Source organism: Molothrus aeneus, chromosome 3 (genome assembly GCF_037042795.1).
Source record: "Molothrus aeneus isolate 106 chromosome 3, BPBGC_Maene_1.0, whole genome shotgun sequence".
Lineage (NCBI taxonomy): Eukaryota > Metazoa > Chordata > Aves > Passeriformes > Icteridae > Molothrus > Molothrus aeneus.
The window spans coordinates 45,711,894-45,856,072 of record NC_089648.1 but is presented as its reverse complement, the minus strand read 5'-3'; the positions used below and the strand labels follow the sequence as shown (position 1 = coordinate 45,856,072).

At 38.0% G+C, this 144,179-nt stretch overlaps 4 protein-coding genes and 1 long non-coding RNA gene across 5 annotated transcripts; 3 read left to right on the top strand and 2 right to left on the bottom strand.

The window, feature by feature from the left end:
* The first annotated feature begins 12,371 nt into the window (after window positions 1-12,371).
* MAP1LC3C (microtubule associated protein 1 light chain 3 gamma) lies at window positions 12,372-14,287 on the top strand. Its single transcript, XM_066545679.1, has 4 exons — window positions 12,372-12,482; window positions 12,570-12,625; window positions 12,745-12,851; window positions 13,784-14,287. The coding sequence occupies exons 1-4, from the start codon at window positions 12,425-12,427 to the stop codon at window positions 13,992-13,994; spliced, it is 432 nt and encodes a 143-aa protein (XP_066401776.1). The 5' UTR covers window positions 12,372-12,424; the 3' UTR covers window positions 13,995-14,287.
* Window positions 14,288-32,225: 17,938 nt separating this feature from the next.
* Window positions 32,226-49,632, bottom strand: EXO1 (exonuclease 1). The gene is made up of 13 exons (XM_066545678.1): window positions 49,472-49,632; window positions 47,046-47,165; window positions 46,039-46,162; window positions 45,143-45,280; window positions 44,705-44,917; window positions 43,159-43,346; window positions 42,229-42,325; window positions 41,432-41,651; window positions 40,237-40,492; window positions 38,157-38,595; window positions 37,530-37,631; window positions 34,249-34,442; window positions 32,226-32,442 (listed from the first exon to the last, which is right to left on the bottom strand). Exons 1-13 carry the CDS (start codon window positions 49,630-49,632, stop codon window positions 32,301-32,303), a joined length of 2,394 nt encoding a protein of 797 aa, XP_066401775.1. The 3' UTR covers window positions 32,226-32,300.
* A 3,330-nt stretch (window positions 49,633-52,962) lies between these two features.
* LOC136553915 (uncharacterized) lies at window positions 52,963-55,904 on the top strand. Its single transcript, XR_010783253.1, has 2 exons — window positions 52,963-53,238; window positions 54,596-55,904. It is a non-coding gene; the product is annotated as an uncharacterized lncRNA (long non-coding RNA).
* Window positions 55,905-58,403: 2,499 nt separating this feature from the next.
* Window positions 58,404-113,752, bottom strand: WDR64 (WD repeat domain 64). Its single transcript, XM_066545676.1, has 28 exons — window positions 113,602-113,752; window positions 112,785-112,915; window positions 109,855-109,954; window positions 109,150-109,253; window positions 106,203-106,232; window positions 103,839-103,946; window positions 102,019-102,233; window positions 101,373-101,507; window positions 98,598-98,677; window positions 92,213-92,352; window positions 82,241-82,367; window positions 80,099-80,247; window positions 78,944-79,067; window positions 77,451-77,620; window positions 75,485-75,661; window positions 74,430-74,560; window positions 73,044-73,121; window positions 71,299-71,389; window positions 69,789-69,825; window positions 68,292-68,425; window positions 66,778-66,883; window positions 65,089-65,150; window positions 64,571-64,680; window positions 63,590-63,775; window positions 60,065-60,164; window positions 59,422-59,496; window positions 59,210-59,243; window positions 58,404-58,492 (listed from the first exon to the last, which is right to left on the bottom strand). Exons 1-28 carry the CDS (start codon window positions 113,750-113,752, stop codon window positions 58,404-58,406), a joined length of 3,174 nt encoding a protein of 1,057 aa, XP_066401773.1.
* Window positions 113,753-119,427: 5,675 nt separating this feature from the next.
* OPN3 (opsin 3) lies at window positions 119,428-135,234 on the top strand. Its single transcript, XM_066545675.1, has 4 exons — window positions 119,428-119,817; window positions 130,342-130,661; window positions 131,605-131,856; window positions 134,425-135,234. The coding sequence occupies exons 1-4, from the start codon at window positions 119,466-119,468 to the stop codon at window positions 134,692-134,694; spliced, it is 1,194 nt and encodes a 397-aa protein (XP_066401772.1). The 5' UTR covers window positions 119,428-119,465; the 3' UTR covers window positions 134,695-135,234.
* Window positions 135,235-144,179: the final 8,945 nt, after the last annotated feature.

Sequence of the window (144,179 nt, the reverse complement as noted above, 5' to 3'; positions counted from 1 at the left end):
AAAAAAGCATCATATACCAGCATGGAATTAAATGGAAGAATAATTGGTAAGGATATAATTGAATATATAACACATCTACTATTCAATACATAAACAATAGTATTCAAAGAGTGAAGAGGTTGATGGAGCAAGAGGAGAGTGGTAGGTAGGTTACATCCAGAGGGCAAGAGAATGACAGATTCCAAAGGGTTGTGGAACATGGAGATAGGGAAGTATGAATTACAAGGTATTGTGAACAGGACATACCAATGATGATTTGGAACTTACAATGTAACACAGAACCAATGCCTAAATTATTTACCTGAGTTTGGAATTCCATATGATTATTAATTCTAGCGAATGGTAGTGTGCTTCATCAAAATCCTTTGGCTCAGTCCCGTTACCAAAACACACAGGAGCACGTAGCTTTGTTGGGAGCTCTAATAAGCATCCTGAGGGAAGAGTCCTTCACTTTCAATCACAGGATGATAAAGTTGCTGAACTTACCAACCATTGCAGCTTTTGGCCAGGGGCCAAGCTGTTTCCATCTTCTACAGTTCCTCCTCCCCTGCTGTATGGAAGGCCTCTGTCCTCTCCCACAAGAGCCACCTGCACAACTTTGCAGGAGCCTCCTGCTCTAAGAATGGCTGCTATAAATGTGGGGAAAAACAGGTGAAAAATCTATTCCCTGTGTTACATGTGAGAGGGATAGACCTAACTTTTGCTCCTGGCCTACATATTTTATAGATTTATAACTATAGATTCGTTGATTTAAAAACCTGTCTAGACTTTGACAGAGTAAATTCCCTTCCAACTACAATAGTCAGTATTCGTTTCTGAAACTATATGTAACACCATCTGTTAAAACCTAGTCTGATTTATCCAGTTATTTAGAGAGAAACAGTGTTAGGAAACACATTAGGAATTTAAATGTAGGTGATTCCCTTCTGTGCTTCTCATTAGATCAATCATTATAATCCACTACCTTTATATATTTCCTTTGTGTACAGAAACTCCAAAGTAAGAAGCACAAGCATTCTGAGTTTAGATAAGAGGGTGAAGTCATCCAAGTTAGAACGGAGGACAGCCAGGAAAGGGGGTTTCCTGCTAACTGGAAACTTCATTTTTTCAGATTTTGGTTTCAGTCAGAATTAGATGAAATCTTTTTATTCTCCCCACTTTTCCAGTCAGCAGGAAGCTGCTCAGACATTGGAACAGCTCAGCTAAGCTCCCTCTATTACCAACAGCCAAGCCAGGTATCAGCACCACTGAAAGCTGGGGCTTCCCTGACTCCTTGGCTGTCTCCCAGGGGGAACGGCTGTGGGGTTATTTCAGGATTCTGGACATTCAGCAAAAGTTCACCAAGAACAAGAAATTTTAGACTGTAAAACATGGACTCTCTCAAATGAAATTTGTTCCATGAGGAAAATTTAAACCTAATCTTTTCATCTGGAAGCTCTGTGTAAGGCACCAATTTTCACAACACAAAGGAGAAACACAGCGGGTACAGAACCATTTGTGCAGTTGTGATAGCAACAAGAACAATGGGAATTGAAGTTTCAATTTATGGAAACTCCCAGAACATACTTGAGTGTCATGAATCTTTTTCTGGTCTCTCTTTAAGTGTGATGTTTTGAGAGTGGCTGAGCTTCAGCTGGCTGCACTCCAAAACCACTGTCCCATATGAGGCAGTGCCCAAAGACATCTTACTGTTTCGTTTGCCCCTTACAAACACAACAAACTTCTCCACTGCTCAGGGTGGAAACCATGACAAGATGTTCCTTTTGTACAGGGTATGTTTTGCACCCAGCACAAGAGGGATCTTTAGCACTCAGCTGACACTAACAAGAAGAAAATACAAGTAATACTCCCTCCCCCCCCCCCCCCATGAATTAAATCCATTATCGACATATATAATTCTGTAACAGGTGGGTATTCAGCTATATTATTTTGGAGATATAAAGGATTTTTTTTGTTTAATTAGCAGTCCAGCTCTGAGGTAAGAGTATTACTCATAGGCATGAGATTGAGGTCTAGCAGATTGCTGACTATGAAGCCAGGGAAAATTTAAGGTATTTGTTATCTTGACAGAGGTATTCAGAAATCTTACAAGATGATACTTCTAGTATTTTTAGATTTTCCAGTGCACTCTAGAAAGGGACAGCTATCCTACTGGGCAATTATTCTAAATAAACCATACCTGAACCTTGGGCTGCAGCACATACATCCTGGATTGTTTGAACTTGCATCTGATATTCAATATTGTGCAAAAAATGTTCTGTGTCTTTTAAAGACCTTCATGTAGGAAGACCTCTTACAACCCTACTTTTCTAGTAGAAAAAAATATTACTCACTACATGCTTGAAGCCCAAATCATTCTGGAGCACACTCACATATTGTTCATATTTTTCTGGAAGTTCAGTGACTCCAGGGAATGAACCCCCAGCCTCTAAATGATTTTCTGCCTATCAAGCAAACACAAATGTCCCCTGTAGGTTTGCACAGAGCCAGAGCCTGACTGAAGTTTTTTGAGTTTTCATTACAGACTGTTGCAGTGTGGTTAACGTGAGAAAACATATGAAAAATTCCACCTTCTCCCTCTGCAGACTTGCTTCTCATGGCCCTGAGTCAGTGCTGACTGTGAAAACTGCAACCTCCCATGTTCTTTTTTTTTTTTAAATAACCCTGAAAGGTCAGTCAAACAGTATGCAAAACTCTTGTAACTTGGGCACTCGAATTTAGAAAACAGGAACAACAACTTGTACCTAAATCAACAGTCTTATCTGGAAGCTGAAGAGCAGGGCAACTTCATAAAGGCAAGTCACTTCTTGTTGCTTAATTTGATCACCCAGGGTAAAAAATATTTGGTTTTCACAGTTGTTTCAAGAATAAAATCAGTGTTTTGCTTTCACCCTGCAGGGACATTTACAAAGATGAGTTGTACATCAGACTGGGTGAACAAGGGATGATTGTCCTTTCCTTAAGTACCAGAATGAAGGATCATTGGATTAAACTACTAACAACCAGAAGGTTTAGAATAAACAAGCGGAGGTGGTTCCTCATGACACGCGTAGCTAAGTTGTAGGAATCACTGCTAGCAGGTTTTTGCAAATACTTCAGTTTATACCAGCATAATTAAAATGCTATTGGACAGAGCCATAGAAAGATGTCTGAGGGTATTAACTACTATCCCTGCCTCGGGAAATTATTGCACTTCAAATGGCAGAGAGTGGACAAGTATAATTTTATGTTCTCACATGCTCCGGTAGACATTTTAGTAATGTTAGGACAAAATGTTGGGTCAGACCCAAGGTCCATTTAGCTCCACAGTGTGTTCTCAACTTAGTAGTGAAGGCAGGGTTCAAAGGCAGTGCTGGCTACAGGTGGCCACTGATACTGGCCACAGCCACAAACTGGAAGGTGACTGGACTGAGACATCGGCGATGCTGCATGGAGATCACTGCTGCCACCAGCAAGAGACCTGAGGCAGAGGAGGGACAGAGACACCAACATGGCATCTGCATGGAAGGGGATGTAGGTCAGCCAGGCAACTCACTGGTGTGTGCAGTTTACACAGTTCTCAGAAACACAGAAAATAACTCATGGTAAACCTTTACCTTGATGAATTTTGCTCTTGCATCATTACTAGGTGTCTGAATTCAGTCTGAATTCAGTCTCTGAATTTATTCATTATTCAAACAATCAGCCAAAATTACCTTGTCCATAATGTAAAAGTACATGCACAAGTCATAACATGCAGCTGTATCTTTTAATGGAGAAATTATCTTCTCAAGATCATTCTTCTAGAGAGAATATTCATAGGATATGCACAATTCTGAGCATAGTAAATAATAATATCCACTTCTTTCTCTTTGGATTTCAAGACATTAAGTGTATTCCAAATGAGGATAAAGTAGTGCTGTGCTAATCACTGCACTAAGTACCAATAAGAAATTTGGCACCTCTTTTTTGTAGATATTGTTGAAAATCCCATCAGAAGTGAAAGAGGCTCCAAAGGTACCCAGGTTGACTGTGACACAGCTAGGAAGTTAATCCAGTCTCAGAGTTCAGTTTACACATAAGGCAAACCCTTCTTGTGCCAATTCTTCACTGGTAGACAAAAGTGTCTTTTTCTCAGGATCTCTGCCTGGTGCCAGAATGCCAGCTCACAGTGGGCTGGAACTGACCCAGGTTAGTTTCCTGTACTTGCAGTTATGGGAAGCTTAAAAAAAAAAAAAAAAAGAGCCATACAAAAGTGGCAAGATGGCCAGGTCAATGGAGTTTAGTGGTAAGAATATCGCCACCAGTTACCAAACTGCACTGCGTGGGAGGTTGTGTTGGCCCGAGAGAGGGAAGCAGTTTCACGTATTGGTGTCCTCACCAGTGGGACTTCATGTGCTCCTGTTCAGGTAAAAACTAACTTCAAAAGGCGTTCTGCTTGAACACAATCTCTCCTATAAAGAGATTTAAATCTTCATGGAATAAGAGGAATCAGTCTGGGCAGTTGGCTGCCTAGCTTTTCTTCTGTGAGTCCAGCACAAGTAATTCTTGATTAGCAATTCTCTCAGCCCACTTCCTCTTTGTGACATTACCATGCTAGACATTAACTAACCACTCTGGACATGAATGTTAGAGAGTCAAAATATCTACTCATCTTTAGGCGGTTTGCCACCGTCTGTCACCAAGCCCATTTCAGAGACAACTGCAGAAAGTTGGATCAGAAAGTAGATTTAAAACCACATTACATATGGGAAAAAAAATGCTGTCCAGGAAACCTTTTTACGGGTCTAAATTATAAATCATTCCTTGGAAGAATTTTAATTTTGGAGAAGTGTTTGGTGAGATGCTGCATTTGACCACAGACAGCTGGGCTGTTTAAACATTTAGTATCATTTACTTCCAAAGCAACTTATTTAATCCATTGTCTGTATCTGACTTCATATTGTCAGTGGAAAAGAAGAAATAACACACACATATATATAGATATATATAACTATATATATATATATATCTGTGTGTATAAGTATGTTCTTAGAATTATGTATGATAATACATATTTATATATACAAGTATGCACAGAAAAAATCTGCAATGTCTGATGTGATTAGAGCTTCTCATCTTACAATAAAGAAAATACAAGAACAGAATTAACTCCGGTCACAGCGGATACTGAAATTTAAAGGGCAAGAAGAGTTCTTATGTTAATAAAACATTTATTTTCAGATTTTGCACTTAACAGTTGCATGGAGTCAATGCTACATAAGGGATGGGGACAAGAGTCAGCCTGAGTAATTTGGTTTGATTTTCCACAGTAAAAAGTGATGGAAATTAGTGCCTCAGCTGTTGCAAAGCTAACTTGGTTTCCCAATAAGCTCTTAGTGATACATGGAAATACACTTCAGTATTTATATTTCAGGATAATATTCAACATAATTCAGTGTAGCAAGACACTGTTCTCACAGATAGATTTAAGAAAGCCAGTATATGAAGAACTAATGGAAAAAGAAAAAGCTCTTTGAATGACAGAATACTATAAACTCAGAAAAGCACCTGATTAAATATTTAAGAATTTATTGAGGAAGAATAATGGGGGGCAACTCTAGATTTGCTGTCTAAAAGCTTAATGTGTCCTTCTGCAGTCTGATCACAGCCATCTTGGAGTTGTTCGGTTTGAATGAAAACCCCCAGCCTGCAAACAGAGATAGTTTCAGACATGAACACATCTTACTGCTGAGCCCAAGAGACTTAGGTAGTAGCATAAAACATCCATCATGCTAGTGCAAACAGCCAAGTGTGCATGTGAGAGGAGAGGATTTGCATTTCTCAGGAGGGTCCATGAACCTAGCATTTGTCCACAACCACTTGTGGGCAACTTCAGTAGCTCCTTCTGGACCATTATTTTATAATGGTGTGGTTCACCATTATAAAATAATGTGTGGTTCAACCTTGTGTTTGAAAGGTCCTCTTTAAAACTAGAGGAAAATTTACACTTGGTGCTTGTCCTCTATTAAAAATGATGCTACTTGGGCACTGTAGAAACCAAAGTGACACTATCCCATGGATTTGCTCCAAAGGTCTTCGCCACAGACAAACTGAGATATTGACAGCATGAAGGATCCATATGAGAAACCTAGCAATGAGTGACCCAGATACCAATACTCTGGGCCATTTGATCCTTCTGTATGGGCTCCCTGAGGTTACTAACAGAAGCCATTCAATATTCCACAACTGCCAGCCACCACATCTACCCTATCTCCATCTTTTTATAGGATGAGACCTTCATCAGATCTCAGATCTGTTTTACCTAATCTTTAATTTAAAACATGGGAAAAAATCCTCTTTAGCAGCATTTCTCATGCAGGATTCTTATTGTTCTGAGAGTCTCCCTCAGGAACATTGAGGTGTCAGGGCAAAGGCCATTCTCTGGTGCTGGCAGCCACTGTATGGCCAGAGCCACCAACAGTAACAATTGCAGATCTATTCCTGACCTCGGCTCTTGTCAGCTGCACTGTGAAACTGGCATTGCATTGCTTCTCAAGATACTGTTTGAAAGAGGATAGGGAACCTGAAAGCATACAGGTAGTGAAAGTCACCTGCTTTCCAAATGCAAGAGCTTCTCTCTCCCTCTCTCCACTGGCCATACACAGCACCTAAGAACACAGGGCTCTGGACCTCATCATCCCCGGTTAGACTCCTGAAGCAGATAATTTTGTGTATCTGCTAATGTACATGTTTGGGCTATGATTTACACTAATCCCATATCAGTCCATAGCACTTGTCAGCATTTTTATATCCAATAAATTGTTCCCATTTCTCCAGAGCCTCGCTCATAGCACATGAGTATGATCTGAGCTCTGCAATGCATTTGTTATGCAGCCAAGTACGTGATATGGCTCAGGGGCTTGGCCAGACTCCCAGGACTTGTTCAAGATCACAGAAGTAGAGTAGGTGGCTCAGTAGAGCCACCAAGAATAGTAATCTGGGGGTCTCTCTTCGAAAATAGCTGAGCAACATCCCTCTCTTTTACATACATGAATCTTGGCATTTTTCCTAACAACTTAAACAGATTTCTGAAACAAAGTAATAGTCTTGACACTGTAGAGAAGGAATCTAATCTTTCCTTTATACTTAGACTTTTTTTTTCTATAGTGTTTGGATTTGGACCTGTCTAAGCCTTAGACATTTCTGCTGAAGTAATTTAAAAGGGACTTCAAGTCCTGAGAGCTGGAGTTTCTGAGTACCTAAATGGGGGTACCTTAAGAGTGCAGATTTTTGTTAACGATAGAACAATTTCCCAGAAGGAGTCAGGCCTCTTACACATCTACCCGAGAAAAGAGGTATCCAAGGAGTCACAGTCACTCCTGGAAACTCTGGCACTGCTATCCTGATGAGGCTTTCAACCCTGACAGAGAGCTTGACTCTCCTGACCCTTCTGTCAGAAGGATCAAACAACAAAGCTGCCAGCTTCACAGTGACACGTTGAAGCTATTTTTAAACCCCCTCTACTGCCTGTCAGTTATAACACCCTTTTTGGAGGCTAAAATAGAACCAGTTTCCAGTATCTACAAACCAGAACCCAATGGATACTTTTGGCATTGTCTGACACATTCTTGGGAGCCTCAACAAGGAGGCCAGGAAAAGTCTGGACATAAAGCCAAAGTTCTGAAAGGAACTGAACTACACTGGACAAAATACTTTAAAGCCCTATGTGGAAGAAAAATCACTTCAAACAATATTATGATCATATTTGGACAAAGAGTAAGTTTTATATCCATATTTGCAGAGCAAGTGATGCTGTTACTTCTCACCAAGGCACCAGCACCAAGATCTGTACTCATAGTAGGAGCATTACTAAAACCAGCAAACCAGAGTGCAAATGTTCTACCACATCAAACAGCAGACAACAAGATAAGAAAGATATTGTGTCCCATAATTCCAGTCCACAAGAAGAACACTGCTGTAAGTTCTCAAGGAGATGATCAAGGAAACATCAACCTAGTAACAACATTGTCAATTCTGTCTTTTTCTGTAGACAGAAAGCGTAAAACATTGCATCTTATTAATGATAACAAGAGAGCAGATGATAGGAAAGGAAGATCCAATAATGTTTTTCTCTTTTTAACATTTGCCTAGACCTTGAGTTCAGCCCCTGTAGGGCATTAAGCCAGTGAACCACTGGTACAGCAAGAAACAGAAAGTCAAAGATGTACCTGAGAGGACCTTGACCAACAGGTTGGCAGCTCACACCAGCTTTTCTCAAAAAGAGTCACTGATTTATTTTTGACTTTATGTCTAGTCAGAATCACCAATTTGAGCAATGAAAAACACTGAGAATTTAGGTCTCAAATTCTTGTAAAATTTAAAATGCTAAACCAGGAGCACTTACAAGTGAAAGAAATTAAACACTACTGAGGATACCCCACTAGAGCTCAGCTCTTTCAATGTGGTTGAAAATTTAATTAATTAATATTGAGAGCAATTTTAAAAATCTTGAAATGAAAGACAGAGCACTCGAGAAAAGTACAACTGGTGCACTTGAATCCAAATACTAGCTTAAAGAAATTATTCCATCACAATGAGCTGAACACCAGGCATACAGGTAAAGAGAGAATTATTGAGTCTAACTAAAAGTTTCTTTTGCAGAAGAGACATTTTAAGATCAAAATCTCAAGCTCTGGTACAAAACAGTAATGTAATCTCTGGTTTAAAAGTAACATAAATAATTTCTAATCCTTGTGACTACACAAAAAAAATCATCAGATTTATGACCAAGGTTCAATATAAGGGTTAAAAAATCAAGAGACAAAGAAAAAGAGCCAAAAGTACTTATAAACCAATCAATTGAGAAATACCACTGCTGATCTTTGAACTTATCTCAGCATTTTGAGACAAGTTTATAATCTGAGTCTTATTAGTGGGTGAGTTTGGACCAAAAACAGAGATACAGTACTAAGCATCCCCTTAAACATAATACTCCAGCTAGCTTTTTGATATAAAGACTTATGAATTCAGAAATTTAGCTACTGGCACACAATTACTTCAGGCTTATCCACAAGAGGGGGCTTGCTTCTGTGTCACAGGAAGAGATTTAGACAGATTTAGAGTTGCAGAAGAGAAGAAGGAAGCAAAGGATTCCCCATCTGTAACTACCTGTGCTCAGGAAGCATGCAAATATTTACAATGTCTCTTTTAAAACCCATTAAATTGATTGGCTGAGCCTGACTGCTTGAGGGCTCTTCAAAAGCTCCTATTTTCACTTACAGCCTCATGGTTCACTTACAACCCTCATGGAGACATGTACTTAAGATAAGCATGCATAGTACTGTAGAACTTCACAGGCTTTCGCAGTGCGGCAAATAAACCCTCATTTTGCCAAGTCACATTTTTCCCCTAGGAACATCATGCTGCAGCTTCCCTTCCCATTCAGTTAGGTTGCTTAAATAAATAAATCTCAGTCCCTCTAGCACTGTATCATTCATATTTAAATCGTTAGTCTACAGATAACTTGACCCTTACCTCTACAGTAGCTCACAGATCCAGATGCAAGCAGTGGAAGTCTCACAGCACTTTCAAAAAGTAGATTCCTGCTTTTGGCTAAGTTGTTGAGTCCCTGGGACACATTGGACTGTTTGAGAGCACTTGCAGAGCAGATCACTTCCATACGGAGACAGTGGACACATGAGAATTCATCAACATAGCTGTAGACCTTGGGTTTTGGACGAGGCTGTGAATATGGCAATGAAACTGGACTAGATAAGATACAGAACTCTGAGTTTGTGCTTTAATGTTCAGGCACTTACAGGATGCCTGTAAGTGTTGGCTTTGGACATTCAAGCAGGTAGAAATAGAATAATAATTCCCTTTTGTCCTTCCATTTCTGTATCAATAGGATCCTCTGAGTATTCCATTCTCTACACAAAATTGTTCTATCAGTTCATTAATTATGTGCATTTAAGAAAAACTTCCAAGGGAAAGGATGTAAGAAGGAATAAATTCCACATTTAGGTCTGAAATTGGATATTTCACTGCAGTAGCAAGTATAAGTGCTATGCAGACACATTAGACATCCCATTCCCTCTACCCCCAGAAAATGTGACACATTTACATTATTCATTAGCACATGGCACAAATAAGCCTGGGTTTTTGCTCACTCTTAGCTCTCACAGACATTACAGCCATAACTGATCACCAGGCTTACTGGGAATTTGTCTTCTTTGGCTCACCGTCTTATCAGGTATTCATTTTCCTCTCTAGATGCTGCCATAGGAGTTTATGAACATGAAGAGAAAGCACCTCTCCCTTCGAGCAAGGCTCCTGATACCTACGTGGAGCCACACTTTTGTACTTCCCCTGCAGCAAGAGATGACACAGGAAGCAGAGCACTGGGGTAGCAGGTTCCCTCTTCTCTACACCAAGTGGATCACAGATCATTCCACTGAATCTACTGGGCAGAAACCAGAACGAGGGTGTGGAAGAACTGATACACTTCCTGAACAGCTTTGGAAAGCCCCACGCTTGACCACAGTTCCAAAGAAATACTCTGTGGTCTCCACACATCCTCCTGTCTTCTACAGGCTTTGTTCCTGTGCTGTTTCTTTACCCTTCAAATTATTCCTCTTTTTCTTCATCTTCTTAAATACAACTCACCATACTGAGTTATCGCACTGTGTCAATTCTGTGGCACACGTCTTCCTTCCCTCAGGCTTCCTCAGTCTGTCACCTCACCTCTACTCAAAAGACCTTAAGCTAGACCCAGCTACTCAAGCCAAACCCTGTGCTTAACTGCCCTCATGCAAAGATCAAATCATAGGGATGAGCTGTACCCAAACCATTCCATTACAGGCTCAAGGCCTTTCTCAAAGTTCAGAGCTCTTGCTTATGAGTCCCTCAGACCCAAGTGTCTACTCTGCAAAATAAAATTTGTGCTGCCACGTGGGGGAGCTTGTGCTGTGGCTAATGCTCATTGCTTCCAGATCAAGAGAAAGGGACAGCTCAGCAGCGCTAAGGACTGCAGCTACTGGAAACTGTTCTGGAGAGGCTGGCTGAAAAGCTGACACATGTGTAGATAGTGCACACACACTTTAATAAAGATGTTCCTTTTCAAAATTATCTTGGGTGACAATCATTGACTTTGCCATAGCTCATATACTGTAACTCATAAAAATTTGCAAATTCCAGTTGCCCTTAGCCTGGTAAAATAATAGAACTTAAATTGGAAAGACCTGTAAGATCCCCAAGTCCATCCATTAACTAGCATTGTCAAATCCACCACTAAACTATGTCCCTAGCCATGCCACATCAACTAGATCATGACCAGAATGATAGATCAAATAAAACAAAAATTCCTGTATTTTAAAGGGATAAGTAAAGCAAACAAGTCATAAGGATCAGTTCCAGACCCCCACTGAGATGATTTATAAACACAACCACCAGACTGGAGTCAACTTTACCCCTTGCTGAGCCATGTTCGTCTGCAAAGCCATCTTGACAGCTGAAGCAAACACAGGTAAACCAGCAATCCAAAAGGCAAGGAACTTGTCCAATTGTATTTACCAAATAGATGGACTTGAAGTCTGCTTGAAACCTCTTAAAATTGCAGCTGTGCCTCAGAGACAAAACCAGAGCTAAAACTCAGCTCTCAAGTCATTCAAAAAACAAGCAGTCTAGTAGCCAGAGTATAGGGGGATAGAATACAAGAAAATAAAGATAGTGTAGAAAATAATCTTACCCCTAAGGAGTTGCAGCTGGGCCAATTACCAGAGATTAGGAACAGGCCTGACTTCAACAGGCCACAGCTGCAACCAGTGAGAAGAAGAGTGCTATAAAAGAATGGGGTGGCTAGTTGAGAGGGAAACTGGAGTTAGTTGGATGCTTTGTGAAGAAGAGGCAGTGCTCTGAGAGATGCCCATGAGAAAACACCCAAAAGGTATGAAACTTCTGTGATCAGTGACAACAGTATGGAACCCCTGCCATATGATGATAACACCTGAGGAGATGAAAAAGGACTGGGGTGGGTGGTTGGTTTTTTGAGTGGGGTGAGTTGTTTTGGTTTTTGGAGTTTTTTGTGTGTGTGAGGTAGGTTGTCTTGTTCTCTGTTTAAACCAAACGAATTGCTCGAAAGCAGTTTGCTGGTACGACGAAGGCTGGCCACGTGCAAAGGGAAGACAGCTGGGGGCACTCCAGCCTTGAGCTGCACCCCTGAACCACTGGGCGGGGCAGTCAAAAGCCCCTCACGAGCACCGCGCTATCCCCGCCGGCAGAACGCCTCGGGGCGCCGGCGCCCACACGGCGGCAGGGCGCAGCACGGAGCTGTGGGACAGCCGGGAGAGGCGGGATCAGCCGCCGCACATCTCCCGTTGGCTGCGGCGCCGCTGCCGGGCGGGGCGGCCCCGGTCCGTGCGAGGCGCGGGCGCGGCGGGCGCAGCGGCGGCCCCGAGGCGGGAGGATGCGGGCGGCGCCCGGGGCGCAGCCGGATCGGCCCTTCAAGCTCAGGAAGAGTCTCGGTAGGGGCGGCGGGGGCGCGCAGTGCTGTGCGGGTCGGAGGGGCTGCGCGCACACGTAACGCGTCTCTTCTCCCCTCTGCCCCACAGCCAGCCGGCGGGAAGAAGTAGCAGGGATCCGAGCCAAGTTCCCGACAAAAATCCCGGTAAGTCTCTGGTTTGTTAGCGGAGGTTGTTGCCGCTGTTTGAGGAAAGAAGCGTCTGAGGGGAGGGAAAGGGACCTGGATATTTTGGGTATTGCTAAGTATGACTCTAATTAAAACAGGTAATTGTTGAGAGATACCATAAAGAGAAATACCTTCCTGTCTTGGACAAAACCAAGTTTCTGGTTCCCGAGGAGCTGACCATGGCACAGTTCATAACCATCATCAGGTGGGTAGTGGATACTAGTGGGTTGGAGCTGCACCTGGGCTTGGCTGCTGGTCCCCAAGAAGGCATTTCCTAGTGTGCTGCTTCCTTCGGTGGGTAGGAGGATAAAGGTGTTAGTAATGTACTGGTTTCCCTCTCTTGCAAGGGTTCGAAGACAGGTGTACTATTGGGAAAAATGGGGTCTTTTTGGGTTCACAGTCCTCCCCCTTCTCCCTAACTGTAGTGAAAAAAGAATATATAAAATTCTTGTTCTGCTCTCTCCCTGCCTCGTGGAATAGGTATTGGGGCTCTGTGTTCTGCTTATGACTGTCACTGCCTTGCTCTCTTACTGCACCTAGCTGAGTTTGCTCTCGTTCAAAGCAGCTCTTGAATGGGAGTGAAATGAAATGTGTTGCCAAATTGTTCTTTATGAAACATTACAGCAAAGAAATCACCCAAAATATCCAGTGGTATTTTCTGACAAAATGTGAAAGCTATGTTTTTCAGTACAGTTTTTAAAGTATAGAAAAAGATCTTTCTAAATTGTAACTTTTGTAAAAAATGCTTTTGGCTCTTGGACAACTTGGATTGTAATCCTTGCATGTAATGTCTCTGAAAAGGACTTGTTTTTTGAAGATAGACTTTACAGTAAGTGTAACAGACTGGAGCTGAAATCCTTTGCAAAATCTGCACTATGGAAGCTTTTGGTTTCTATTCACACTTTTCCCTGGTAACTGGGAACTCCAAGCCCATGCCCAGCACCTTTGGTGTAGCCATGTAAGCCTTGCCTTTGAGCTTCCAGTTAACTTCCTGCTGATGGAGACAATAAGCCACATAATAACTTTACACAGCATTTTTTGTCCCTACTTCATGCAACTGCTCTGCTTAATGTATGTCATAGACTGAAGTTGAAACCACATTCAACTTGCTAATGTTTAATCCTCTTTTTCAATTAGAAGCAGGATGGCTCTGACAGCTACACAAGCTTTCTACCTGCTGGTGAACAACAAAAGCCTAGCCAGTATGTCCTTGACAATGGCAGAAGTGTACAGGGACTACAAAGATGAAGATGGCTTTGTGTATATGACCTATGCTTCCCAGGAGATGTTTGGATGCTTATTACCCACTGCCCAAGGGAAAACTGCGGAATGCTTTCAGAAAATCTAAGATTGGGTTCATATGCTGCAGCAAAGCAGTTTGCTCTGAATCATGCCTGTGACATGAATCTTGGAGATGCTCCTTCCAGTGTGAGCTCTTGAGCTCTGTAGTGGGAGTTATGACCCAAAAGCTGGCAGGACCAGCTTAAGACAGAAATGGTGGTACACTTTCCCTAGGTAATAATTTGGATATATATTTTTATATTTGAAGACACTATGGGTTAGGTTTTTTTGTCTTTTGAACTGCACCCCCACTGCTTTGTAATATCAATCTTTATTATGAAACTGATTTTTAAGGTTTCCTGAAAGCCTAAGTCTAAGAGAAAAATAAAGAACTTTTTAAGTATTGAGTTGAATGTTACTTTTAATCTGGGGCAAGACTTGTAAAAATTTGTCCAGGAGAAGATCCTATAATAATTCTGGGAATTTGAGCATAATGCCTTTTAAATAAACACTGCTTGCACAGCTACTCTGAATTTTTCAATGAAATATCAAAGTTTAAATTGTGTCACCCATGAGCAAAACCATAGCTATAAAAGTTTCATTAAGGTAGGTATCTGGGCTGTGAGATTAAATAGGAGTGCCAGAGCAGTGTTAAGTTTAACACCTGAATAAACTCAGCTGTTACAGAAAACACTGTCTGTGGTATAGATAACTATTTGTTTAAATAAGCAACCTGATTGCTAGTCAGCATTAACTGAAATGTAGATAGCAGGACTTGAAGGGTAATCAAGTTTCAAGAGTTATTTTCTTGCTGCTGAATTTTGCTAGCATGGTTACTCTAGATACTGTCATATCCATCCCCTACAGCCACCTGCTTGTCAGGTACCCTGAAGCACTTCAGTGAGCCTTCTTTCAACAATGGAGCCGAGACATGTGCCTTGTGATTAAGAGATAGTCCAGTGTTTCTGGAAAATGTTGAAAATATCAAAAATACCATGTAGTAAAATGTGGATTTATCTTAATATACAGGCTTGGTTCCTATAAACATGTATTAAAAGTAACACTTGAGCCTTAGACCGAAGTATAGCTCAAGCTGGCTTCCCTGTATGTGAGAGATGTGTTGTAAAGCTGGAAATGCTCTGATCATGCATGATCAACTAAAACCACCAGGTAATTAAAAAATCTGTCACAGTTTGCAGTTTATTAATCAACCTGTGGCAGCCTCACTTTAGGATTGGTCAAATTGTTACAATATGATGTGGTTCTTCTGTTCAGTACTAAACTGCAGAATTATTAATGTAGGAATAACTAGACTGCAAAGAAAGAAGTGTTGACAGTATTTAAGTTATGCATAAGGAAGGAATGTGTGTGTAAGCTTTTTGCAGTGGTTCTCTTGCATTAATAATCTCTTGAACATGAAGTTCTAAGCAGACCTGGGTTTGAGCCTCTAAACCTGGAGTTTTAAGGAGTGCCTGCTGTAGTGGAGGTGATGTTTGCCTACTCGTGTTTCATGAGCTGAGGAACAAAGAAATCATTGACCTGACCTGTGGAAAGGATAAGGCTATGATGGTTTAGGTTATAAAAACATGTGGGCTTTGGGATCCCAGCATCAGTTCTTGGATATATTTCACTTATACTTGTAATGAAACAGTTTCCATTGCAGAAATTGAATAGTCATTTGTCACCAGCCCTTCAGGGAAGCAGAGACACCTGCTTGGCAGCAGCACTACACAGAAATGCTGAACAGCTGTGGGAACCTTGGGGTGGGAGGAGCAAGGGGAGACTTTCTGTGTTCAAGCTCTCTTGCCAGTCTAGAGTTGGGCTAATATTTTGCTTCAATGGCTCCTCTGTCTTCCTGTCCTGTGTGATACTTGGTGCATGAAGAGACAAGCACTACAGCTTCTTGGCTGGAACAATTTTGTCTGACAGCCATCTTTCTTTGGTTTGTAATGTAGTGGCTGAGGTGCAAGTGTTGATCCCTCCAGCATTTAATAACATTTGGCTATGGTGTCTACAGGCTGAGTCACAGATCCAGCCAAAAAAGTTGCACAAGGAGAAGGTCATTTGCAGGTAAAGAGCATCATTATAAACTTGTTTAAACTGGCCTGATGAACCTAGAAAGAAGTCCTGTGAATTGGGAAAGCATCATTGGGTAATAGCAATAGACTTGCTTTTCTATCAGATGTTGAAGAAGTTAGGATATTAACTATCAAAGACAGTTTTCATGAAGTCTTAAAAGAATAAACTAGGAGTTACATGCCCAAATAATTCTGTTGTCTTGCTTGTGGAATTGCCTTGGTATGATTAGAAGGTTTGAATTTAACCTATTCTCTCTTGAAGTACAAAGAACAAGGATTAGAAAATAAGCAAACAGAAAAACTTTTCTCTGACTGACATGTGCAACTGAGATAGCTGAGCTACTTCCAATGTAGCTGCTGTTTGAAGAGCTAATATTTGCTCAAGCAAATACTGATTAGAAACAGGTATATTTTTTTTTCAATGAAGGACACAATGCTGTGTTAAGCAGATTTTATGCTTCTTTCCAGTGTGCCACTAATGTAAAAAGAGACTGCAGAGATGCCATTTATTTTTAAAAGTTTTATCTTCATGATATCGACTTGTATTCATTAATATCAAAGATATCCACCAGAGTACAGAAAACATTCTGAGGATACTTCTGTTTCTTCCATAGACTGCCAGCTCAATCCCAGAAGATGCTCAGTGCTCTGGCTTCAAATATAAACCAAATCAACCTGAAGGATATGGAATATTAGAGTGGTATGAGAGCCTTGCTGGAACAGTGGTCCTTGAGGGAAGTATGTCCTGCAGCCCCCTACAACCTGTGCACAATACTTTATGGAGTGCAAATTGACATTTGGTGCTACAAGGCAAACATGATAACCTCAGCATGGGCTTTAGCACACATAAGCAACATCAGGAGCTTTCCAAACTGTTTGGATTTAAAAATGACTTAATGTTATGTTTTGGTAGAATAAATAAATGAATGGGAACACTAATCTTCTTGTTCAAGGCAATAACACTTGTGAACTTAGATGGGCTTTTTACTGTTTTCCCATGCTAACTATTTCCAGATGGTGGTAGTTTCAGGATAAAAATATTTTAATATTTTACACACACTAAGTGACAGATGGTATCCTCTGCTGCAAATAAGTTTCTTTGTTTAGGTGAAATACAGTAAATTAAGAAGATAAAATGAGATAATAGGACAGAATATTTTACTTTCAGCATCAAACTGCCCTGCTGTATTCTTTCAAGAAAACCTGAAGAGAAATTATAGGGAGAAAACAAAAAGACCTAAGCAGGACAGAAACATTTTGAAAACATGTGTTTTAACCTATGCACTATGAAATAGAACAGGGGAGAGTGGAAGGGTTTCTATGGAAAACCTTCAAGAGTTCCTTGAGGGAGGTTAAGAAATGTGATTTCATATGTCACAGTGCCAATATACAAAACTAGTAATGGCATACATACTTCCCTCAAGAACCACTGTTCCAGAAATAATTTGAGACAAATCTCCTGAATCTTAAAATAGCCCCTTTTTTTCATAGTTTTGAATCAACCCATAAGAGAAAAAAAAAAGTCCAATAAAAACCAAAACAAAAAGGCAACAAACCCAAACCCAGACTTCTCCCTATACATATGTGCTTAGTTTCTTTAGCTTTCCTTAGGTGCTTTGTTGCTTTATAGTGTTAGCTCTACCCAGTTCTCTCCCCTGATGATTTTAGATTGCCTCTTAGGAGTTTAGGTTAGCTACTACTTGTTCCTGTACAGTCGACAACATGCAAGGGCACTTAGGTCCAAACAATAAATAACAGTCTGGCCCTAGTTTAGAGGGACATGAGTGAAATTAGTAATGCACTTAAAGCTTGTCCCCAGAAAGTCATATCACTCCCTGCCTCCTGTATTTCATGTGGTGCCTCTCTTGTGACTGCAATGTACCTATGGCATACAACTGGAGCAATGCAGTCCAGGTGGGTTTTGAAGAACCCAGGGCAAGTCTCAATGCCAGAGTTCAAAAAGCAGCACTGTCCTTTCTCCTGCAGTGGCAGACCCTCATAGGTAGCTCCATGTGTACCCAAGCAGCCCCTCCTCAGTCCCTGCTTGCCTGGGTACACATGGAGCTTCCAGGGCAGGCAGGCAGGGACTGAGGAGGGGCTGCTTGGGCCACTCAGCACTTACATCATGTCTGTCAGGGACTGTAAAGGGCCTTTATGAGGCTGCCTATGATTTGTTGCAGGGTGGGCTTGGCTGCTGGTGTTTATTTTTGCAAATATTTCAAAACCCTGCCTTTACTTTCTTTCTGTATATAACAGCAGGGTCTGGATCTTAATCAGACCTTCAGCTCAAACCTGTTTTATGTCAGAAATGCTATTGATTGCATGGTCCTTGATCCTGTTGACCAAGACATGCCTAAGTAGACCTAAAATTTATTTCTTATTCTCAAAAACAGAGCCAAGACTTTACAGGCTGACAAATGGATTTCCAGGGAAATTTTTAGGTCAGCTAACCAGTGGGTGAGGGAAGGGGAAGGAGTGAGCCAGGGGGTTAAGCATGCATATCAGTGCTCCCACCCAAAGCAGCTACAACCACGTACTCTTCACAAGCCTCCCTGTGACTGCCTGGAAAGCCTGAGCCTCAGTGTGAACTCACTAAGGTGACTATCACACCCATTAGCTTACAAAGAGAACTTAGGAGAAGGAAACACGTGCTCACAGATGGAGAGTGGCTATAGCCTTTTCCTGAACAAAATGTGAGCTCTGTCAATGGAAAAAACCACACAGAACGGTGCTGAAAGGCAGACATGGCAAATAAAGAAATTCTATTCTTGGTGCTGGCACTACTTCACAAGGCAACTTGGCCCTTACTCTGAGAACTTAAAAACTTCATGTCAAGTGATGGATAGTAATATGGTCTCTGTCTGACCCTTCTCCCTAGAAATGCTGCATCTGTGCTCAAAAATTAAAAATCAGATTGAGATGTGAGCTGCATATTTGAATGCTGACTGGCTGAGGAAGATTAACTCATTTTCCAGCAGCTTGATGCATTAGTCACCTACAGAATAAAAGAGTCATCAATAGAGAAAACAGCTGCCGTGCTGCAGGTGAGGGCAGAATCACCAGCTTAGTGCAGAAACATCTGTGCTGTCTAGACTGTCAGGGTAACCCAAGCATTGCAGGGGTTATGAAGATAATTTTGCTGTTGGAAATGATATTGGCTCTGCTATAAATCTGTCAAAAATGTCAAGAGAGGCTTCAGGAGAAATGGCATTTTCCTGGGAGGCAGCTGGCTTTGGTTTAAACCTCAGTTCTTTCAGCCATCCTCTTGCACACTGACTTTGTTCCCATTCTTTCTTTGGAAAGGGACCAGGCCTTCTGTGCTAGCAGAACCTGGGTACAGGTTCCAAGATTGCTGAAAATTATAAATAATATGACCTTAGTTGCCATGTAACAAACTTGCATGATAATTCATAGCTGTTCTGCTATTCTAATTCAGTCTACGTTGAACCCACAAAATTTGGCTGTGCCTCAGTCACTCAGCTCTCTAAGCCTCTGTCAGGGCTGGAGCAGCAATTTAAATGAGATGGCTGCAGCCATTACTGCTATTTGGGTAACCTCCCCTTCCAGTGAATTCTGTTGAGACAAAATTTCTTGAATCAGTTGAAGAACAGCTGTGTGGGTTAGCCTTGCTCACCAATGGGAAGCATTTCTGCTAGAGGTACAAGAAGATAGGTTAATGTAGCAGCTTAATTTCATGTCCCAGCTCATCCAGGTGATTTTGGCAAAGAAGCAGGATGCCATGCAGTGCAGGCTGGTGAGAGGTGACAATTTTCAGGAGGGGTTTGGTGCAGAGGAGGGTTGTCACAAGAAACTGAGGGGCGGAATGGCTGCTGATATAGGTAGACCTTGAAGATTATATGGGTCTGCAGGCTAGTCCATGACAGGACTTCTTACACAAATGCCCTTCCTTTCAGAAAGGTTTCCTTTGCTTCTGACATCCAAGGCAGTCCACTAGGCAAGTGTTAAGCAAGATTACTGTCATGTGCTTCACAGAGCAGCATCCTTATAACTCAATGGATAAAGAACTGGGGAGACCCTGCTAGAATTCATTTTTCTCCCTGAAGATTCTGAGCCACAAACTCACACTGGGCACTCCAAGTAGCTCCTGTCTCCCTGGACCCAGCACAGCAAATTATCTTCTGCTGCCAGAAGCTAGGGTAAAGCCCAGAGTGACAGCAGAGGTGTGTGGCTAAGGGGCTTGAACCCAGCTCCCAAAGTAAACCCCCAGCCTACCTTTGTCTTTCTGAAAATAAACTGTGCAACTGCAGGATCTGTGAGAGGCTGCAGTTTTACTAGTGGAAAATTTAGGCAAAACCCTGTAAAATAAATGAAGCAATTCCAGTAGAAGCTGGGACTGGCACTGAAATTAGTGGCTGGAGCCATAAAGGCTGCAGAGCTAAAGCTACCATGTTACAATTCATGTGAGGAAGCATTTATCCACAACAAGTGGAGAGAAGGAAAGGTCAAGCACTCTAGCAGACATGAAAGATTTTATGTTTAAGTTTCTGGAAAGTTTTTCTTCAAAATAGTTTTGCCGTATATCTTGTTTCTTGATTCAAACTAAACTATTTTTTCCCCATCAAATAATTTTCATTAAGCTGGTTTGTCAGAAAGGGAAAACCCAAATCTCAATTTATATTATATGGGAGAAAAGATGAATTAAAAAAAATCTTTTTGACTATTAATTACACCTGTGTAACTGCCATAAAAATTTGTAAAATGTGCCAAGAGGCACTCAGGTAACACTGAAAAGCCAAAAGAGGGGTTATTCCATTTTAGACATCTCATTTCAAAATCAGGTGGAACTTTCTGCTAATTCTCAGCATAGAATTTTTTGTGTTTTGTGAAGTTTTTGGATGTATTTTGGTTACATATAAATGAGATACACACACTTCTGGTTGGACTATGTTTTATGATCTTACTGATGTAAGAAAACACTAAATCAAGGCTGCCTTCAGTATGTTAGCAAACAGAAGAGCAAGAGTACAACATCACCTGATTATCCATGGACTGTGAAGCTCAGTAGGTTATTGCTGGCAAACTCTTTGGAGGATGTTACAGTCAAATTGAATTTCAAAAAGACAGTCATACTACAAACCTAATCCTTCAGGACTGTGTGTGTATATCTTCTTCCTTTGATGTAGGGCCTACACTTCTGGCAATCTGTTAAGAAACCCTCAGTTTTTATGAGATTAATGCTATAGGGAGTCTACGTTGCAGGGTGAGTATAATGAAATTTGAAAAGAAAATCCTTTGAATAGGACAGAATTTTTCTCTATACTTGTATTTTCTGACCCTGTGACTAGGCCCATGAATACTGTTTCTTATATTTATGTGATTATCAAAGTCAATGCCACACTGAAGTCTGCTACACAACCTTAATCAATAACTATGATTTTTTGAGCAATGGTACATTATACAAACAATAGAAAAATAGGGGCTTCAAAGCTATTCTTGGTCTGCTTCTGGGTTACTGGAGGAAATGAATTAGAAATTAACAAAACCCTGGCATCTAGAGCAGGCCAAAAGTCAAAGCTCAGACCCATTTCAGTGCTCAAAACACAAGTGTCTTTCCCATTTTGTCCCAGTATTGGTTTTACTAAATTTAAATAAAGAGTAGTTGAACAGTGATTCCAAAACTGTAGAAGTGAGGTCAAAACAAATCCTGGTGCTTTTTGTAATTTGAAGCAAATATGCTAAATTTAATCAGCTACTAAAACCAAATATTTACATTTACCAGTAAAAGTATTTGTGATATAAAAACAGTGCATAGACCCACCTTGAATGATACTTTTACTTACACACATTTTCTTATTTCTGCCATATTCTCAGGAGTGCTCAGAATCAGTTTTGGCTCCAGCATAAATTGCTGAAGAGTTATTTCTGCTTATTAAGTGTGAGCTAAATACTGTATAAAGACCTATTTCTAAAAAGTACTGAGAAGAGATGCTTTCTTTATATTTAATTCCTTGATGACTTTGCATGAGAAGTCATGATTGCACTGCAAGGGAACACAAAGGAAATCCATACATGCTGGAGGTCTTTCTCCTGACCGAAATTCTAATCATCTGCTTGACGTCATGGAATTTTACAAAGGTTTAACCAATGTCAGCTCCTGCCTTTTTCTTCTAATGCTGTTTGCTTCACATCTACATTTAATCTCTGGCTAAACAAATCAGAATTTATGGAGTTTACCTCACAAATTGAGAAGTTTCTTCTCTTGTCTCCTTGTCCACATACAAAGTACTTGCTAATGGAGCTGGTGCTTATCTAACACCCTTACTCACTGTGCCTTCTAAACAAATAAAGATATGAATCTAAAGGCAGAAAAAAATTCCATAGAATAGCTAGTCCTGAGTATCTTGTGGGTTTTGCAATAAGAAGCACAAAAATGTTGGCAAAGATCTTACAGGAAGAATGAAGAGGGCTGTCATCACTGCCTGGGTACTATTCAAGAGGGATAAATGTAAAACCCCACATTAGGACAAGAATAACCAGCTGCATAAATATAGGGTGGAAAACAAGTGGCTGGTGGCATTTCTTCTTAAAAGACCCCATGGGATGTACTGAATCACAAACTAAGCAGAAGTCAACAGTATCATGCTGTTGTGAGAAAAGCAAACACAATACTGAGATTTCTAACCAAGAGTAGAGCCTGCAAGATGGGTGACATGAGCCTGTTCTGTGCTGTACTTAACAACAGCAGGGCTTCATCTGAAATACTGTGTATCGTTTAGGCACTGCACCCCAAGAAGAATGTGAACCACTTGAGAATTCAAAGATTATTGATGATGAGGAGAAATTTAGTATGACAAAAGTTGCACAAACTTAGGCGGTTTAGCCTCAATAAGAAAATGCTCAGAAAGGGACATGACATACATGGAAGCTCTCTATCTGGATCCTATGTGTTCAAAAGAAGCACAAGGGCACAAATACAATTAGAGTAACAATGATTGAGAACCATCTCACTGTAAATATTTTACAGGGCAACAGACAGTGATAAAAAGCGAAGGTCAGATCACTGCTAGTGGGTGCTGTGAAGATGAGCACATACAGTTGTAACAGTGCAGTCATGTATAAAATCCAACTACAGCTGTAACTACAGGAGATGCTGCTGGGCCTTCTCTTCTAGAAGAATATGAGAATACTCATACAGTAGCTACCATGTGTTGCCAGTCATAAAAAAAAAGGTTAATACAATCCTTTTGATATGTGTACAAGGAGAAGATTTTTAACTTTACTTCTGCACCTGGCAATGGAATGGCTGCTGCTACACTCAGTCTAGTGAGTACAATTCAGGATTAATGTTGCAACTTGGAGAAAGTTCAAAGAATTGTCAAGAGAATGATTCTGGTGTGAGAAAAAAAACCACCTACTTTACCTATGGATAAGAGATGCCTAAACTACTCTTTTTAAATAGTTTTCTCTCCTTAATAGTTTCAGCAGAAGAATTGATAATGGGTTCTTCAGTCCAGCAGATGAATGTATGACCTTTGTGGGTCAGCACACTGATTTTTTTTGTTTCCTTGATACTAGTTTTCAAACAGATAATGTTCTTTGGCCTGATGCAAAAGGCAGCTGCTAGGTGCACACTAGAGGTAGGACATGGAAACCAGCAGGCAAAAGGCAATGGGTTACTGGAGAGAAGAAAAAACAAGGCCAGTCTTTTCTGGCAGCAGTGCAGACATCTGGGAGATTAAAGCAACCACATAACAATGGCCTAGGATATCTTCTTATGGATCAGAGGGAGTTTAGAACAAAGGCTAACCTAGCATTCTGGATTAATGAGGCCAGACATTTACAATCTGGTCAAGCTGAGGCAAAAGGTCATTTTCTAGAGTTCTCCTCCATAGGAGTGCTAAATAACATTGATAGAATGCATTAGTTGGTGCATTTACCCTCCCTTGTTACCCAATATATATCACCTTTCTAAATATTTTCTGAAATGTCCAGCTTTCTTGTGACTTGTTCAAAGCAAAATTTCTTGCAAATTTCAAACACTTAACAATTGAAAACAGTAAGGTTTTGTTGGAAAAAATACAGTCACAAAGAAAAATAAGAATAATAAAATTTCTGACTGAAAACAAATCTGCCAGATGTTACCATTTTCCAGCAAATGGAGTTCACCTTCAGTGGGCCACATGTATAGATACAAATAAGACCCCACCAATTATCTTTTCTACCATGCTTTCCAGAAGCTGCACAGACACTTTGTGAGCCAGAATGTCTGATCCAGTCAAGTCAGGGTCTAGGAAAGATTGATGGGTAGAACTAAGGTAGGTTTGAATGACATTCAAAGTCCTCAAGTGCTGCAACTCCCCAGGACACAAGCCAATACCTGAATTAAACAACAGACAGTCATTGTAACTGATGTGTGGTTTCCCACAGTCCTGAAGTCCAAATATTTAATCTGTCCTGGAAAAAACCTCTCCCTAAAAGTCCATTATAAATAATGGATTCTCATGCAGCACAACTGGAATAGACTTCTCAGTGCACAACACCAAATCTATTTTTGTAAAAGGACAAATGGAGCCAATTCAGTGATTTCACTGGCTAGTAATTTCTTTGAAATAGTTTATCACATACATGAAAATACACTGCAGTGTCTCACTTCAGAAGTCATTTTTGTTTTCATTTTTATAAGTTATAATGTTTATCTTGATGATTAAACTCGGGAATGTGTGAATTCAGTGGCATCATAGAAACCAGTGTATATCATCTGTTTTTGTACCTACATATAACCTACATTTATACAGCCTACAGCTGCCCAGGAAGGCAGCATATAATAACTATATTAACTAGAGAAGTTAATTACACATGTGCAATATTTAAAGGTTGACCCACAGGTATTTAAGAGTTGTAGAAATCTCCTAGTTCAACTTCTTAATCTTCAACATTCATACAGACACAAGCATGCTCACATCTAAATCCACATCACAAATAGGAGGTTTAAGTTCTTCAAACTTAAATTAGTGTCATTTAAATAAGAAATCCACAAAACAAACTCAAGTATTAATGCTGATTTCTAGAGCACACCAGCATTTCACAACAGCTATAAATGTGGGAGATTCAACATTTTTGCACTCCTCCTCCTGCAGGCACAGCTGAGGAATGTTCAGACACTCTCACCCACAGCTATATTAGGCACATGGCTCAAGTGCAGAAGCAGCTTTATAAGTTATACTCCAGACAATGGAGGCTTAGAGGTATAACTCACTGTACTGATGCATTCTTGTGCTGTCTGTTCATTAATATTGTACAGAACAAACGTGCATCTTTGCTCTCCAGCTGAAATGTAACTGCTCTCAAAGAATATTGTTTTATCACCTGTTTATATGCAAGCAGGGCCCGTTGGGAAGGGTAATGAGATGAATGTTTTTTCTTGTAATTAGAGGCAAGTTCTAATTGGCTGGACATTGCTCCTCTTCTTTTTTACACATACCTATTATTCAACTCCTCTTGCTTAGCTTTACTGGTGCAGAACCTAAAATAAATCAAGAGGCAGTGGTGTTCCTAGATCTCCTAAAAGCTGATTTTAAGTTTACAGTCAACCTTATGAATTGACATTTCTGGGCTTGTATGTTTATACTATTCCTTTCTGACCATCTGTGACCCCTGCAGTTCACATTAGTAGTCTTATAATCAAGTTTCATTGCTGATATACTTTTCAAGGTGCTTTCAGATGATTTCAGAATGACGCCTCCCTGTTACAGTGCAGAACTGTGATTCAAAGTATCTATGTGCTATTTTTTACTCTCTCACGGTTTGAGAGGAGAACAGTGGCTAATCCTCCAAGCCAGTTCAAAGAGAGTTTCTATTTAAAAAAAAAATGAGGACAGTACTGTTGACCTTTGTTGCTTTGAGATCTGTTATTGAGACCTATAAAAGCTAAATGACTGCAACTCAGAATTTACTCTCATTACAGTTGTATGTGAGAGCTGAATGTTTATGTATTCTATCAAGCAGGTAAGTACTTCAGAAAACTTTTATCCTTAAGGAGTTATGAAGGTATGGCACAATATAACACAAAAAGTAAAATACAATTGTGATGGAGTAACTTCCTCTACCTGCCATATCTGATGATTTCTAGTAGCCCTTGGGGAAAGGGGGGCCCAGGTTGAGCCTCTTTTCTGACTAGATGCATTTGCAAATCACTGGTAAATGGTCTCTTCCAAGTTACTAGGTCTCTAGAACCACAAATAAAATAAATGTGAGTGATATAAATACTCCTCCCTGCACAAGAAGTATAAAGTTCCATGTTTCAGTTCAGAAGGATATGAGCCTAAAATATCCTTTAATTTTATGATTTTTCAATGTGCATATCTAGGTGCAATGTTCTGGTTTACTTATACTTACTGAATTTATTATTTAGATCCCTAGAAAAGAGTAGGAATGAAGCAAGAAGACAGGGCTGAAAACTCAGGTCCAAAACATTCAGAACTAAAAAGGGAAAACCAGTTTCCTCATTGACCATGAAAAGATTCGTAACAGCTGGTTTAGAAGTTTCTAAAGCCACTTTTCAATTCTGAAAACATTACAGACTCAGAATAGAAAGAGGGTTAGATCTTACACAAAATTAACTACACCAACTGTGAGCAAAATTAATACCTCTGTTCAGTGGTCCACAAGAAGAAAAGAATTCTATTAAAATTGGGATGGAACCACTTCCACCCCCCAGGGGACCAGTTCTTGCTGGTCTGAAAAATGAAATAAAAACCCAAATGAAAAAAGAGTCCTGCTACTTATAAACTTTGCACTAATTATGTACAACTCAGTTGCATTCAGCAACTAGCATCCTGTCATGCTAAGTGGGCATGACTTACTGCAGGCACAAGTTTAATAAAATCAATCTTCCAGACATCCTAGAAAGCTTATTGTTAAGGCTTCTGAATTGGCCTACAAGTTACAGCTTATATACAGAGTTTACTTGTGCTTTACATCTTTGCAGATACCAGTACTTAATTTTTAAACTGAAAATGAAATGCAGCCAGGAAACCTTAAGCGTTTTACCAATTTATTTAAGGAAATTACTCTAGCCACAAGATTGAAGGTCCCCTGCTGTGTACTTTTCATTGCTTGGCTCCCAATCTGTAGTTGATATTTTCTGTTTTGCAGAAACAGTGTTCATTGTTTATGGGCTGACATCCCATCTTTCCTTAGTTCTCTCCTCTCCAGACTAAACAATGCCAATTCCTTCCACCCTCCCTCATACTGCCTTCTAGACTGTTACTCATTCTTTTTACTTCTCGCTGGACTGTCTCCAGGGTGATTACATTTTTCAAGTATGGTGCCCAAAACAGTACTCCTTGCTACTGGAGAGTGTCAAGAAGAGTGGAAGAAGCACTTTACACACTCTGCATAAAATGCTTGTATTCCAGAACTGCTTTATTTGGCTTTAAATTGGTGATAGTTGGTGGGAGCTTTTTGAACAGTTCAACTGAAGATGTATGTTCAGAGTCTTTCCTTGTAAAAGCTGAGTTCAGGTATAGAGTTGTGATCAGGGTCCTAAGGCCAGAAATTTGTAAATATGTCCTTTCCTTTATTACAAGGCATGCCAGCAAATGAGGAGTAAGCTCTCATTTACCGTGCAAAATAAAGTACTCTGTACTTTTAGGCTGAAACACTGTTTCATGAAAAGCAATTGAACATCTGTTAATTGGATTTCACAATTGGCTCTAAAACTTTAATATAGCAATGTGTTATTTACTATTTTTATTTGTTATGAAAATAGTCTTAGTTAATGCTCTAGACCAGTGTAGTCCAAATATTAATTCTAATAATTGGCAACACCTCCCCTACTCTTACTTTGCTGTATTGCCTTAAATTGTGCTGTATTTTATTAAGAGGATTTGGAACAGATCTTAATGAGATTTCCTAGCAGAATTTGAAGGATTTTGTTTTTCAAATACTCACCAGAGGTCAGTGGTCTATTAGACTTGGTACTGGGCAAACATTAAACAAATTCAGCAAGTTTGGCTGGTTTTTTAAACACCTGTGTTGATCCACAGAAGTCAGTGAGTCTCAGGTAAAATAGAACTTTCTCAGGCATCTAGTCTCACAGTCTCTTAGTGCTTAGTTACAGCTTTGCATGGGAAAATGAAAGTGGGGCTGCACATCAAATATTGTCCTTTGCTGTAGAGGAGGAGAGGTAGAATAAGTATATTTTAAATCACCATTCCACTTTCATGCCATCATTATGAAACAAGTCAAAAACTTGAAAGAGGGAATGAAAACAGAAATTCTTAGCTGTAAAGCTCAGTAGTCAGTGTTCCCTTGAAGACAAGTAATGACTTCAGTGAACTAACTTCAAGGTTGAGTAAATAAGATGAGAATAATAATGTATAACCTGGGAAATTACAGAAATCTTTTGTGGACTGTTTTGAAGACAGACCAAACAATCATTAGTTTTGGGGAAATTGCTACTGCAGGCTATCGTAACTTTTCCAGAAAATTCACAAAATTCCTTCTCTCCACTTGCCACTGCTGGCTTAAAAAGCAGATAAGAAAGCATTTTGATGGTTTAATATCTAAATTAATCAAAATGTGGGCTAGGGCAAAGAAGGGGAGTCTTTCATGTTGTTTTTGCTGAGGAAATAGCATAATGGCAGCTAAAAAAAAACCCAAACCAAAAAAACCCAACCCCAAAACTACACTTTGACTACCCTAACTTATCTATTATGCAAAGCTTTTATGTGTTTTAAAGAATTGTTTAAAAAAGAAACCTGAGGATATGCAAAAGATGCATTAGTACAATTATGGTGATATTTATATGTAGTTTGTATTTATTCAGCTAAGCACTGCCAGTAGGTATGGTTTTTTTTTTCTTCTTCAAAGCCAGCTGAAATTTGACTTAAAAATACTGACCAGAACATAGGAGCATAATGTTCTTGCATGTCTAAAGCTATTAAAAGTTGTGAAATCAAAGCGGGCAAAATCCACATTAACATGAAGAAAACTGACAGTCTCCTGGTCTTTATTGTCAGACAGAAATTTGTGCAACTGATAACACTTCAGGATTCTGGCATTGTCAAAATGTGCATGCCAGACACAGGAAACCAAGAAAAACAAGACAAACCACAGAAGCCTCCAAAATTGTATCATTTTTACAGTTTAGTGAGAAGATGGATGTTCTTAATGTGACTGACCTCCAAAAAGCAGACTTTTAAGCCAATACAAATATTAGCTTATTTAAGCCTGTGAACATGCATATAATATTGGACAGGACAATCCAGCTTAGTTTTGATCAGATTTTAGACCATTAACTGAACTCTACTTTGTTTAGCAATTTACCTTATTAACAAAACAGCCAAACAACAAGAAAAATCCCCTAACAAAAACCCATCAAAAATGTTCAATGCTTTCTTGCATTTAGCAACCATAATCTCAGAAGTCAGTGTTCTCGATATTTAAACTAGAAATTCTTTTTAAATCAATACTTATGTTACTTATGTTCTACCTAAAACTTTAAAAAAAAAAGTTCATTGTAATTCAGGTGAATATTGAAGGTCATTGTGTTTGCTAATGAAAATGGTTTTAATACACTAAAGTTAGCATTAGCTAATTTAAAATCATCTTAATTGGAGAAAAATTGGTGAGGTGAAACATCTACAATTGTTTTTCATTTAACAGAATTAGCTTATTGTTAAAAAAAGGATGCTAAGAGCTGCTAATTGACCTCAAAACATCCTTATTCACATACATTCATAAAAATGACTCTACTGTACTGATTTGTGTGAGAAGGAATAAAAAGATTTAAGCAGAAATACTCATTTGAATTTGGACAAGTCACCTACAGTTTCAAAACCATGACTGGATTTGGATGATCACACGCTCACATTAATTCTCTGTGATACTGCATATTTATATGAGAATTCTGATGAAGGAATGGCCAGCCAGCACTTTCAAAAGTGAAGCTTGATTAGACCACCATTAGTAAATTTAGTTTTTCTGGGCCAGATTTACCCTTTTAATACGGTTTAGCAATGCCATCAATTTTGTAAAAATACTCTGAAGTCCTGCCAATAAAATTAGAAATATTAGTAATAGATATTAAAAAGGTATATTTACTATTTTATGAGATTATAAAGCAAGCAACACACAGTTATGCCTTGTTTGCCATTTGCTTTCAATTCCTCCTACTCACCTGTTTTCCAACTACCCAACTCTTAAACGCCTGCTTTTTTACAATCACCAAACTCTCTTTCCTCTGTGTTTTTTTTTTCCTTTTTCTTTTCTTTGTGTTATATTTTATCCTCCCCAGGCCATCATAACGTGTAATAATTTCTCCTATCCTGATACATAATAATTTTTACTATAGAATATTACCTTACCCTATTAAACTCAGGAATAAAGTCTTGCACTAATCCATTTGCATTTATGTTCTTGTACCTTCCACAGAGGAAACACCAACACAGTAACTTCCCATTAGAAGTATAAAACTTAAATGCTATTATATGCTTACACATGTTACATGTTTACATGTAATGTATCAGATGCATCTTTCCTGAAAAGAAGCCTCTGTAATGTGAAGTCAGTACCCAAGATCTCCAAAACACAAATCAGGAACTATACAGAAGTATTTTTAAGAAATCTGCTTTAAGAACATACAATGTAGCTGTCACAAAAGACAATCCCTTAAAATCACCTGTCCTTGCTAGCACAAAAACAAGTAGTTTGTCTCCTATGATGATCCACTAAAGCAGGAACAAGTGGCCCTTTGACTGAAGAGGCAGGAAAAAAGCAAGGATGTACTGTACTAAAAACCTTGCAACTCCCACACCAATAAATAAGCAATGGATGAAAACAGACTATTTTTCTGTTTTCCCTTTAAAGACTCATTCTGTCATTTTTATTTTATTTGTAGAAACATGTAAAAATTCATCCTAGGCAACAGTTCTATGACTGGAAACACAAACATTTATCCCTGGCCTACATTTGTAACATCCTACCTGAGACAGTCCTCTCTGAAGATCAACATTAAAATACTGCTTTTCAGTGGTAGGGACTTTCTGGTGGTGCACATATGAGACAAAGCCTGTCCTAGAGCATCTTAGCTTCAATTCCTTGTATCCCATACCTTCAACACAAATGTAGAAATAAGAGGGCTGATCCCACAAAGTTTGCAATCAAATTTTTCTTTTAAGCAGCTTCTTTGTAATTTAATTCAGGTGGTCACTTCAGTTTCATAGATTGACATTCTCTTAAGAGAGGAAAAAAAAGTACTTTGCAACCTGAAAACCTCTGCCTCTCAGAGGTAATTTCAAAATTGAAACTCTTGCAAAAAGCTCAAAGGCTGAGGGAAAGCATTAATCTCAGGAATGGAAACTATATATTTCACAGGTTAAGATATCTTTTTGTACCTTCATCTGCTGCAGAAATACTATCACTCCTAAAAATAGGAAAGTTTCAAACATACCTTTAACAGTGACTCAAATCCTGATTTGCAGGGTAAAAATCTGAAATCTCATCATACTATTTCATGGTAATTGAGTCAAACACAGCAAGGGCTCCAGTCTCCTGCATTCTCTTCCTTTAGTTGAACACTGAAGCTTGGCCTGTTGTGATGACAATGCTATTTTGTAACCCTACCTCTGAGGACTGGCATTTTGGGTGTCTGTAGTTGGAGAATATAAACGTGAAACAGACATGTTAAACTGAAGACTACATTATATTTTTTTGGATTGCATCCTATTAATGTGACAATTTGGGGACCAGATATTTGTGATATTCCTTTCTGCAGTTCCTTTCCCCAGTTATTCCTACCGCCAACACAACTGAACCAAACAGAAAGCCAACTGTCAAGTGAGCAGATCTTACCTTATAGGGAAAAGATATAGTTATCAGACTGCTGGAAGTATACTGCAGACTGTCATGCACACTTAACAGCAGTTTTAAACCTGTAGTGAATCCAGATTAACCTCAAGAGGAAAAAAGAAAGAGGCAAAAAATATTAATTATTACAAATTAAGACACAAACTTGTTCTGCTGCTCTTGTAGAAACTTGGATTGTATGTGAGACACACAAATGCCCAGGGGCAACTAGAAGTGTTTGGACAAAAATTTAGCATTTGGGACTTTGACTAAAAGAACAGAGGAATCTGAATCTGAATTATTTTATTCCAGACAGTATAGAACGGTACCTTTGAATTCATGCTTTTATAAAAGAGATGATAAATCACTAGTCAGACTAAAGTACATTGCTGGTTTCCAAAGCATCTTTTATATATTGATGAAATATCCAAAAGGTAAATTTTGACAATGATTGAAAATCCATCCCATCATGAACAGCATGCAGTTCATTGGAATATAGCTCTTTGAACATGACTACGTTCCAGATGATTAAAGATTTCTTCTTCTGTTTCTGGAGTGAGCTGTATATTATCTTTGATTGGAGACAAAGGATCTGACTTTCTACAAGAAGGAAGTTTTTCATACTCTCTGCACAAAAAAACCAAAGACAAAACAAAATTGAAGAATGATAATTTGTGTTGCTAACCACAGGCCTGTAAGAATATACAGGTTAAAACAGAGCAAGACCCATCACCTAACTACCCACTACACCTATGAATAAGTAAAAAAAAAAAATTCTGATGAAAAGTTTTAATTTCAATTTTAGTACAACTGAACAACTTCACTGAAAGTAACAGAATGAGAGCTGTTAGCTTTACTTATGAAAGACTGTATGTACCGTATCCTGCTTGGGGTTGTACCTGCTTCCTTAACATTTAGGTCTTCTGAATAGGTGTAGTTTTATATTATTATCCTGTGAGCCTTGACATTGAGGCAGAACAGGTTAGTGTCCCACATGATGTATTTGCCAGAAGGTAACAACTATTAAAACATAAGGCTAATTTAGAAACATCTTAAAATCTGAAAAAAATAGAGCTAAGCAAGTTCTAGCAGTAAAAAGCCCAATTTGTGAAATGTGTTGAGAAAAAAAATCCCCTAAAAGCTAAGAAATTATTGCTTACATAGAAGTAATAGAAAAATATATATCCCCAGTATAAACAGCCAGAGGTTACAAACCAGCCAAAATTGGATGGATAAAATGTGCATTGTGGGAGCCAAGTCTTGCAACCATCAGCAGAGAGTGCCACCTAGGCTCCCACTGGTCTATCTGCCTGTATTCTGATAAATCCAAATTTATGAATTTTCTCCCAGTGAGCAACCCTGGTCAGACATTCCCAAATAGAGGTCAAGCAATAGATACAAAAACACTTTCACTTCCTCCTTGAAACTGTCAATCATTCTTACACCCCATAAGAAGAAAATAAAAAGTAAAATTTCTGAAAATGTAAATACTTCAAGTCATACTTTTTAAACAGAAAACAGTTGTATGTTTATAATAATCTACCCTAAGGCCCAAACTTACTAAAATACATTCATCTGAATTAACACACGCTCACCAATATCAACATTTACTACTCAGTGCAAAGAATACTTTTGTCCTACTCACATTTGGTTTCAAGTTAGTGAAAATACTTTTATTTAAATAAGACTTTTGAATTAAAAGTTGAGATTGCTACTTAAAGCTGGGAAACCTTGCCACCAGGAGTTTTTATCTGAGCCCATGGACAAAGTGTAAGTCAGGATAAGTACACTTCAGATTCTGTTGTACTTTTTAAAAATATTAGTTGCCCTTCAAATTCAAACCTTGAAGCTATTTGCAGAAAGTTCAAATTAGAAAAGTCATCTCCACAAGGAAAAGCAACAGAATTTGCAAGAATGTCTCTTGTAAGCAGATACTCCGGCTAACAGAAATATTCCATCCGTTCACTGTCATCTTGAAAGCAGAATACTTCTGACAATCAGCCATCTCCAAATGTGAGTGACATGGAGTTAAATAGAAGCAGTCTTGTACTCAATTAAATTTAGCAACTTTAATGCAGCTTTTGCATTTAGGTCAATAAATAATTTTTGGTGTTTGATGACAAACAATGGCAATGATTTTCATATCAACTATAGAAAGTTAATGTAATTATCAATAAAATTCAGTAAGTGAATTTTATCTAGAGTTTTTCCTGGTTAGAAAGAAAAAACTAATTATAAAAACATGTTTACATAAAACCATGCTTCATGTTTACATCAAGCTTAGGAAGTTATAAATCCTATGTAGAAAATATCTAATCTTGCACTGTTATCCTTACTGAATTGTATGGAGAACATGTATAGAGTCTGTTTTGAAAATTGTTTCTTTGGGAAAAAAGCATGCAGTGTACTAAGTAAAGGGTTAAAGCAACTCACCTTTTAAACTGGAAGCTTTTCCAGAATTCCCCAATAGTGGATTGCAGCCCCAGCTTATTTTCAGTATCACAGTCCTTTTTCTTCTGCACAGGTGACAGTTTCCTGCTTAGTCCACTAACTTTAGCAGGTATCAATGGCTTGAGCTTTGTTACCATATGTGACCTTATATTACTGGATTTACGTAATCCAGGAACCTGTGGGATTTTAAAATTGCAGTGCACATGGTTAAAATGACAACCTGCAAGCAACAGATATCATGCTGCAAAGCTTATAATCAAAGAAATAAAGCGTTTTTCATTGTGTTGAGATAATGCAATCTGAAATGCCACAACAAAGTATATTTAGATAGTCTATAATCTAAAACATGATATCTCAAACACAAGACATCCTGCAGCTGTAAGAACTGGCAAACCCGCTTCCATAAGTCTTCATATTAAGGTTGTAAATACTAATTTATTTTGAATTCAGTTTTTAAAACCTACTGAATAATTACTTCTTCATGTGTTTGAAGACTATTTGTTGTGCTCTCATGTGATGCCATCTTTCAGAATTTTAAGAGCATCAACTCTCTGGTAGCGCTCCCTGTGAGTCTCACTCGGATTTCATGAAGACGGAGCCATAAGCAAGAGCACAGGTAACAATACGATGACCCCAAGGATCATTAAACCTCTACCTGGACTTCCTTATCCAATTTCTACACCAGGAGCTCAGAAAAGCTGTGCTTGGCCAGAATCTCTCTCTGAAATACAACCAGACTTAAATTGGAACATCTCAGCAGCCTTTTCTTCAAAGAGAATTCATAGCTTAGTTCCTTCTGAAACATCAGGGCATTTTGCCATCCCCCCACCACACACATTTGTTATATATTATTTTGCATCTCAAATACTGTGCTCAGTTTTGGTCCCTATCTACAAGAAAGACATTGAGGCACTGGAATGAGTCCAGAGACAGGCAATAGAGCTGGTGAAAGGTCTGGGCACAAGTCTGATGATGAGCAGCTGAGGAAGATGGGAGTGTTCAGCCTGGAGAAAAGGAGGCTCAGGGGTGACCTCATCACTCTCTACAACTGACTGAAGGGAAGGTGTGGCCAGGTGGGGGTTGGCCTCTTCTTCCAGGCAACTAATAGGACATGAGGAAATGGCCTCAAGTTCCACCAGGGAAGGTTTAGATTGGATATTCAGAAAAATTTCTTCCTGCAAAGGGTCATAAAGCATTGGAACAGGCTGCCCAGAGAAGTAGCAGGATCACAATTCTGGGAAGCGTCCAAAAATTGTGTGGATATGGCACTTCAGGATACAGTTCAATGGTGAACGTGGTAGTGCTGGGTTGACAGCTAGACCTGACTGCAAAGGTCTCTTCCAACCTTAATGATTCTATGATTCTATTATTGAAATTGCACTGTTTCTACCTAAATATATTAAGCAGATCTTGGTATTCCAAGGAGGGAAAAAAAGTGTCTATAATGTGAGCTAAAAATTGGAACAAGAATACTAGGAACATTAAAATAAAGCACCTAAATCCTACGTATCCCTATAGTTCTGAATTACATCTGAGTTAGAACTTAATTTAGCCATCTCAAAAGTAGGCTAAGAAATTTAAAGCCAGAGCAGAATGCTCTTTTCTATAATCAGTATTAGACTCTTTGCTGAGCTCACAGTAATTGTGAAAAATAATTAGCAGTAAAAAGCACAGCTGAAATAGTATCATAGGAAAAAACTTGAGGTCTTGGGGAGCTCTGTATCACAGACATTTTTTAGTAAAAAGCTTCTACTAGTTTTGATATTAGAATTAAATAGGTAGCACTTCCTACTTTGGACTGGAATCACTATAAGAGCTAACAAACTTTTCAGATTGCCTCCCCCAGTTATTAAATTCCTCTAAGTAAATCTACATAGCTGATATTGAGCTTACCGAAATCAGAAGAAATTATGCATTTTGTGATTAACTGCTTCTTCCCTAAATCTGGAATTCATTTTCCCCTTTGGTATTTTCTGCTGCATTTAACACCAGCACACACTTCCCTTTTTTTACACTTGCAGGATCCTAATAAACATCCTAACAAGATTTTAATAAATTTTAAGAGAAAACTGAGCCAAAAGTGGTGCTCCTTATCTCTGCCTTCACTCTCCCATGGTCTCACTGGTGTGACAACTCACAGGAGCCCAAGAGTCTAGGTGGGCCCAAGTTACCACATCACTGACTTTTTGGTTGTTGCTGTCAGGTTACTTTTTGGCCAAGCAGTTTGCTGATGTAATTCTTTATAATTATTATTCCCAGCACACAACAGAAGAGGAGAGAACTCACGACCATAGCAATAAGTGGTGGAAATCCTCCTACTAGCCACTTGTTTTAAACTAACCCTATCATCCTCACAGATTTTCAGCAGCTTTCATTTTCTGAAGGGCTCCAAGCATGCTGAAATTCTGTTTTTACATAATGCCTATATTACATCAGTACTTCCATAATGTGATCCCCCAGTATTTAATATATTCATTCTCCCAACATACCTTCTAAGGTGAGCAAAATAATGTAAAACATATTAAACACAGCCTTAAAAACCAAAGCAATAAAAATTCTTAATGCCAGGACAATTTCCTTGCTCAGTCTTGTTGAGGAAAAGCAGGAAAAATGTTAATATTCCAAAATACAAATGTAACTTGCTCCTAAAACAAGTTCCTAACAATAACCACACGATGTCACTATTTTACAAAACACACAATATTCTTGTCTTCCAGAGAGAAGCTTTTGATTTTTAGTCTCCCTACACAAAAGCTTACTAGGGGGCATACATAGAAAACGTCTGCCTCTTATATCTTTTGGTCAATTCTAATGACAACACCTAAGGAGTCAGAGCTGTTAAAGTCTTAGAAGTTTTCAACTAGATAAATATATTAAGCTCTTAGAAATGTTCCACTGAACAGGAACATAAGTTTATTCTTGTACATACAAGCAAACACAGAGAAGTCAAATTACAGTTGCATCTTGTGACTATATCTGGACTGGGAACACTACTGCAATTTATATCATAGAACCTGAAATGGATTTTCTTACCTTGGCTTACTTTACACTGAAGTGTTTAAAATCCCCAGACAAGTTGCAACTCTGTTAATCAATTATAGCTGGTTATATTTCACCCCAGCTCCAGGGTAGATGAACAAGAATAAAGCTTTGTCTTGTCAACATTTACATTGCTTAAGTCTTTCATTACAAGTTCTACAATGAACTAGTAGAAACTGATTTTCAGAGTTTAGTAAAGCTCATAAAATTAAAAGAATTCTTACCTTGGTCTTTATGATTGTATTTTTTTTGTTAGTTTGACCAGCAGAAAATAGCACAGACAGAGAACATTGATCATCATTCAGTTTTGAACTAGAATCAGATTCCTTCAAGAGAAAATTGATCTTTTTAAAACAGGTTGTCTTTTTGTAAACACAATATATGCTTTCATAGCTACATGTATATACTTTAAGCTACAACGTTTTCAGCAGTTCTAAGAACTCATACAAAAACCTGGCTTTTAGCAAGCAACACTACAAAGGCATGCATATGCTTCTGAAAGCACTTCAGGGACTAAAAGCAGAGAACAAAAGGTTGCCTACCAGGTGTGTTTATGAGGCACTGCAGTGATAGCAGCAGAAAAATCAGAACAAACTAAAACCAGAGAACAGATTTTACTTAAGCTAGTATGTCAATCCATTCTGTACAATTATGTTAAGCATTGACAAGAATATGATCATCCTGTGATTCTATTTAGAGATAAGTTTTGTTAGCACAAGCTACGTCATCTGTAGGGCACCATTCTGAAAAGGAGACTTGACTAAATAATTTCTTTTATAATTTAAAGTGAAAACAAATGCTGAAACAATGTCTAATTTTCTTACCTTTGCACCTAAGCTGTTGTTGGACACTTGCAGAATTTCTGAAGACTCCAAACTGCATTCTGATGGCTCAGAAGACCCATGAGACTGTGATGACTGTTCCAGTTCTGTTAAGGGGGAGGACTCTTCCTCTGATTCATCACACACTGCTGCATTAATCTGATCTTCCTGGGATACAATGCAGTTGTTTTTCTGTTGGTGAAACTCCTGTGAAAATACAGTGTGAGGTAGACCAAGATTTCCTGAGTTACTTTTGAGGCTGCTAAACCCCTGGGAACAACTTTTCTGCATTTCTCCAGGAGGTGTAAAGACAGTCCGTGATGATTTTTCAGTTTCTGAAAACCTAGAAACATCTTCAGCTACGTGTTTTGCTTCCTGTTTCTGGCAGTCCTGCTCAGCATCCTGAGTTAGATCAGCAGCTTCCTTCTTTGCTCTACAGTCAAACATATCTGCATCATTGCAGAAAAACCTAAAAAAGGAAAACAAAAGGTGAAATCAAGGGGGAAGAAAGTTTTTGATGATGACATACTCTTTTGCATCATTGTCTCTATCCATCAATTTTATTTTCCAGGTATACTTGCAGACAAATTACTCTGGCAACAGGAAAAGTCCCTCAGGGAGACATTTAGCAAAAAAACCCAACCAACCAAAAAAATCCCAAACAAACAAACACAAATAAAAAAAACCCCACCCCCCCTCCCCCCCAAAACAAACCACACAGGAAAAAGCATCTGTAAAAAAAGGTATTCTTTGACTGAAATGGTAAGAAGATTCTTCCCCTGAATGAGGAACATCTAGAAAGCCTACCAAATTTAAGAATATATTAATTAATGATGATAAAGCTAGTAGTGAAATACTTCAGCACCACTTATCAAAGAAAATAGCACCTTAATACTTTTTTTTCTATGCTATAGCAGCAGTTCCTGAGAATACTGAGAACAGGTTTAGGCAAGAACCTATAATCAGTGACAATTCTTAATTTTTCATGCAATAAAAAAACTTTCCAAAACTTTCAGCTCAGAAAGATGTGCTTTACAACTAAGGTATTAAGACTACTCTGTAAAATTGCACTGCTCAAAAATATTCAGATTATTTAAGATAAAAATTACACAATAATAGACCTAATTGTGATAATGTTTTGTAAAACAAATTCAAGTAGATGTGACCAAACGGGACTAAATGAAAAAAACCTCAAACCTAATAAAGTCCCTGTTCTCAAAGTGATCCTGCAGAGATCAGTAGTGTCAGCTGAATGGGATGGGTTAAGAATAGATATTTATCATTGAGCATGACCAGGTTTAGCTTTACTGCAATAAACAAAAAGCCCCGTCAAGTCCATGAATTCATTAACTGCTTATATATTTGCCACAAATAGCTATCCTTGTTTTTTGAGATATATCACATGTCCTTTACCTGGAAAAAAACCCCAGCCAATCCCTAATTGATTTTGATACCCAGAGATATTAACTATTTTCTTGAGAGCCACCAAATTGATCACAGAGGCAGATCACCTCTCCTATAAAGAAAAGCTGAGAAAGCTTTTCTTCTCTAGGATGTTCAGCCTAGAGAAGAAAAGGTTCCAGAAGACCTTTATAACACCTTGCAGTACCTACAGGGGAGCCTAAAGGAGAGCTGGAGAGGGACCTTTCACAAGGGCATGTAGTGACAGGACAAGAGGGAATGATTTTAAGTTGAAGGAGGCTGAAATTAGATACTGGGCAGAAATTCTTCACCTTGTGGTGAATGTGAGTGTGGTAGTGCACTGGTGCTCAAGATCAGGTTGGATGGATCTCTGAGCAGCCTTGTCTAGAAAAAGGTGTCCTGACAATGTCAGGGGGGTTAGAATGAGATGATTTTAAGGTCCCCTCCAAACCAAACTATTCTATGAATAGTCTCAGTCTTCACTTTGACAGTAAAAAAATGAACATTATCAGTCCCCCAAAAGACAACATGCCTGGCACAAGGGATCCACCATCTCGGCTGAGATGCAATACAGGTGCATAAAAAGTTTGAGGTAGCACTTTTCCTATTTCCAGTATTGAGGCCATTTTAGCAACCAGGTCAGCACATAATATTTTGCTACTCATGAAAACATGTGACATAAGCATACCTGCTTCTTGTTCCTGGAACAATTACAGCATCCTTCTCTTTGTTTTTCCTTTGTAAAAATGAAGCAAATTTATTTCTAACTCTGGGTAGGGAGTTAGAGCTTTCTTGAGTGATGGAAATGCCTGGAGAATCAAGGCTTTGTATTGCTGACACACTGTTTTGTGCTTGACCATCATTATCATTCTCCTTCTTGATTCTTTTTGTTTTTGAAAATGAATATTGTTTTAACAGATCTCCATCTGAGACTTCTTCTGAATCTAAAGACAATTTAAGCATCACTGTAAAAGCACATGCTACAATTAACCAGTTATGAGACAACTAAACATTACATATTTACTCTCACAGGCTTAAAAATACTAGTAAGGTCTGGTAAGAAAATAGAGTTTAGATGTCTTTAATGCCATTGTATTCTAGTACACTGCCTTGAAAATAACTCAGTGAAAAGGTAGATGGAGGGAAGGCAGAACAACTACAATGAAACTACATTTGATTCAGAGGCAGGTTGCTAAACTACCTACAGACTTTGATAAGCAAGGGAATAGGAAGATACCAGGAATACCAAAGGAAAAAAAGAAAACTCCAGCAGTATAATCAGAAAGCAAAGGAAGCAGTGGAAAACACTTAAAATAAAGCACAGTAGGAATAAAAAGTGCCTCTTCTATTACAAGCCCACAGTTTATCTGAGCACATATAACTCAGGTGGCATGGAAGACAAGATAACACAGATGCACTAGAGAAAGTGAAAAATTTGGCATAAAGAGCACCTATACAGGGGATAGATGCAGCACAATCTGAGTACAGATAACATTGTTTATGTTTTCAGTCTGGCCTAAGAGCAATGCTAGGAAAACAAGCTGTTTTAACTTCTTCACAAGCCATTTTAAGATAGAAATTAAAACCAAAACTATATCAAAATACAGCTTGTATTAAACATAAGCTGAATTTGATACCACCAGAGTTTTATAGCAAACCAAAGATTAAGATCAAGTCCTGTTGAAAGTTTGCTGTCACCCTTAATCATCATCAAGGCTTTAATATTATGGCTTGTTAGTCTTGTAGCTTGTTGAAATCAGAATACAGACAATAACATTCAAGAGTTAAGCCTCTAAAGCCTCATACCATAAAGTACAAGATAAATTCTTTTCTATCACACAGCCTTCTACTGTTGTTCATATACTTATTTAATATAAACATACCACTCCTTGGCCTTTTTGACAAGAGCTCTTTGCCTGCAAGCTTTAGTCCTTTAACACTAATTATTTTCTCCATGCCTTTGGTTACTGGTTTCTCTGGGAAATGCATTTTAGGAGGAGCAGGATCTTCAGTGGGGCCAAACTTGTATTCTCTGCTCCAAATGCTATTGATATGATTATCATCATGTCGGTCATTCCAGCCACAACTTCTCTGCTGCACAGGCTACAAAAAACAATTAAAAACCAAGACACAGGTTTATACTTTTGCCTTCTATATATGATTTCTTGACTCAGCATGCAAGGAAGGAAATGTTGACATTTGTACATCTAGTGACATAGTCCACACAAACCAATTTTTTTTGTTCCCACAATTCTCATGCTTTTCATACTTTCTGTTGTGCTCCCATGATATCTTCATTTCAATATGGCACAGGTGACTAACTGCTTATCTCAGACTAAATTTAAAGTTTAAAATTTATTTCCATTCAGGAAACAATTGAGGATTATTCTTGGAAGAAATCCAAGACTCTTTGAGAATTTTCTCTTTAAACCAGTTACTTCTGTAAGTAAATTTAAGGACTTAGCAAATAAGTCTGAAAGGAAAACAGATATTAAATGCCATGAAAAATAAAACTCTACCTTTAAAAAAAATGAGAATTACGTGTGTGGAAGCACACAGTTTCTGTAATACCATGAGAGCTTTCACTGACAATTCATTTGTGGATAACAATCACATTTTCCCATTAACATTCAGACCCACATCAAGTTCTCAATATCTAACTTCATAATAAAGATGTTACCTGTGCCATGTCAGGGTTATAATTATCAATTTGTTCCATTGTATTGATATCAACATTGCCAATAGCAATTTGAAAAGCAGCATCATCACCAAAATGTCTGTTCCCATCATAGTAAAGGAAAATATCTGAATGTTTCATGGTATATTTGTTGAAATAGAATGTAAGTTAGAACAGCCGCTTTCCCATTTTTTGGCTAAAAAGGATGGCTAGAATATTAACCTGAAGGATTAATACTACTACTCCTGGCTCAATCTGATGTAACAGCAATTGTAATAGATCTGCAGCCTTTGGCAAATCATGTAAGTCAATATTAAATCCTTCAATTATCAGCAGCAGAGTCACCAGCTATTTCCATCCTAATTTCTGCAAATGCCAGAGATCAGGTGGCTTGAACACACAAAGCCAGTAACTACTTTAGCAGTCCCCTCTCTTCCTTCATTTTCCTAATCTTACATGTTGATATTTACACTGCACAGATGTGGCAAAATGCTACCTTTTCTGTAGGAAGTGGGATCTGGTATAACAGGAAATGCTAAGATGAGAGACTGAGTTGAGCACAAACTGCAAGAATTAAATTGGAAGAGATTATAACACACAACACAGGCAGAAATTCAAGACAGCCACAAAGCAGTCAGCTTATATTTAAACTGTATTAAACAATTTATTTCTAAAGGAAACAACCAGATCAATAACTTCTGCCCGTATCAATAAGAGGTCATTTAGTTACCCATGCATTTAAAAAAAATTGATTAAAATCGGAGAAAAGAAGAAAATCCCCACAAAAGCTTAAGACTGCAGAAAAGCCAGACTTTAGTCAAAGCAGCGATGCAACAAAAAAATCTAAGTACACCACAGATGCAATGAAAATTGTAAGATACCACATCAGCTCACCCTTATTTCCCCATTCTGCCCTTTAAACACAAAGGATACCGTCCTGCATAAGTTAGTGTTTCAGGATCAATGTCATCTCCATATGCATTCAGAGGAACTAATTTTCTGTTGACAGGATCAAAAACTAACTGGTACAGGAATGTATTATTAGCTCGTGTAAAGCCCTGTATGTATTCTTCCGGTACCGTTATATTCATCTTCAAGTACTGCCCCATTTTCTTGATAACCTGTCAAAAAAAAAATTACTCAACTGTTTCATTTTAACAGGTTATGTGAAAGTTTAAATACACTTCAACTATTAATTATCTTTGCTTATAATTAAATGTAGAATGAGTGTCCTACTGCAACAAGCAGATTCAACATAAATAGGGGAAGGAAAGAAAATAGAACTCTGTACATTCTTTTCCCACTCAAATTGTCTACAATTACAAAAATAACAATTCAATTTTTACATCTCCATCAATAAATAAATCAATAAAAAATGTGATCAGAAAAACACAGTCTCCTTAAGGTGTATTCATTTAAACTAATGCACATGAAATTTTTATCATTCATATTATCAGGACATATAAGCAATATGTGGGTGCTCTTAAGAAGGAAAAAAAAAGCAAAACTAACCAGAATAAACTCTGGGATTTTGCTCAGAGATACATTAAAGCAAATAATGATTTGCACGGGAAAAGTGCAAAGTTCCCCTTTTACTTCCTCAAAAGCAAAACCAGTTACTTTGATGTCTGCTCTATATGATACAAAACACATTAAAATTAAAAATCATAGTTCTTTGTCTGTGAGAGAAAAAGATAAAATACACTAAAACACACAAGTAATTTAAGATAGAAGCTAACACACTAAGTTAATTAAACTGCATATTAAAATGCTTTTATGGATTAGATTTACCTCCTTCAGGACAGACCCATGAGCTATTGTTATTAGCTCTTAACCTCTCTACTCCCTTACTACCCATACTACTTACAGAAGTAGTTATTTCCACCCTCTTAGCCTCTGTATTTCCTAATACAAGATTTGTTTTAATTTCATACACCGAACAAGAAAAAAACCAATTAATTTGTTTGGCATCATATCACACTTTTCTTCCATACAGTTTTTAATATAGAAATGTCCATATCCATACGTATGCCAAGAAATACGTATGGAGGAGCAGTCCTGCCCCCCTCCCCTGATAAATCTGTACTTACACAGAAGTTACAGCTCATTGAGCAGTTCTAATAACTAATCCACAGAAGCAGAAGAAAGCAGTATGGGGCCAGGGGGAGGGGGTGGAGTATGAAAAATATCAAAGTCTTACTAAAAATTAAGTTTCCCTTCAAACAGTATATACCCTCAAAGGATTAAAACAATTATTTATCTAAGCTTACTTTGATATTTTTCTTATAAATATATATCAGCTTCAATACTTGAGCAAGTTTAGGCCAACATCTTTTTTAAGAATACTAAAAATACTTTTTAGTATTCTCCTCAAAATGGAGGAAGACAAGAATGCTTAATATTTTCAGTTCAGTGTTAAATTTCAAATATACTGATATAGACTGCTAAAAAACAAAACTCAAAGCAAAACTGAGTTTACCTTTATAATATCTGGATTGCTGGCTAATTTTAGTAACTTGCATGCTTTAGCTAACCCAATTCCATGAATTGAAGGGAGGTAATCACAACCAGAAAGAATACACATGTAGCGGAATTTCTCCTCTGTAAATACATTTCCAAGCTGCTTGCAGTTTCCCAGTCGAGTTTGATCTATCTCTAGTCCATTTCCAAACTTGTCAATTTTCAGAAACACCTGAAAATTAAGAGGAAGTGAAAACAATAATTTTCACCCATATAAGGTGGTTCATTGCACTTGGTGGAAACAAGAGAGGAGCACAAAGGTGCTATTCTCATCTCTTCTGTTTCCCTCTTCTTACTGTAGAAGAGTTAATCGATACATCAAACACATTTGGCAACTTCAAACCCTGCTTTTCAGATATCAGCAAGAGGTAAAGGTTATTAGTATTTTCTTCCATACCTTTTTACATCCAAAAGCTAAAAGATCAGAGTCTTCCGTAATTATAGCTTGAACCATGCCAATCTTATTAAGATAAGCCAGCTGAGCATCAGCTTCATAAGGAGCAACAATACAGTCAACTCCCTGGGCCCGTGCAGCCTGTACATAAACAAGAAGCACACAAGTACTTTGCATTAATTTTCAGTAATTACCCTAAGAGATCTGAAAGCATAAAAACCTCTACATTAAAAAGCCAAAACCATGACCTTTTTAATCACATACCCATCCTGCCCCCAGTAAGAGTCCAATACTTCATATTAAAAAACTCCACTTTAAAGTGGTTTAGGTCTATATATGGTTTACAAAAACAACTTTTCCTATAACACTATTGCCACTACATCTGACCACAGGTGACAGCTTTGAACTCATGCAAATTATATTCTGGACAAAGGAGAACAGTCCTAGAACAAACTTAATACTTTTTGATGAAGACCCTTTGACTGCATTGAAAGTACAGCAAAAAACTACTAGAACAGTTTTTAATCAGCCAGTTTTTTTTCTGTAGTCTATGCTCAGAAACTAGACAAGGGAAAAAAATGCAAAAAAAAAATTAGGTTTTTTTTTGTGCTGCAAAAGTAAAACAGGTTCAAATTCAGTTCATAGCGGTAGGAAGAGATGTGTTTTGTTTGACACATCATTATTTATACAAATGGGCATAATAAACTTCAAGCTTGTTAATTGTGCCTAACACAATCCAATAACATGCAAGTCCATTACAGAGTGAGCAGGTGGGAATACTTTTCTTTCCTATATAGAATAAGCAGTGATGTAGCCACAAAAATGCAGAGTAGGATATGCTACCTATTGCAGAGATTTTTTTTTTTTAACTGGCATTATCAATAATGTTGACAACTTACTTTAATAACTTCATGAGCCATAGCATGGGTAATATTTACACTTCGCCCAAAACATTCTCTAGCCTCTGACAGTCTCCCTTCCTGCAACAATTGTTTCCCCTTCAGGAGACTGGCTTGACGCCTCCTAATAGAAAGATAAAAATATCACCAATCTCAGATTATTGTTCATTTAAAAAACAAACAGCAGAAGGGACTAAGAGAAACAGCTAAGAAAGGGGGGAAAATCATAACACCTTCCAAATCTGGGCTACTGCATAATTTTTTAAAACAAAAGAATAACTATGTCATTGCAAAGACAAGGACAACTAGATTTGAATGTTGAAATTGATAATATTTTCTCAGAAAAAAGTGACAAATAGCAACTGAAATCAGCAGTGTAAAAGAAGAAATGCACCCACTCAGCTTGCAGTAAAATAGATCTAGTGGGAGTTGGGAGTATCTGACACTAGATAGTTATTGATTTAGAGGACAGAAAACCTAATTTACTTAATTTCATAAATCAGAAATGGTTCATTTCATGCTGAAGAAAGCATGTGTCTCATGAGACTTCATAAATAACAACCAATACTGAAAAATTCTCACAGCTTCAGTGAAAAGTCCCATTAATAGGGACCTGAATCCAAATTTGAAACAACTTTATCTTGTTAGTTGTAGAGAAAGATGAGGACAGGGGTAGTATTTTGAAATAAAATTACATTGGGAAAAAATATTTTTGTCCAGAGATCACAAGTGTGGGTAAACTAAAAAAAAGCCTCTAATACATTACAGGAACTACTGCTCAAAGGCTTACTTCCTTCCTTTATAAAAAGGCTTTCATTTATGAAGTGCATCTCTATTTTTGGAATAAAACCTCTAAGAAGTTTGTTTGATTTTAGATGTAAATTAAAAAATATCACACTACTTTGCAGGGGGTTTTACCAGAACTTATTTCCTAGCTGGAGGGTTTTTGGTTTTTACTGTAGTGATAGAACTGCTTTGCTTGCAAATCAATATAATTTGGTACTTACTCTCGTCGTGCCTTTTCCACTTCCTTCTTAGAGGGTAGGGTACATCCATCAAATACCAAAATTGGTTTAATTCCAAATGAGAGGAGCATATGAACAAGTTTCATACAGAAAGCTACATAACTGTATCAACAATAACAAAAGTAAGAAAAGAGAGATACTTTATTGTTAATCACAAGTCTATTACAATTTTCCAGCTGCAGGAAAGGAGAGCTATAAGTTTAGGACTAACTATTGTTCAAAAATCATAACAGGCTGTACATTCCCCTAGCATCACAAAAAACTAAGAACACTTGAATGCAGTTTGGTTGATTTTTTTACCGAGAGAAACAATCCACTTCCCAATTCAGAACTGGGTTGACTGCTCCTCTCTCCCAGACAAAATGAAATAAGAATTCAAGTATAATTTGGTTGATTGTGCTACATTAGGATTCAGTACTGACAAAAACTTAACCAGTTAAAACATGGATTGTCTTTCTACTTTCAGCAAGTCAATTCACAATGGCCAGGGAAACAGGAAGCAGACTAGCACAAGTCTGCCTTTCCCCAGAAATACAGACTAAATGCACTTGGTAGAGTTGGAAGTGATGGGGTTATTTAATCTCTCCTTGTAGAACTATCCACTCTTCCCTCCAGATACTGGATATATCCTATGGACAAGACATACAAACGCATCTTCCCACACTACAAATACAGGCACAGCACTGAAAATATTCCGAAAGTCAGAAAAACTTCCCTTCCGTAAAAACTGTGAAGATAGTATATGGCTCAGGAGGCAACCAGCCAGTCTTCAAACCCATCCCTTGAAAAAATATTTGTTGGGTGTTCCAGATGTTATTTATTCCCTCAGACCTCTCATCTTCCTACCTGTAATTTCTACAGATCTGTATGAGATCATTTTATCACCAGCACAGAACTAGAATCTAATAACTGCTGTGAGCACATTGTAGATCCAATGCCCAAAGGAAAAAAAAAATCAATTTTTTTATTTTAAGGACACTGTTTAAAACAGCAAGAGCAACCCCATCAACAGAGGAAGGGAGGAGAAGGAGAGTGGGATTTGGAAGCATTTAGAATGCAAGGATACAAGCACTGAAGAAACTAGATTTAGAGCTGCAGAAAAATAACTATGATTTTTGAAAGACAGGAGCAAATACCACTGTAGCTATATAAACCTTCATCCAGATGAATTTTAAAGTATGAAAGGACTCTACACTATAGTTAAGGTGCCAGTCTAGGATCATATGTGCATGGGAACAAGATTTACCCATAAAGTACTCATGTATTCAAATTCAACCATTCCAAAGTTTCCTATGACTACTTCTCCTGACAGTCAATTTTTTCCTCAGCTGAAGTGTATCCTATTCTCAGGACTATGAGGAGCCTCCACTACCTTCAAGACAGGGTTGGATTGAAACTGCACAGTTCTTCAAATTAACACAAGCAGCAGTAAACATTTGAATCCATTCGCAAAGCACCAGCTCTCTCTTGCCTCCAATCAAACATTTGATGGATCCAAGGGCCCCTGGGTGGTGCCAAGCAATAGGACAAGAGGCAGCAGGCAGAAACCAAACCACGGGAATTCCACTAGAATATAAGTAGAACTTCCTTGCTGTGCAAGTAACCAAGCACAGAAACAGGTTTGCCAGAGAGATTTTCAAGTCTCTTCCTTCTGAGGAAAGCCATCTGAACACAACCCCAAGTAATGTTCTCTAAGGGAGCCTGCACGAGATGACATCCTGTGGCCCCTTCCAGCCTTACCTATATCCAATCTAAAACAAGAGTTCAAGCCACATTTCCAGAGATGGGCAAGAAATGCAAACCTGATCTAAGGTGTAGAGTTTAATCTGAAACATAGCCACAAATTTTTGTGCATTTCCTTCCCTAGAAATATAACAGTGTAAACGTGATTTAGAAAAGCTACTTTAACTAAGAGCGTACTATGTTCAGCAAAAAATCTTACACCTTATTCAGACCACAACACATCCCTCAAAATTCCTTGGCATCATTACAACCTTTAACACAGAAGTATTTACGAAGTCTCTTTGTATACAAAAAAGGTGTCTGAAAATAATATTAAATTTGAAGTGAAAAGAATTCCACGTACAGAATTTCATCAGAGAAATTAGATTATAGTTGAGAGCAATTTATGCTAGGAAGAAAAACCTAACTGACACAGCCTTGGGTATTTCAACACAAAAAAAATTAGAGCTTTTCCCCAATATATACATTTTAAAAATTTATTTTGCACAGCTGGAAAGCTGTTTATTTATCGCCAAAAATTTCCATTTCTAAAGAGTTCAACTCAGAATTCAGAATCAACAGCAAGAAGCGAAACTTCTGTAACTTAGTTTTTAGTTCCAGAAACACCAAGTTGACAAAACTTTACTTTGCAAAAGGGCCGAGAGTGAAACATAAGAAAGACTCACAAATCCGTGGGCTCTCCCCGGGCCAGCTTCTCAGCACAAGCATAGGCGCCCTTGTGCAGCCAGCAGTAGGTGTCCACAGCTACCGTCATTCCTTTGTATTTCTTCACGTGGGAAGGCTCGGCAGCCTCCTTGATAAACTGGAGCAGGCCCTGGATGCCCATGATGCCGCAGAGCGGGAAACAAAGAAAGGAGCCAACACAAAGGCGAGCGCTCTGAGCTCTCAAAGCTCGCTCTCGATCTCGGCTCAAGGGCCAGCTCAGCTCACAGCCGGGGCGCTGGGCCGCGCCAGGGCCACCAGCAGCTCCTGCGGCTGCCCCCGCGCATCCCGCTCGGGCCGCCTCCCCACGCGGCAGTGGCGGCCGTACCTCTTTGCGGGTCGGTGCTGCCCGGAGAGTGGGGCGAGAGAGGGACAGAGGGGCGAGACGAGCGAAAGACGCGGAGACCCTGCCCGGCCCCGCCCGCACCTCGCCGGGGCAGCCGCGGCTCCTCCGGCCCGACCGGCTCAGCTCCGGCTCAGCTCGGCCACGGCACGCGGCAGCCGCCCGGGGCTTTCAAGCAGCGCGCGCTGAGAGCGGTGGCCCCGCCCCGCACGCGGGGACTACGATACCCAAGGTGCCCCGCGCGGGCGGGGCAGTGCTTCCTGGCATTTCTCACAGCCGGCGTGTGGCGGACCCCGCTCGTGCATAACAAGAGGAACGTGACATTTATAAACGTTAAATACGCAGAAATCAAAAGGCCCCGCAGAGTTTTAACTGGGCAGTGGACTGCAGCCAACGGCGTGAGAGGAGAGGGGAAGGGAGGCGCTGACGCGGGTTTCTGCCTGCCGAGGATCAAGGGGGTACGGATGTTGTTGTTACAGCACTGAAACCCCGGACTTAATGTAAGAACCGATGGTCGAAGTTACAATTATGTGATACAGGTTCTTCTTCTTGTCAGTTATCGTAAGGGTTTGCTTGCATAATAGAAACAAAACTTGCAGTTAGATGTAAATGTAGGCCAATATCTACCAAATAGAAGTTTCTAATTCTACATGCCATTTGGAAACCTGTGCAGTTCTTAGATTGGCTTGGTGAGGTGGATGATTCGGTCACCTGTGTAGAAAGCAATGTTTCCAGACAGTGGAAAGCAAAGTTTAAATTCAGTGTGTTCTGGAAAGAGCACATCTGAATTACAATTTCTCAGCTAAGAAATGCATAGAAATAACTAGGCCACAGTGATAGCATAAGATGTTTTAATGTTGAAAATATTGATTGAATTCTGCTTTGCCAATTCTTTTTTCAGTCCGTGATTCTGACTACATACGAGACACTACACAAGTTTTAAATCCAACTGCAGTTAGAATCCATTTGGATTAGGTTCACTTCTCTTAAGAATATGTTCTTCTATCATTTCTGACATTTCTTTTTCTGTTAAACTGCTGTGCTCATGGGAAGAACAGAAATTAGAGTAGACAATATAATGTACCAATATCATTCAAAAGCTTGTATGCAATTAAAAACACTTTGGACTATTTTCTGTAAATTAAAAATAGTTTAAAATAGTTAAGGTGAACCTCAGAGTCAGAAGCACTGGAGCCAATGAACTTGTCTTGAAGGAAGCCAGCGCTACAGAACTCTTGCCCAGCTCTGATTTTCCTTTTCAATTCCTTCACCTGAAAGGAAGGATACTTTGGAATTGAAGAGTTAGCACAACATGCCTTAACATTCAGTTTATTACAAATATCTTCAGCCATGTATGAATCAATGTGACCCACCCTCATGACATCTCATAACTTCTATAAGATAACAGAAGTTTGATACCATGAGTCAAAGGCTTTGTTGATTTCAGTAGAGCTATCTCGACTTAAAACTGGATAAAGATACCAATCTTTAAGTTCAACAGTGTCTCTTGGAAGAAAGTAGTCAGATGGTAACATTTTGGTGAGTTATTCCCTTGAAGAATACTGTAGCATTGCAGTTTTATTTCCCATTGGTACCAGATGAAACAGGGAAGCAGCACTGCATCATGGTTAGTTGACTTATATTAATATAGAGAATTCTTTTCTTTCACAAGTAGCTCCTGTATCAGGAGAACTGGTAAGACTAGAAATTACTATGCCAAATCTCTGCTGTGTGTTTTTCTCTTTCCTTGAGCAGTTTTGTAATAGTGACTGGCAGAATGCATTTTAAAGAGATCTTGAAGTGGAAAGTATAGCAGAAACATTTTGTTTTCTTTGCAACTGTTTTCTGTCATGTAATAAAAAAAGAAGAGCCATTGTGTGTATAGCCCTGACCCCTAATAGAAATTTGAGATAGGTGTCTAAGTTAAAAACACTGAAGAACGTCTAGAACTGCTTCTTTCTCAACACAGCTCTCCTAAAGAGAGCAAGTGGGATCACTGTCTGATGTAAGCATTTAGCTTTTACATGGACAAGTAAAGTAAAATTAAATTTGTTCCCACTGTGCACTACAATGGGCAAGGACATCTTACAGATTTTTACTAAACTTCCTTCCATGCAGTGTCTGGCACAGCTGCAAGTGTCTTCATGCAGAAAATTAAAATCCTTGGAATGAAAACCAGCACTTTGCTGAAGCTGACAATGAGACCATCAGCTTTGGTGATATTAGTAGACTGGGTTATGGGTTTACACTAATTTTTCCAAAATTTCAGTGAATTTCTTATTACTGCAACTATATTGTTTTCACTGCTTAAGAAGCTGATCACTTTTATCTCAAAAAGTTGGTTTGGAAATTAGTTGAACTATGTAATCAATTTCTTAGAAAAGAAATTTGATTTTTCTCTGATAGGTGGCAGCATTACATTCACTGCACCCTTTATTTGTCTTTTATAGAAATTTCTATTATTGGAGTATGTATTCTCATAGCTTTTTTGGCTTAGTTAAGAAGCCAGACTTTAGTACCACCAGCAAATTTATGAACAGTTGTACACACTTGAGAGAAGTTTAGAGGATTACATCCTTAAACTATATTTAGTAGCAGAGGAAATGTTTTTAAAAGCTCCTCATTTATCACGAAAATATTATGTGAATAGTGTTAGTAAAGTTATTAAAAACCTAGATTATCTAGTTAACAGTTTTGTTTTGGGTATCTGCTGATTATGTTAGTGTAGTAGCTATTCTGAACTTAAGCGTGGCTGTGCTGCTTGAGGCAAGTTTTTTTTATCTCTGGAAACGTAATGTCAATATAGAGAACAAAAGCATGCTAAACTCTGGTATCCCAGTGTATATTTCTCCCTTGTGATCTGTCGTTGTGAAATCACACATGCAGGTGCTGCTGAAGCCTCTGCATGGCTCAGCCTGGCCCCTAGAGGCTTCTTGGGACACAGCCTCAGCTGCAGCCGAGTGCAAACGGCAGTTCAGTTTCGCTTTCGGAGGCGCAGAGGCAGGAAAAACCCTTAATTTGTAGGTAAATCTTCAAACTAGTCCTGCAGTCATTACTACCACTTTAAATTACTCTTGTTTTTTGTTTTTTGTTTTTTTACCTCAGAATAACACAGGTGCCTCCAGACTCTCCAAGTCTGTCCAGAACTTGAGCTGTGCCAAGGGTGACTTCTTCAGTTTGGGGATTATACAGAGCTCTCTCTCCATAGATCATTAAGGCATGATCTAGTAGCATTAACAGCTTGATGCAATAATTAACAGGAAATTGCAGCAAGCGAACTGCTGCCGATAACCACAAACAGCTCGGCAAGCTGTGGGAAAGGAGCAGCTGTGCCATCCTGTTTAACAGAGAGTCCGAGACGCACAAACTCGAGTCCTCCTGGGACAGGTGAGCAGCCTCTGGGGAATTGTTGCTGTTGATTTATTTATCTTTGTGCTGGGCCACTCTGCACATCAGGTAAGCTATTCTTAGACTTACACGCTCTGCATAAGTAGTCTGTTTTTCTGAGAAAAGGGATTTTAAATAATGTTTGACAGTGTTCCTTTCCTCAATGTTTCTGGTAGCATGCAGTGAACTAGCAGGTGAATGTCTGTGTTTCAGGAAGGCTATGGAACCATGAACCATACAGGGCCTTGGATAAAATCTTGTTTTAAGCCAGTAGCTCAACTAAAAGGACCTTGTAAATGAAAGCTTAAAATGAAACAAAAAAATTCTTTTGTCAAAAACAGAAAAACTATCTGAGATTCTCCGAGATCTGCTTCTAGCTCACAGACTTTTATAGGCCTTTCAGCCCAGACAAAAGAGCAGAAGATAGATGTTGATTTTTTAGCTACAGGCTCCTCAGAGTGCAGTGCAGTGGGCAGGAGTAATTGTCTCTAAAAATCCAGCAGCAGTCCCCTTAGCAGGAAAATCATATTTTGCTGCATTATTTGGGTGAAGTTGCCTACTCCCTTTCTTAGAGTAGGCAGCTGATGGCAGTGCTTCCACAGTGCTCACTGCCCTCTCAGTGGCAGTTTGCCCTCTTCAAATCAGAAAGACCTGTCAGCATCTTGTTAAATTCCAAGTTTCCAAAAAATGGCATAATTAGCAAGGGTTTTAAGATATCTTTGGTCACTTGAAGAGAATGGAGACTTGCAAAGTAAAGAAAAGAGTCACTACTTAATTCATTCAATAATACCTATCTATAAAGGCCTTAAGGTAACTCAGCCTGGAGCATAATTAGAGACAGAGCTTGGCAGCAATCAATTTTTATCAGTCTCATTATTTTACACAAGCTGGTCACACAAGTGCTGGTCTGGACTGACATAGCTGCCAGTTTATATAACCACATCAATAATACAAAAATATTTCACACAGGTCAGTGACATACAGATGTTTTATCAAGTTCTGTTAGAATTTTCTTACATTTCAAAGATGAAAAAAAAAAAAAGTCTTTGATGAGAAAAAAAATCAGATATTTTGCTGGGCTGATTTTCTGGAATCACATAGGGTGATCAAATATTGTTTGTGTTTTCTGGGGAAATGGGGGAGGTCCAGTAGCCTGCCATTTCCCTTGCATCTGTTACATCTAGCCATACTAAGTGCCCTGTTAATTTCTGTTTCTCATATAAGTGTTCTTCTTTGTGCTACGTAGAATAAAACTAAAATAGGTTAATCATTAACTAATTATGCCAATAGCAGCTGAACAGTCTCATGTTTTCCCAGCTGTAAGTAATCTATACTCTGTTTTTTTGCTTTTTTGTAGGTACTGATATATTCCATATTGCTGAGTCTTCTAGAGGAAAATAAAGATTATGTATTTATTCCTCCTTTCCATTTTACCTTTGCTTTTGAAAGTCACTGGCACCAAAGATGTTATATTTGGTTATAATAATTTCACAGAATATCAAGTGGGCAACATGAACCTCATTCTTTCTGTCCCACATGGTGGGTCACTGGAACCTAAAGACATCCCTGATCGAGAGGCTGCCTGTTGGGATGAGAAGACATCCTCTTGTATTTTCTCTCATGACTGTCCTCCTGGAAGTATTCAAAATGCTATGAAATGCAAAGTGTCTACCAACCAAGACAGGTATACTATAGAGGTGGCTCAGGCTCTTGCTGAAGAAATCAACAAAATTACTGGTGGCTTCTTCCCACATATCATCATAAATCACCTACAGAGGTTCAAGATGGATGCTAACAGGGAAAAGGAAGAAGCCTCCTTTGGAATTCCCCAAGCAGAACAGGCCTGGGAGGACTATATGGGATTTTTGACCACTGCAAAATCACAGATGTTAGGGGGCCTAATTCTGGATATCCATGGACAAGCACATCCTGAAAGGTGGATAGAACTAGGTTACACGCTTTCAAAAACTTCCCTTAACTCAGGTGTCTTTTCTGCATTGAATTCCTCAATTAGCCATCTGGCCAGTCAGCTGGTGAATGTGTCTTCTGAGATTTTGGTTGCAGGGAACAGAAGTTTGGGTAAATATATTGAAGGACAAAATAAAAGTTATGTTTGTGTGCCTTCTCCATCCAATCCTAGCCCAAATAACGGAAGCTATTATAGTGGTGGGTACATAACAAAGACTTTTGGTTCCCGGAGTTCTGGCACCATTGATGCCATTCAGCTTGAGCTGCCCCAGTGGGTGAGGGCAGCTGAAGAGCGTCACAAATTTTGTAAAGCACTGGCAAGGGCTGTAATGAAATTCTGGCAAACTAACTACTGCAGCCAGCAGAAGCACAATCTTCTGCCATGCTGAAAGAGGCTGTCCTGTTAAGATGCCTTTCCTTAATAGAGTAGTGATCTGGAACAATCAAACAACTCATTCACCTGGAACATTGAAGTGCAGTATAATTGTGAATGCTGGTAGAAAGAAAATGTCCTGCAAAGGAATGCATCAACATAGAGAAAATCCAACCCAAAAATTAACACACACCTTTGTACTAGACCCAGCCTTGAAATGACTGCTGTAAGATAAGTGGGTGCAAGCATCACTTGCCTGTGCTTAATTTCTTTCCAATCTCATGATAAACAACTGATCTTCTAATAAATTCTGTGCAATGCCTTAGTGGATTATCTGTTCAAATAAATTAAATGTCTCTGCTTTTCTTTTGACCTTTAAGAAAGGTAGTTGGATAATATCACTGTATAAAATGTTTGGGGCCAGGACCAGTTTCCATTTGGTGCTTATAAAGCCCTAGGGTTTGGAAGTAAACAGTAATGCTGAGCAATGACATGCAGTCTGATCTACCCCAGTTTTTTTAATATAATGAATTATGAAAAAGAGATCTGATAGCATTTATAGCACTCTAACTTTGTCACATTTTAAATAGCATAACAATCAGGTAGTGACTGGGTGGAAGGCTGATAAAGATAGCACACACACATCATGCATTTTGGACAGTTTTCCTTACAGTATGATTCCCTCCTTTCCCTCCTGAGAGCTTCTCCATTATTTCACTCACTATAGGATTAAACACTTGATTTTTACTGGCAATAGTACTACATTATGGATAGCTTCTGCACAGTGGAGAATACAGTGGCATGAATAGCCATGACTACAAGTCAACTCCTAGAAAACATGGGCAATTAATAAAGAAATCTGAAGCGAGAAGGAAGCAAGACTGAAAAGGGTATAATTTGAAAATCAAGAACCTCTGAAATCCTAGCACTGCTAAAAGTTTGGTAAAAAGAAATTATTGAGTAAATAGTCAGTTTTGAGGTATTAAATAGTCAGTTAATAAACTGAAGAGAAGTGGGATATCTCCATCTTGCAACTACAATAAAATAATTTAGGGTATTTATTAGGGACAATGCCAAAGAGAAATATTACATTACATATGATAAAACATAACACATATGAGCATCAAAATAAATGGGTAAGGATCTCTTTGAACCTGAACTGTGCATTTTTAATAATTTTTGAAGAATAGGCAATTTTTAGGTAACTGAAAGAGATTTTTGTAGCTTTCAAAATGATACAGGACTCAGAATTGCAAGAATGTTACCTTTCATACACTAACTGCTAAATCATGGGTCAGATGAAGTGAACAGAGGTAGTAAATGGCAAATCACACTTTATTTGATGCCACTTGGTTTGTCAGACAAGTCTGATTTTAGTTTTGATCAAAAGGTTGGCTAATGTGGTGGGCCTGGAAGACACCGAGTGCCTGCACAGTTTCTTTCTTGCTTCCTTACTTCTCCCAGTGGGATGGAGAAGAGATGTGGAAGAGCAGAAGTGAGAAAATTCTTGGGCCTCAATGAAGACAGCTTAATAGGTGAAGCAAAGCTGCATGTGCAAGCAAAGCAAAACAAGTAATTCAAGCACTGCTTACCACCAGTAGGCAGATATTTGTTTAGCTGCTTCCTGGGAAACAGGGCCTCAGCACACATAATGGGAAGACAACTTGGGATGAAAAACACTATAACCATGGACATCTTGGTTCCCTCCCCCATTCCATGAAGATGTTATATGGTACGTATACAGGTACATACATATACAGGTACATACCTGTCCCAGGTGTGTCCCTTCCCAGCTTACTCACTGGGTGTGGGAAAAAAAGCACCTTCTTGTTGTGCTGGCATTGCTCAGCAATAGCCAAAACACTGGTGTGTTATCAACATTTTTATTTGCTAATCCAGGACACTGCACCATAGAGGCTGCTATGGAGAAAATTACATTAATCCTTGCCAGATGTGGTACAGCTGATCATAGGGATTTTAAATATAGTCCCACAAGATATTTTGCAGCTACCCCTCAATCCATCATAGCCTTGAAACAAGTTGAAGGCAGGTAAATAATTGCAAGTCATTGTATATTCAGTTCATGAGAAGAATGTCTTTTTAAGAAGGCCAGCAGATCAAACATCATTCAATACCAGTATTATAGAAAACCTGCTATTTCCCCCAAAATAGTAGGTAATAATATCACTAGCTATATGCATTATCACTACTTATATGCATATGCAATTACCTTGTTTCTCACTAAAGTGAGACACTTGGCACCATTTGTATGCTTAGCCAAAGGATGAAAATGTGTTCTGTGCTCTGTGTCATGTTGTGACATTGTCCTGGAATGCTGAAATGCAAGAAAAGATTTGCAGAATCATGATGGATAATTAATTGAATATGAGTTCAGCAGCACTTTTCTGGCTTAGAGGGTGAACACACTCTTTGAAAGCCTAAGCAAGGAACAAACAGGCAGAAACAGCAGGGCATATTAACTCTTTGTTGACTTTATGATTAATCTGGCAGGAAAAAAAGCAGTGTAATATTCAATATTCAGAAATTCAAACTGGACAAATAGAAGCAGAGAGGAAATCAGTAGTTTTGACATAGAGAGTAACTGTCAGCAAATATACATTAAGTCAAAGGGGCTTTTCAATATGTAGTTATACACTGGCTTTATTAGAATTTATTCCTTGCATGAAGGATTGGAATAGAAGATCTGTTTTCTATATGTTCTACTTAATAATGAAATAGATTTAAATGGAATTGAAAAGAAAAACAGAGAAAAAATAACAAAAGAAATCTGCTAATCCACTTAAATGAAGAAATGAAACTATATTTATTTCTCTTGACTCAAGTTTTCAATGGACTCTAGATCCTTTTCCCGTCCCTTGTGACTGGACTTCTCAGCTCTGATCCTATGAAGACCTTTAAAACATTTCAAGAAGTAATTAACATACTAAGGTGAATAGACCAGACTGACAGCATTTTGTAACAGCAAAGACAAAAAATATCTTTTTGTGTACATAGCTTACAGAAAAAGTCTGATTTCATTTTGTTGTAAATCCATTGCAGTGCCATTGGCTTCAGAGTATTTTATTTTCTTCTTCAGGAAGAAAACAAAAGACAGATTTCCAAAGTACATTAATGGTCAGAAAAATAGCATATGTGCCAACTACTTGAACACTGTGCTCCTGAGTTTTTTCTGACATGCTGTAATGCTACATGCACAAGGACTAGGTGATATGTATTGGAATGCAGAGCTGGAATGCAAAGTATCCTATTAATCCCACATAACCAGCCATGTAGCATCTAACTCTGATCCAAGTTAGTTCTCTAGGTACCCTCTACAGAAAGGGATCAGCTCCTTTGCTAGGGGTGATTCTTTTCATCCTAGGATATGTGGGATAGACAAGCCTGTGGAATACTCTGGTCTTGCTCCATAGAAGAAAAACCTAGGAAGCTTTGCTAGACATCTTGCAATAGATCAGATCATTAATACCCATAAAATAGTACTGCCTTACAATACTCAAAGCTTCGGGCAGATGGGAATCAATAGGCTGGGGCTGGTTAAAAGAATCCAGTCTGAGCAAAACATTAATGACATGAGGTTGAACAGGAGGAGTAAACATCTGCAATACTCACTGCTTGGCATGCTCACTTCAATTGGAGTCTCAAGCTTCCACCAAAGTTGAATTGGAGTTGGATAGGTAGTAATGCAAATCATGTTAGAAAATTAAATTGAGAAGCAGACAATTAACAGCAGAATGTCACTGTGTCACTGTAATAGCGTACAAGTCCTAATGGCTTCTGAGCTATGAACATCACCACAAAAGGTGGAAAACACTTGTGCTTACCTCATATATAGGAAGAAACCCAAACACTGCACCAGCCTCTTTGCTTGCAAACTCAAAAGTTTCCATAGGTTTTAGCTGACCAAGGGAAGCCAAAGTCAGTGCATTAGTAGCTGAAGACAAAAGGTAATTAAGACATTCTTACTACAACTCCGAGAGAAGTTTTATATTCCCATGACTTTTAAGGTTAAAGCCAGGTAAAGATGGAAGAGCTCTACTGATATTCAATTAGAGCCGTAGAAAGTATATGTAATGAAATCTAACTCTCCTGGCTTCTGATTTTGTAGGAACCCTGAAAGAACTATTGTATGCAACCAGGGATTCACTGTTATTCTAGTATATTTTCACACATCCTTAGAGTAAACTTAGGATATTTAGGTTTTTTGTTGAAGTGGAGGAAAATTCTAGGGTTTCTTTTACATGTTTAAACCAGTGAATCAGTTTGTGCTACCTTCTAAACTGAAATTTGACAATGTGAAAAATGAGAATGAAAACCACAGACATTTCTTAGATCCCTCTGTTTTTACATTTTTGTTCTAGCTTGTCCATTGAATGAGAAAGATTTATGGATAATTTTTAAATTAGAAATAAAATTTTATTTCCTATATGTCGCATGGAACATAAATTTGTCATATACATTTGCTACCTTTTCAGGAGCCAGAGCTCTGAAAAACTTGAAGTTGTGAACTGCTTCCTCATCTCCATCCTTTTCTAAATCTGAAGGTGATCCAGTCAGTGACTTCAACCTGTATGTACAAGACAGAAAAATCCTGAAATTCCTATCAAAATGATAGTTATGAACACAATATTCATATATGACTCAAAAATTAAATTATTTTGAAGTATAAGTGATTTTGTATATATTCAAAATATAATTTATATTAGAACCTTCCTAGGTGTCATGGAATGTCACTAATATTTTGTCAATCCAGGTATGACTGTCACCTGTAGAAGGCAGGAAATCTTAATATAAACACCATTTACAAGAGTCATGTGCTAACTCTCTGATAACGAGAGTTAGCATTTCTTTAAGTTCTGACTAGAACACCTGAATGTGACTTTCATAACAGAGGTGTCCTCTGCTGATATGTCTGGTTTGCAAATTTAGTCATGAGAAGAAATTATCTGGAGTGTCTGTTAGTGCAGATTAACAGTTGCCTTTATAATCAGAAAAAAAGGTCAGGTCACACAAGCTAAGGAACTGCAGGGAGAAACTGAGACCATTCTTCTATATGACTCCATCTACCTGCTGGCATTTTTTAATCATTTTTCAAACTCCTGAGATGCTTGTTTAAACTGTAACCACCTGTGCTGCTCAGATGGGTTTGTGTCTTTTCAAGTACGTGCACATTTGGGGAATATTTTCCCACACCTTTCTCCTGGAGAAGCTGGCTAGTCATGGCTTGGTGAGGTGCACTGTTTGCTGGGTAAAAAATGACTGGATGGCCAGGCCCAGAGAGTGGTGATGAATGGAGTTAAATCCAGCTGGCACCCAGTCACAAGTGGTGTTCTCTGGGGCTTACTGATGGGCCCAGTTCTGTTTAATATCTTCACTGATGATATGGATGAGGAGATTGAGTGCACCCACAGTAAGTTTGCAGATCACAGCAAGTTGGATGGGAATGTTGATCTGCTGGAAAGTGGGAGACCTCTGCAGAGGGACCTGGACAGGCTGGACCAATGGGCTAAGGCCAATGGTAAGAAGTTCAATAAGGCCAGGTGCCAGGTCCTGCCCTTGGGTGACACAACCCCTGATAGCACTACAGGCTGGGGGCAGAGGGGCTGGAAAGCTGCCTCATGGAAAAGGGCCTGGATGTGCTGATCCACAGTGGCTGAACATGAGCCAGCTGTGCCCAGGTGGCCAAGGATGACAATGGCACACAGTCACTAGCTCAGCTGGCTAGAGCATGGTGCTCATAATGCTAAAGTTGTGGGCTTGATCCCTGTACAGGTCATTCACTTAAGAATTTGACTTGATGATCCTTGTGGGTCCATTCCAACTCAGAATATTCTGGGATATTCAATCTGTCATATACAAATAGTGTGGCCAGCAGGACTATGGGTGATGGTTCTCCTATACTTGGCACTGGTAGGGGCACACTTCAAGTGCTGTGTCCAGTTCTGGGCTCCTCAATTCAGGAAGAATATTGAGGTGCTGGAGTGAGTCCAGAGAAGGGCAACAGAACTGATGAACGATTGAGAAAGTCCTATGAGGAGCAGATAGGAGAGCTGAAGTTGTTTAGCCTGGAGAATAGGAGGCTCAGGGGAGACCTTATTGATCTCTACAACAGCCTGAAAGGAGGCTGTAGCCAGGTGGGGGTTGGCCTCTTCTCCCAAATGACAAGGGGACAAGTGCAAATGGTCTCAAGTTCCACCAGGGGAGGTTTAGATTAGATATCAGGAAAAATTTGTTTGCTGAAAGGGTAGTCAGGGATGGGAACATGCTGCCCAGAGGGGTGGTGGAGTCACTGTTCCCGAAAGTGTTCAAAAGGCATCTGGATGTAGCACTTGAGGGATATGGTTTATAAGTGAATATAGTGGTCCTTGGTTAATGGTTGGACTCGATGATCTTAGAAATATTTTCCAACCTTAATGATTCTACGATTCAATGAATATATATCTGTTAATAACACTTATAACATGATTTGTTAATCGAGATCCTAAAATGTTATCTTGGTGATGAATATCGTATGAGTTATCCAATAAGTGAATTATACTAGCATCACAAAGATAAGTGACTTGTCCCAAGACAATTGTCTGCATCCTGCAGAGTACAAAGCCTACCATCTGTAAGTAACACAGCCTTTTGGATGATGCTTGGCAAGCTCTCCATTGCAATATTTGGTACAGTAAATCCAGAGGAACCAAGTCACACTTGAGGTGACAGCACACAAAGCTTTTAGAATTAGACTGAAACTTTCTATTGCATGGAGTGGTGGCTGCTTTTTCCCCCAGTTCTCTACACAGCTAAGCATTTCTCATTTTCTTGCTCATTGTCTGTTTAGTTAATGTGTTTAAAAGGTATGATAGCCATTCTCCTTTACTGAAATATTTGAAGAATCCTCAAAAAGTAGTCACAGTTTGACACAGGCGTGTAATTTATGGGAAGTTTCCTTCAGATTAGCTGACTCAATAATTATATCTTTGGTTCCAGAGGTTTCAAACTGGCTGCTGACTATTCAGAGGAACTACAGGGGTCCTTCAAACACAGCCAAGCACTTCTCTGTATTGATGAGTTACTGTTCTGACTGCAGTGACACTACTTATATTAGTAAGAACTCCATGGAATAATAATTATTAGCAGGATACCAAATTAAATGAGGTAACAGTAAAACACCTTAGAGATTTTCCATTGTCCCAAATTGCTTTGGTTGAAAGGCAGCCTAAGAATGGACATGGTGTATGAAACCTAACCACTAAACAATGCACAACTTTTTAAGTCCTAAATATTTTTTCCCATATTTGGATTGCTTTGTTACTTAAGACACTGCATGTATTTCCTCTGAAGATGCCCTTTTCAATATTTCTGTTCGTTTGGTTAATCCACTAATTAATGAACCAGAGTGTTCCAGGACTAGAAATATGCACTTAAACTAACAGGCCAAGGCTCTCTGACTGCGCTTGTAACTAACCCATCTCCCTTAAGAACTCTACCTAGAAGAAAAGCTCAACACTGCTATTGAACACACATTTATGCTAGTTTCAGAATGCCATGATCTGTGAATCCTCTACCCATGTATGTGAATGTATCCATAACATCCCAGCAAGTTTAAGATGACCGTTTCTTAAACTGAAAGATTAAATTTGGTTTATTCTTCTAGAAGGATTTGTATTTTGCTCAAAACTATTCACATCAAGTTGTTCAGGTAACAGGCTGTTAACCTGAGCAGCATATATAATATAAAACCTCTAATTAGACTAAAAGCTGAGACAAGTGTCTAGTCATCACTATAAACTGAGTTCAAACCTTGAACATCACCTAATCCTGACTGTCACCAATCATAAAAAGGAAAAGATTTATCCATACTGGGTCAAAAACCAACTTTAAAAAGATTTTTCTGAATAACAAATAGTACTATTTTTTCTGACCTTCAGATGAAAGGTGTTTTTAAAGCGTATTTTCAAAACTGTTCCCCCAATCATACATGTATGTAAATGTATGAGATCTTACTTGTCTCTGTCCAGAATGAGAGGATATACAATCTTCTTCTTTTCTGTATGTTTTCTCTCCTCTTTAATTATAGCAGAAAAATCACTAACATCAGAAGGCAAAATCAACCGACTGGTATCTGTTAAGTCAAACTTCCTGGCTTGTCCAAAGAAACCAAAATAATATCCAGTCCTGGCATGCCAAAGCCTACAGACATAGTAGAAGCAGTGCAAAAGGACAGAAAAGAAAAATGGATATTTTTAGAAGTGGAACAGAAGTGAGATATTATTTGTGTACATTATCAAATTCCGCAGCACTGTTCTAGAGTTCAGTGTGCTAGTCATAAAAAACATCAATGAGATTGTTTTTATAATTTAAATAATTTGAGAGTGATAAAAAAATCAGAAGGTTGTTGCAAAAAAACAGAAAAAAACCCAGTTCATGTTTGTATTTCTGAAAATTAGCAGTAAATGTACGAAAATCCTGAATTGTTCCTGCAGTAAAGTGCTGTCACCAGAGCAGGATCTACACAAAATTTCTTCATTTAATACTTCCAGAAAAGCAAGAGAAACTCCTTCAAATGTACTTGTTAGCTGAGAAGGAATTATAGGTGTCTATCAAGTATCTTCAAGCTTTCATGGTCTAATTGCATACACATCGATTAGATGCCATGCTTAGGATCCAAGTCAATTTAACAAGTACTGAAAGCTAAAATAGGATTAGAACAGGAGACAACTTTTAAAATTTTGTAGGCATTACCTATGTGTTCAAAGTAAATCAAGGGCTGAAAGAAAATGACAGTCTGCAAAAGATCTGACTTCTGGATAAGTGCTACATTAAAACCATCTCTTTCGGGTGCAGAACAGAAAATGCACCTAGTGCATTTTATTTAAATGCACTTTATTTAAGTTCTAGCCTATATGCAAGTGCAGCAAGAAAAGGATCTTTGAAGATAGCTCAACTGATTTGCTATAGCAGTAAGAAGTGTCAGTCATTTTATACCTGACTGAACCATCAACAGATGCTGTCACTACCACATTTTTCTCCTCTTCAATAAATAAGTCAACCACTTCAGCAGCATGTGCCCTCCAGCAGAGCTCCTCCTTTATTGCCTGAGGGGAAAAAAGCAATATAACCACATTTGAGGCAGTTCTGTACCCCACCATGGTTGCTAGCTTAGTGGATTTATCAGCATGTCTTTCAGAAAATTAGAAGAGGTGAAAAAATAATCCCTCCATGAAACAGCCTGCAAATGGCATATGGTAGAAACACTATCCAGGGAACATGGATAAATTCATTCTTAATGTACCTTCTTTGAACATAATGAAATAATGCTAACACCATTTTACTTATATTTTTCTTTTTTTTTCTTTTCCACAGCATCAAATTATCATTTCAAGCACAAAATATGATCTTTATATGCAGAAAACATTTTTATCCCTGTAGATCTCTGCATTATTTTTTTCTCTTTGTCTGGGTATACTGTTCAAGTTAAGAAGATCTGAAAGATAATTCCTTACATTTTTTATATTTCGTGAATCTTCTAAGAATGAGGCCATGTTCCAGCGAAAAATATATCCCTCTGTTGCAGAAAGGAGAAAGCAAAACATCAGTAAGTTTCTTTAGTGCTACACCTCCACTTGTTGCTACCATTGACTCTCAGTAGACACTGGGCAGAATGAAGCAGAGAACACAGGTCAGTTAGTTTACAGTGAATATAACTGTTTTATTGTCAAGCTCAGAGTAGAAATAATGGACTGTTCATTAATATGCAAAGAAACATATGCAAGTTGTGAACAATGTGTCATGAATTGGGTAGGTTTGAAATGGAAGTAAGGTAAATATTTTTCTTTAAATTATGAGTGAAAAACAAGTCATCTTATCATGACAGTTGTCTATTGCACAGCTGAGGTATGAGCTTCCTGGGGATTACACTGGTTTTCAATCCTGGTAAAATGGACAAAGTTTAATTAATTGTATACATGATGAATGCTTAATGTTTTACAACCTTTTAGTGCACTCATGTGAAACTAGAATCAAAGAACTACTTTCCTTATTGCCAACAACTGCCTAGGCTCCCCCTTTCCTGATGAAGTTGCCTTCCACTTCTCATTTCTACTACAAGACAGAGGAATATTTTGTGTAATTCCAACTTTCATACCAGTAACCTTTGATTTCTAGGACTGTAAATTGCAAGCAAGGGAGGAGGCAGGCAGAGAAGCTGACCTTTTTATAACAAGGAAAAATCTGTAGAGGGGAAAGGAAATTGGTAGCAGCACCGCAGATAAAAGAGAAGAGTGTGGAAAGCATGAAAAGCAAATACACAGTGACACAAACACAAAAAGGCAAAGGGAGAGTATCAAATGAATAGGTAGTAGGGTGGATACTTTTCCACAATTAATTGAAATCCTGTTCAGTGCATGCTGCCTTTCTGAACTCATTTACTCATTTGAATCCGAGAGGAGTGGAAACTCATCATTTTCAGTATAAAAGTCAAATTATTGCTCAATTTTGAAAGAAAAGGGGAAAAATCCCTTGCTCCATCCAATATCTGACCACATAGGAGCAGGAAGTTGTCAGAAAAGAGTTCTAATATGTATTTTAAAAGAAAAGTGACACATTATGATGGACACAGAAATGGAAAATTGCCAGGGTGATTCCAAAGGTTTGAAGAAGAATCAGACAGCAGATAAACATTCTGCCAAAGCAAAGTCAGATTTCATGTGAAATTAAAGGTTTAGCAATGAGCTGCTAGCATTGACAAGTGCTTTTCCTAAACAGCTGTGTACTGCTGGAGCCATTACTGTGCACTCTGTATGAGTGTTTGAATCACAGCTCTTGGTACACCCCAAGATGCAACTTTTTATTTAGTATTATTACCATGGAATTGAAATTTTTGCTTGTTCTTAGCAGTAATCTTTGCCCTTGGGATCAATATCATAATTTAGATGGAAAGTATATTCAGGGCATATGAATGAAGAAAATTTTAATGTCTTTTATGAAAACAATTCTACTGATAATACTATGACACTAACCTTTAATCTACCATCCTTTTATAAAACACTTTTTACAGTCATTTAATTATAGCTTTGATGGAGAAAACCTGGCAGCACTTGGATCATCATTTCCACATTTCTGGCACATTTACACAATGATATTTTCTTGTCCTACTCACTGTCCTGAACAAAATGACTAAAATGTTTACTCACCTTTACTGCCTGTCAAAAGAATTTTAGTGAAGGTGTCTGTACACAGTGCTGTCAGAGGACCTGAGGGACGTCCTGCAAATGGCAGAAGTTCTTTCATCAAGTTTCCCTAAAACAAACAAACAAACAAACAAACAATGTTTATCTTATAATACCTACATTAAAAATATTATTTCATCAGAATATGAGTGCCATTGATTTTATCTATTCAAAATTACTGAGCTCATATCTATTCAGAAAGCTGCTAAGAAGGTAAATTCCTAAATCTACTGATGACAAAAATAGCTGTGTATTATTCTGGGTTGCTGTCTCTTGTACACTGAAAGGACAAGCTCTTTAATTCTTCAGGCAAGTCAGTCTAGTTGCACCTACCCCTACTTCACCACTTACCCCTCATTCGCTATGGAATAGTATCAGTATGCCCCTCATTTGCTACTGAAACACTGTTTTTTGCTGCAAATGGGCCCATAATATCTCCTTCACCAACTTGTTCTATTTTTCAAGTTAGCACCAGCAGACTTCCTCCATTATTGCCTCTTCAGGACTGGGAGGGTGTGAGGGAGAATGTCTTGCTGATAAGGAGATTCTTATTTTGTCACCCATGTAATGATGATGACAATCATTCCAATGATGACACCACTGGCATATGAATTTGGAGATTCCTGTAGGAATCTAAGCACACTAATATATCAACTGTGAAGAAAACAAAACCCAACAAAGCTCACACCTGCAATACTTGGATACATTTACCATAATTTTCTATTTTTGCATAAAACATCTGCAAGGTTACCTTCACCATCTTTCTTCCCATGGGAAAAATTCTTCCTATGACTTGCTTTAGCTGGGATTCCTGTTCAAGCCTTACATAGCTGACCTTTTATGACCACTGTCTGTCACAATGAGCAATATTACCAATCAACCAATAATATCATGGTACTTTCCCTTCTTGCTGTATTTACTTTGTGTATCTTATTTAGAGTAATATGATACCTGGAAAAGTCTTCTAGATCTGAGGTGATATGACAAATAAGCCTTTGCCATTTGGTTGCATGACTGGCTTTTCAGGCCCATAACAGTTGGAGATGTTCTGTGTTAGGACTATATTCTAACAAACCAGGACACTATTCTCTCCTGGTTTGTTACCCTACTAGTGCTAGCTGGCATTATTTTCCAGACATATTTAGCCTCTTCTGACAGTAGGACACTCTGCCTTGCCTATCATCCTGTCTTAGAAAGTAAATGTTGTGGGTGAATAATCAAATTCTAGACTTTCACAAAAATTTAGAGTCAGTTTGTTATAATTACTTGAAGTCATGTTTCCTTGTTTTCCGCTTGCCGTTGAGCCCTGCTGCAGTTACTAAAGCAGAACTAATTTGTGACCATGGAAGAAACTGATTACCAAAAGATGCAATAAATATCTGCTGCTGCAATTGCTAGTTAAAGACCAATTTTCCAAAGATGAGTGGAATTATCTTCTCAGTCTTCCAGTCCCTTCCCAAAGACATTCAGTTGGGTACCTGAATGCTCCACAGGCGGATACAGCTACTTTCATGAGCAGAAGCCAGTAGAGGTGATAGTCCTGCTCTAGCCTTCAACAACTGCTCATTCACCTCTGGATTTTGGGTGTCCTTACAGCTAGTTGTTTCTTCTGCTTTGGAACACAAATGATCATATATTTTCTCAAAAAGTTTCAGTATTACTTTTCAATGCACAGAATTTACATAACATTAGAAAAATAATTATTTTACATTAGAAAAATAATTATTTTACATTTGAAAATAAAACCCATCATCAAGCTGGCATTACTCTAAAAACATTAGAGGCATAGATAAAGGTAATTGAAAAGAAATGGGAACAATCTTCATTATCTTATCTAAACCAGCCAGAACTATTGCTCAGTGATGTAGGGGAAACTTAATTAGAAGAGAGCCATTTTACAGGATTTTTATAGATTTTACAGGAACTGCAAGCACAAGTGGGAGTAGAGGAGGAGTGCAGGACAGTGGTCATCAGGACAGCTACCAGGCAGATGTGCAGCCTCTGCATGAGGCTTCTAGAGATAACAATGAATTCAGCAATGAAATTTAATAATGACATGACACTTAACACTTCCGGAATCATAGATTTCTATACTTATTTCTCCAATTGAAAACTTTTGCTAGATGCAAGGGGATGTTCACAGAGACCCATTCTGAGTTTCTGCTGTGACTTTTCCAGAGCTGGAGATGCTGGCAGGACCTTCATAGACATTCAGTGGATGCAAGACCTAACATGAGTGTCTATTTCATTGGGCAACAAGGCTTAGGAATATTCTGGTTTTAGGGTATGCTTTTTCCCCAAATAAATTGGTCTTAAATCCATATTGCAGATGATCAAATTTCTTATTATTGGGAAATTCTGCTTTCCAGCAGAGAATTTCTAAGGGATTCAGAAGAATCTAGAGCATTTATTTCTTGCAAATTCACCGACTCATTTCCACAGCTTTAACTCTTAGGCACTAGGCTCTCTCTTGATTATGATTTTTCAAGGATAGACACCATAATGAAGAATTTTCTTTCAAAAATTTCACCTAGTTTCACAGCTTTTGTCTGTGGGGCCATTTACTGATGCTTGACTCAAGCTGGCTCTTGCTATACTATTTCAATAATTCATTGCTTGAATATTTATGTAGAAGAAAAGTGTGTATAGTTGACATTCCCAAACTCTGAAAGTGTTTTCATGTCAATTTGAAGAAAAAAGCAATTAAGGTCTTGCATATCCTGCATCCTGGCCTGGCTTTTGGGAAATAAATGCAAATCAGGAGGGAGAAGAGGATGATGAGATCTGTCTTCCACATACCAAAGGTATCCCAATTATTCTAAACAAAGTTTGCCAGACAAACTGACAAACTCAGTTTCTACAATAATCTGGGCAGAACTCATGGATCAACATCAAAAAGAATGAAAAACATCTTTCTGTACCTGTTTTTATTTCAGTATTAATTTCATCACTTGTTTCAGTATTAATTTCATCACTTATTTCAGTATTAATTTCCTCACTTTCTGCATTTTTCTAAAAGAAACAAATGAAATGTAAGAGAATTAGGAAGTGGAATTTGGATGTAACTACAGAACAGTTCACTAGTTAAAATTATTATAAGAACTCATTTTTTTAGTTTGATTATTCAAATATTTCTCCAATTTCCACTGAGTGTAAACAAGAAACACTTTTTTGAAGAGGATCAACAGATGAACAAATCAAAACCAAAATTAATGGGAATTAAGAAGCATGTTAAATGTCAATTTGGCTGAATAGCCTTAATTTCTTAAGACAAGCAATCACAATTGTGAATGTAACCGAGATCTCTTCGAGAGTGTCATTCAGAACATGCATATAGTCTTGTTACTGCCTTGAGCAAAAATTAACAAAGTTTAAAAATATATTTATACATATATAAACATTTACTCATGTCTGCATTTTCAGTAAGAAAATTTTCAGAAATCCTCATTTGTGCCTTGCTACAGGCTTCTGAGGATCCCCAAGGCTGGCAGTAATCAGTATACTGACCTCAGAAATTGCCAAATCAAATAAGGCAGGGAAAACTCTGCGGCGTCGAGTGTTTGATGTATCTCAGACAAGTCACTTAAATCTCATCCTACACATTTATGTGTAAGGCCTAATGTATGTGACTTTCAGGGATTTTTTTAAAGGCTGAAAATCACTTTCCATTTGTTCTAATGAGGAGACAGCACAGTGTATTGGATACATTAGTTTGTAAATGGCAATTAAGTCAGAGTTTGCTTGGGAATCTATCCAAGTGCCATGTTCTCCTGAAACAACATGCTGGTAAGAATCTGAGAGGCAGCAGGATTTTCCTCTTTTTGCCTACTTAATTTTTATTGCTCTGCAAGTATGGCATGTCCTTCTGGCATAGAAAGGCAAAAAGTGTCACAAAACCCATAACACTAACCTTAGCAAAAATATCCAGATTGAGACACTGATACAGTGATGGTAAAAAAAAAAAAAAAAGAAAAAGAAAAAAAAAGATACTTTCATTTGAGAGAGTGTATCCAAGCAAACGCAGCTGCAATGTTGAAGTGGTTCTGCTATTATTCAATATTATTCAAGTTATTCAATTATTCATGATTTGTCTATTTTACCTTTCACCCTGAATCCTTGTATACCCCCATTTGAAAGTCAGAATTGCTTGTGATAAGTATCTGCCAAACACTTTGATAGTTAGCTATTCGCTGCGTCACAGAGCCAGCTGACTAACAAAGGATTCTTAACGCATGCACTGTGACAGTCAGTTTACAAAACTAAACAAATATTTGTTAATTATTCATAATTATTCATAATTCTTAATTATTAATTTTTTCATAACTCATTCATAATTCATCATTCATAATTTCGTCATAATTCTTGATATTTAGTTTTGTGGATGGTGTTAGGGAGTTATTTTAGTAAGTTGCAGTATTTTAAAATCAAAACGACATCAGAAATTTGTTTTGAATGCTACCAAATCCATCAAATCAGCATACCTACCTCATGTAGGTCTGAAGAACTTTCCTTGTGCTCTGCAATGGCACTGGCATCACTCCTCACAGAATGAGCAGAGGACACGGAACTTCTTTTCCTGTGTGAAAGAAATTATTGAAGATCACTGATATTCTTGAAAATACTATTTGATACCTGGAAATCAACATCACCCAGCATTAAAAAGCATAATAAAATAGCACTTAAACTGGTTAGACTAATTAGACTAAGGGTTATTGGTTTTATATATTTTTCTAAGGCAATATTTACATATTACACAGCCAACCTCTCCTGGCAGGAGTTTTGAGCTAATGGAATCCATAGTAATTGAAAAGTAACATTGGTATTCATCCTTAGGGCACAAAAAGGAAAAATTAACTGCCTGCCAATGGCTTTTTCCCTTTCATTTTACACAGTACTTACTCTGCAAATAGTTTTCAATTAATCATAAAAACTTATTTTAAAAGTGTTATGAAAACTCTCAATAAGGTGGTTTTGTGGAAGAAAATAATGAAAAAAATGTATGTGATCTGCAATGGTTTTGTTTCTGAGTCATGAAAAATTCTGACTGAGTTAATAAGTAGTTCTTGCCACATAACACACTAGTGTCACTGCTGCTCTGCTTTTGGCAAGAGTATCTGAATAATTGGGATAGGTAGAAAGTATGCAGCTGGGGTAGTCCACTTAAATTTGGTCAGACTTATGGCTATAAGTTTGCAATTTTCAGTGTTTGATTTTACAGATTTGCTATCATGCTTGACCATTTTTGTGTGTGTGTGTATGATCACAGACAAATTTATCCAGGTATCTTCCCAGTAAATACAAAACATCCTAAGACTATGATTTTCCAAATCATTATAGGATTCTCCTGTTTAAGAATAGCAAAAGCTCATCTTCATTTATAAAAAAAATCTATTTATGAATTTTAATCACTCCTTCTTTTATTTAGCAAGGATTTCTTAAACTAATCCTTAAGTTATAATGTCAAAAAGAGAATTTACATTCAATTAAGTAGTACTGATAATCAAGTCGCATAAGCTTCTTGAAGATTTTAAAGCAACATAAGGCCATAAACCAGCTTTATGGTTCACAAGAGCAAAAAAGCTGTCGAATTGCTAAAAACTTAAAGCTTCATAAATATTTAAACAATACTGAATCCTTTTGGCTACGACTGCCTTTGCATATCCATGGGAAGACAAGTGTTTCTGAAGTGAGATACAGGTGCAATGCCTTTCTTTCAAAATGAGCATATTTGTCTAAAATTCTCTTTTTATCCAATACTACCAATCTATGGAAGCTTCTAGCTTGTTTTAAGAGGAATCTTTTGGCTACACCCTTTGATGTGCTTGCCTCTTTGCTGAGAGTACCTAAAAGCAGGAGGATTTTATCAGGTTTAAAATAAAGAAAAAGTCTGCTGCCACAAAATTATCTCATAGAGATAAAAGAAGTTATGGTACACTGGAAAACTGATACTGGGCAAAAGCTACCTTCTGTTGAATTCTTCAACATAACTGAGACTTATGAGACCATTTAGAGGAAAAAGGGAGAGCTGAGTGGAAAAACTAACATATCATATTGCTTGACAAGCATTATGAAAGTTTAAGACTTGGAAAGTTAATTAACTGTATGGACCTGAATTGATTAATTACAAATAAAATCTCAATTCAAATAATGTATCTTGGAGAAACATTGCATCATTTTACTACAACAAAATACCAAATTACTGTGCCAAGGAAGATAAAATGCACCGTTACCTGGAAGAGGAAACACTACGTACAAGGAATAATATGGCATTGACTCCAGAGACCTCATTGTCTTCAGTAGTTTTACGCCTGAAAACAAAGATATTTGTACAGGATATATATATACAACCTATATATATGAGATAGGTTGTGTTTTGTTCCAGAAAACGTTTCACATTTAACTTGTAATTTAAAAAAATTAAACTTTACATTTCCCAGAATGCATGCAGCCTAAAGTTGTAGACAGTTTTTCAGAATCAGTTAATCAGTTATGATGGTTTAATGTTAGTGGGCAAGACATACAGAACGTGCCTGTCGCAGGAAAAAAGGTACCTGATGGAATCATGAAAATTTCATTCAGCCAAGTATTTTCTTGAGGATTGGTATTTAAGAGGAAAGTGAAGTAACTTAACTAACTAAATTAATGTTAGCTATGCACCTTTTTCCTGGCACTCAAACAGTGATGTGAATCTTGGGTAAAGTACTCTACTAACATTGACTTTCCTGTCTTCCATGCATCAATATGAATTGGCTGCCTCATATACAGGGAAGCAAATATAAAGAAAGAGCCACTTCTGAACTGTCTGAACTGCAGTAAAGTTTTGATTATTTTTCATGGTACAGAAAACTTGTCTCACTTTCTCACAAATTTGCCAATTTTGCACATGAAGGATGAAGTGAAACTCTTGGGTAGGATAGTTAAATATTGACTTTGTATGGTCCTAAAAGACATGTATTCCTTCACTAACACGGGAATACTGTCATGCTGCTCCACTCAGTCTAACCAGATATATTGCCATTGTTCAGTTTACTGATGTAGCAGCTTAATGGTAATAAGAGTATCTGGAACCATCCTGTGATCACTCTTTGTAACTTTCTCTGAAAGATCTTTACTCTCAAACCTCCAAAATCACATCATGTTTCTCCTCATTGAATGTGACTTCTAGTCTTCTAGGTATGGACAGCGACTGAGATACTGATAATGTAGAACATCTGCAATTATCATCGGAAGTAGCATTAGTTCCAAATGTCCTCCCAAACACAAAGCTTCCAAAATAAGGATGTTTCTACAGCTCAGCAGCAGCCTCTAGTCCATGACTAGAGTGATTTACATAGTGAGAGCTTCCTTCAATGGCAGTGCTGAGTTACATTAAAACATTATTTTTAATTACATCATCCCTTTCCCCAGTGACTGCCCTGATCACTTCTCCTACCTGCAATGTCAGGACTAGCTAGCAAAGTAATTTGAAGTGGGAGGAAGGAGGGCCCACATAAATTGCTACTTTAATTCCTGCTTGTAAATCACCCTTTATATTTGGGCATATCGGAATTTCTAGTATGCCATTGAAAAGTTTGTGTGACATACTGGAGATCAAAAGGCATGAAAATAATACTTACAGGCATGTCACAGAGGCAGATTCAAAATCCCACAAATTTATTTCACCATTTGCACTTCCTGTAGCTATCAATCTGCCTCCTTCTAGTTGTAAAACATCAAAACACCTAATATCCACAGAAGATAAAAAAGTCTACAAAGAAGAATAAAAGAAAAAAATGAGTAGGAGTAACAGTAGGATACTATAGGCAGTGAAATATTTTAACTGGTAATAGAACAAAATGCCTAAATTGACAGTGTCTACAACAACTGCACAGGGGATGCTATTTTAATACTATTGTATTTTAACTATATAGAAGCACCAGAGAAAACAAGGGAGTGAAAGTATTGGGAGACTCCCAGCTGCAGAGGACAGGGGCCTCCAACCTGACCTGCTTTTTACAGCACAGTTGCAATTTGAGCATTTAAAAACAAATGTAAGGGCTGAAGATTACTCATAAGTAGGTATCTGTGGAGATATTCTAATCAAGTTAATGGAAGAAGTCACTGAACAGAGATAAAATGATTTTTCCATAAACACCATCCACACCTGTTACAAAGTTAGTGAAATTTTACAAGACAGAACTTTAGTCTTGTGGACTACTCAAGTTAAATTGAAACATAAATTTGACATTTTGTTTTACTGAAGCAGTAAGAGGAGAAAATGGAATCACTCAGCTTGATCTGAATGTGCCACTACTACTAAAGGTCAGCCTAGCTATAGGAGGAAAGACATGTCATTTCTAGAGGTGTTTATGTGAGAACCTCAACTTACGATACTGTACAGGAATGTGAAGTTTATGTCCAGAGCAACTCCTTAATTATGGTGATAACCATGCAATGGACTTCTAGGAAGATATAGCCCTTGGAAACATGATTTATTCTGTGTATTTATTTCAGTATACTGAAAAGTTTGGAATCACAGAATCATAGAACGTGTAAGGTTGTAAGGGACCACAGTGAAGAATAATTATTTGGTTGTTGTCCTGTGGCTAAAACATGAAATCCTTGTGAGCACAGTAAACATTTTACTTTATAATCTTCTGTAAATGTTGCAAAACTTTGAAGTGTTTCTCACCTCTTTATCATTTTTCATGGAACTGGTGTTACATAGAAGCCGAATCTCTGGAAAAAAATCTTGTGTTTCTAAGGGGGCAGGCCTCAGTGACAGATACACAACAGGATTCCTTTGTGGAAATGGCACTATCTCAGGAAGCACCCATGTGACATATAGATCTGTTTGAGCTGAGTCACCCTATTAAAATAACAGACTTAATGAAAGAGGAAGGAAAGAATTTCTCTATTCATAATTATAGTAAGTGTGTATGAAAAGCTTGTTTTCTTTGACAAATTACAAAAACTGTTACAGGTATTAACTAGCATATGCCTAAATTGCAAACTGAAGCTTCATCTAGACATATTAGCTCCCCTTAAATTACCTGCTGTTAAATTAGAAGCTGTGCAGCTGTGGAATTCAGAGCTATTGATTTTACTCATTTTAACTACTTCTTTAAAGTAAGTTGTCTCCTTAGTTTTAGCTGCTTATTTCACAAACATTGTTACTCTCCATTTCATATCTACCAAAACATCCAGCAAAAGTGATGGTTGTTGCAGTTGTGTGAGAAGAGAAGCTACAGCTCAGCTAAAGCCCTGAGTCTCTGATTCCTCCCCATCGTGCCTAGAGGCATTGATGCTTTTCCAACTATAACAGTTTCACTCCAGTATCTAGTTCCTGCTCTGACATTGACATTTATGTCCATTTTGAGAAGTGTCACTGAAATCAGCTCCTTAGGTTTGCTAGTGTTTTCATAGATGTCTTGAGCTGCAGAATGAAGCAATAATTAAGATTTTAGTAAATCTTATGCTATTGAGTTAATCAAACAAGAAATACCTTTAGGAAAGGACTAAAAACTGAGAGATCTGTAGTAGAGTCCTGCAAAGGATCAACTGTTTTAGGCTGCTACTGCCATTCACCTTGCTAACTACTATATTTAAAGCCTTTAACAAAGCTAATAATAAAACAACCTGTATTTCTCATTATCACAGAAATGTTTGTGGAAAAATGTAGTTCTGCAAGTATGTGAAACAGTATTAATCTACTTAGCTTCATAAAGACTTGGAGGAGATTCAACTCCTCACCAATCCTGTCAAGGGATACATTTACATCATTTACACTTAATGGATTGTTAAGTCATTTCAGTAATAATGCTGAAGAGCAAGTAATGTGATGGAGTATTTCAAAACAGTCAGAATAACAGAAGAAAACCCTGTATAAAGCAGCTTTTCATTAGCAGGCTTGAAAGAATATATTATTTATGGAGATGAGAGCCTGTATATTTATTTTTACTCTCAAATATATCACCTGTCTAAACCCACATTTTCTACCTTGCACACAGCTGCTTTAAAGTTTCAGAAGAATTTTGTTCCAAGTTAAAAATTCCAATTTGAAGAATTTAATTCCACAGAAATAAGGTTTGTCTGAGAAGTCAGCCATAATTATTGTAAGCCATAATTACTGTAAGCTGCAAATGCATCCTGCTAGTTTTAGCTGAAAGGAACACAGAGTAGATGCTCAAAATCAAGCCAAGCAAGTCAATCTGATTTATTACTGCCTTGTTTCTTGGTATCAGTTCCTAAGAATTCAGAGTCTTAATCTATTAATTAAAAAAAAAAGGTATACTTTCACCAAAATATCATCTTAAGAAGTTCTTTAAATAGACTAAACACTATCTGTAGTAACAACAGCAATATTTTAAAGCTGCTACCCCAAAGGATCTGTAACTATTGAAACCTCAATCACAAATGAAAAAGCAAACTTGAGGAAAAAAATTATGAGAATGCTGGAAACCAGTGATGGACTAATAAACATTTTAGCACTAGACAGAAGGGCAAAAAGCTAAGTTGATTACGTTGAAAAAATAGATTGTTCCTTGATAGTTTCTATAAGTTTATCTACTAATTAATAAAAAAAGTCCTATTTTACCTCAGAAATGAGGGGCTACCTAATGAAATTAGTGGGGGAAAAGGAAGCATATTTGAAAAACCTGAATTATTTTTATCTTCCCTCTCTGTTCCAAAACAATAACTGCATGTTGACCCTCATCAGCCTTCAGATATACTATCTTCAGCACACGATGCTCATCATCACTGTCTTGTGTTAAAGGCAAGGCTTTAATTTCTTGTCCACTTTCAAACTCCCAGATTTTCACTGTTCCTACACAGGGATGACAAAAATGTAGAAAAGGGAATGAACTTTAAGCAATAACCTGTGCTGCAAATCCAGAATCTTAAGTAAGACCAAACAGGGAAAAGAGAAAGAAAGAGAAAATCCAATTTGAGATCAAGAGCTAGGTCACTGGTCTTTCAAAAATTGTAACTGTGTGTTTCTTAGCAAAGCAGCTGTAGGGCCAAAAACCTTAACAGAAAACACCACTACCCTCTCAATTTTTCCATCTTTTATTCCATGTCTATTTTTTTTGTGCAGCCCAGGATAAAAGATCTCTGCTTATCTTACTTACAGTTTCTGAATAACATTATCAGAGAGTAGAGTGTGGACTATCTGGCAGAAGACTTTGGGCTCTGAGTGACAGCAATGAGCAGAGGGGCCTGATTGCTGGATTTATCCCAGGGAGCTACTGGGGAGAAGGAGCTACAGAATTTTCTTAAGTAAAGCAATTAGTTATATGTGACTTTTCTTTTGTAAGACTTGACAACATTCACTTTCTGTTGTGGTCTTAAGATCCATGAAAGATGTTCCCAGGTAGAAACAAGAAATATTAGCCAATATGTGTGGGAAAGGCCATCATTTCCTCTTCATGTGAGGCAGCTTTCATAAGTTTCACATGTTTTAGAAATTCAGGTATGTCTTCATAACATTTTAACATTAACATTTTAATGTAAGAAAAATTATTCTTTCATGTTAACAGATTATAAAATTATTAAAGCTTCCTGCACAATTCAATGTGCACTTGTGTAGTGGAGAGGTCTGGTCACATTACCTAAAACTCACGCCCTTAATAACAGACATGAAAAGTACAGGAAACATCTCTGTCTATCTATCTATCTATCTATCTATCTATCTATCTATCTATCTATCTATCTATCTATCTATCTATCTTCTAGTGTTCAATTACTTCCAACACTGTAAAATTGAGCTTAGAGACTAGAAAATTTTAAAACTACCATTCTTCATCTGCAGCCATTTAGTTATACATCTAGGTCCTAAGTACTACAAGGGAAACAACTTTTCAGACCAAGAGCTTTGAAGACAGTCTTTCAAAGAGTAGTAGGCTAAAAAAGAACCAGAGCCCAAGCAGCTCAAAATCATGTTTCTGTGAACCACTTATCAAAGAGAACCCAACCAAGATCCACCCTGCCCTTCTACAGACTGACAGCTGTGCAATCAAAATTAATTCTGTCACTGAGACAGTCAAGGCAAAGAGTTCTGTCTGCTAATGTAATATGCCATAAAAAAAAAAAAGGTAATAAAAAGTAGTAAAGGTAAAAAAAAAAGGTAGTAATTCTTTAATTGCTTTACCATCACATGCCCCAGTAGCAAGATAAACCCCATTTCTTTCAATGGCTGCACAGGTCACCTCAGTATTCAGCCCATGTGCATCTTCTATTTGATATATTTGAGATCCTGTTTCTAGGTCCCAGACCTAAAAAAAAAAAAAAAAAATTAGTTATTTTTAATACATCCTCAAAACTGATCACACAATGTGTTCTAGTGTAATAGGAGAAATTATGGCCAATAGCAAAATTTTTTACTGAAATATCAGTGTATTTTTCCTGAAAATGTCCTTCTCTCTGGGAAGCCAACCAGGCAAGGGGAGGCTCTATTTTTTATGTATGCTATGATAAAGGTCCTTGTTAAGTCAGAGAGACTGATATTAAATATAAAGTGTTTTTACAGTTTGAAAGAAAAGAAATTTAACTAGAAAGAATTGAGTTATACTTTCTCTGCAGAATATACAAATGAGGCTTTTCATAAACATTTGGTCCAAAAACATAGAAACAACTATCTCTGATCATTATTGAATCCTTTTGGAAATTTAAGCAACACCTAACACCTTTTAATGAAATACCAGTACAAAATTTGGTCACTGTAGTGGGATGGCTCAGATGCAACTGGATTTGTCAAGTAGCTGCTGATTTCATATGTACTGATATCTGATTTTCTGTAGCACCAAGTGCTCCAAATTATCTTGTGATTGTAATAGTGTTGCAGCCATTGTGGTCTAAGGAAGGCAGGGTTTACAGCGACAATAACATCTTTGGAGGGAGTATAAACTGAACAAACCATTACACAAGCCTTCCTCCATAGAAATGCCACGCATCACCAACTGACCCAATAAAAGATGCTACCTCTCCCTACAGATTTTGCCATCTAATGTACCAACAGCTGGTGAAAACTACATGTTCTCAGTACCTCTTGTGATTATTGTAGAAAATGTATTGTAGATTATTGTAGATTACTGTATATTATTGTATTTATGTTAAAAAGAAAAGTTGAATCTTCTGAACCCAAATGAACCCATGACTACCACTTCTTTGGACCCCAAAAATAGCTACAAAAACAACACTTTGAATAAAAAATATTAGTAACTTATCAAATTTCTGGATAACTTATTCTGAATACAAAAGCTGAGACTTCTATTTTTCAGTATAAAGGGTGACAATTTACACTCACCTTTAGTATTGACTCAGTGCAAATGCTGAGAATCTGGTGAAAAGCCCTGTTGTAAAGCAGAACATTGAGGCTCCTCTCATGTGTCTGAGGCAACTCTTTTGAACCTTGTGTCACATTAGCTAGGGGATAAATATCAATGACATCTGAACCTGCACGAGGTGAGAGAAGTGAGAATACATACATTTTGAGCATAATTTTCCTGGAAATTAAAAGATTTCATGGAAACCATTGGGTTCATACGAGTTCTTCTGAAGAGGATACGGAATATTGTCTGTTTCTTGAGAATACATGTTCACTGATGCAGAAAACATTCTCACACCGTCCCCAAAAAGTACCAGTCAAACAATGGCCAAGTATTTAACTGTCTTACACAGTCCTCTACCCACCTTTGATGAGATTCACATCCTGACTGCAAATTAGGAGAAGCCATAAATCCCCCAGTTGCAGAGTTTGTTGGCCTGAAATGGAATGTACTGTAATACATAAAACTCTAACTGGGAGAGCTATCACTCAAATAAATTCTGGTTTCTGCTTTCTTAGAGATAAAGCAAACTGCAGGCAACGATGATCTCTTTCCAGTACCTTCTCTATACAGCACTGCAGTTGTGAATCGTGTTTTCCAAACACCTCCCAGTGCTCTTAGATCAGGGGTTGCAAAGGCAGAGGCAGACAGGGACAATAAGAAAAAAGAAAGGATAAGGTCTGTACAGTGCTCTCAAACCAGAGTGCATATGCAGTCTCTCATTGCAGCTCCAGTATCCCTGCCCTGGTATCCTGGTTGATCTACCAGCAGAGGAGCAGCAATGAGTCCAGAGCAAAGGAGGAAATTGCCTAATCCTTGGCATAAATCCAGGTCCAGAGGTCAGCAGCTTAGAAACAGGCACAGAAGGAAAGCTATGGCAATACTCAAATAAAGCATGAAGGTGAGCTGTGATTTATGAATGCTAGTGAATTACTAAGTGAAAATCTCCTCTGTGAAGCCAGGTACATAGTAATGAGAATGAATTCACTCAGTCTCTTGGCCTCTTCAGGGGCAGGGAAACATTCACTTAGGCTTTTAATGAAATCATTAACAGAGTCTAGGACCAGACTTTTACAAATATTCAGGCACTTATAGAACCATTGTTTATAAGGCAAATTACCTCATTTTGTCAAGGAGTAACCGGTATAAATTCCCGACATTGCTAAGCCTTGAAAATCTCACGAGCGTAAATTTGAAATGAGGACAGTATCTGTACCCTTTAGTGATTAAAAAATTCAGTAGAAACCTCAGGTCACTGAAAACAAAATGTTTCACATTTGTCTTCTCAGATCTGACAAGCTTTGTAAGCTTAAGCTTTGTGCCTTGTTCCTAATCCAAGGACAGAAAAAGCTGTCTCCAAAGACAATTACCTTATTTTTCTGGTACATGTCAGGTCTCAGAACATGTTCAAAGCTGTCTTTTTTGTGACTGCATCTCTGCGGCAGACAAACTGCGCTGATTTCAAGAGTCTCTGCCTTAGATATAAAAAGCTAACATCCTTAGTGACAAATGCAAAGCTCTGGTCCCTCAGAGGTGTCAGACTCCCTGCTACAAAGTCAGGAAACAGAGCCCAGAAACCCCAGGTTGAGCTCCCACAATATTTCATTCCTAATCAGTTGGGCAGTGCATCTGTTGACACCTCAGGTTGTAGGGCTGTCTTTAGCCACTGAATTAAATAAGGAGTTTGAATATACTTGGGAGGGCTCCACAGAGATTGAATGCTGCTGTTTTCATCTCCAAACAGGAGGCAGGTCCTAGAGGAATAGTTAGGGGGAGATCAATAACTTAACAGCTTTCAAGAAATTACAAGTCTATATAACAATCTCTGTAGTTTAATTTTGCTGTGGGAAGCTCACCTTGCCTTCAGAGAAGCCTTTCTCATTTCCTTTGGTTCCTGCTGTTAATTCCCATGCTGCATATTTTCATGCCATTTTCAATATTGAAATTGAATATATAACCCACTTTAAGACAGTCTTAATATGCAATTCCCTTGTCTCCCAGTATTCTGTATATTCTCATATACCTTACTCCTGTACTCAACTTCAGCTGTATTTAATCATAAAGAAAATTGGATTCTAAGAGAAGGGGCATGCTCTCACACACCAACTGCAATAACATACCTGTGAAAAGCAGGCCATGGTCATTGTCAAATACCATGGGAAAGGCATTCATCTCTTCTGGAGTCCCATGAGCTTCATAGAAGACCTGCAGTGGTGAAAGAGTCTGTATATCCCACACTCTAAAAACCTAGAGGAGGAGAGAGATGAGAAAATCTAGTGCTGTAGCCTGACTGGATTTTAAATTATTTGGTTTCTATGACATTAATATTATAGCCTCCAATGAAAATTACATTGTTAAAAATGGTACATCCCAAAATAAACAAGAAAAACAACAAAGGTATCTTTATTCCCATTTTACTAGGATAAAATGCACAGAAAGGCTGAATTTTGTAGTCTTCACCTGAGAAGCCCACAGCAGAACCAGATCTCATAAAAACTGATTCTACTCCTTAATGACAAGATGTCTCCATTGTGTGCCATACTTTTCTGTAACATACAGATAAATGCCAATGGTTTAAAAATTTGTATTTGAACTGGAGTATGAAATGATGTGCAGCAGTACAAAGATAAATTTCAGGGGATACTGGATAAAGAAATTCCTGAAACCTTTGACTGACAGCAAATGTTGGACCAAATCAGTATCAGAGCACACTGCATAAGCATTATTTTTATGCATATAAAGTTCTTGTGCTCTCCATAAGGAAATGCCATTGACCACAGTAAGGTCAATGGCATTTCCTTATGGAAATGGCACTCTAATGGCAATCTAATCCTGCAAGGAGCATTAGATGTATTTAGATGTATTTGTTCTTACCTTAAGGTTCAATGGAAAGCACAGCATCTGCTTTGAACTCTAGAATAATTGTATGTTAGCAGTGCTTTTCATCCTGCCTGATCAAAAGCTGTGTTGAACTTACTGCTATCCCATGCCAATTATTTTTTGTACTTCAAGAAATCATGACTTAATTTCTCATGGCCTTTAGTGTGGCCTTTAGATCCCATGGCCTTTAGTGTGGTGTATTTTTTGCAAGATAATTTTACTTTGCTCTCAAAAGTTATTCTGTCATTGCATCTGCCTGCAATTCAGCTTATTCAGCTGCCATAACTGGTGAATGGTATGTAGGCATTTGTGCAAGTTATTTTATTCATTCAATTGTACTATTATTATGGCTTCATGTTTAATTGGGACTTTAATACAAAGACACGTGTCGGTACAACATCAACACTCTCATCAATACTCTCAGTGTTGTGGGCCTTGACAAAAGTCACAACCTGATTTTAAAGGATGTTACAGTGGATCCACCAGAATTCTGAAAAGGAAGGGAAGAAAAGGAACAGATACATCAGTCAGTGTTTAAACAAATCACCTGCGGCACCAGAGAGAAATTCGTACATGAGTGTTTCAGAATGTTAAGTAGAAGAGAATTTCTCCTTAAAATTTTGTTTGTTTTCAGGAAAACTCAAAAAGAAAGGACTCTAAACAACTTTTTACTGAGAATAAATTTTCCCTGAGACAGTACTGAGTCAAAAGAACCATGTCCATCACATTCCTCTGATTGACTTCTGATTACATTTCAGAGTTTACTCAGACATGCAATTTCTAAAGCCTACAAAGAGCAAAACAGTCATTGAGAAGCCTTGAAACAGGAAATCTATTTCAATAGGAAAAAATCATGATGCCCTTTATCCAGCTGAACAATAGACCAGCAAAAATTGAAAGAAGGATCGATGATGAGAATTGAGAAAGTTAGGGCAATATCATAGGTGGATCTCCAAGGTCAATTTTGATACACTCACAATTAGAGCATGTAAAACAGGGGTAAGAGCTGAAAATTAAGTAAAAGTAGGTATGTGTGGAGATACTACAGTCAGATGAAAATAATAAGTCACTGAATAAAGATAAACCTTCCCATAAGCATTACCCAGATATGTTACAGTGTTAGTCAAATTACACAAAACAAAAATGAAGAAAGACAATTCTAATAGTGTAATGGACTATTCAAGTTCAATTGGTCAAAAAGTGAGACATAGGTTTGATATAATATCAAGGCAATAAAAAGAAGATGTTTTTATAGCACAAGAGCATATAAGTGAGAGCTTCCTGTGCTATATCTTGCTGCTTGTTCAGCTGTTAAGGCTAGTAGCACATTAAGAAAATACAGTCACTTAAAGTGACAGCACAAAACCTGGATACATTGTAGCATTCATAAATCTCCTCCCTGCCTTATGGCTGCCTTCTTTTCGCAGCCCGTGGGCCGGGATGGGGAGATTACACAAACCACCGTTCCACATGAGTAACTCCCACACAGGGCATCACCAGCGCGGCCGCAAGACACAGTGTCGGTGCTGCTCATCCACATCAGCCACAGACTGTGCATGAAGCCATGCATGAAGAGAGGCAACAAAAGGCATGCTTTTTTAGAAATTAGCAAGTGGCTAGGGGCAGTTGCCTTAGGAGTGTTGTGTTAATACTAACTTTACTGTCCTACTTATTTATTGAAGATTTTCCCACAGCAGCCTGACAAATACCAGGAATCCCTGAAAACCTCTGAGAGCATATTCTTGATGGCAAAGTGCTTTTGGACTGTGTCTTCTGAAATGCAAAATACAGACTACATACAAGCAAACAAAACATATTAGGGAGGAGAAGGAATGTGGAAAGAAGGCGCTTCAAGTGCTATTGGAAACAACAACTTCAACTTTATAGGGAAAGCTGAGCTGTACTTCCAGCAACATTATTTCTGTAACAGTAGCTTACTTAGTTGTTGGCAGAATTGGCTTTGACCCATAGACAGACTTTTTTAAGAGTTAGCAGAGCAGGGATACCTGCCTGTGTTCCCACATAGTGACCAGCCTTCTCCACACAGTTGGTATCTGGCACACAGGGGCATTCAAGGAATGCATACTGCATCTATTTCCTCCATCTTGGCTGCAACAGCCCCAGAAAACCACTTTATTATCCCCTCCAGGATTGCAATATGGAACAGTTCCCTCTGTTCTCAGGGGCTCTTCTTGTGTCATTCATTTTTCAACCCAATGGCAAAATCACATAGTTACAGATGGAATTTCCACAGACACTGATAAAAAATTGGGAACCAAATCCCCCCAGAGTTCAGTGGGACTTCTTGCCACTGGGACCCACTCTGAGCCTTCTGACATCCCCTGAAAAATGTACATGCCTATATTTGCGCTCATAAACATTTTCCTCTTGAGCATGACCTTCCTTCATGCCCTAAAACTCAGAACATAGAAAAAAGTCTGAGCAATCTTTTCCATTGGCTCTGAAGCCTTTGTTTTATGAGCATGTAAAACTAGTAACACACCTCTCTTCTATTTTTGTCAATACACTCAAAGACAGACAGAAGACAAAAGATTCATTCTTAGCAATTAAAATGTGAAGAGCAGAGGGAAATAGAAAAAATATGAGAAATAAGGCCAGAAAAATTGGTAAATAAATTTTTACTTGTTCTCACTACAATAAAATACAGGCTTGGGAACACTTATCTCTTGCCAGGTTTCTATGAAGACACTACTGTGGGAACATGCTTTGACTTTGGAAGAAGCAAATCCTGTTCTCCTTTCTGTCTGCAATTTACTGAGATAGATAAGGACTAAAGAAGTTCAGCTTTTGCCCCTTCCCCTTCCCCCATCAAAACATAATCCCTTCCAGTTTCTGCTAGTTAAGAATAAGTGACTTCAAAACACTGTTCTATGGGAAATATCTCAGTAAGTCTCTAGAGAAAACAGAAACTTTCTTTTAGTTCTTCCAAACTCACATTCTGATGATACTTTTTGAAAGTTAAAGAATATTTGTTTTCTGAAGAAGTCAACTTTCCTCAGTTTTACAGAATGGTGATACTGAAAGCTTTTAAAAAGACTTATGAAAAAACATTCATGCAGGAAAATCCAAAATCCAACCACTTTCACGGGGCAGAAAGAAGTTGTGCTAGCCACAGTATTCACTGTAGGCATAGGCAGGAAGAGTGAGGACCAATTGAGGTGGATTTTTTGTTGAAGCATTTCGTTTATCTGCTCCTATTTGCTACCCTGTTCACTTGTTTGAGAGGGTCATTTAAGGCTCCATGGTCTAAATGAAATAATTCACAAAATCATATAGAACGTCGGAGGCCTCAAAGACAAAAATCACCAGGCATGAATGTCAAACTGCAGTTCTGCTGACTGTGTTACTTAAGTTATCTGCAGAGAGTGCCTATATGTGTCTTGTGATCCCTGAAGGTGATCCTGCAAGGTGCTACAACTCCCTGTCACAGTAAGAAGATTTAGGAAAAAAATGGATGTCCATGGGATTACTTGTGAGGTTAAGGCAAGGAGGATTTAGTTCTAATCACATTAATGCAATGTGGTGCAGCAGCCAGTACTATATCTACTGCCTTACTGAGATAGCAACTTGACAAAGTTCAAAATTATGAGGATTTCAAATCACATTCTCAGATAATACCATTAATGGGGTAGTATATAAAATTACTCACTTTTCCCAAACCTGAAGGGCTGCTGGAAAGAAATCAAACCCTTGTATGCAGTAGTGAGTCTAATTACATAGTAATGAGCCTGAAGGATATTTACTGGGTGCTGCTATTGAGAGGGTGTAAAATCTCTGCATGTCTTGTCTCTGTACTGTGTACAGGATGTGCTGACAATAGACATTCCTGATCCCTGCTGCAAAGACAAAATAACACTCAACACTTCTGGAGAACAGCTTCTGTGGATATGTAGATGGTGTGGGGATCAGAAACAGGAAACTAGAGGTATAGAACAGAGGTGGCTGCCCATGGATACCTGAATCAGGAGAGTTAAAAACCAGTCATTTTTCTCCTATCAATCTTCAACCAATCTTAGAATGATTATCTCACCTTAGACAAAGTTTTTGAAGTAATTTTACTTTTTCACGGAATAACAATTGTTACTGGAGGGGGCTTTGGAGATAAACCTTGTCTTATACCATGGTTCACATAGAGCAAGGCCATGTCCAAATGGATTTGAAATATCTCCAAGGACAGAGATTCCACAACCTGTCTGGGCATCCTGTGTCTGTGCTTGGTCTCCCTCACAATAAAGAAATGTTTCTTTCTTTAGAAGAAAGAATCTCCTGTTTAAGTATTCATTATCTGGTCACTGGGAGTCACTGAAAAGATCCTGGTGCCATCTTCTTTACACTCTCCCTTCCAATATTTATCTATATGAAAGAGATCTCCCTTGAGACTTCTGTAGGTTTTTGTAGTGTTTGGGCTTTTTTTGTTTGTTTGTTTGTTTGGTTTATTTTATTTTTGGACTATCTAAGGCACAGAGTGATTTGAATATTAGAAAATGGGACAGGAAATTACAGAAAATTGAGTATCTTACATGGAAAGTCTGAAGAATATTCAGTGCTATTGAAGGATTATGCAATATAAGAGAAGAATAAAATTCTTAATATCTGGGAGAAACAAACAAACCAAAGAGAATAAAGGCACAGCAATAAGGAAACTTTGGTTTCAAAGCTGTAAACAAAAAATGTGTCTGATATAGATGTGGCCACAACATTTTTGTGAAGGATGACTGGAACAGATTTCCCAAGTGCCTCTTTTTCAAATTATCTAGATTAAATTTAATACTGTTATACAGTACATTCCAGTAATGGCCGTGATTAGCAATGGTTTGACATAAATTAAGCAGTGTGTTTCCAGCCCAGTTGCTCTCATTTTTCAGGAAGACAAATGACTGTACTATAAATATATCCTTGTAACAATATCATGTGCTTTCAAAACTGGTTAGACAGACAGTCACACTAACAGGCACTGATAAAATCACCTGCTCAGCTCCAGACTGACAAAGACACTTATGACTTCCCACAGGGATATCACCCAGCCGATATTAAGCAGATCAGGAGACAGAGGACAGGAGACTGATAACATCAAGGCTTGAGTAAATTTGCAAAAGTCAGAAAATGAAAAAACTAATAACATATCTTACTCCCCTTTATCTTCTCTGAAATGCTAAAAATCTACCCTTAGTTTGTGTAAGAGTAAAGCTAACGTGTACAACAGAGCTACTTTAGGATAGGCAAATTTTAGCAAGGAAATGTCTATGTGGTTGCATCATGTTGGCTGCATTAGATTTTAAAGAAATTATGAATGGAATGAAGCTCTCCCATGCCCCGGAATGAAGATATGAGAAATTCCTACTTATTGCACTACTCTCCTGCCATGTGTAAATGTGTGTATTGCTCTTTAGCTACCAAAAATGAAATTGCTTTTAAAAAGAAAAAACCCAAAAGAACAATGATTTCACTTGTTTAAAACAAGGGGCTTGTGCTTACAAATGATACTGTACAGTGTTTTAAAGACTGGGAATATAGTCCTTATATTAGCCCTATTGATCATCAAACAAAACTTTTAATGAATTGAAGCCTGGAGGTTGAAATGTTGTTCACTCAGGTGGTCTAAATCAACCAAACCCACCACTGGAGATGTTGAGAGACAATGTCAATGAGACACCTGGTGAAGTAAATTTTGGCTTTCTGATTTCCGCTGACAACTCAAGTAGGCAAGACACGAAGTTGTAGCCTCCACTGTTCAAGTTGTGAATCCCTACTCTGCACTGAGAGAGAGTGGCTGTCACTGCTTCCCAGCCTTTCAGTACAAGAGCTATTCCTCTTGGAACAGCTCTTGTCAGTCTGGAATAGCTGGTCAGGTCTGGTCTCTGCCATTAGCCTTAACCTCCTTGTTTCCACAGAGTGTAAGATCATCCTTCAGATAATGGCCGGCTTCCTGCCACATCTCCAGGCTTAATAGCCCCTGTGCCTACAAGTGGGTTTTTTTCCCTTGATGCTTCCTGAATGCATTCAATCAGTTCTGTAATATGAAAAAAAATGAAGTAATAAATGCTTCTTGATGCAGGATGAAAATAAGAATGGGCAAACTATAGAGAGACAGGGGCAATGAAGGACCGAGTCACATGAAGGAGAGGAAAACAATCAACACAGAAGAGATTTCCTATGCAGTATTCTTCTATCTGTGCTGAAGCATCAAGTCAGTTTTCCATTATTTCTTTACCCCATGGACTATTATCATATTACCATACACCCTGTAACAGTAATTATTCTGTTTATTGGGCCCAACAGGAAAAAAAAAAAAACCCAAGCAACTATAGCAATTTCTATTAACTTAGAGTACTGGTAGTTGTAGAAAAATTCATTAGTGGCGGATCAAGTATCTTTATACAGGACAATCTTGCCTTGCCTGCCTGAAACATCAAACTGATGTCATAATTCATTGTCTATTGAGTGTGTCTTGAAGCATCTGAGCATGCTGCTTAGCTGAAATTCCAAATCCATAGTCGGCTTTTTTAAAAGGAATTAATGTATTCTACCAGCATTTTTTGTCAATAAAAAAGATGTTGCTTCAGTGCTTGAATAAGCCATATTATTTTACTTTGCAGAGAAAAGGTGTAAAATAGTTCTAACAGTATAAAATAATCACTCATTCTTTTTTTTATAGCTCCCACATGATAAATATCAATGGTATTACAATCATAAATCTAGAGATAGGCTTTGGCAGTCATCTTAGAAAAAATGTTTCCTGAAAATTGCTTTAGTGGCTTCTTCAGAATAATTCCAATCAAAGAGTTATATACATTTGCATTTACAGTCATATACATATGCTTTTACTTTTATGCCAATAATCTAATCTATGCCTATATCATGATGATACTTTGCAGAGTCCATGTATTATGTGCAGACCTGAGTCTGTATTTTGATACAATGGCACTAGGGATGAGTTAATACCTTCAGACAAATTTAGAAGTAATTACTTTTTGGAAATATTTTCAACCAAAATGAAAGTCAAGACAGACACACTCTAAGTGTAAGTAATTGTGATGGATGTAGTTCATGTTGGTCTGTGGTATATAATTTAACACACAGTTGTGATTGTGGGAAATCTCAACACAAGATTCAGAGAATGTTCCTATGATTAGGAACACACAGATCAATATTTACATAGATCAATATCAGATCTTCTTGTAAATTCACCTAACTGAACTGCTGAAGAAAATGACATGGCTGTGGACTACAGCTCTAACTGTACCTATGCAAACTGTTATCTCCAAGGTATTTACAAACTGGAAGATCAGAACAAACTTGTTTCCATGAATATTATATTCCAAAGCAAGTTCAGCAACACAGAAATATGAAAATTCCTGCCTTGGCCCTCCCCTCTACTTCAATGTCACTACTATGAAAATATTAATTCATATGACTGAAAGTCATACAGAAATTATATACAGTTCAATGCCTCTGCCTAATTTTTATGTTATAAACCCAAAAAACTAAGTTGAATTTTTGTGACAGGAGAAATTGAAAATTTTTAATAGCTGCCTGACAACTTCTTACTAATAATTAGTCCTATCAAGAAATCCTTATAATGTTGGAGCAAACAAAATGCTTATGTGCTGGAATAGTTAAAGAAATCTTCATTTTCTTAAATAGAATGATTGTTTGAATTCAAATTCTAAAATAGTTCCTTAATTGTTGTGGTAATTTTTTTTTTTGTGGCTCAGGACAACTTGTTTTCAGTTAGATTAAATATCACAGAGGTTGTAGATATATTTCTTTAATGCTTTCCAGAAAGCTGTATTGCATAGTGCCCAAAATGCCAAAGAGTAAATCAAGAAGTCTGCTCCAAGAAGACGACAGCTCTGCTCAGATGTTTCTTCTGCTGACAAAAGCAGAAATGATCTAGTAAAGCATACTAGTTTTGACTGGGGTAGAATTAATTTTCTTCCCAGTGGCTGGTATGGGGCTGTGTTTTGGATTTGTGCTGAACACAGGTTGATAATATAGAGAGACTTTTGTTATTGCTGAGCTGGGCTTGCACAAAGCCAAGGTCTGCTGAGTGATCTGTACTTTTGGAATCTACCTCACAAATTTGATGCCTCCCTTCCCTTCTCCTGGGATCTACTCTCTTTTTCATGATATGTTCAGACTGTTAGAGTTAAGAATCTTCTAAACTAGCTCTTCCACTATAATACAAATCTCCTATGATCTCTAATTATTTTCACTAGTGCTGCAAACCACAGTTTCAGATTTGTTAATTTTTACATCTCTGTATAAACCACAATATATATATTTGTGTTCTATAGTATGAAACTAGAGTTAATAATACCAAATAAATCCCCTAGTACTCTTGCAATAGATCTGTAAGATTTGTGGTATCTTTAAACCATTCACTGCACGTTTTGAGTCTTTAATTCAGCCAATACTTCTTTAGACCACAATGAATTGCTGCAGCACAAGTCTGAGACCAAAAGCCAACGTGACCCCTTAATTTCGAACTCCATAGTATAAATCAGTTGCATGCAGGCTGCAGAGACATTCTTGTGAGAACATTTCACATTGCACAAAAATATCTTTACAATGACAAGGAACTTTTCAATACAATTCAAGAAAAATAGTCGTTAAGTTTAAAATCAGTCTGAATCTTCAAATGTAACAATTATGTAACAAACATAACAACTGCAGATCTTAATTTAAAAAAAATTACTCCCTACTTTTCACCTTACTTTGCAACTTTAGTTGAAAGTGGCACAATAAAAACCCTTTAATATGGATATAGTTTAGGTTATATTCAATTTTGGGAATGTTTGTCTCTGGGCCTGGCCATCCAACCAGTTCTTAACACAGCAAAGGTGCACTGTGCAAGCTGTGGGCTCGCAGCTTTTCCAGGAGAATGCCATGGGAGACAGTCCCAAAGGCTTTGCTGAAGTCCAGGCAGACAACAACCACAGCCTTACCCTCATCCACCAGGTGGGTCACCTGCTCATAAATGGAGAACAGGTTAGTCAGGGAGGACCTGCCTTTCCTAAACCTGTGCTGGCTGGGCCTGATCCCTTGGTTCTCCTGTATATGTTGTGTGATTGCACTCCAGATCCTCTGTTCCATAGCTTTGTGGGGCACTGAGGTTAGGCTGACAGGCCTGGACTTCTCTGGATCCTTCTTCCAGCCCTGTTTCCTTGAGGTTCAGAAAAGTGTTTTACCTTTGCACAGGAGAGGCTGATGACATGTTGATCTTTCTCATTTGTCACAATTTCCACAATACCATGTTTGTGTCCGAATAGCTTCCCCGTAGGACTAAAATTAACAACAGGATTCCACAAACGAAGGATTCTGTCATTACCTGAAAGAAAATAAATTAATATATAGTCAGAAAGACTGAATAGTAACTTGTATTACAAATAAAATTTGTAATTGAGAAAGCTTAGTGTTCATTAGCCCATCCTTTCATTTGGGTAGACTACTCCCACATAAGGATGTGAATTTTTCATTCTAAGGGCTGGATTGCAGCTTATGTTTCGTTGCTTAACCACAAACACATATTAAAAATGCACAACTGAATAGCTTTTCAAAGCCATTTTATTTTGCTAAAGGAATGGCAGGGACAGTGAATGAGACTACGTGGACTAGTCCCAGAGGAGCAGACTACTTTAACAGAAATGCAACAGGACACAAAAGGATAACCTCCTTTATGGATGAAGGTGAACATCCAGAAAGGAGTGGGCATGAAATTTGAGGGCAGACAGAAAAAGGTGACTGCTGATGATTGAGTTTGTAGTAAAGTAAATGAGAATTAGGTATTTAATACTTATTTGTATGTTCAAATTTTGAATTTGCCTACAATTTAAGGAATAATCTTTGATTGTGTTATAGGTCAATGCTTGGTACTATTTTGCTAATAGTTTCCATAAATATATTTCAAAACACAAGGATGTTGAAAATGTATTTTAACTTTCAATTCCTGGCAAATATTGCAATTGTATGAATTGTATGCATCTAGCTGAACAGTTTATTTTGACACACAATAAATTAAACAGCCACATTTTGTCTAAACTTCTGCTTGAGTTCTACTTTTGTCTCAGCTGAAACTGAAGAGCAAAAAGCAAAAAAACCCATAGACTAGGAAGTATATGTCCCAAGAGAACCAGCTCAATTATGTTAAGCGCTCAGCTCAATTATGTTAATAATGTTCCTTAAGCTTGTTCAACCTACTGTCATTAGTCAGTCCCTCAATTTCTCTCTACAGAAATCTATTCCTTTCCTTCTTAATGCAGCAAGATGTGATTTGTTTAGGAGCACCTCATCTCCCTTCTCCTCCATTCAATAATATTGTTCTCTCAGATAAATTGAATCCGCTGTTTATGTGGCTTCTCTCTAAATGAGAGATGCTCACTGAAGGAATGATCTACTCTTAAAATAGCTACAACAGAAAGCCATTTTGATTTATGCCAGCTCATTTCACAAGTGTGACTGAGAATTCAACTATGCAAACAGCTGTACCAGCACAATGGAGGGACAACTTCTGCAAAGGAAAGGAAGGCCAGGAGTAGGTACCTGACTGTCTCAAAACTTCAAGGGGAAGTAATTCTTTTTTAGGCAAAACTACCCTAGATAATCTGTATTTGCTGTAAGCATGGCAGGAAGAAGCCTAAATGGGTTATAACTGCACAAATGGTTTATGAAGCCCTTTTGGATGGGGAAACTTCAGAATGTGGTTGACATCCCTGGTCACTTTCTTCAAACTCTTGTGTTAGACTGTCCCAGACATGTCCTGCAAATCAGCAGAACCCTTGTGACCAGGTCAGGGTTTAGGGTCAAACAAGTCCATGGGAGTAAAACTCAGTTTGCACACCTCCCATGAAGAAGGACATGAAATACAGTTGACAGAAGCCTCCAGTGAGACTGGTGAGATTGGTTTTAATATCAGAGAGAATAGACATTTTTTCAACAATATACTCCTTACCAGCCCCAGACAGAAACTGTCATGTCTTAAGACAATGGAGAACTGAGAAGAAGCTGTTGACAATATCTGATCAACTTGACTACCTGCTGACTGCACTTTTGAGGAACAGAACCTTTCTGTCTTCATAACAGCTCTGTTCTTTATATTCCTGAAGCGACAGCAGTGATTGAAGGGGAGGATAGTGCCCTTTAATTCTGGCAGAGTTTCTTTTAAGAGTAGAATCACTAATACATGTAATTTACTTCAGATATTAACAGGAAGATCAAGTGACATTTGGGAAGAAAACCTTTCCCCATACTAAAAAATAGTTTGCTTTTTATGTGGAAATAGTGGATTCATTTTAGTTCCTTTTACTGATATGGAGATAATGCTAGATTTTATTATAGTTGATGTGCTCTCTGCTCTCTTTCTGGACTAATGCCAGATTGGCCCTACGATTCACTGCTACCCTGGAACATTTCCTGGAACATTCATTCTCTCCATGCTCCAAAAATGCCTCCAGGATTCAGAATCCTGAAACAGAAAGTCTGGGTACCAAGCACAGTCAAGAAAAGCTTGAAGAAGATGATCTATTCAACAGCAATTTTAAAAGATTTTGTGAAATCAGTGATTTGAATCAACACAGATTCAGTTGTGTATGGTCCTTTTCGTGATAAACAATTACAAAACCAGATGTTTAGGGTTTTTTTAGAAGTTAGATTCCACAACCACAGCTCTATTCTAGCTAGATGTTATGGACTCAAATACTTTCTTTGAAAATGTGATGCTTTGTCTAACTGTCTCTCTTGCTGACACAGTTTTGCAATTTGTGTGGTATTACAAGCCTGCTGAGATGTCTGCCTTCCAGTAGTGTTGAAACCCACTTGAGAACAATAACATATTTGCATGGAGAAACATTAGGCTTAGCCTGGCATCCTCAAAAGACAGTAAAAAAATATATACCTCCTGATTTCTTTCTAGGCTGCTACACCCACACAGAAAACTCCTTACCGTTTAAAAGAACTTGTCTTTCCTTCAAATATGCCTTATTATCTTGCCTTATAATGTCTGCAAAACCTCTTCAGAACAGTCAGACATCTGGGGAACTAGTCTGTCATACTGACAAATGTCTGTGTTTTATTTTTTTTCTTTGTGTTTCCTTGTCCGTCTTTGTATGTTCTTCTTAAATTTAAGATGGCATCATAGAAAAGAGTTTGCTATGCTTCTGACAGCTAATGCTAGAGGACTTCTGGTGATTTCTATCACTGGGATTCCTGGGAATTCCTGAAAATGTGCTTCCCTTGTTCCAGGAATTCACAAAGGAAACTGAACAAGCACAGAGTAGCTCCTTTTATCAGTCCTAACATGTTACTATTAGATTTAGAAATTACTAATAGTTTTTCTTCTGTTCCATTGCTCACAGGAAAACAGCCAAACTTGAAGAACTAATAGAGTTAGAAGTTGATGTATCATTAAAACTCATAATCTCCTGCTTTTACATGCATTCCTAATTTGATTTTAACTGCAGTCATTCCCTGAAGTGATGATTAAGACATAGCTGGAATTGAAATTAATACAGAATAAGAAGAAAACCATGTAAACTTACCATTCAGTGTAATATTAATGCAAAATGCCACACAGAGAAGTTATTTTAAACTTCTCTGGGCTCCATATTTTAGGCTGCTCTCAGGCTTTTATCATTTTACTGATTGAAATCTGGCCTTAAGCATGAAAAGCAAACTCAGTACCAGGTTTGTTTTTATCTTATTCATTTTTATATATTTCAAATATCTAGAAGACAAAATTAGGTTGTGTCACAGTACTGACAAACTCATGAGCATAATCAAATACAAATAAATGATGGAAGAATGTGTTAAAATATGACTTTTTAAATAGTCACAGTGATAATTCATCACAGTATGTAATATTCCATTTGTGCTATAAACACCTGCCTAAATAACATTAAGAAGGGCTTACTAAAATGCTGAGCAGATTTACCCCTGCTGAATACTTTAGAAGCAAGCCTGCAATCAAAGGCCGGATTTTTCTTTTATGTTAATTGCCAAATGAGACAAATAAACATAGCTTTTACAAATGTTTGAACATGTCACCAAGAAATCTACATATTATGATTCCTGAGTTATTTACCTGTTATGGTCTCTTGTTTTTAGGGTACATTATAGGTAAAATTGCAGACTCCCTAATTAACAGGACTAGCTTATGTTCATTTTAAATAATTTAAATCTGTCATTAATTGGATCATCAACATGTGTTTCTCAATTAGTAAAGAGTGAGATGACTTTTAAGATACAGAGGCAAACACAGTGTGCTCCAGCCTGGTGGTATGCTGTGCCATTGGGAGCAGTGTATTCTACTAACAGTGCACAGAACTCTAAAGCTCAGCTTTAGAAGGCTTTAGTAGAAGGGTCTCTCAAGACCTGTAGTATTATTCTAAATTCTGGGTGCAGCTTCACAGTAGGCCCTGACTGATCTAACTTCACTGTGAAATTGAAAGAGATGACCCTACCCTGTCTTTGCTTTTGGACAGGCATTCCCACTGTGCTGTGGGACTCTTAGTAATACAGCTCAGGAATAATTTCCTTTCCTGTTCAAGGGGAGCAGCAGGGCTAAGCTTTGGGAATGAGGGTGAGAGGCAGGAGGATGCCCTTCAATTACAAGATGAAGTATGATGGGTGAACAAGCAAGACAGGATTCCAACTCAAGTACTTTCAGTACTTTTGTGCAAAGTCAAAACAAATTAGAATTCAGTGCTGAGAAAACTCACCTGCTTCTAAAATTCCCTGATTAGGGATCTGTTTAGATGGGATAGGCGCTCCTGCATTCTAAGTCTGTCCGCCAACCATCACAAACAAGTATGCAATCTAACTTTTTCAAAAATCCAAGCTCCATTTAAAACTAAGAATATTTTTCTGCAACTGCCACTATTCAGAAGACTCTTCCTGAATATCATCGCTCTAATTTCTGCTCTAATAGACATCAGTGGCATTCCTTGTTAATTGTAATTTTTCTAGGTTATAGAAAATATACTTTTTAAATCTCTGCACAACGGTGCAGTTAGAGCTTAGGTCAGGTGGTTAGAGCCTGCTGCTGTAAACACCAAGATTGTGAGTTCAATCACTGTATGGGCCATTCACTTAAGAGTTGGACCTGATGATTGTTACAGGTCTCTTCCCGCACCTTTTTTTCTATATTCTATATACTTTTCTATATTCAACTAATCTTTCTCAAACGTGGTTCCTATCAGCAAGACAGAACCAGCACATGCACCTAGGGCAAGTCATGCTGCATGATTGTTCTATTTCTTTTCTGTGCCTCAAGTGTTTACTGCTGGTCACTGACTAGGTGGGCTGAGTGCATTAGGCAGACCTTAGGTCCGGCCTAACGAAGCTGTTATAATTTTCTTATAAAGTTTATCCAGATTTTTCTCTTCTGCTATTTCTGGAAGAAAAATTTTCAGTGTGTAAAAGAAATTTTTTCTAGTTCCTGTGACATTCTTTCCTATTCAGACACTTTACCCTGGATTTATTATTACAGCAAAATCCTCCTCTTGTACCTGTAGGAAATAGTGACCGCATTTTGTTGAATAGGACCTCCCTACTTTATGTCATCAATTAATTTCTTCAGACTGCTTTTTTTTTGCGACAAGGTAATCAGTGTAAACAGTATCTCCTCCAGGTCTAAACTTCAAAATTTTCACTAATAACTCTTCTACAGATTTTCCTTTAAATCTTGTGTCTAGAAAATCAATAGAACTGTCTGATATTTATTTTGATATCTTTCACAGTTTTCCTTTTGGTAAATGGCTACAATTCAACATGAATTGCATTATGTCCCATATACTGCTATGTATATTATCAAGGTTGGACAGCAGAGTCTTGGCCATTTTTTAGTTCTTCTTATATATAGATGTAAGAATTATTATGTTTGCTATTGCAATTTTTAACAAAGTTTTAACAATAAAGACTTGAAGAAAAGCAGCATCAATGTAACTCGAGGGCACCACCCTATCAGACAGACTTTATAAACAAAGCTGCTGCCATACTCCAGCAGCATTTCTGCAGCATCAAACATCACCACGGCAGTAGACAGGCTCATAAAATTATTGGCTAACAGGGAAGAAGTGGATGTAAGAGTGCCATTTCTGCAGTCTGCTTTGGGAGAAAGAACTAACAGTAACACTCTGGGGAAACATGACCAGAGAGACCAATGGAAAGTATTAAGATGGGCCAATGTGACTGCTTAAGATATGAAAGGATGGCAGAAGAGTAATAGGGTGGGAGCTCTGCCGATACTGCAAGGAATAATGTGCATAACCTGGTCAAGGCCACAGTGACTTGGAAACATACCTTAAGTGAACATACTGTTTCTTCTGGTTTATTATATAAATGATACTTGAATCAAACCCAGATGGAGTCCATGACAGATTCCTGTCAGGAAGTGTATCTCTTCAGACAAGGGCTGAGAGAAATTAAAAGCAAGGCCTCTGTTTCCTCTAATAGTAGGCAGAAGCTATTGTTGAAATTCTTAAGATGCTAACTCGGCTTTATTTGATGTTATTTAATGCGAATAAAAAAATTCACAATTTTTTCCCAAGAACAACCTCTTGGAAGAGACCCAATACTTACCTCCGGTGACAATGACTTTTGCCTTCCCACAGTATGTGAAGGCATTTACTCCTTTTGGGACAGAAAATTCCTTTACAGGTCTGCAATCATTAATAAAACAATAATGTAAGAAATATTTGGAAAATACAGTCTACAGTCATTCTGCCTTATTTTTCTGTTGTATAAAAAATAGCTGTTTGTGTAATGTATGCAATCTCATGTTAAAAGCAAATTGATTTACATTAGAGACTTAGAGTGAAAGTGGCATCAACAAAATGGGAACAGAGTGCACTTTCCATTAAAGAAATAAATATTCGATCTGCACACCTGAATCTTTTAACAGGCAAACTCAAAACAGACTCCTAAAATGATAGCTGTTGCCAAAGTAAGCTGCACACAAGCTTGTGTGCTTATCACTGAGGAAAACTACCAAAGAAACTGTGTTTGCTTGTTTCAGACATGGAAGTCTATTGTGATCTCAATGTTACATTAAGTAAGTGCAGTTACTTTTCTGTTGCTTCTCTATAATGTACTGTACAATGAATAGTCCTTACACGATCTATTTTGTGTTGTATGTCATCCTGAAGAGATCACAAGTATCTGAAGCTCAACAGTTATTCTACTACATTCACTGCTAAATCATGGGAATTCAAACAGCCAACACAGACTGAAATTGACTCAGTGTCCCTTCTAAACTCATCCTTTGAGCAACTTCTGCTTGTCTTTCCAAGTTTCATCCATTGCTACTAATGAATGAATATTTTATGGACTTTGGATGATGTAGCTATAGCAGGGTTAACACCGCTATTCCCAGGAAACAATGACTGCCACTGTAAATAGGCTGTACAGAACTAAATGAGAACACTTTTAATTTTTTCCTTTGAAATTCAGACAAGTATTAGTTCATCTACTCTGGGCTAAAGCAGCCATCAATCTTGAAAACCATAAATGGGGGTGGCAGTAAATCTGACAAAAGACTCTGGAAACTTTGAGGAATTAATGAAAGAGCTTGTTATTTCTAGGCAGGTGTAAATAAAAGGCTGTTTGCTTCCTATTATTTAGAGGGAGAAAATATTTCTTTCCAGAACTCTAACAGAGAAGTCTTAATTCGCTTGACAGGACAAAATAACAATTAATTGATTTAAATGTATGACTAACAGATTTCTTAAGGATTTTTCACCTTTTATATTTCTATATAACTGTCCATTAGCTTTTTAATGGACAGTCTTGATACTATTCCAAGATCAATGGGAATAAGGGATTCTGGCACTGTGAAGTCCTGCTCAAGCCATGGCCTTGCAATAGAAGCACCTTGTGATATATCCATACCTCTCTTTTTTAGATACTTTACAAGAAGATATTGTAGCTGTTCATCAGCCATTATTGACAACAAACTTAAGTTCTATAAGAAAGAAGATGCATTGCATCCTTCTTGGAGTACAAAAACAATTCCTTGCTACAAAGTTAATTGGGGAAATTTATTTTTTTAGAACCAGTAAATCATATTTCTAAACTAGTTAGTTATTAAATGGACATTTCCAAGTGATTTGATCTATAGATATTTTTAGGACTATTAATTTCAGTTTAACAGCTGTGTAATTTTTCAGCTGTCTAAATATAATTTCATCTATCTACTGTGAGAAACTGCTTAGAGATATGTATTTATTGCACTTTGAGATGCAACTATAGCCAATGTGAAATGAAAAAGAACTACCAATATAGTTGCAGTTTATGTTTTGTTTTGAAGTATATGATGGTAGCATCTACTTTTTGACTAGACTTTTCACACTGCAGACTTAGTCTTCTTTCTCTCTAACTAATTCTATTTTTCCAAAGCTACCAACAAAAGCAAACAGGATTTCTCAGCTTTTCAAATGACACAGTATGTGACCTTGGACAATCTAAAAGTGTTTTATAGTTAACTTTCCCCATCCTCAACAGACATGCAATACTCATAAAACCCAAAGTCACTGTATTCATTCAAGAATAAAAACAAGAATATTTATGGCATGTGTTATACAAGAAATTAGCTAGATTATAATAACTGTGGCTACTAGCCTTAAAGAAATCTATTAATCTCTCTGGATGTACCTCACAGAGGAATTGAGAAGCTGATCTAATATTTACAATCTTATGAAACATGTGAATGAAAAGTTCTATTTATATATTATTTTTAGGTCCTTCTTACAACAAATTGAATTGGTATTATTAAGTTGTTCTATGAAATTCTCTAAACTCACAGACTAATTAGGCTCGGAATCAGTTAAATCAGCTAATAGCACTGATGAGCCATATGAATTAGGACTTGGCACAAATAAGGAGACCATAACCTCTTTCTGCTGCATGGTAGAACTACTTCACAGCCCTTAGAATAAATTGTGTTCTTGGTTTAATCTTTTATAACTCAAACTTGTGAAAATAAAACTGTAAATTAAATTTAGTAGGGTTTATTTTTGACTGGGTATAAATTTTAAATGAATGGATACATGATATATGTGCAAGAAACAATCATTTTTCTGACTAAAATTTGCTTGCTGAGGAGAAGTTGGAGGAGACAACACTGTCAACATATTTTAAGGATTCTGAGTACTGAACATATATGGACAGTCCTCTCCTACATCAAAAGCTAGCACACAAAAATATCCAAGCATTTAAACGACTGTATTTTTGTTTTTATTAGCAATGCTAATAGAAAAGGCAGATTCAATATAACAAGATGACATCTCATGAGGCACTGATCTCCAGCAGTTATAAAGGAGAAGATCTATTATTTTCTAGAGGATGTCAGATACTTACAAGTGGTCCTCTAGTCGCTTTATGTCATCCAAAACAAATGAATTAATACTGTCTGTGGAGCAGGATCCAAAACGTTTTAGGGCAGGAAAATACTTAACCTTCCCAACCCAATCATCATGCAGCTTGCGTTTAGGCCTAAGGATATAAATGGAGAAGTCATTAGGCTGCAGTAGCAACTACTGTCGTGTGTCTGTAGGTGGACAGGGGTTTTGCCAGTGAGATTATACACACAACCAGTGCTAACAGCTAATAGGGCAGATACAGAACCACTCTTCCAGCTCAAATGCAGAGAGAAGGTTGGGGTTGAACCATGCTCTTTTCTAGTCACAATCATACTTCCACCTCATGGGGCACAATAAAGCTGTTCCTTTGTCAAACAGGATAACAGCAATTGTGAATTCTCCCCTTGAATTGTATTCTGCACCCTTTCAGCTTAAGATCTCTTGTAAAATCTTCTACTGAAAATGATGGCACTTCTTTCATGCAACAACAAGCAAATCATACTTACTGCAGTTTTAAAAGATATTTTTAGTTAGATGGGCTTAATTTAGAAACAGAAGCTAATCCTCCACTTAGGGCAAACAAAATCCAAATTAAAAACAAAACATAATGCAAGATTAATAACATTTTATCATAAGCAACTTACATGTCAAAAGATTCAGCATCCATGACTTTAAATTGTGATACTTTTCCAGCTTTAGATTGTTTCATTATGAAGTCATCACTGGTGATAGTAAGCAGATAAACATAACCCTTATCATCTCCCATTAAGATGGTATCCCTAGCCAGGTTATCTGCCATAGTCACCGTAGAAACACAGAGCAGGCAGTTTTTCATTGGTTTGATGACAAAGCCATTACCCTGTGGAATGTGGTAGAGAGTTTATTAGACATCGCATAAGGACCCTTAAATTGAATCTATCATGCTTATCTAGCTACATCAGCATTCAAATCTTGACTTTGTTTTTTCTTTAGGCTGCCCCTGTGCTGTTTCCTCGTATCAGAAACTCATGGAAGACCATCAAGGAGAGGAGTTAAAAGCAAATTCTAGAGGTTTAAGCAAGATTTTGTTTCATAGGTAGCTTTTTGTATTTCAGTGAAAAAGTATTAATTACAAATTCTACAAGGATCTCTGCATACTGCAGAGATGGGATGGTTTATTTGCTAAGACTGTATATGGTTTCCTGTTCAAAACTAAGATGACCTCTACAAGAAAATTGGAAATAACCAAATTAAAGAATAATTCAAACCACAAAATATAGCAGTAATACACAGGAAGAATCTATATCAGAGTCCTAATTAATAATACAACCTGGGAGTGTCAAGTGTACTAAGATGGGTAGGTGATTCAATTTTTGAAGCACAGAGATAGTAGGAATGAATACAGTTGCAAGACACTGTGGCATTTTGCTAGAAGGCCCAGGAATGGGATTCAGGGTCACCTGCATTACATTATTTATTGATTCTACTGCCCAACTCCATCTGTTATTTGATTAAATCATCCTTGCCAACCTAAACTGGAACTGTTCACATGCCATAGGAATTAACTGCATCAATGCTGTCTGTGTAGCACAGAAACATTGGAGATGCAATAGAGAGAAGATTGTCCATATATTATTTCTGTGGTCTTGAAAGAGAGCTGCACCTATTCATCAACAGGATACCTGCAGCCCTCACTGCAGCTAATGAGGGAACTTGGAGAATAATAGGTGGAGAATAAATATTTGAGCCCTCTTTCAAGAAGTCCAATTGGATTGACAAAAAGACTTAAATTGACCTATCTAATCTTGGGAAGCAACCTTTTAATATTGGGAAAAAAATCCCAAAAAATCATATCAAAAAAATAATTACTTTGCTTCTCCTCATCAACTCAGCTAACTTAGAATTTCCAAGAGAAGTTCCAGGAACAGGAAGAAAAAGCTAAGATATGTGTCAGCAAAAATGCATAAGACATTAAAGAAAACTTTAACAATTTGGACATACATTATTAACATCAAAATGTTTTTTATCTTACAAAGTCCTGAACAAAACACAGGATATGAAGAAATATTTTCTTTAAATCAGTAAGTTATCTCAAAAGAATCTTTGTTATATTCCTTGTAAAACCTGTTCCTTGATTCTTAATAGATTCTGAGATATATGTATGCCCATGCACACATTTTAGGTACACAGGTGCACATATATGCACTAGATACACATGGAAAAGAAATTCTTTGGGGGTTTGTTTGCACCATAGTGTAAAATTTCTCTTTTTCTTCCAAGCTTTTAATATACTTTAATAATCCCATTTGGCGTGTAGAGAGTATCCCTCCTTTAGTGTGAATTCCACTGTTTCACTGAGTTCCTACAACAACAAAAGTGAAAAGTCTTCATCCTGTTAGACCAAAGGGATGTGAACGTATATCGGAAGCAAAGACTGATCAACTTTCAGGTTTCATTTTGGCATTTGTCTGATCCAACATAATACCTCGCTCTCTTTTGATTTATAGTCCCAGAGAATGATTGTGCTTTCAGTTACAGCCACAACATATTTCAGATTAGGCAGGAAATCACATCCAGTGATCCAAGTAGTATCCTGATGGAAATAAAAAGAGTAGCTAAAAAAGGATTTTCTCTGTAAATTTACCAACTTTTCTATCATGTAAGTACATATTTTAAACCATTTCCACATAAATCACATGTACTCTGCATTAGCACATGCTAGGTCTAGTTCAACTGAGAGCTCTAACTCCAGGAATAGCTCATACATGAAGTTAACAGAGGCACCAGGCTCAACCTCTGTTATCAACGACTCACCTGAGAGGCACAAATGTTGCACAGGACAGGATACAATAAACATATAGTGTTAGTTGAACTGTAATGACACTGAAAAAGCACTCTGAGCAGAGAAAGGTTAAGCTAAAACATCATAGTAAAGCAGATTAAGCTTTTACCTGGATACAGTTTGGTTTGAAACAAAAGAAGTTTAAAGGCATTCCAAAATTTCAGCTATAAAAACAAAACTGAAATGAATGTTTATGAAAATAAGTAACTTTATTAAATAATTTTAATTCTCCCAATAGGTAGGTCAACTATTTACATATATATACATCTGCCCATATTAAGCAATCATTCAAGTATACCTCCTATTATACAGGTATTAATGTAAAACAATTTCTCTTGCAAAGTATAGATCAGAGTCCTGATGCTTCTACTTTTATTTCCATTGTTGTACACAATATTGATTTTGCTCTTAGTGCAAAGGGTCCAAAATCCTGACACAGGGTATCAACACTCTGTTGCAGGAGAAAGCTTTTCTCCTTCCTAGTGATCTGTGGGCAGGTGGTAATACATTTAAAAGGATTTTTTGTGCCCTTTACTACAATAAACATGTGGAAAATGTCAATCCCGCAGAGGCCTTGTGGATTGTTTGCTAATTCTTATGGAAGAGTTTGTTAGCTGTGGCTTTTTGAGGTCCTTATAATAGTGTCAGATAACAATAACTAAATGGCTTGAAAAAGATGATTTTACATTTGTAGTCAATAATTAGTCACTAATTTTACACTTGTCACTAATTTGTTGTGTTGGCTTGTGATGATGCAGTCAAAGTAACAGGTTTCAGCTTCAGAGGAAAGGCTATAGGAATTTCTCTGGTTAGTGCTGCTATACTTGACAGACAAACTAGGCTGCTGTTCCAGAAAAACCTTTCCATTATTTTCTTATCCATCCTGTCACTCAAGGGCTCTTATCTTTCCTCCCTTCTTTCACACATTTTATGGCAAAGATGTCCTTCAATGGTCCTAATACTGCCACAGCTGCCAAATATTGTCCAACTTTTGCAGCAAAAACCCCTTCATATTCATTAAGGAATCATTTTAAGACAAGTGCTTAGTGTTCAAAAAGGAAACGGACCCTGCAGCCCACTGCAGCATCAGGCTAGCACTCCAGCTTCTTCCATCTTCTTTCTGTTGGCATCTCTGGGGGAGATCCTACCTTTGCATTTTTGAACTGGGGAAAGTGGCTCCTACAAGCAAAGTAGGAATGACTAAAATTCACTCATGTAGCACTTCTGTAGGAGAAGCCTAATTCTAGTAAAAGTCAATTGGTCTCAAGAATATTTCTCCTAGTTATCTCTCTGCACTGATTCCACAGGTCAGATCAGCCCTTGCAATGAATTAAACAAAACTGAGGCCCAGAGCTGTTTTCTGAGTTGGAGTAGTAGGGCCTCTGTTGTGGAGTACTTCTATTGCATTTTAGAACCCTCACAATATGTAAGAGAGAACTAAAAAAATGCACTGCCTCCTGGCACAAGATACCCACATTCACTTATAGGACAAGGGTCACATCACTTTGCTAAGACTGATGTCTCTTACCTACAGATCATCTGAAAGGAGCTCATTACCTAAAATGTGTAGTGAAGCTCCCAGGGTAAACACAAGGTTTTAATGTATACACTGTGCAGCCAATCATCTACCCAGCAAAATGTAGAACTGTTTCTCATTAACAAACTTAAAATTGTACTTATTTAAATTTTACAGTGACAATTGAAGTTTCGGATTTTAGAATAAAAAGTTCTGGCAAGGAAATGGGTAAATGAAAATTTTGCAGAAAAAGAAGCATTTATCTGAGGTTTCATTTATCAGAGGAAAGAAATCAAGTTATTCAATTGTTTCAACAAGTGAAAGGAATAAATTGAAACTATTTGACCCACAGCACCCTATGAAAAATTATGCAGAAGTCTCAAAGTTAGAATTGTCATTAGAATAATGCTCAGTTTCTACTTATTTCAATTTAGTACATGCTGATTTTTACTTAAAATTATTTAATAGGAAGGAGACAAAAAAGAACTTACTTCAATATTGATGGTTGTCAGAACCTTCATCTGAAAAATCACGAAAGATATGGTCACAATAACAAGGTAGTTCTTAATTTAAAAGTCTAAACAGAGTCATCTCTTCGCAGACAGATCAGAACAGTAATTGCTAACTGAAAGAGCAGGTAGTTAAGATCTGAGAAAGATCCTTAACCTGCCTGCTGTATGTTGCTCTTTATATTGTGAGGAACTTAAAACTTCTCTTTTCCTCACAATTGTTTCATAGTTTCTGGTTTGGTTTGGGGTTTCTACATTGAGATGTTGAAGTGAAGAAAATAAATAAAAGCTTCTCATTTTTACAACATACAGAGTACAGATCAGCTGGTCTTCTGATGGAATTGTGCTTTTAATGGCTTTTGACAGCTAAAACAGCATCAGCTCCTGTGAGCAGATATGGGTTTATCATATAGAAACCCAAGCTAACACTGGCCCAATGCCACATCAACTAGTGCCAGCAAAATGCCTGGCAGAGGCAGCACTTCAGGCTGCAAACAGGAATAACTACATTGGTACAGCACCTTTCACCAAAGGTAACTACTGGAAGACAGTGTAACACGTGGCTGAAAACCTGAAGTGTTTCAAGTGTCACCATTGTCCAGCAGAGACAGGATTATCTTCTAGGTCCTTCAACAAAACTACTAAATTTTCAAAAGCAGTTTCCCTTCTGAAACACCCATAGATGATTTTTCACTTCCTCTTGCCCCTGCCCCTGCTCAGTAATTATTCAATAGCACCTCATATCCATCCCAGCAATTCCGCATTTCATAAACCAAGAAGCTAGGATCAAAGTCTCTCTTCCCATAGAAGTGAGATGTCAAGTGTCATCATGGACAGCCTTTGAACAGAGTTTAAGAGTATTGTTAACCATGAGATGGATATCCATGCACTGCATCAGACTTGGCTTTATGTACATTAAGTAAGTATGTCCTTAAGGCTGCCTACTCCTACAAGTCTCATGTGCTGGTCAAAGCAGCATCTGTCTGAGAACCTGAGCAACATAAGTGTCTCATATTCTGGAGTAACCTGGAAGCAGTTGATTGCATAAAGCTGTATACAGGTGTTGAGTCCTATTAGGCCTACATCCCTTGCAGAAAGCAATGCTTAGACCTCAAACAGAATCAGGAATCATAGAATAATTAAGGCTGGAAAATGTCGCAGACATCTTTCATGAAAAATCCTTTCTTAGGATTTTTCCTTGTGACAAGCTGCAGTTCAGCAATCAAAGTAAACAATGGTTATCTGCTGCTGTGGAATGAAACAGGTGATTGGTCTCCTGTGGGTGTTTGGATTTCTTGACCACTCATGGCAGAGCTGGCTCTTGCTCTGTCTGAGACACAGATCTTTGTTATTCATTCTTTTCTATTCTTAGCTTAGCTAGCTTCTCAAGAAACCTTTTCCTTTCTATTGCTTTTTAGTATAGTCTAATGTAACATATATCATAAAATAATAAATCAAGCCTTCTGATCATGGAGCCAACATTCTCGTCTCTTCTTCATCCTGAAAACCCTTGTGACCACAGTCACAGGAAAAGATCTTTAAGATGATTAAGTCCAACTGTAAAACTAACACTGCCAAGTCTACCACTAGATCATGTCCCCAACAGCCACTTCTATACATCTTTTGAATACCTCCAAGGTTGGTCACTCAACCACTCCCCTAGGCAGTTCCAGTGGTTGACAACTCTTTGGATAACAGAAATTATTCCTAATATCCCATCTGATCCTCTCCTGGCACATCATGGGGCTTTCGTAATGCCTTAGTCATTTTCAGAACATAGATTTCTAAGTGGGAGTTGAGGTCCCTAATTCACTGTGTTATGCAGCTGGGTGTAAAATAATTTACATTGCAGTCACTGATGTCAGATAACATCAGTCCAGCCTATGAGGAGGCAGCAATTCAACTTGAAAATAGCAAGGGCAGGTAGGGGGTAGGGAGGAGAGATGTTTTTAATCTTATACTTTGGGAAATTATTTTTCATAGGTACATAAGAGGGATAATGTTCTGGAGGACAGACTTTCAAATAAATTATTTCAGCATTTACCAAAACTGCAGTACTGCTTTGTTATTAAATCATCCACAGGAGTCCTTTCTTGGTTTAAATGCTCCTGTCATAAGCATTATGCACCAATTAGCTAAAATCCCTAGAAAGCATTCACGCTGCTTTAAAGTTTTACTCCATCACCTGAAATAAATTTTAAGAAACTGGTTGCATTAAAATTGTACAAATGTAAAGCACCAATGAGCATAGATGTGTGATAGCCTGGGTTTCTGTATGACATATTCTATCTCATAGCCTCTAGAGGTGCATACCACTAAATAGTAATATAATCATCTGGGAAATTAATGCACAAACTTTAGTTTAACAGCACCTTAAACCTAAATTTCTACTTATAATGGTACAGATATCCTTACATTTTACTGATGAGGGAACTAATGGTGAGCCAGTGTCATGCAGACTGTTCTGAAACTCATGACTTTCAAGCTTCTAGAGGTTGCTGTATTGAATAAATCTTGTTTGCAAACAACTGTCTCTGTCCATTCTAGATATTTTCAGTAGCTGTAGAGAACAGTTAATTCTCCGATTTCCACTCTATACCTAAAAGTTAATTCCACTAGCGTATTTTTTTATTTAGGGAAACCTTTTCTAAACAGAAATGCAGATTATTTTCTATTAAATGAATTTCTATGAAGAATGTTTATTATTAGACATCTCTACCTTCTATCAACTTGTGTGGACTGTCTAGTAGGTTTATAATGGAAAAGAACAATGTATATTTCCTGCTGTACTTAAAAATATAGAAAAATTTAACTTTGATAAGAAAGATACGTAGGTTTTTTATGGGAAAGTTTGAATGCTAGATCACAGTCCACTCAGTTCTCCTATGTACTACTAACGGAATAATAAAAGAGTTTGATTTAGAATTACCTTTTTGCTAAACACAGTTATCAATCCTTTCTGAGAGGCTGTTACTGTGAGATGCAGAAGGGGCACCTTCACTATACCCTTGATCACATCTTTTCTCTTGACAACTGTCAATGACAAAACATTACTCTTCATCTTACAGAAACTGAACACATAAACAAATAGAACAATATTATTAAGGAAAACATAAACAAATAGAACTATATTAGTAAGGACAATTTCTCTTCCTCTTGCATATGGCGCCAAAACCACATTTTGGCACCATATGCAAGGCAATGATGCAAGATATCATAAATTATCCCATACTTGGTTTAATTAATCATGTTGCATTTTAAATATCATGAATGTAATAATTCTGGATGTGCCACATCTTCCTCCATATTTTCAAAAAATACAGAAAGACAATGTGTAACTGCATAAGTAAACAGTCTGGTTCAGAAAAAATCATAATTTCAAAATAAATTAGGAATATGGAGAACTGGGAAATGCAGCAGTGGAGTGTTCAATGTTTAGTAAAAATGCATGAATTCTGGAACACAGAAGAAGAAGAAGAAGAAGAAGAAGAAGAAGAAGGAAAAGAAGAAGAAGAGGAAGAAGCATGAATGGGCAAAGACAGACATGTGATCTTATTACCCTATTTTCAAGAAAGTGAGCCGCACAGTGTATTAGAAAAAAATACAGTTTTTGATGTAAGATGAAGTATGTCACCTGAATGAGTAATCTGCTGTTTCTCAGATACAAGTAAAACCATGCTTTCTTTCGATGGGGAAGGCATGCCAACGCTTTCTCTGCTAAAACAGCCAAAAATCTAAACAAAACAAAATAGAACTAAACAAGTAATTTATTGTAAAACTACTTCTTGAAGATACACGTATAAAGTCAAATAGTTATCTCACACTTTATAATTGAATACTCTTTGAGTAAGTACCTTAGTATTACTTCCTTTAACCATTAGCTGTCAATATGACTTCAGACTGCTGAGATCTGATACTCAGGCACAATCTTTCTTCAACGTTTGTAAAGAAGTCAGCTTACAGAGGGCTTCTAGGAATACAGCCCATCTATTTTTTAAAGCTGTTAGTACAGTTCTGCTTTGCAAATAACCATATTCAATTTCCATTTTCCAGGTCTACCTACCTCAACTAGGGAAAAAAAAACTCAAACCAAAACTAGCAAAAGGCAGACAAAACAGACAAATTCATATTTATAAACAAAGACATTCAATGCAGCATAGTGGTTTAGCCAACACAGAAGAGCTTTTCCACTTTTCCATTAAGATATGTAGATTCCCATTGGCTTTAAAAGAAATGTAATAAAGGCAATTTAAAAAAAATCCTCTTTTGGCTATCTCCCTAAGTCTGACAAGGTTCCATTTGAACATGATGAAGATCTCTGCACAGGATAGTCATGTAAGCAGATTATTTCTGCTCCAGGATGCGAAATTTTCAGTTGAAATTCCCCACAAATCTCATGCTCTGTACCCAAAAGCACTTTAGTAATTTCTTTAGTAAATGAGTCCCACTTAGCTGTACAGATTTTTTAAACTCCTTTCTCAAATTATGGACATTATATATACTTTGATTCCTGAGTTCTAAAAGCAATGTCCCTTTGGATGGGAGACAAAATGTTGTATTTTATTCTAGTTCAGTATTTTCCATTTTATACAATAGAACTCCCATTTTGATTCTTTGAGAGATTCAGATGTACATCTTTCAAAAAAATACTCTCACATAGCATTATTCTTCATCTTTCACTTCACAGCTCCCTCCTTTCCATACACACAATTATTAGCTATCATACGTCCATGTTTTTCAAGAAAGTTTACAGGTAAGTCATATTAAAGGACTGTCATCAGCCAGTTCATACTTGGTAAAATTTGAGAAATGCCCATAGAAAGGGTCCTGGGGAATTTTATCCCAAGGAAATCATGCACAGATTTCAAAAGGAAACTAAAGAGGCTTCACCTCTTTTACTACAGCCCATATTGTGCTTGCTTGTGTAATTATGTAGCCAAATTATTTATGTAATTATGTAATTTGGTAACTAGTCTGGCTGCATTAAAAATTCAGTAAGGTTTTGGAGTAAATGATCCATACTCCAGCAAACATACAGAGCTTCCCTTATTTCTCTTATAAACTAAGGAGCCTGAACATAATTTGCACAAAGGACAAACATAAACAAAGGACAATCAGTCCTTCAGACTGTCAGCTATTTTCCAGATTTGCCCCAAGCCCTCCTTGAAGGAAATCTTTAATGGCTGACATGAGCAAAATCTGTGACTAATGTGACACTGTAAGTAAAACAATGGTTAAGAAAGGTAGTAACCAGAAATGTTCCCATACAGAACTATTAAATAGAAATGGCTGAACACACCGTTTTTAGGATGATATTAGGAAATCACCTGATAGCAATGGTTGATAACATGTAAGGAACAGATGGTTGGGTATCTTCAAGGTTCCAATATTAGCATGATGTTCCAGAGCAACATAAAATGTAAATATGCTGACGAATTCGTAGTTCACGTCACTTGCTAATACCTTGCTGGACCTAAAGTCCAGCAAGGTTTTGCCATATATACCATGCCTCCTATGCTATTGTAGGAAAGTCACTGTGTGCTGGGAGTTATGTCCCTTCTGCACAATTCTGTCTTCGGGTAAGAAACAACCAAAAAACTCTTGTAGTAATATATGATGATGGGTGCTCTTGATAAGGATTGGCTCTAACAATCCAAGAATTGGTAGTTTTAAAGAACAGTTACCTGAAACACTATCCATGGTAAATACTTTAATAAAAGACACAAGTCTGCTCTTCTAGAGCAAGTGTTCATTTCTCAAAACATGTGCAAATAAAAAAGAGCACCATGTTTAAAAAAATTCTGACAAAGTACTTTTTCACATAATGTGAAAAACTGGGTGCTATGGAGATAATTTTCTCAGGTGGATTCAGAAATAACTTACAAATGGATAGATTAAAAATCCAGGAAGGGAGTGCACACAGAGTGCATTTGCAACTCTGGCAGAGGAAATCCTTAATATATGTGCAGACAGATGCAAAGAGGGTAAATCGGATCTACCGTTTCACAGTTACCTCATTCTTACACGCTTTTTACAAAGGTTTGCTATTTACCGATACTAGAAACTGAAAAATTGATTACAATCATCTCATTCATCTACAGGACTAAATAATATATGCATAATTCTCTGGTTCAAAAATTCTACTAAAATGCTGCCCTACCTTTAAGACTTCATATTCAAAGTAAGGGCCAGATTTTTGCTGTGAACAGGAGAAGAGAAAGGCAAGGAAGCAGAGGTAAGGGAAAAGAGAGGAAAGGAGAAAAAGAGGAAGCATTGCTGAAGGTTTAGCTAAAGATAGACTTATCCTCAGAGGACAAATGGCATACTGTCATCATAAGAGATTTTGCATTTTTTCAAGAAGCCTGAGGACGATGCACATCACTGATGTAATTCTGAAGACTGAACACACCCAGGCTTCAGGCAGCTAGGATAAATAACGAGAGTGCCTCATTCTGCCTTGGAGCTCATGAACAACAGACTGGTGAACAAGATACAGTCAAATACTGTCACCATTTAAAATTCTAATTAGTTTTTCATATTTAAGAAAACTTTACAAATCCTTACCTCAAGCCATTCTGGCCTTTCATTAGGGTTGCTGATAATCTTCCTGAAAAAGGCCTGAATATACTGATCCTTGACTGCTGAACCAAAAAGTGTTCGTGTGGTTTTAAAGAACTTTTCATAATCTATCTCATCTGTATGGGAGGAACAATGTCCACACAAATTAAAACTGGCAAGCTACAGATTCCTTTCTTATCCACCCCACCTCTGGTTTTATTTCTCTTTAAATACCAATAGCACGGAAGTTCCAGCTTCTCACATTGTATTCATTGAAGCATTTAAAAAGAAAAAAAATCAGTCCTGATATTTGCTCTTTTCAAAACTACTTAATTTGCAATCCCTGACATGAAATAGATAAAATAATAGATAAAAAATTCTCACTTCTTTTTTCTTCCCTCACTTACCATAATTCTGATTTATTTTTTTGCACCTGAACAGTGTGTGGGATAAAGCTTATCCTTTCAAGTAGCAATAACCACTTGCATTGAGAAGAGCAAAATTTTACCCTCATTATTTACAATTAGTTACTGTAATTACATAATTTATCAAGTTTGTATTTTTACAGATACAAGTTAGCATCGTTCTAATTTCTGTATGTGGCAACTCCACTAATTATATTTTCTGAGTGATCAACATGGCCTTATAATTTGGTCAGTAATCCTAACAGAAGGAGAAAAGAACTTTCACAGTGCAATCTCTCTATTTTCTGTAAAAATCAAACAGTTACGGTTAGAAAACTAATTTGAAGGAAATTATCATCTCTCTATATGTTCTCTCCATGTGAAAATTACACTTTACCATCCAAATAAGTATCTCTTACCATCATCTTTAGTATACAAGCCTGAACTCTCCTTGGTCTTCTGGATGATCATTTTTTCAACTAGATTCTGGAACTGCTCCAAAGCATTTTTGAAATCAATCGATTCAAGAGGAAAGCAACCCTCCTTATCACGACCCTTCTTTCCAGACATCCTTTATGAACAGAAGACAAGAGGGAGAGATCTTCTTACAGCCATGTGGAAACTTCATGTTATGTAACATAATGAAAACACAAAGAAACCCCAAATGAGGAGGAATCATTGCTTTCAGTACCAGTTGATTCCGTTGTCTTCAATGCTTAAAATAAAAAAAAAAGTACAGTAGAATTTAAAAATAAGATGTGATGACTGAGTGGGCTGAAAAAACAAAGTAGAGAAGATAGGAATTGCATTAGAAGATAAGCAAAGTCTAAAAGGCAAATTCAATATTTAATTGATGCGTCAGGAAGTCCTTGCATTAGTAGCCCTACAGTAGCATTAACTGAATGAAAAGCATTTCCTTCACTGTCTCTCTTACTGATAGTGTGGAAAGCACTGGATATGGAATATGATATAATTGATGTATGTTCAGAAGCTGACTCTCTCAACTCTTCCTACCACATAATCTTATTAGTCTCAGTTATTGGAAATTCTCAAATACAAAGATAATGATATGTCTGTATGGGTACAAAAAACAGCTGCAGCAAGTTCATTGTAGGATTGGCACCCCATTTGAAAAATCAGTAATTTTCAATCATTATCTCAATAACTACGATAAGTCTGTGAAATGCCATGCAAGTTTTAAAATTCTGACTATGTAATTGGATGGCTCATAACAAATAACCCAAACCTACTGAAGAAGACAAACAGCAAAGGTGATAGATCTTTTTTCCTGCCTGTACTAGGCTGCCAGTCACTCTTCCTGGTGGTCTCATGTAAAAGCAAATTCTCCCCAAGTAAAATGATGGTTCAGAACAGCCTGAAGTCGATCACACAGCAGATCTAAACTGGCCTTAGTTGTCTCTGAAGAGGCTCTGGGACATAAAAGACTATTTCTGACTCTGATTTTGGTCAAGTCCAGTCATCTAAAAGGGAAAAAAAATAATCAGTCCCTGAAGATGATTTCTTTGATAACTTACACATCCTTTGCTATCTCTTCCTTATAAACATCCTGTTAAACCTGGCTGTGTTTAAGTTGAATCAGTATAGAGATGCTTCAGTTCAGACTGACTGAACTCTCTGACCAGTATAGGGCTCGGCAAGTAATAAATTTTAGCACTGTCAAAATTAAATTTCTTCTGTGGAACAGTGTTTAAGGGGCACTATTTACATTAGCTCACTCTTTTTTTCTACTGGCTCAATTTTTCACTTTTCTTTCAATTTTAACACCCCACAAGTGCTCCTTGCTATAAAGTGCATCTGCTCCTCTCTGTCACTAACAGTGGCTGAAATGATCAAGTGATAGTTTTAAAAACTGAATTTCCTATGAACTATATATTGATTTGTATGTTGGGCTCTGGAAAATGACAAGGCAGTGAGGTTGTAAACACTTTATATTTGTCACTTTATGTTTGTCACACTAACAAGAAGCTGCAGCAAAAGTATGAATTACTATGCAAGGTAGTCATTCCTTAAAAAAAACCAGTTTATATCACAAATAAATTTAAAAGTGCTATTGTTGCAAACACTGGTGTGGCTGGTCTTACAATGGTTATTCTACGCTAGTGTTTCGAGTTCAGCCTGCCCTATGAGCTGTGTCTGTACAACCAAGGACATCATGATGCCAGCAGGCACAAGCATATATCACCACCTCTTTTAATCTAGTCTGCAAGAAACAAGTGCCACAGAGGCATCAATATGCATCTGCCTCCTAAACACATAGCACAGTCCCACAAAGGTTTCTCTAGACAAGATGAAGTTCATCTCATCTAACTTAGGCATCTAAAAGTTAATTATTCAAGTCATCTTATGTGCCAGTCAATAAAAAATTCCAGAGGGTGATTCATCTTACTGGTCTTATGCACTTAACTTTCAAATGCATCATTTAGGTGAGATGACTCACAGCTGCAGCTAGTACAGCTCTTTGTACACATGTCAGGTATACCAGAGCTCACACATCACAGAACAGGCTGCAGCCCACTTCCAGCTGCAGCACAGATGCTCTGACTGCTCGCCACCACCTCCCAGGACAGCCTGCTTGGGTCCCCTTCCCTCACTGAAAACACCTGTGCTTGCTTCAGTGAGCCGTGTCTGAGCCAAGCACTTCTCTCAGCCCACACTATTCTCACAATCTTGCAACATTAGCACTTTACCTGCTTTATGATTTAAAGTTCACATCCCAATATGGACTAGATTATACATGTAGGATTACAAGTTCTGGAAGACAAAGCCCTAGCTTTAAACCTTTGCCATTAGGGTTATGTATTTTGGGGTTTTTTTACTTAAAAAATTGCATTATCAACAAGTGTAGATCTATATTAAAAGCCTCATTTTAATGCCCAGAGGTTGACAACAGATGAAAGATTTCTTCTGTCCACACTTACGCTTGCCCTGTGGATATATCCTGCAGCTATGTATAGATACAGCAAATAATCACTCAGCTTTCATCTGCCTCTGAGGCTAAAGAATAGCAAAAACAACATATAAGAAAAAGAAATATGCCAGGAGTGTACTGTAAAAAACAAACAAACAAAACAAAAAAATCTGAAGCTAGGTAGCCAGAGTTTTTGGGAAGTTTTGTTTTGGTTTGGTTTTGAGCAGCCTGCATTCTGGCTCTATACCATGACCTTAGAAATAATAAGCTTACAAAATTCAAAACAGGCATGAAAACCTCAGTATTATCTGACTCCTAGAACAACTGTATTTAATACAGACAAAAGCCTGACTTTCCTGCTCACTCTCTCCTTCTCAGGAAAGATAGGAAAGAGTATGTGACTTCAAAGGCACACTAGCAAAAGACAGAGAACAGAGAAAATGAGTGAAAGCAACACATAAGTCAGTGAACATAAAATGAAACAGGTCTCTTGAATGCCTTAAAGCACTCTTTTTCCACTCCACAATGTTCTCACTGCAAAAGGCCAGACATTTTTAATGGTGCAGTTACAATGTGGGGAGTCACATTTGTGGTTTGTATTTCTACCCAAGCTTAGAGAGTAGCAGTGACTTGGAAAGTTTATTTACTGTGCCTCAGAATCTTCAGCTCTAACATATGACACTCAACGCTCTTGTGTGCTGAAGCATTCCAAACACTAAATACTATAAACTTTTGAAGAAGGCACCAGACATCTGCAAACTTTCTACTTGTGAATTATTAGTTCCAAGGCTGGGTTTTAAGGTTTGTCTTGTGCATATGTAAGCATATGTTGGCCACCTGAAAATTTACAGCCAAAGCGTTCCCCTACCCCATGTGAATTGTGCATAACAGACAACAAGATAAAAGGACTGTTGCAGAAGAGATCTAGGAAGTCCTTGGGAGTTTCAGAGACTGTTTTTGTAGTACAGGACTGGGGACCCTCTATTCCTGCTTCTTGTTGTACATATCCCATGAGCTCAGCTACACACATGTTTAGTACTTTGATGCACTTCCAGTAAGTCACACACATACACTTTTAGGGTTCTGGTCTATCCTTTCATGCAATGGTAAAAATAAAAGTAAAACCCTTTTTTGCAGCAGAAGAGGACTGACTAAGAATTAAGTAGATTATTAAAACCATAGCTGCATTGGTTCTAGAGTGGGTTAGGTAAAACAGAATCTGCACTAGAATTGGAGTCAAGGTTCCGTTTCCAGCTTTGCCTTTGACCTGAAATAAACAACATTTCTTTTTGTTGTGCCTCATATGAGTAGTGACACTGCATGGAAAACAAATGGAACTCTGCTCATGAAGTATCCAAGACCACTTGAATAACGTTAGCAATTTGGCAGTATTAATACAGTGACCTTTGCCAATAAAGCATTCTGAGATATGATCTTTATAAAATGCAAGTTATGGGTTCTCTTGCCTTCCATAAATTCAAAGACATCTAGAGGGAGTATTTCTGACAGGTGCTTTAGTGAAATACCTCTTAGAAACCCTAAGTGTATAATGGAATCTGCCAATTGACACTATGTTATCTGGAATGTACTAAACATTAAATTTTTCCCATTCTTCTTACCACCTTTTCTCTCCTCTCATTTTGCAGGGAAAAAAATATACACAATTTAAGATTTTCCTTAAGAGGCAGAAGATAGAGATGTCTTGTTCTCAATGAGGTGTAGCATTAATTTGATACAGTCATGTCATTGTTAGACTTTTAAAATGCAGTGACAAACCCATAACTGTGCACTGACATAATAATTTTGCACATGGTCTGTCGTGTAAAGGTTAATTTCTTTTGTGGATGAGGAAAGACAAAATTATGTCTTCCCTAAAACTGATGCTCAAGTACTGTGGTCTATTACTATGGTAGAAATTTTGGAAGGTCATGTGTTCTGTAAATACAGCTTTTATGGTAAAAACATATAATTGATTTTGAGAAAGGAAGCTACTCCTTCTTTTGCAGTGAGAAAAGCCCTGTTGACTGGTGACGAAGAAACAGACTGAACTACCTTTATAAAGTAATTTTCAATTACTGATTACATCAGTATATGAGGGATTTAACAACATGGATAATAAATAAAGTTAACTTTAACAAGAATAGGTACTTTAACCTAAGTAACACCTAAGTGTTTAATTTTTCTGACCTATGACTTTATTCCTACTGCCTTGTATTACAGCAGTAATTTGTCATATAAAATTTACTGCCATGAGAAGCCCATAATTTGTATATAGGTTTGTTTTGAAAGACATCAAACCTACCTCAACTATCCAAGTTTTCAGTCTCAGTTCACGCTTAATCTAGACCATTTAATACCACTGTGTATAAGAGAAGAAAAAAACCTATTTTTTGACAAGACATGTATCCATTAAAATATTAAAATTCTGCTGCTTTCACAGCTATTTTTTTTTTAACTAGAGTAAGAATAGACCTAAACTGAAAGTTTTCTTTGGCCTTAAGAAGGCTGTCACATATCAACACATATTAAAGCAAACACACTAGAGGTCTTCCCGTGAGGAAAACCAATGCTTGGTCGGTGTTTTGGGTGTAGAACCATGGTGAGCAAAATTCCCTGTGAAACACGCGGGGTGGGTTGGGTTCGGAGACACCCTAACACAGCTGGGGTCTGGGGCGACACCGTGCCTAACAGCAGCTAGAGCTGCACACAGGCAGCCACTGTTTTCCTGTACAACACACACGGGAGACACAGGTATAAAACAGGCGCCTTCACGGCGCAAACTGTGGCGTCTTACTTGCCCATGGCTGACACAGTGTTCGCTCACACCACAGGTTTGCACGGGCCACGGTGGTGCCGAGTCGTTTTGTGAGGCTCCAACTCCTAGAGGTAAGCTCTGAGCACTGCGGGGAGTCTCCTGAGAAGACACTATTGCCATAACAGGAGTTTTCATTGGCAGGACATCTGGCGAAAAAGCCTAAATATCGGTTCTACCTCTTCTCGGAGCTGGCCGCGGAGCAGGTCTGTCCGAACGCGGTCCCCGTGAGGGAAGCGCTGCTGGCGGCAGCCGTGGCCCAGCCAAAGCGCACAGGATTTTTAAGGAAGAGGAAATAACAGCCACATCTCGGCCACAACCGGGCTGCTCACCGCGGCAACAGGGCGACGAGACCTGTTTGCTCCCAAGGAGCCATTCCCAGGCCGGGCACGCCCCGGGGCAGGCGAGGGCGAAGCCACTCGAGGGCGCGCCCTCCGTGGGCGGGAAGGCCGCGGGGACTCCTCCTCCTCCTGCCCGGAGCATCGGCGTGCGATGGGGCTGGGAGCGAGCCGGGAGCCTTAGCCCCGCTCCGGCCGGGAGCCATGCCCGCGGCGAACGGCACGGGCACCTCCAGCCGCCCGGAGCCCGCGGCGCCCGAGCAGGAGGTGCCGGGCGAGCGGCCCCTCTTCAGCGCCGGCACCTACGAGCTGCTGGCGCTGCTGGTCGCCACCATCGGCATGCTGGGCTTGTGCAACAACTTGCTGGTGCTGGTGCTCTACTATAAGTTCAAGCGGCTCCGCACGCCCACCAACCTCTTCCTCGTCAACATCAGCCTCAGCGACCTGCTGGTGTCCGTCTTCGGCGTGAGCCTTACCTTTATGTCCTGCCTGAGGAGCCGCTGGGTGTGGGACGCCGCCGGCTGCGTCTGGGACGGCTTCAGCAGCAGCCTCTTCGGTGGGTGCTGGGGCCGCGGACGCCGCCTGTCCCTCCCTGTCCTGCTGGGTCCTTCCTCGGCCGCCTGTACCGGCGGTACCGCGCCCCGTCCCCGCGGCTTCCCAACCGCCCCAACCGCCCCATCCCTGCCGCTTCCCAACCGCCCCGTGCCTGTCGCTTGCCAACGGGCCCAACCGCTCCGTCCCTGCTTCCCAACCGCTCCCTGCCGGCCGCAGCCGCTCTATCCCCCCTGCCCCAGCCGCCGCATCCCGGCCGCTCCCGCGGGGCAGTCCGGCCCAGGGGGTTCAGTCGCCGCCCTGGCGAGGGAGTGGGGGGGTGGGGGGGTGGGGGGGGAGGGAGTTGGGGTTGGGTAGAGCCGGTGCTTTTTGGTAAAAAAAGAGCGACAGTGCTGGAGAAAACGACCCGAAGCAAAAAGAGAAATTATTTTTCCGAACTCCCCCCTTTGCCTGTGTAAGGTGTAATGGGACGTGTAGGGAAAAGGGCAGCAGCGCTGTTAGAAGAGGTCTCTAGTTGACCGAGTGACGCGCAGAATTCATGAGCATAAAGCACTGTGTTTTGGAGGAAGTGCTGCAGTCTGTGGACATGGAGCACGTATGACTCTGGATGTAGGGTCAGCAATGTTCTGCCTCCATGGAACAGGTGGAAAGCTGCTCCCCAGCAGCCTTCTCAGTGCTGCGACTTGTCTGTTTATAAAGATACGCAGTGTGTGGCAGTGCCTTGAATTTCCTTATCCATATGCGAAATTCGGGTACCATCTTTCAGTCATAATGGTGTCACAGTTGGGCTTTGGGAAACCACTGATTTCTGTGAAATGTTACCATTGCAGGAGGAGTTCTTACACTGTTTCCATTTTCAAAACCTATAAGCTCATTACTGCTTTCCTTCCTGAAATGAATACATACCCTTTGCATAAGTCTGCAGAAGAATAGGTTACAGTCCAGCTATGTACACGCAGCCTCTTAAAAGGAATATTGCTTTTTCTTTACCAGTAAAGGATGCTGCAAAAGAAGAGACTCGTGTTTCTAATGGTGAAAGTAAATGTTCGGCTAACCTGTAATGAAATCTAAAGCTCATCATGTTAGATACATCTTCTGGCAGAGATGTATAAGTTAGAGGTGGATCACAGTGCACTCACTGGACATATGTACCCTGAAATTGACTCTGAGATGATACATTAAAGTCTTGAATAAGCTTTGTAGCTTTCCTGCATACATTACGTTTGTTTCACATAGTTCTATGGTCAGCATTTTGTGGGCTACTGTGCGAAGGTTCATGATTGCTCATGCTTGATTTGACTCCTGCTGCATAGTGCAGCAAAAATTTTATGTATTGAAAGTTATGGTGGGTGCAGGATGTAGTTAATCATTTGTGCAGTGTTTGGTACCAGATAATTTCTGCAGTGCACAGATCTCAGATGTTTGTGTAGCTGTTGGGATCAGGAAAAGAACTAGAGCACCTTGCTGGCATGAAGTTGTCTCCATCACTCAGCCTGTTCAAATTCTTGAGAAACTCAAGAACTTGTCTGCTAAACAGATGCTGCCAGACAACTGAATTTTAATGTTACAGAGGGGATGTAAAGTACAGTTCTGTTCTTTGTCTCTTCTATATTATACTTATTATTTTTGATGGAGGCATTTTCCATATAGGTTCAAAAATGAGATATGTAGTAAGGGTAAGAAACCAGACTATAATAATCTTGTACCATCATCTGAAATAGTAAAAATAGAAACAATGAGGTATATAAATTGGCAAGGAAATTGCTTGATCACATGTGACTTTCAATTTCTGTTTATTTTGAGGTATGCTACATAATTTGTTGCTATAAATATATTTAGTGTTGATGCTTCCCTGCATCCCTCTATTTAAGAATTTTTTTCTTTTTCAAAAGAAATGTAGGCAAATTCATGGGCCTTGTCTAGAGAGCAGTCAAGTTAGAATCTATGGTTTGTAAAATTACATCTTCCTGTGGTGCTCATGCTATGTTCCTCCTCCAAAATGTGCTTCATTGGGAAGAATTTTTTAATTACTATTAATATTAGAAAAGTGTGTGTTTGTGTGCAGTTGCTCATATGGAAGTGGATAGTAAATTCACAGCTAAATGTTCAGGAATGATACTTTAGTTTACTTTTTTCAGCTGCCATGTAAACCAATAGAAAATATTTAACTTGGCTATCATAATTGAATATTCTGAATCATAATCTGATAAAGTGATGTCTGATTTTAACCTCCACAGTATAGTTTTCATATTCTTATCTAGAAATAGAAGGATTGTTCTTTCCTGCTTTTGAAGATAAGTGATTCCCCACCTGCATAGGAAAGCAGGGGCTTGTCAATGCTGAGGGAAAAAAAAATTATAAGTGATGCCCTGTAGGTAGCTTCCTACTCTGTCTGCCGTCTGGATTATTGCTACCATGGTTTCTATTTTCATTTTGTAATGTGTTTATGGAAAAACCAGTATTTTGAAGGTTTTTTGTTTGTTTGTTTCTGTTTGGTAATGTTTTGGTGTTGTTTGGGGTTAGATATTTTGGTTGGATTTTTTTCTTTGTTTTTCTTTTTTTTTGTTGTTTTTGTTTGGGAATTTTTGTTGGTGGTTTTTTCCTGGTTTTTATTTGGATGGAGGTTTTTTTTGTTTCTTTATTTTTTCCCCCGGTAGTGGCGAAGATTAAAGATTTCATTCAGTAGTCAACCAGGTTTTGCAGTTATAAATCTACTTCTCTTGTATGCAACAGCCCAAGCCACCTATTATCTTGAGGTGATGGTGGTAGGGAAAGTAATGTAATGTCTTACTTGTGTATTACTTACAAGTGCTTCTGAAAGTATAGCACTCTCCCCAAGAACTTTTGGAAATGTGCAGTACATTTGTTGATCAGAAGACATACAAAATTGACAGCTTTCAAAAGTGAAATTCGCATTAACTAAGAAGAGTACTTACAGATGCACAGTGTTAATTGCTCATGAAGCCACAATGACATAATAAAGATGTTTTTGGAATAAAGTGGGGGTAGCTCTGATACCATGGATATGGAGTCTATGAAACCATAACAAATCACGTGAGGTTACTCTAGTGGTGTGGCTATGTCCTGGGGTTGGACCCAGTCTGGCTGAAATTTAGGTGAGATGACCAAAACCTCATTATTTACAGCTTTGTGATTTCATTCTTGGGTATGAACTTGGACATGGCTATGTGAACTTTCTGTGCCAGCCCTTCAGGCCTGAAGGCTGTTCAGTCTTACTTTCAATCCTTATGCATCTTTTTTAATCAGAAGAACAGCCCCTAAGACCCAATACGTGCTTTAAGTTGTTCTCTGCATGTGTTGACTTATAAATGAGAGGTTTCCCTGGTAGTAAACAAATTTGGGACAAATTATTAAATCTGCTTTTGTATTTTTAATGAGATTTTCACTTTAAATTCAGAGCTAATTCTCAACAAATTTTAAAAATCAGATTCTTCCTAATTTCTGTAGTTAATCAGGAATCACATCGAAAATCATGATTCAGCAACTTTATTTTAAATTTTCAGGTGTTGGTACAATCTGGTACAAATATGAGGTGTTTTCCTCATATTGTTTTGAAAGCCAAGGTCAAGATATTTCTGTGTTCCTCTTAAGGATTTCAATATGATTAAATACATAGGTGGCATTTGTGCTTAAAATAAACTGGTAGCATCTATATTTTCAGAAGCCTTCATTACAGAATAATGGCAACTCCTTTCCCCAGGTATAAGGGCACTCTCTACGCTTCTAATAATTTTGCATTGAAGAATTGAGCATTTTCTTTTTAAGAGTGCTTCTCATTTTGCCAGCCAGTTGGAGGCGTGGTGAGATCTGGAACTTAGACACTGTAAGCAGATGTTCACAGTCTGAAACTTTTAAGTTGAGAAGATGGCAGCATAACTACAGATTGTCTGTCTAGGAATAAATGGCTGTTTTTTGTGTTCCTCACAATTGTCTGTATTATTGTAACTTTCTCTTGAGACAAGCCCATGTCTTGACAAGCAGATGTCTTTCAACATCTGCTCTTGAGTTGCATTGCACAGCTCAGAGCCTGATACTTGTGCTACTGCCTATGTTTTCTGTGACTTGAAAGATTTTCTTTGAGCCTTTAGAAGGTGCAGAGACCTGCTTGCTACAGTGTAAAACTGATCATTTTGACTACTGAACATCTCTTCTCATCACACAAATAACAGTCCCTATTTTCTTTTACTGATGAGAGTCTGAAGTCAAGATAGAGTGTAGCTACATGTCTTCATAGCAGAGGCCCAAAGAAGTGTTTTATTTTTTTCTCTACTACAAAGCCATTCCTAGCACCTCTTATATTAGTGTAGGGAAAACGACATAAATGATTACCTGACAAGTCTTAGTCTAAGCTTTCCTGACGCAGTTGTCTGTTTTAGACGCTAATCCTCATTTAATTTTGTTTCACTGAGTTCCAGTGTTTATTTTGGTACAGGTGGTGTATCCTGGTGTGATATGATAGCTGCACATCAATTAAGTGATGTATTTGTACCATGAGGGTCACCTTTCTATGGAGGTGTGCAGTTAGCTCTGTGCTGGCCCTACTGCATCTGCCACCCTCTCTTTATGTAAAATGCTTCTAACTGTTTCCCTGTCTGTAGTCAACAGACTACAAGCCATAAGTAGTAGAGATCTGTGTAATCTCTTTATCTATTTAGTGCCACAACTCATATCTGGGAGGTGTACTATCACTGAAGGCATAGCTTTTTGGTTATGATTTCTAGAGAAGACACCTGACATTTAACATACCCAAAAGTCTTGGTTAGCAGACATAGATAATTTCTTTCCTCAGATAAGAGGTTAGTTGTGAAATACAGGGTCAGGATGTCATGATCTTTGTGTATATCTGCTGGGTTCTCACAGATATTTTTAAGGGGTTTTTTTGAATGACAGTGGCTGTCAGAACTTGATGTGCACAAGATAAATTTGTGTACTGCTCACCCCCAGGCAGTGGGTGTCTGCTTTAATACCTTCTGTACATTGAAATAGGCCCTGAGGGTTTTGAGGTAAGCTACTCTTGTCATGTGGAGCATACACACATAACCCCTCAAGCATAAATAACTTCAGCTAAAAGTAATGGTAGCTAAACCATTGGCCAGTACTGGTGTTCTAACACCTTTTAAGTTGTGCAGTGGAAGAAAGGAGTGGAAAAACATGTTGATAACAGGAATGGTCTTGAGGAATAGGCACCAAAACTCTTTATCTGAGGCAGTCTTTTGACAGAAGATTGCATAGTCAGGCTGTACTCTAGGGTAGGCTTTGTATCATTAAACCTTCTTTGCAATTGAAAGGCTACTGTTACTGAAATGTGATTAGAGACCTCTGTCTTTCCTAACTGCAAGCTGGTTTTGTAAAGGTAAAATAAACACTGCCAGCTTTTAATGTCAAATTATTTTAAAGTATTATGTCCCTTCTGGACAAATTACCACTGGTATGCAGCAGCTACCAGCAGCTATCTGCATACCACTGGTATGCAGATCTCAATGAGCTACCAAATCAATGTTGATATCTGGGTGAACACTCCATTCCAGTAATGTGAACTAGAGGATGGGAAAAACTGTAAGAATTTTACAGACTGTACTCTCCTGTGAAAAGCTAATGTGTCTACAGCTGAGGTTCTTTTATTTGTTTGTTTCAAGGCAAGCCGATACCATCCTACCCACACCCACCAAATACTGAAGTAGGGATTATTTGCTTGGGAGTGTCCTGTGAGGCTTCAGTTACAGCCTGTTCATCTAAGGCTCTTCCCTGCACAGTGACAGTGATGTCCTGTGCCACTCTCTTGCATTACCCATGTGTGTTATATGCACTGATTTAATCTCACTAAAAGCATTTTCAATTGTTACTCAGCAGATAGTTTTAGGATCATGTGTTACAAATAGCTGGAGGCTCAATCAGCATGCTTTCAGCTTTTTCCCCCCGAGTAAGTTAATCACTTGGAATATTGAATCTGGAGGTGATTTATTTCACCATAATTTTGTAGGACAGCTACATATAAAATATATTTGAAGCATGTTATGTCTAAGAGAAGTGATTTTTCACCTCCCTAGAGTTGAATGCAGATGTTAAAATTACTTGTAAAATTAGAAGTGATAAATAGCTGGTGCCTAAATCTTATTGCAATGCCTAATTGCTGAATTCAGATAGACTGGTTATATATTTTGTAGTACAAAACTAGAGAGTGCAATAATAATTTTTCTTGCCATGGACAGGAAGTTGCTTCTGCTCAATTGCTGCTCTCTGGCTTTTCAGATGTGAAAAGAGGTGAAGAGGGATTGCAGAAGGATGGCTTTCTTCTGTGATTAGGTATGCAAAGTAGTCATTCAGCACTTGAATGTAGGGAAAGGATTAAGTGATATAGAAAATAATATGCCCTTTTGTTGTAGTTGAGATGGAGACAATACAAAGCAGCACGCTCCATTTTCAGAAGGCTTCAAACTGCTTTTATTATAGCATGCATGCTTTTTATACATTCTTACAAAATTCATAACTTTACACTTTACTCATTGGTCATGAAGGAAAAGCAAAGTGCTTATTGGAATAAGCTGTTGCAGGTTTCTCTTATTTATCCTTCTTTCTTTCTTGGTTTCTATGTCAAAAACCTTGGTAGGAAATTCTTTTATCAAACTTCTCTCTGGCTCACAGAAGTTGCTGTAAAACCTCTTCCACACTCTTTGACAGAAGCCACAGTCTGTCTCAGAAATGGATCTTATTTGCTACATTATGCTGCAGTTGCTCTGTAGAGATGCTCAGACTTTGGGAATATTTGATATCACCGCTGACCAAATTATAGGCCATACTCGGGGCAGGGCCTCAATATGAAAATAAAGTGTATCTTGCATGGAGAGGGCAGAAGCTGTTGTGACTCTTCAAACTCATTGAAAGTAACACTTCAGTTCTGAAGGCACTGCAATATTTTTCTTCTAATTAAGGATTATAAAGTCAGGATATACACATTGTGTGGTATAACGCAGTACAGCTTAGCTGTGTTTTACAGTCTTCTCTGTGATGACCTACACTATGCAGATTGAAGTATTTAATGATGTATCCAGAACTGACTCCTGAAAAAACCCAGAATATGGAAGAGATAATTAGCACATATGGTACATAATAAGATCTACACTAAATGCAGTATATCAGTGGGGAAACAATGCAAAATAGCAAAAATGAGAATTTTCTTCATAAGCATCCAAATAACAAGAAGTAGCTTGTCACTGCTCCCTGATTGTGTATGGCTGGCTGCTGGAGAAGAAGAGGAGTTGCAACATAGGAATTGCAAACTAATGGCTTAAACAAGAAGACACTTCAGTTTTGCTACATTTATCTGCAGCTTCAATGGGAATGACTCCATTTGTGCTAGAGTAATTGCCCAGGCTTAAATCAGAGCTAAAACTAGCAGCAGTTCCTAAACACAAAGTGTTTATGTTTATAATCAGCACATACAGATAGGGGTATTGTCTGAGATGAAAATCTGTATATCAGACATGCAGTCACTGTAAACACTGGGCAGTAGAGTCTTTCTGAAGGAATTAGAAAGAGTGAATTGCTAGTAAAGTAAATCAATTCTCAGAATCTTGGGTCTTAGCCTTGAATCAAAATATGTAGATCTCCAGTACCTCGAGAAGCAAAACAAAATTTGTTTCAGATAAAAGGTAGAAATGGTAGAATTGGTTTGAAATGTGTATTTTTGCTAAGGGGGGCTAATAGCCAAACAATAACCATAATGGCTTTCTGTAACAGATTTACTTTTTTAATCAGCACACATTTCATCATATCAAAATATGCAACTCAGGATGAAATGTAATAATTTCCAGAAAAGCTCCTGTAGAGGAGTGGGGGCAGGGAGGGAAGTAAAATTCAGAGCTTTCCTCTGCACTAGACTACAGAAATGAATGAAACATAGAAAATGCAGCTATAAGCACACATAAATGATATATATCTTGTGCTGTGACCTGCATTTCCTGCCTCAGTGTCTGCGTGCTGCCAGGCGCTCCTTGAATACCAACAGAACAGGGATTTGTATTTTGGTGCATACTATCCAACAGGCTGTCCAAGGTCCCATTTACAGTTCAGGGAGGAAAATTCAAGTATGTTCCTAATCTTTGGGTAAGAGAAATGGAAGGGAACCTGTTGCCTTAACTTGTGTTCAAGAAGTAGACTGCATTTGATTGAATAAAGCACTTACCTTAGCCAGTGTAAGTGTAGAATAGTACCTATAAAATCCTGCAGTTATTTTTTAATGCCTACTAATATTTTGCTTAGGTACACATTGTCTAATGTATTTTCAGCATGTTAGGTCACCAAAAAAGGCATGAGGGACTTTTCAACTTCATTTTAAAAAAACCCAAAAAACCCACCCACAAACCCAACCTTAGGTCTTTGGAAACCTTTTCACCCACATTTGCTAGTCCAATTTCAAGCTATGAAAGTGAAATTCTACAGCAATGATTTATACAAGGAAAAAAACCCTACAAAACTAAATGGGAAAGGTTACTTCATTGCCAACAATGTCTACATCTTTTCATGATGAAGGTTTAAAGATAACTAGAAAAAACATATTAAAAATGGTTTCATTTTAAAGAGATATATGAAACAGTGTGGCACATTTTCTTTTAGACTGGGAAATTCCCTTAATCAAGAAAACTTTCTAACTCACCTCTTATAAAAAGGGAATCTTTTAATAACTACAGCATAAAATAATATTTTTTAGAATCCTAAAGGATATTCTACTGTGAGATACTTGGTTAATAATAAACTGCTTTTGCTGTTAAATACCTTTACAGAGAGTCTATGTGTTGCTCTAGATTTTGTTATTCTCAGTTGCCTTCCTAAAATCCATGTTGCTGGTCCTTCTGTGCTGTTGTTAATTTATCTTCAATAAATGTTTATTCTTTTTCAAAGTGAGATCAGGTTCCTGTTGAGTATAAAATGGTTGTTCTCTCTTTGGTAGTGAAATCTGCACAATTAACCTTCTTAGAGCTTATGGCACATATGAATGTACTTGGAGAAATGAAGTGCTGTGCATATGCATGAAAAAATAGTTGTGCTTTGTATTAGATAAAATCTATACAGATTTAGACACAGATATCTGTATAATCTCACAGAATGCTGTGAAATACACCCTTTTGTTGTTTAAGAGCCTATGTTTATGAACTTCATGACTGAATCATAACAGATTTCAGGTGTTTGGCAGTTGCCTGATGGGCAATTTGGTTTTTGATCATCAAGTGTTACAGACCATTGAAATAGAAATCGTTATATTCTTATCAAGACAGAAATGCCTTAGCTTCATGAAATTTTAAAAATGTCTGGATGGGATAGTACTGGGAGCTGAAGATAATGTGTGATTTCTGTCATAACATGTTAATAATTGTGTACTGGGTTTGAGGTGGACAGAAAAGGAAGAGAGTGCATAAATAAACAAGGACTGATACTTTTATGAAAGCAGCAAAATATGAAAGGACACTCAAAATAACTGAATGTCTTTCAGATGGGACACCTTCAGCAATGCAATGCTTTGCCTTCCTGGTTCTTCTTGGAATGCAAAGTCTTCCAGGATATCTTGAAATAAATTGGAATTATTCTAGTCATTTTATTCACATTAAAGGTGCACATCTCTGCTTTCAGTTGCTGAAGGCTTTCTTTTATTTCAGTCTCAACTCTCAGTTCACTAAGTTTCTAAGAGATTTTTTTCTTACTGATTATCTCAGTTTTATATGGTAGCTTTTTCTTTTAAAAACCCTAAACAGCCAAAGGAAACCACAAACCCCAAAGGAACAAATAACAACTGCCAGCAGGAAAAACCCCAAACCTTGGACCATGATACCTCACTGAATGAAGTAATGTTTAGGAAGAGGTATTGGCTTGTGATGGTGTTCGCAGGGGTCTTAGGATGAGGGAAGAGACGAGAATGTTGACTCCATGTTTCAGAAGGCTTGATTTATTATTTTATGATATATATTGTATTAAAACTATACTAAAAGAATAGAAGAAAGGATTTCATCAGAAGGCTAGCTAAGAATAGAAAAAGAATGATAACAAAGACTTGTGACTGACCGAGACAGTCCAGACAGCTGGATTGTGATTGGCCATTAATTAGAAACAATCACAGATCCACCTGTTGCATTCCACAGCAGCAGATAACCATTGTTTACATTTTGTTCTTGAGGCATCTCAGCTTCTCAGGAGAAAAAATCCTAAGGAATGGATTTTTCAGAAAATATCATGGCTACATTGGCTTAGTCTCTTTTTCCCTTGTCCCACTTCTTAGCCATTGTACATCCTAGATCAGATGTCAGCATCCTACTCTGAGTATTTTGAAGTTGGTGATTCTGTTTGCCTTAGTAGTTAGTGAGTAATGTACAAAAAGTCTTATTGGTGTTAGATTCATAATGTGAGCTAGGTAATTTTGAGTTAACCTTCTGGCAATGGAAACATTTATCAAGAAGAGTGCAGTCCTGTTTACAGTATTTGTGAATAATTTAATTGAGTTTCTTTATTTTTTTTACAGGAATTGTTTCCATTATGACTCTCACTGCTCTTGCTTATGAGCGCTACATTCGGGTGGTCCATGCAAAGGTGATTGACTTCTCCTGGTCTTGGCGGGCTATCACGTACATCTGGCTGTACTCACTGGCCTGGACTGGAGCCCCTCTTTTGGGCTGGAACAGATACACACTGGAAATTCATGGCTTAGGTTGCTCAGTGGACTGGAAGTCAAAAGACCCCAATGATACCTCCTTTGTGCTCCTTTTTTTCCTTGGCTGTCTAGTAGCACCTGTTGGGATCATGGCCTATTGCTATGGCCATATTCTGCATGCAGTAAGAATGGTAAGTTAGTTAAAGTAAGACTTCCCTTAATGCAATATTGTCAGTGAAAAATGTTGAAGCTGTATATGAAGGTTGCATCCAAGCCAAATTTGCACTCTCACTTCCCTTTTAAACTTTTGAAAATTTGATGTTCATCTATGTCAGGTACCACTAGATAGGTTGTAGGATTGGGAGAGAACCAGCCTAGAGCTACTGAGGTCTGTTTGTTGTGGGGTTTTACTGGGAGGAAGTAGGGAAGGGCTAATGCTTACTAATCCACATCAGATCCTCACCTGAAAATTCAATACAAATCCTTAGTATGAGAAAGTGTTAATGATTCATATTCTGTAGATAGTTAGTCTGGACCCACTCAAGTTTATGGTCAACAGTATTGGCAGAATAGATAATTTGTGGAGTATGTTCATGTCCCATCTTTTCCGTATTTTATGACTCCGATAACATGGGAACCTGCTGCCTCGTATTCTGCTTTAGAGATTTCATGATTGTAGGGTGACATACTATGTGGCAAAGCAGTACAGAGAAATCTGTTTATGATTTTTTTTTTCTCTAAGGATTTTTTCCATCAATCTACAGGACTGTCTAAGTAGTCAGACAAAGGACCACCAATATAAACTGAATTTGCTTATGCAATAGCTGAGGGCAAGTTATTTTTCTAAAGTACTTATAACTGCAGCATGCTTTGTGACATCTCTGCATTTGTTGTCTTTTAGTAAATTAGCTATTCTATTTTTTCTCAGCTTGTATTTTTACACTTAATGTAGGGAATAAAATCTGAGAAACATGATGTAAGCTTCCAGAAGAATTGTGGTTTAAAAGATAAGGTGTATCGTGTCTGTGCCTTAAACTAAGAGAGTGGGTCAGTTACTTATAAATAAATGTAGAACTATTCAGGTTCAAGTAAAACATAAGGCTATTTTGTTTTGCTATTTTTTTCTCTCTACAGCTTCGCTGTGTAGAAGATTTCCAGACAGTTCAAGTGATCAAACTTCTAAGATATGAAAAGAAGGTGGCTAAAATGTGTTTCCTGATGATTTCCACGTTCCTTATTTGTTGGATGCCCTATGCAGTGGTCTCCCTCTTGATAACATATGGCTACAGCAACCTTGTAACTCCAACAGTAGCTATCATCCCATCTTTCTTTGCCAAGTCAAGCACTGCTTATAATCCAGTTATTTATATCTTCATGAGTAGAAAGGTAGGTACATTAAAGGTTTTCTTGTTCGAATTACTAGTAGCTAGTAATACTAGTTAGAATTACACTTGTGAAGTGTAGGTCTGATTTACTTTAATCTGAAAAAATTTTTAAAAATTTCAACAGCTAGAATAAATGGTAACAATCTAGAAGAACTAAAATCCCTGATGGTGCTTAAATACCACCAGATCATAAATCTAATTTGTTTTGCTAATTCACACATCTAAATCACAAAAGGGACAGGAAAGAGTGTCAGAATGTCTAGTTTTGAGAATTTACCTGTGAAATGGATTGCTAGTAGAAGACCTCATCTGAATCACTCCCTTACCACAGTAGAATTCCATCAGAGGAAGTTTATAATACTCAGTGTTTATTTTTTAGGAATAAAAAAACTTGTCTCTGACTTCTGTGTTATAGCAGCACAAGGACTGATACTGGAAGTGTACCATGCACATTGTAAACTTCTGAAATCAAGATTGTATAAAGGTGTCTGGAGTTCAGTAGAATCACTTACAAAGGGTAAAAAACCATGAGTGATTGCTGGAGGGGTTTTGCTGAGTTATCCTTCCCTTTAAACCCATTATAGAGGTGAAATTTTCTGTGATTTCCTACACTGGCTTGCAGTTGCTGGGCAGCAGCCTGGGCCAGCCAGCTGCCTGTAGGGACAAGGAGGCCAAGCCAGTGCGTCTGATCAGCCGCGAGGGCAGCCAAGCAAAGGCTGAGAGCAGCTCAGGTCAGGACCCAGGGCAAGGGGCAGCTTAAATGCTTTCCTGAGTAAAAGAAGGAGGCCTCCAATGTGGCCTCCAATCTTGTTCTTCCCCCACAGCTCATTTCACAGCAGGCTGATCCACAGTTACACAGCTGCACAGTATCAGAGTTATCCTGGATATGGGAAGCTAACAACAGTCACGTTCAGAAAGGCTTTTTCAACAGAGTGACTTTTTAAATACACTGGCACTGACTCTGTACCTAGTTGTCAGGCTGAGTATCTCTTCTGACAAACATTTTGTGGGTTCTGATACCCAGCAGCAAATTGAACTTGTACCAGGCATAATGCCAGTAAAGACACAGGCAGGATATGTGTCAATCATCTGAACGTGTTTATTGGAGATGCATTGTGAAGTTTTTTTCTCTTGCCTCTAATTCCAGATTAGAACCAAAATCATAGTATTTTTGCTTAACGTTTTTTGATTATTTTACCCTCAGAAGGAATCGTGAAAGAAGTTCTCTATAATAACCTTCCTTTTTCTGAACTTGTTCTAACATGCTTGTACTTTCTAACTTCTCTGCTACTCTGAGGTAGACCATTACCTCTGAAGTTTTCAAGGCTTCCACATGACCATTCTTTCTCTGAGATGATCCTTCTATGAGAGCTTGTAATTAGCTACGATCCTTTCCCAACAGGACAGACATATTGCCTTCTTTGTGTCAGAGTAGGGTTAATTTTCCACAGCAAAACCTTGTTCTAGCGTGGCATGTCAGATTGCTTCTTGCATGATATCTGGGAAAACAGAGGCACTGGCCGTGCAGGATAATACTGAGTAATCCTTAACACAGCTAAATGGAAGGCTGTTAAAAGAGATGTCCTACCTCCTTTTCAGAGAAAATGTGCATTATTTCCCACCTGCTCCCGGATGTTTGTTGTGTTTGGGATTTTTATTGTTTTTGTTTTGGGGTTTTTTTGGTATTTTGTTTGTTGATTGAAGTCTTCTTCATACATTCCAGGCAATTCTTGTTACAGGTTATTAAACAAAGGGGAAGTTGCCCTCTGGTTGCTTATAGAACCAGGGTTCTTCCCCAAAGGATCATGCTTTAAATGTGTGCAGACATGGAGCTACTGAGTGAATGCATCTTTAATTCTCATACCTGGATCTTTGTTTTGTTGAAGGGGAGACCATAATTAGAGAATTAATACGGTGTTACTAGTCAAATTTCCATTCTGTGTGCTGGTGTGAGCTTTCACTGAATATCTCACATTATTTAGGCACACAGTAGAACAGACTTCCTGTGTCACAGGTAGCTGCTGGTTATCTGAAAAATTTCTGTTCCAGCAATATTCAATGGGAACATTTGACTCCTGTGTTACTAACCATTGAAATTTCATTTTACATCTGTGACATTAAATACTTTTGTTAAAATTCCAGACCCTGGAGTTACTTAAAGGGAAGAAAAAGTCCCTTTGTATCCCCTTCCTCCCCTTGTTCCTTCCCTCTGTATCCTCCTGTGAAGTGTTTGTGAGAATATTCTTTCCCTGCTGGATTTAATGTGTGATTTTTGAATATGGAAACAAAACCTATAGCACACTTTGGAGCCTAGTCCTCTTGTCTTTTGCTTGTAGCTGGTAAAATATTCAGCTGCATTTCAGTGCCCTCTGTTGGCTCAGTGATCTTATTCAGATGTAGAGAAAAAAAGTACCCACTACAAAGGCAGCATGTTTTGTTACTGAAACTAACTCAGAAGATATGCAGAAGTCTCTTATTTTGAGTCTTTTACTGTAATGTGTCCTTCACTTCCTTGTAGATAGTGAATGCTTAGGAAGGTGAACACAATTCTATTTATTCTCTCTTGTAGTTTCGACGCTGCCTTTTGCAACTCCTGTGCTTCCGCCTGATGAGATTCCAGAGGACAATGAAAGAGACACCAGCAACAGGGAGTGACAAACCAATACGACCCATAGTTATGTCTCAGAAGGCAGGGGACAGGCCAAAGAAGAAAGTGACTTTCAGCTCTTCCTCTGTCATTTTTATAATCACCAGTGATGACACCGAGCAAATAGATGACAGCAGTAAACACAGTGAGACAAAAGTAAATGTCATCCAAGTAAAGCCATTGCAGGGATGAGCTGAAGAGACATGGGAATGAGATGGATTTCAGCCACTAGACAGTTGAGGCTGGAGACTGGTTTCAGGGGCAGTGTCTGTGGGCTGCCAAAGGAAACCACATTCTTAAGCTGTGAAATACTGAAGGGATTCATCATCTCAAGATCTCCGAGTAGTTCACTTTTGGTCACAGTACGGAAATCTCTGCTAAAATTGTTGATGTATGTCATTACTTTGAATTTTCTTAAAGCATATTTTATGATTGCCATTCAGAACTTTTGGTATTTTAATGTTTTCTGAATATTGGGCCTTCAGTGAATAATTAAATGGATCTTATTTATATAATTTTGTTCTCAGTGAAATATTTTTTTCCCCACCAACTAGGACATGATCTGGTATTGTAGCTTGTTGGATACAGCTTGAAGGGAAGTACTATGACCTGAGAAAACTATAGTATTTCAGTATTTCAGTTGGCCTTTCTAAAGATCAAGTAGAGAGTTTGTAAAGAAAAATTACCCACTGTTCATATTTATGAAAGTAAAATTTGAGTAATTAACAATAATAGTGTGTGATTCTTTATTAGTTGATGTACAACATATTTACCACACTGACAATCATGTAACAATATATGAAAATGGAATACTAGAAGTTTTGGTAAATTTCTTATCTTAGGTACTCTGTTTGAAGTGCAGTGAAATGAGCTGAAACTTCATGAAATGACTTTCTTTGAAATAGTGAGATTTCACTTCCTTTCATGAAAAGAAGTGAAACAAGAAATAAATGAATGAAGTTAAGGGAGAAGACAAAGAAAGGAAATAATAGGAAGTGAAATGAAATTGAAATAGAATGAAAATTCCTAGGAGAAATTAAATTTTTGAAATGGAATGGAATGAAGTACAGTGAAATTAACCAAAACTTCATGAAGTAATACTCACTGAAATGATGAGATTTCATTTCCTTTTGTGAAATGAAGAAATTTCATCACAGCAGGGTACTGAGATTGATCACTCTACACTTTTGGAATCTGGGCCAGCCACAGAGATGGGGATCACAGCAGCAGTGACAAGTTGCCATTAGGGTTTGGGTTAGGGTTCAGAGAGCAGCAGAGCGTACAGCTCCAGGAAAACTGGGGCTGGAAAAGGCATGCCAAGGCAATGCTGACAGGGCACCAACTTTGCTGCTCCTACATCTTTCTAATCTGGACCTCCCATGGTGATCAGAACCTCAGCCCCAGTGACAAGATGCCATTATGCCTAGAGTTGGGGTCAAGAGAGAAAAAGGACCTAGAGTTCCAGGGACACTGGGGCTGGAAAATGCATAACAAGATAATTATAGTGGGGGCACAACATTTCTGCCCTCACACCTTGCAGATTAGGGCCATAAATGGGGATGGGCATCTCAGCTACAGCCCCAAGATTGCTAAAAGGTTAGTGTGAAAAAAAAGAAATTCTGAAATGAAGTGAAAACAACAGAACGGAATGGAATGGAATGACTGAAACTTTGTGAAATGACACTCCTTGAAATTGTGAGATTTCATTTCCTTTCATGAAATGAAGAATTTTTATTAAGAGATTAGAAAGTGTGGAGCTGGCAATGTGGGCACCCTACCGTGATGCCCTTGCAATGCCTTTTTGAGTGTCAGTGTCCCTGGAGCTGTAGGCTGAATTAGCAACTCAAAACTACGTTTCTTGAACTGTTGGCAGTAACTTTCTTGTAGCTTGTCACTGGCTTTGTAAGTGTGGCTCTGTGAAGTTAGTGTGCTGCAGTCCTATTTGCTCATCTTTTAAATATAACTATTTCTTGTACTTACTGCAGCACTGCTTCAAAAATCACACCCTGCTACAGAATTTAAGTGTTGTAACTCAGTCTTTGAGTAGCATCAGGTTATTCACAGTTTCATCATCTTTTTAAAAAAATAAAAATCCATCTTTGGTCTATTCTGCTGTTGTCACAACAGGAAAATTTATTACAGTGTGGATAGAAAGACTGATGCTGGACCTTTCTCTCCCATTACAGGCAAAGCATGATCAAAATTAGCATTTGAACAATTGGTTGTTCATTGAGTAACAGAACTGGAGACTTAGATATAGGAGAAGGAGAAAGTGGGAAGGACAAAAGGATAAGAAGGGATAAGCAGGGTATATAATTAATGAAGATTTTAAATAAACTAGTTGGTAAGAGCATTCATGATCCTGTCATGCAAAGGGAAATTACAGGTGTGGTGAGTACCACGATAACCTCGGAACCAAATAATTTCTCTTACAGATGTTTTGTTGATTTTGTGCATTAATAGAAAAATACATATAATGATTTAGCTAAAATACCATTTTTAATCTGCAAATGCAGAAGCCTCAGTTTACTTGTTTTCTCCCAGCACCTTGTGTGTCAGGACTGCTGGGAGAAATTTCAGCATCTCCTTCACGCTGGGGAAGGGATCCCCTCTCGCCCTGTGCTTTGAGGCTGTCATGAATCCTGAAGTGGTGCCCACTGACTTACCTGGGGCTTCTGCTGCTGTGCTGGATCCCATGGAGGCAAGAAACTGTTGGATGGCAACAAATCTGCTCCACAACCATGTGACCTTCCTCCTTTTTCAGCTCCTAGAAGAAACTAGATTTGTGCTGAATGTATCTGACTTCATGCAGAAGAGTTGGGCCTTATACTATTATGACTTTTTTTTTTTATCACAGTGATTACATCAGTCAGGAGATCAGTATTCACAAGCATACCCCTTTTGCTTGTACCCTGCATAATATTGGTCTCCTGCTGCTGTTTCCTGCTAGAATACTGCATCAGCTAAGTGAAATGGATATGCAACCACTGTACTGTGCTAAACCACCCAGAAAGAGCAGCTTTTAGGAATACATTTGTCCTTGGCTTATATAAACAACCTTCAGCTCAAGAATAGAATTTGCATGTCTAATATCCAGAGGTAAGAGATGAGTAAAATCTGGATATGATGGTGGAAGATTTTATTTGATGTACATGCAAATATCTCAGTTTGAAAATATCTGCAGTCAGGTATTTTGTCAGTCTATGTCACCACAGTTAAGGAATGTTGTTGTTTCTCATGAAGGATGAGGGTGAGGCTGGAACTGTCCCAGAGGATGGGAATGCCTGTTCCTGCTGCTACTTAGGATTGACAGTAGATGCCCCCTTGGGGTTAGCCTGGCACTTGTGCATGCCCCTGTCCCTCCTTCTGTGACAGCAAAAGTGGGAAGAAAAGCAGGAGGGAGAAGTGCACAGCTGATCTCTGTTTTCTTCTGCCACAGGCAAGCACTGTAGCCTCTGAGTTCCACTCGCCTGATGCCCAAGGCCACCTTGCCTGCTGCTCTGACCTGGCTCTGCATTTCATTTACCCAGCTCAAACATAACACTCTTTCTTGCTCTCAAAATTAAAATTAATATTTGGTACAAATGAGAAGGCATGTTATTAGCACCAGACTTTGCATGAAGCAGGAAAGGGAATGAAATCTTGCGATTTCAATGAGGATCAACTGGGCAAGCTTGAGGCCATATTCCTGCACTTCAGGTCATCCCATTGACTTTCCTTATTTTCACCTTGTGTCAGGTTTCTTTTGTTTTGTTTTGTTTTGCAATTTCAATTCTTCTGTTTCTCTTCTGTCTCTTTGTTTCCCTTTCTTTCCTGATTTTAGGGATTTCAAAGGGAAAAATTTGGGCAAGTTTTGGTCCTTTTCTCTGTACTACATTTCATATTAGTACAATTGGTTGTAGTCACTCCATTTCAAATTTTTGGGATTTTTCAATTTCATTTTTGATTGACCATATCTCTTTTTTGGAGTGTTTGTTCATCTCTGTCCTCTGATTTCAAGATTTCATTCCCTTTCTTGAAAGGAAGAAGCTCTGAAAGACAATGAACAGAAAGAGAAATTATGTTGAAGTTTTGAAGTATCATAAAGTTTGATAACTATGCCTTCCTTTCTTTTTCTAGATATTTATTTTTACTAGAAATAGAATTTTCAGTGTAACTAACGTTGTTGTTTTTCTGAATGTTGTCCCTTCCTATTCTTATTTTTTCCCTGTATATTTTTAACTAGTTTTTATATTCTTTCATCAATATTTTTTTCTTTTATAAAAGAAAGCCTCAGATGTGTGCACTCTGATAGGTAAAGAGGGAAGCATAACATTTTTGAGACCTCTGCCTTATTGTAAGGAGGTTTGTGAGGTCATCATGGATTTAGCAGTGTGAAAGGGAACAGAGCTGATATATAGAAAAATTTTTGAGAGAATGATGTTCATGTGAGATAGCACTTACTTTCAATCTAATATATAATACCTTTATTCTGCACATAACACACAGTTGTATCTGAACACAGGGGATTCACCAATCCTGAGAATTTGAACTGGAAACAGCCTGAGATATACATCAGTTACATACAAGACCATTTTATATCCAGATGAGATGTGTCACCCTGCAGAGGGAGCCATTGTGTTATCAAGCCAAACAAGAGTCTTACATTTTCATTGCTGGAATTTGACTTTTTTTGCGTGTGTGTTCTTGTTAGGTCACTGGTTTTGTTTGTTTGTTTTATAGTGAGCTTGGATGGATGATTACAGATTTAATTTTCTTCAGTCTTTGCTACATTTTGCAGAAACTCATCACTTAAACCACTTGTCCTACCTAGAGATGACAATTACATGCTCAGTGTTTTCTCTACAAAGGAAACAAGATAGGAAAAGAGGTTCATCCTGTTCCAGAGTAGCATGGACAATGCTTAATTTGTATAAAATGCAGAATATCTTACAAGGGTACAAACTGTCCGAGCATTATATGTGGCTTTAGACTGCTCTGTGCAAATGGGAGCAGAACTCTGCTAAGAAAAAGAGAACAGAGTTTATTTTCATGGGAAAGAAGACTTACTGTCAGGGACAGTCTGATGTAACATGTACAGAAAAGGGATGGTTTTTTTGGATCAGAATTTAATTTGTTGATGATTCTAATTTTAATTATACTGTACCCCGACATTGCTAGGCTCCCCCCAAATCAGGAAGCTGCACTCCTGGTTGTTCTTTGCCAGTCTGCTAAGGTGACTGTGCCTGGCGTTGCCTCAGATGTTGGCAGTAGACACATGCTGAATTACAATTATGTTAGACAGTTCCTCTTGGGAAACTAAAGCTGTTCCATTTGTGTTGTATGTGGGCTGAACTGGAAGACATACAGCTAAGAGATTTTTAATTCCAAATAGAGGTTCAAGTGATGTTTTATGCTGCAGCACCTTACTAATTGAAAGTTAACACTCTACGTCATACTGTCAGATTGCACTGTTCAGTTAAAAAAGTTATTTTGCTTTCTTCCTAAGTAAATGTGCCACCAAATTAGGAACCCCACCCATTTCAGAACAATACAAGTCTGAAAAACATAGCAAGCAATTTTCACCATGCCTTTGTTTGTGGCACTTTTTCCTTTATTTTGGAGCCATTCAGCACCTATGAGCAAAATGTATCTGTGATCTGCAGGACTTTCTGTGTTATGACAAAAGTGTCTTTCTTAGAGTCAGTGTATGTCCAAGAGAGCTTCTATTCTTTTTACAAACATTATTTGCTCTAGTAAACTCAAATGCTGTGTTGCCTAGAAATAATTTTCCTATATTTTCCGGCTTATCCTTGTTCTTTTCCCAGTCCTTCTAAAGTTGTTTTTATAACCTTTTTGAAGCAGTCTCCACCGGCTCTTGTATACCCCTTTTTAGATAATACTGGAGAGTTATCTCCTCATTGCATTTTTCCCTTCTTAAGAAAAGAGAACATGCTTTAATTTTAAACCTTAATAATTTTTCCCAAACAGGTAGTGTTTTCAGTCCAGAGTTTTCAAATGTGTCTAAATTTTGGTCAGGTCATAATGAGACTTAGTGACTTATATTTCCCAGTTATACTTCCCAAATATAACTTGCCTAAAAATTAAGGAGAGGGATTTCTAATATTTTCTTACACTGAAGAATATATATTAAAGATTTGAAAAGTATGCTGGGGGATTAAAGATTTGAAAAATATGCTGGGGGAAGAGGAAGTACCAGCAGGATGGGGAGGCCAAGGCCAGGAATCAATATCACTGCTGCAAACTGTTCATCGTATTCCCTTCTTACCCAGTGAAGCACATGGTTCTCCTGGTTCCCTTTCTCCACTGAGTCACTTTCTGGCCCAGCTAAAATTAATTATTCATAAAGGCAGAATAAAGGGTTTTTTCCACATCCTTCTTGGACTGTACTTCAATTTATTGTATAAACATGGAAACCTCTTAACAGCAGTTTCACCTTCCTGTAAAACCCTGTGCTAGTACTTTAGTAAGTTTTGGCTTTATTTTCTCCTTAGCACACAAATGTCTTTCTAGGTCAGCCATCTCTACGCTACTTTAAATGGCCTTGGGAAAATATGACCATGCAAGCAAAACCTCTTGTCTTGGGTGCTTCAAGATGAGCTCATGATGATGCTCCTTCCCACTGCATCTCTGGAAGTCCTGGAAATAAAGGCAGTATTTTACTGACAGATCTGATAGATAGAAACTGCCTGCACTGATTTGAATGAAATTACACTGGTGTTCTGTCAAACCTGAGTGGTACAGACAATGATTTTACTCAATCCTTTGTTGCCCAAGCAGGCTGGTAGGAAGAACCAGCAAAGCTCTGGTCTCACCTAGTTCCCACAGAGGGGCTTGGGTATCGACTATCTACACAGTATTTTTGTAAAGTAGCAGTATTACTAAACAGAGTATTGGCTCACTTTGTCACTACAATTTCATTCTTTAAAAGCCAGCAAACCAACCAAACAAGCATGACTCTAGAGAGCCTTTCAGCTCATCTTGGAGCAGCTACATACATTTGAATAAATACCAGATTCTGAGAATTCCATTGCATGTATTGACTGAAAACTACGGATGGCAATGCTCATCAAAAATGCATGGCCTCAAGCTGCTCCACTAGGGTGCAGGTGTTCTGTAGGTCCAGTATCAAATTTATCATACCTGTGGATGTCTTGAATATCCTGAAGCATCTCAGATGCCAACAGGCATCTCTATGGGTGCAAAAGCCTGGAGAATTAGATCTCTGCTGCCTTCAATTAAAACCTATACATTTATCTCATACCTAAGCTCATACCACAAATTTTATGTGTCCATATATGGGTGTCTGAGTGTGGGCTTGAATTTTCCTCCACCTGGCTTTTAAAACAATGAGTCAGTCATATCACTTTGTGAGTTTTATAAAGGGCTTCTCTTTCCTTTCTTCCACTTACTTTCTTTCTTGAGCAGAATATTATGAACTTCACCTGGACACTTTCCTTCTCAGGCAGCTAATCAACTACCATGCAGGCTATCATATGTAATAATGCTTTATCCAGATGCATGATCTGGCCCAGTTTTTTGCAATTATCAGGTGGCTACCCAGCTCAAAGCAAGCCATTGTCTGGAATGTGCTCTGTGTGTGTATCGTGATTGTTGCTGGTTTCTCCTATGAGTTTGATACTAATGAATGCAGTTCCATTAAATGGTGTAATTTCCTTGAAATTATTGAAAAAGCATTGCATTGAAATATTTTTGGCTAGCACTACTTGAGAAGAATGTGACAAACAGAGGTCTTTCTGTCTTTTTTATAAATAAAAAGTCTTTAAACATGTTTATGCCATCCCAAGTCAGTAGGGATTTTTTTTTCATTTCAAAGTGAGCAGCTGCTGAAGTATTATGGGCTTCAGCAGGAGATATTTAATGCTAGTATAAAAGTAGCACTAGAGATCGAAGGAAACTGTTGAGAATATTACTCCTGAAACTATGTTCTAACTGAAATAGCTTTCCTTAGGAACATATAATTAACTTGAAAAAAACAATTCTAATTTCTCCAAAATGAGTAAAGCACTGTTAAAAATTTTTGTTCTTGAGAATCTTTCAAGTCCAGCGCTGTTTGTTCCTTCATACTTGTGGTAGTGTTCTGAATGTTAAACAGTTTTCAGCTTGGTTTTATCAGTTTGTTGGCAACTGGTGAAAAGGAGATGCAGAATGCTGCCAAATCAAGATTGTAGTAATTTGCGTGCATTTAGCATTCTGGGGAAACTAACTGCATGAGATGCAAGGTGAAAGGGACCCCAACATAAAGGTTCTCCAGTAGAATATACTTTGCATCCCAAAACATTGGGTGTCTGTATGGCTTCTCCATCACTGTACTACCTGATCACCCCAAATTATCCTCACATTTCTCTGCAGCAGGACAGTACAAAATCTCATACAAATAACCAAGCTGAAGACAGGCCCCACAGGAAAGTCTGTAGCAGCAGGAGTATATTTCTGTAGTTTAGTGAACCCTCCAATTCATGAAAAGACAATCACTACAATAGAGATCTGAACCACTTCTCTTACCAGGCAAGAAGATATTCTTACTGCTGCTAACAAAGAAGAAGAAATCAGTTCTTGATCAGAGCACCACAGGGGGGTGATTTTTCTGACGCAGTAAGTTATTGTCTTCCATTAAATAACTTGTAATCCCAAACTTCAATATTACTTTCCTGAGCAGCTATTTTAGGTTTCAAGAACATTTGAAAATTACATTTAATTCCAGTGCCTAATTATTTCTTTAATCTTCATTTTAAAAAGCTGTTGAGATACAGATCACAAAATGCTAACTATAAAATTTCCCAGGTCACTGCCTCTCTAGAATTCCTTTGCTGTTTCTAGAATGAGCAAAAATATTATGACTGCAAAATGGATTAAATATGCTAAAATATGTTTTTACTCCTACTGTCCAAGCAAACATGAAGATCACAAGACATAATGATTTAGCAGACATTTTTCCATGGCTTGATCAACTACTGACTTAACAAATGAATTCCTTTCAAATACAATGTAATAGGAATGTTGAACATTTCTTTATATCAGCTAATGATTTAGTTTCAGGGGACACTGGTAGACATAATGGCTATCTTTTTTCCACAGTGCAGCACAAAACAAGCCATTATCAAAATTCAAACCTTTAAGATGCTGAACATATAAAAGCTGGCTTTGTCTGTCTTGGAGACAGACATATACTTAATTCTGTGAAAACAGAGCACAGGGGTTGAATGCCTCCCCAGCTTGTTGTCATAGTCAGACTTCATCATCTGTCAGATTTCCCTACAAGCACCCTTACACTTGGCTCTCAGTATTACACTATACCCCTAACAGCAGCAAGATTTGGCAACTCATTAGTAAGAGGACAAATGTAAGTGCTTTGGGGATGAACACTTTGGTTTGTTTTTGTGTTGTGCCCATCATGGTTAATGTTGACCCTAAGCATTTGAAAGCTGACATTACAAACCGTGACATGTCTTATGGAAAGGAACAGTATTGGCATGCTCTTGCATTTATTATACATGAAATCTAGCTGAAGGAAATTTTGGCACCTGCAGTCACACCTCCAAATGGAAAAGAGATCCCCATGGAGACTGCTCAGACTGACCTTGGGTAATAAAACACCATTTCATGTTCATGGACATAAATCCAGCATGGAATTTTCTTGCTGGCAGTGCTAGTAG

What these genes read in the sequence shown, in the direction of transcription:
- MAP1LC3C (XM_066545679.1), top strand. Translation starts at nt 12,425, where the DNA reads ATGCGGGCGGCGCCCGGGGCGCAGCCGGATCGGCCCTTCAAGCTCAGG. An exon ending in CAAGCTCAGGAAGAGTCTCG is followed by an intron (nt 12,483 to 12,569) that starts GTAGGGGCGGCG and finishes TCTGCCCCACAG; the next exon opens with CCAGCCGGCGGGAAGAAGTA. An exon ending in AGTTCCCGACAAAAATCCCG is followed by an intron (nt 12,626 to 12,744) that starts GTAAGTCTCTGG and finishes TAATTAAAACAG; the next exon opens with GTAATTGTTGAGAGATACCA.
- EXO1 (XM_066545678.1), bottom strand. Translation starts at nt 49,632, where the DNA reads ATGGGCATCCAGGGCCTGCTCCAGTTTATCAAGGAGGCTGCCGAGCCT. An exon ending in CGGGGAGAGCCCACGGATTT is followed by an intron (nt 47,166 to 49,471) that starts GTGAGTCTTTCT and finishes TTGTTGATACAG; the next exon opens with TTATGTAGCTTTCTGTATGA. An exon ending in ACACTAACTTATGCAGGACG is followed by an intron (nt 42,326 to 43,158) that starts GTATCCTTTGTG and finishes TGATGGGAACAG; the next exon opens with ACATTTTGGTGATGATGCTG.
- WDR64 (XM_066545676.1), bottom strand. Translation starts at nt 113,752, where the DNA reads ATGTCTGGAAAGAAGGGTCGTGATAAGGAGGGTTGCTTTCCTCTTGAA. An exon ending in TCTTTTGACAGGCAGTAAAG is followed by an intron (nt 65,151 to 66,777) that starts GTGAGTAAACAT and finishes TTTCTGCAACAG; the next exon opens with AGGGATATATTTTTCGCTGG. An exon ending in TGAAGTGAGCATGCCAAGCA is followed by an intron (nt 58,493 to 59,209) that starts GTGAGTATTGCA and finishes AATGTTTTAAAG; the next exon opens with GTCTTCATAGGATCAGAGCT.
- OPN3 (XM_066545675.1), top strand. Translation starts at nt 119,466, where the DNA reads ATGCCCGCGGCGAACGGCACGGGCACCTCCAGCCGCCCGGAGCCCGCG. An exon ending in TTCTGCATGCAGTAAGAATG is followed by an intron (nt 130,662 to 131,604) that starts GTAAGTTAGTTA and finishes TTCTCTCTACAG; the next exon opens with CTTCGCTGTGTAGAAGATTT. An exon ending in ATATCTTCATGAGTAGAAAG is followed by an intron (nt 131,857 to 134,424) that starts GTAGGTACATTA and finishes TCTCTCTTGTAG; the next exon opens with TTTCGACGCTGCCTTTTGCA.